The following is a 144179-nucleotide window of genomic DNA, read 5'->3' on the forward strand; positions in this document are numbered from 1 at the left end:
GACGAAGGTGATTATGGGATTTTACACCCATTACCAAAGGTGATATGGCGCATCGTCCTTGTCTACAGGTTTCTCATGAATAGGTAACAGTATATGGTCGACCAAAGTCTCCAAACGTACAGGAAATGGAAGCTTATTGACAGAAATCGCTATTTCATGCTTCTCTCATGATGTTTGAATGTGAATGTGTTGCAGTATGACAGCTTCCAGATCCAAGCCATGAGAGCGATTGCAGTACCTTCTTCTTATGTTAAAGGGATTCTTAAAGGATATCCAAAAATACATATTTAATACAAACAAAGTATGAATAATTTCAGAGGACATTTTTGCAAAACAACTACTGAATTTCCATAAATTTCCACATTAGGTGCCGCCAGCCTTTTAGATTAGAAAGCACAAACAGCAACTAGGAATACAAATGCAATTAAGTGGATGTGAGTGGATTCACAAACCACAAATAATTACAAATGAGGCTGAAACGGAGCTAATGTAAGGCTGGTAGCACTACATCACTACATAACTTAATTTCTACATTGTTAAATAGAGAAAACAGGAATGAGAGGTCTTTTGTTTACACTATTGTGCTGCTGTTAAAGATTGAATATTTTGTTACTTAGATTGTGTTTATCTATCTATCTATCTATCCATCTCGTATAATTTGATTTAATGAATTGGGTTTTGAACAAAACCATCAGGCGTCCTTGAGTAGATGAATTGCCACATCATTGATCATGCTCTCAACCAGGTGTGAAAGTAATGCACCGTGACTGCAGTAATATTTAATGTGCCATATTTTCATCCTTTAAGGCTGGGAACAACTTTGAGGTCCATAGTGGCTTCGTAGCAGATGGACATTTGTCACAATTTGGCTGAGGCATAAAGTCAGCCTGACAAAATGACAAAAGACAACCAGACAAAAAAAAAGAAAAAACTTAGTCACTAAGTTTGCATGAAGAATATTTATTTAGTCTGATTGGAACCATTCTAATTTGAGATTTAAATGTAACTGTTTACCTGGATGTGGCGTAGCATTGTGGTTAGCATTGTGGTTAGCATTGTGGCCTTAAACTTACAGGGTCATTTTGAGAGAAAATCGGGTTAAATGGTCAGAAACAATCCAGGAACCACCAAGGACCAAGCCTGCTGGAACACCAGTGTCACTGTCTACAGCCGGGTAAGTTTTACACCCCCATGGACTTAAAGACTGCCATCAGAGGATGAAGCCCCTATACTCCAAATGTTTGCAGTTGACCACATAAACAAAGAAAATGGTTTCAGGGGGAAAGATTAGACCTTAGGTATGTTTGGAGAAGTAAAGGTGAATTTTCACCCCCAAGAACATTGTACCAACTTTGGAGCTGTTTTCCTGGTGGTGGAAATGGTGCATTGCACAAAGTGAATCGAATAGGTAAGCAAGGTAACCTCAATCATCATAATTCACCATTAAAGACACCATTATCTGAACAACTTATATTTTATATCACTTTATACATCTGAGTAATTGAGGATTAAGGAGATTGCTTAAGCGCCCATCAGTGTCAACTTAGTGGTGTTAGGGTTTGAACCTATAAGCTTTCGATCAGTAGTCCAGCACCTTAACCACTGTGCTTCCCCTGCCTCATGGGGAACCTGCCTCCTTGTGGACATCCTGGTCTGGTTAAATTTGTTTGTTTTCTTGCACACAATCACATTTTTTAAATCTTGGTTTACAAATGTTTTTGATAGGATTTTGGTTCAAAAAGCATAAAATTACCTTTCTGTATAAAAACTGTTTTTGAAATAGGGTCAACCTGAGCTTCTTAGACCACATGTTAATGCTGCCTAGGAAACTGAAGACTGTGTTATTATTATTTGCTTACTTACTAACAGGTTTTTAAATGTCCTTACAGCTGTTTAGTTTCAATCCTGTGAGTTCTCATCACATTGTACGCATGTGGAAATGCTTTTACTTTCACTATTAGACATGGCTATGATTTGTACTATGCACCTTCAACAAGAGTTTAAGTGATTTCCAGTCACTGTCATTTATGATATTCATTTATTTTTTCTGGACAAAAAATTTATAGTGTGTTGGATAGTTCGTAACCCAATTTTGATAAATTAATTATCAATTAGTTCATAAACGTATTAATTTATTTATTAATGCTTAATGCACGGCAACAAATTTTATCTTTCTGAAATTGTGTTTTTTTTCCCCCTTCTTTTTTTTTGGCCAAACAGATTAGTTTCCTTTTATATTTGTGTCAACAACAGCTTTTTCAGCTTCGACTTATTTTTATGCGTCCACGGGATTGGTCATATCTACCAGCTGACTCGAGCCAAAGTTGATCGGTTATCTGGGGCAATTGCTTCCATTAGGACCACCCATACATGCCTGTTGTTGACCTTTTGTGTGTGGCAGTGAAAGTTTCTCAGAACACACACACACACACACACACACACACAGTGCTGTCTATCTCAATAAAAACTCTCGAACAGTATAGATGCATATGCTCCTGGGACTATATGCCACATTTCCAGATAAAGTCACAGCCAAAGTGTGTATGGTGTTTACTGGTCCTTTTCCAATGTAACACACACACACACACACACACACACACACACACACACACACACACACACACAATACAGGAATATAGTCATCTTAAAAAAAAAATCGAACACTGTTATTTGTGTACACATTTCATGAGCACACAATCTCCAACGCAAGGCGCTCAGACTTTTATTGCTGCCTTTCTTATCTCATGGTGTTGTGGATGCTGATAAGGAGTAAACAAGTATTTCTCTATTGTGAAGTAGGCTGTTTATCAGAATTTCAGGTGTGTGCCTGGAGGGTAGACTAGTGCTGCAGATAAAGCAACCTGAACGTGCATACTCGCTTTCATATGTGCATCTTAAAACAGACCACTCGAAAATTAGAATGTAAATGGTGTAAAATTAAATTGGGAGTAAGCCAAATAGCATGAGAGGAGAAGCTTCTTAGCTATGGATACAAAAGTAATCTTGGATTTTTTGTGAATAGGTTAGCAGTGTTAAAGTGTAAAATGTTAAATATTAAGGGAAAAAAACAGGCTATTCATTTAAAACCAGAGATTTTGAAAAATAACAATATAGATGGCAATACACAGTGTATTCACATTTGAGCAATTGGCAGATGCCCTTATGCAGAGTGACTTACATTTTATCTGTTTTTTTTTTTTTTTTTTATCAGAGCACTTGAGAATTTAGGGCCTTGCTCAAGGGCCCAACAGTGGCAAATTGGTAGTGCTGGGGTTTGAACCTGGCACCTTCAAATCAGTAGCCTTAATTACTAAGCTACCCCTGATCCCCTATTCACATCAGATCAGTTTATAAGGTGCTTTATTCCCCTTCAAAAGAATGAATGAATTCATTATATTAAAAATCAAGTTGTATATTAGATCTCTTATTTATTTACATTTTTTTCACATATATATATATATATATATATATATATATATATATATATATATATATATATATATATATATATATAATTACTACTGGGCAATATCAATATAGTTCAACTACTGGGCAATATCAAACATCCTTATTATCACCAGGTCCTAAAATATGTTTAAGTTCAGCAGTTATCCTCATACCTACTGTACTTAGGAATAAGATTCATTAAAGGTATACCTGTTACAGTTATATTTATGTAATATGTTTGGTGGTTGTGTTAAGCCGTGTGGGACGGGGAGGGGGTTGTTCTTTGTTTTTTGAGTGTTTTTGTTTAGTTGTTGTTTTTTTTATATATGTAAATATATTTATTTAGAAAAATGAAGAAAGGTAAATTGTATGTCTCTAACTGCAAGTACTGTATTGTTTTCCTTTTTTCAATATAAATATTTGCAAAAAAAAAAAAAAGGACTTCTTTAGGACTCATCCAGAACAACACAGGAACAGCACCGGTTAAAGTGGTAAATAACCTACAGGTCTCTGATCAGGGTTGTGTGATCTTGTTTGTGTTGCTTAACCTTAGTGCAACTTTTAAAGCCATTGATGATTCATTATATTTTCCATAGTGGTGGAAATATAAATTGCAAAAATAAAGGAAATGTTTTTTCCTCACTCAGGTCTAAGAATTTTTTATTTAGAAGTTACAGTCTGGATTACAGAATTCAGTCTGTCATTTAATCTCATGTTGATAAGATTATTATGATAACTTTCATGTGAGAAAGATTATTTACAGAAAAAATATGTCATTACATGATGTAGAAAAAAATGTTTATGTTTTTGTTGCCTTGGTAATTATTGTGCAATACATTACTGTCCGGATGTTCCAGGACGTACATAATAAAATTTCAATTTAATCTAGATTAGGTTTTTACCTTACCCAGGATGATTTCAAAGGCCCCTGAGTAAGTCCCTTGCTAAGGTAATTAAAAAGGATGGTCAACAGTAATGGAACAGCCTTCTAATAAGCATCCAGAGCTGAGAGTTTAAATTCGATTATATAAAGGTGGAGATCTGGATGGTTACCTTATGGATCTATCTTTTAGTTATGTTATTATAATAAGTCTTTCCAGAATTCTTGCTTGCACTGTGCGCACGTACAGCTTCTTACAGAACAGTGCTAAATAGAGCCCATCTAGCAATCTTTAAAAAAAATTTTTGGTGATAGTCATAAATCAGGTTTGCTGAATCAAGTGCACTAAAGCCTTTAATAAACGCTTAGTTCTTTTTTGTATCTTTTATTATTGGACTTTGTTTCCTTAGGAAACACAAAATATCAAGTGATTAATTATCCTGAATGTATTCAATACTTTTTTTACTGTTACTATTATAAAAAATGCTGTATGATTTTCAAAAATCAGTAATTGACACAAAACGTAAATGAAATATTGTGTTAGTTTTTTTTATCAATGTCTCACATCCAGAAAGTAAAAAAAAAAGAAAAGAAAAAAAGTATATTTTCACAATGAATAGCATCGTTTTCACTCATCATCATCTATACCACGTTGTCCTGTGTACAGGGTCGCGGGAGGGGGGGGTCGAACCAATTGAACCCAGATCCTGGAGATGCAGGGCCGCAGTGCTAACCACTACGCCATTGTGGTAAATGTATTAATTTTTGTTCATAATCATTATAATCATTATTAATATTTTTATTATATGGGTGTGCAAAAAGGGATATGGTAAAAATGAAAAAGGTAAGTAAAAAGATTTTTTGGGGAAAAAAACAACCTGCAAAAAATCAGAAAATCTAAAACTATAGGAGGGGAACATTTTAAACTGATCTCTCTCTTATATTTTCCACCATGATGCTTTGAGCTCGTTGTTATCTGAATTAAAGCGAATTGAATTTTGAGATGGAAAAGCAATGCCACCTGGTGGGAGACATTAGCCATTAAAAAAAATACAAATAAATAGTGCCTCCTACAGGCATCTCCATGTCACAACAGCATCAAGAATAATGTAGTTTAGTCGGATCGTGAATTGAAAAACATTTGATGGCTAGAATATTTTCAGTATAAACCAAGAATTAAACATTTAATGTGTTATTTAAATCAGTATGAAATGTTTACTTATCTAGTGTTCAGGCATGAGTGTTATTATTTTCTGTAGCACAGTGGCTTAGTGGTTAGCACGGTCACCCTGGTTAGTGGGCTTCCTCCAGGTGCTCCAGTTTTCTCCCACAGTCCAAAGACATGCTAATTATCAAATTGCTTGTTTGTTTACATACATATACAGGATAATTAGCCTGATGTAATGTGACCTAGCTTGTTAGAAATGTTGCATGAAGTTAATTAAAGTCAAATAGCTATTTTGAGGAGGACTATTAGCATAGGAAATTTATAGGACCTTAGAATCTTAAGCTAACTAGCATATAGCATTGACACACTGCTGTTTGAGTTATACTGGTTACAGCATTGCAGACAGGTTTTAAAACAAGCTAACATGCTTCAAATGCTCTTCACATTTATCAACTACAGTGAAATGAACAGGAGAGAAGAAAATTAGATATTGCTCATCTTGCAAAACGGTTTAAAATGCATAATAATCCACCTAATGTTAGCTGACTTGCTTAGTTGTTAGAAAATCCAATTAAGATTTATTTAACGTTTACTACAATCAAGTACCTAAATTAGCTCGATTGTGATATTTGCCTAGCAGCGGTGATGTAATGGTTAGCACTGTCACTTTGAACCTCCATGATCTGCGTTTGATTCCCAGTTTGCATGCTCTCCCAGTGCTTGGTGGGTTTCCTCCATGAATCTGGATACCCACTTCAATCGCCATCTACTGTATGCAGCTTTATCCTGTATTCAAGAGTGCAGGGGGACCTGGAGTCTATCCAAGAGGACGAGGTGGGATACACACTGGACAGGGTGACAATTCATCACAGGGAACACACACAATCACATGCTCATTCACACATCACAGGCAATTTGGAAACACCAATTAACCTAATTTGCATGTCTTTGGACTGTGGGAGAAAACCGGAGTACCCGGAGAAAATCCACCAAGCACAGGGAGAACATGCAAACTCCATGCACAAAAATCCGAGGTGGAAATCAAATCTGGACCCTGGAGGTTGCAGCATTCAACTTTTATCTTGTCATCATTTCTTTTTCCTACTTTGTAGATGTTGGACCTCAAGTACCCCTTGGCACCATTTGTGTTGCTCTTATTGTGGTCGGAGCAACAGATTGCCTGTCATCCGATAGAAAAAATAAATAAATAAATCACCTGGATTCGGTGAGTCTGTGCCCATCCAGATAGCCTCAGATTTCTGTTCTTGGCTGACAGGAATGGAACCTGATGAGATTTATCTGCTGTTGTAGCTCATTCATCAGGAAGTGTGATGCGTCTTCTGGGATGCTATTCTGCTCACCAGGGTTGTAGAGATTGCCTATTTGAATTAGTATTGACTTCTTGTCAGCTCAGACTAGTCTGGTTATGCTCCTCTGAACTCTCTTATTAACCATGTGTCTGCAGACCTTTCTTACCCATGATGTCTTAATGTTTTTTTTTTGTGCACAAATCTATGCAAATGGTTGTGTATGAAATTCCCAGGATATCAACAGTTTATGAAATCAGCTTGTGGCATTTCTGAGGTGCTATTGAAGACCCGGTTGCTTTGATAGCAGCATTCAGCTCATCTCTATTGTTAGGTCAGGTGTTTCTCATCTTCCACTTGATAATACCCCATAGATTCTCTATTGGGTTTAGGTCAAGCAAGTTGTCTGGCTAATCAAGCCTAGTAATATCATTAATTTCCTAATATTTCCAACAACTTTAAATAACTTTTAAATAAAAATTTTCAAATGCCATTTATGGCAGACCACCCACTGGTCAAGTGAGCAAAGGTATTGGAACATATAGTCTTGAAGTAATGTAAAATAAAATATCATGTATTAGCGAGTAAACCACTGACCTCAAAGGAAACAGTTGCATTTCTCTTTTGCAATGCTTTTCTTGGCTTGTACTGTACTTTCAGTACTTGTTTCTCTTGTCAGTTTCCTCTTCAGGAGGTGAAATGATGTTCAAAAGTCCAGTGACCTGGTCAACTGAAAACCTTTAACTTTCCACCAGATCTTGGTTCCAGATTTTTTGCCTTTTTGGCTCACCTCTGTATTTCTTCAAATTCCACTCTGGTCTTCTGATTCTTATGGTTGATGAGTGGTTTATATCTTGTTGTATGAACACAGCTGTTCTTGTCTCAAAGTCTTTAATCCAGTTGGATTATGATACCTGCACACAAGGCCTTTTTTTTCTTGTACTTCTTCTTAACAGCTATTTGTCATTAAATGTGATTCTTTTCCTTGGCTAACCTGTTCTTTTTCATGACATTCCAGATAACATATGACACCTGTTAATCACATGTTCTAATATTTATGATTTCCTGGGGAAAAAAATAGATGCATTCAAATTAAATGTGCCATGTTATGTTGTCTGAATGTAAAGGGCAAGAAACGAAAGCTGAAATTCTGTTCTGTCATCTCATATCCTTCTTTTGATCCCACATCCAAATGTCTTCCGTGGATCCCAAAAACAATACACACTACAGCATAGGATTTCAAACCTTTCACTATTGCAGAAACAGATTCCATGGTTGAAGGATGGAAATGACGTGCTTGGTGATGTAAAGATCGGAAATATTATCCAACCAGGAGAGAAACTTTAACAAAAGAAGCAATTTTGAGAGTTAAAACTGAGGAGCTAAAGAGACAAACCTAGTCAGAATCAGCACAGCAGCTTGAAAAAGGAGTCCCTGATAATAATGTTGTTTGTCTTTCGGCTGGTCTCGGTTGCCAGAGCGGCACTGCATCCAGTGGCGGGGTTTTGGCATTGGCTGGGCATTGAACCCAGGCCTTCTGCGAGAAACCTACCACTGAGCCACCGATGCCTTATTGTTCCTGTTAATAATAATAACCTGCCGGGGTCAGTGTAACAAGGGATATATTGTAAGGCCTGGGCAGTTTATGAAGCATGTTTACTTGTACATGGGCTCATGAAGGGGTTGTGTAAGCCCTAAAAACTATGCTGATTTATTGGGATTTATTGATGCGTCAGTTCATAATGACTTTGCGCTGATGGAAAGTATGGAGGATCAGCTGGAGTGAAAATTGCTTTTACAGCAGGTGCAGTCTTTCCTTTTTTTGCCAGTATTCATGGATTTCTCTCCTGGGTCTCTTGAGAGGACATTTAGTCAGAGACAAAGATGACAAGGTTTTTTATTATTTTAATAATATCTCTCTGTTCATCGTGTTCAAACGGTCCCAAAAAAACTCACCTGATGGTAAGTGAGGCTTCGATGTTTCGAAAAATTTTTACATTACATAAATTTAGTTGTTTAAGTTTTTCCTTGGATAGTTATTCTTCCTCCAAACAGTACCTTTTACAGGCCACTAAAATGTCATAATAGAATCAAGCAAAGCATCATTTAAGGTGGAAGGTGAAGGAGGGGAAAACAATGAGGCTACTTTCAGGGTTAAATAAATTATTTATTATTTATGATGTAATTTAGAATTTTAAGAATTTCTGTTCTGTTATAGCTCTGCCAGTTTACCATTTACCAAAAGGTCAATTTTAAAACCCTTTTTTTTTTTTTTTTTTAGGATTTATTTTATTTTTAACAATGACATATTGTCTAGTCTTATAGACAGGAAAAAAAAAACTGACTTCCCCAGTCAGGGTGAAGTAATCTGGGAAATCCTAAATCTGAATAGTTTATTTAGGCCAACATTGTGTAAGACTGATATGCACGTGTTTTTTTCTGTATTTAAAGCAACAGTTATAAAATCACCCTGATACATGACCAGCACAATGAGAAGGAAACTAAGAATTTATTTATCAAGTGCAATACTTAAAAAATAAAAACACTCAATGTACTGTATATGAAACATCGTTGCAAGTTCATCAGCGTAAAATCTCAACGGACTAAGGTTGATGTTTAAATTGCCGGTGAGTAAATAAGCCCCCAAAGTAACCCGGACTACCACGATAATACAGTATATGACTGATGTTTTGGCAGTTGACAAATTCACAAAAAAAAAAAAAAAAAACAGAGCTCCTTCATGACCTGCTGCCATGAAGCCCCAACCCTGCTTTCCCTCGAGTGTGGCCAGAGATAGACAGATTAAGAGAGCAAGAATAAGAGCGAGAGAAAGACAAGAGAGAGGCAACATGCAAGCTCCCTTCACAGAGTTCTGCACAAATACATTGACGTAAACTGTATTAGTAACTGTTCATGCGCTTTAGATCCCTCCATGTGTCAATGTGTTCGAAAAGGTGAGCCCCTGAATGGTAAAAGTGTTATAGATCTCCAAGAAAAGTCTGGATTAGCATGTCGGATGCCCAGCCTCCGCAGTCGAGTTGGCTGTAGGGGTCATGGTAACTCCCTTCCACTCTTTGCATTCACAGGTCACAGCTATTGAAAAGCACGCTGCTGCTTTAATGGACTACAGGACCCAAAGAGACATTTCAGCTCGAGGCTGAAATGTTTTTATTTCAATGCCGGCCCGACAGTGGTTTCACAAAAAAAAAAAAAAAAAAAAAAGTCGCTTCGTAAATCAGAAGCTTCACCAGCTGAGCAGATTGCTGCGGCCCAAGGTCATGAAGTAGACCTGACTCGCGCCTCCGGGACGTACAGAAGCAAAAAACACCTGCAAAAGAAACAAGAGTTCAACATTATTAAGAAACAAAGTCACAATTCACTTACTCTGCATGGGTTTCATCGATAAGCACTCAAGACATTCATTATTCTAGATTAAAAAACTAATTGTGAGAAGTATAAAGCAACATTAATTTCTCATTCTACACTTAATGGGAATGACTAGGCAGCTACATGAACAAATTTATTACGAGCCCATTAAAATGGGTTATAAATGTTGTTCGAGTCAAACCGGGACTTGTGATGAAATTTCTTTTACAGTACAGTGATGAGACTCTTAGCCACAGTAAAACATGAATGGCGATGACGAGGTTTCTCAAGGCCCAGCATACAGTAGCCTTCCTCATAGACATTCAGCGAGTGGAGCGTCTGATGTTTACAAATTCGACAACTTGTGCAAGAGACACCTCTAAACTGTACAATCAGTCACGAACACCACTTGCACATTACAGGAAATCACCTGGGAGTTATTGCTACAACCACTGTACAGTCATGACCTCGCTCAAAGCCATTTTCACATGTTTGGGCTCTTAAAGGATCTCCAGGGAGGCCAGCGTTTCAGATGTAAAGTACGCAGTCGGATAGTAGCTCCGCCGTACTTAGAAAACTTTCTAACTTCTTGATGGTATCTACGTGTTTGTGAAATACTGGGATAAGTGCATTAGTGTAGCAGGGGGTTACTTAGAGAAATAAAAGTAGTAGTTTTTACTGTGTTCTGTTCTCCTGCACAATCAAAAGTCCCGGTTTGACATGAACAGCCCATATTTTGCACCTCCAGGCTTTAAATAAAGATAACCAGTACAGCTGCACTGTTTGTGTTCTGTGAAAATTGTACAATTATAAGAAAATGCTTCAGATATTTTATCTATTTTAATCACCTATATTTACCTTTTTTTATTATAATTTTTTTGTAATGCACTAGACAAGAACAGAAGTGTCAGCAAGCTATAGAAAAGAAATCATTAAAACAAAGAGAAACCACAGTTTCTGGCCTAAATATTTAAATACATTTCAGCCAAATCCTCTAAAGAAATGTTTAGTTTTTACCCCAACGTGAAGACGTGCAGCTTGAAATTAGTCTCACCTTGTCATTTCTCTCGCACAGGAATTTCAGCCTTTGCGCCCTTTTGTGCATGAACACACCGTCCAGGTGGCCCGTCTCAACCGAGCGGATCTCTATGGCCTTCTCGCCCCAGCCCATGATCTGATTAGACCTGATGTATGCTGCAAAACAAAAGATGTGGTGTGTCAAATCGAATGATTATGCATTTTGGACGAACAAATCTTCAACTTTAACGACTAATTCACTTCTATACGGCCAAAACTTCTATACAGTATTGGTGCTGATTTTATATATTTATGTTACACATATAATACAGAAAATGTATGTGGCCAAAGAAGCTACTTCTGAACTTCATGTAACGGGGAAGTGACCAGTCTTGCTTCTTTAAAAATTTCTAACTTTAGTTGCCAACTTTAGCCGTTTTAGGGAGATGATTTTTATATGTGATTTTAAAATGGCAATTTACAGTGTTATACTGTCTCACGTCAAACAATAATTAAAAATGTGAATTATTTATATTTCTTTACGAGTATTGATACTAAAATTGGCATCTAGAAGTGTATCTGTAAAAATTGCTGCCCAAATTAAAAGCATTTCATGAAAAATTAAGAATTTTTCCTCCAAATTACTAACAGTGGTTTTATGTAAATGCTCTAAATTAGACACACACCTTATGTTTTATGGCCATAAAACATAGAAAGCTATAGTTTATTCAGCTAAAATAGCTTTTTGTAAACTGCCCAGTAATTATTGTTAACATCAAAATTCCAAGGCGAGATGGTTTTTAGTAAAAGTAAAAAGCAAAAAAAAATCTGTAGTGTCCGTAACCATGTCAGATTAATTTTGCAATAGCTTAATTTAGCATTTTAGAATAATACATTTTTCCAGTTTCTGTCTGGCCAAGCTTCATCTGAATGCCAATTAAGATTGTTGAAAGATTTTATTAAAAAATGTTACGGACACTACATAAAAAGGGGATAAAATTGTATTTTAATGCGCTTTGTGCAAATACGTTTCTTTTTATCTTATAAAAATATAAATATGTATGCATATTTACAAAAAAAATTAAGCATTAATTAGGAAATAAGAAGCATTATGAAAAATAGTGTTATATGATCCTATTTGAAAATGTACTTTTTCACCCACAGTAGGTAAGACATTTTGGCACCAATACCATGTTTTGGCTGATACCGATACTACTACATCAATTCATCACTGGTTTATCAGAGAACATGCTGGATCCTCCATCTGCTCATATCTATGGTGTGTTAATGCAATGACCGTACCCACAGAGGTGGGCATCTCTCCCCATTGCAGCACCACATCTTTGGTGATGCGCCCGTATGTGTTGACGTAGACGCCTTCGTCCTCGTAGCACACCAACAGTTCGATGCCATCTGTGTTGGGAAGGATGATAATAGCATGCGACTGGATGCTGGTCTGAATCTATTAGAAAAAGTGAAGAAAAGAAAAGAAAAGAAAAAAAAAAAGCCAGGGTTAATCAGATAAGTCAACCACAGGGTACTATCTATAAAACTGCAGACAGTGTTAATGTTAACCACAGGGTAGGACATATTCTTAGGCTTCCTGTCACCGCTTCCTGTTATTTAGAATGCTGCAGACGTGCACATGGGGCTTACATGGGTTGGTAAATAGATGTCGTAAACAGCGCCCGAATCCACGTCGACGGCGTGAAATCCAGAGCTGGAGCCGTAGATCACCTTTAACCTTTGACCCTCCTCTACCGTCAGGTCCACCAGCAAGGGCTTGTGCACCAGGTCCCCAAATGACTGCAGGAACAAACAGAAGTGAATACATTAAATACATTAAAGCATGAATTATACATTGTCTGTGCGTTAAGAATTTAATTTTTTTTTTTTAGTTCATTAACTTTACTTTAAAGGCCATGAATTTATGATATGGCTTCGGCGCCCACGCGTAGACCTCCACGGAGCTTTTCAAGGCGAGCACCAAGAACTTGATTCTTTCATATTTTACTGTAAAAAAAGAAACAGACGTTTATTATGTATATCATGAGCTTGGAAAGTCACGTTTCTATAACGAACCATTTCGTTATAGAAACGTGATGCATAACTAATACGTAGTTATATTACATACCAACTTTGTAGTGCACACAGCCCTCCAGCTCTCCCACTGTAGTCCATCCCTGCTTCTTCTCCACCTCGGGGTCATTGTGCAGGATCTTGTTCCTCAACCAGGACAGATAATACACCCGCAGTTTGTTCTTTTTTCCTGTCCCCAAACAAACAAATTAACAAGGTCCTCAAATCAAATGTAAATCTCTTTAAATAATAGAAGCGATATCTATTTAATTTTTTGGCTCTGTGGATCTTACCCGATATCGTGACCAGGACATTGAGCCCTTCCAGAACATCCATTTGCTGGAAACGTCGCCGGTTGATGAGGGGGTAAACTTTACCCTGCCCACTGCGGTCCAAAAGCAAAAGACCACTTTCCGTTCCCACCAATAAATTCACCCCTACGTAGGGAGAACAACGAGGTTCATCAGAACAAGGAGGACAAGCTAATGTAATAAACATCTCCTATTCAGCTCGTTACAGCAAAAAAAAAAAAAAAAAAAAAAAAACTTGCTTGTAAAATCATTGCTTAATCCCAAGCTTAGCCAAACGATATGAAGAGAAGCTAAGCTAGCAAATCTGTTAAACATTGTGGTGCATAATACATCACTATAGTTTGACTTGGAAACCAAATGCACAGGGATGTTGTGGCTTTGACATGCTATTTATTAGAGATGGGGCAGACTGATTAGTGAGGAGGCTGAATTTCTTTTTTTTTTTACATTTATACATGTTTGCATTTAAGGTGGCAAAATGCTGCCATTCCTCTATAATCCTACAGGTGGCACTCTCTAAACTATTCACACATTGGCAGGCAACATAGCAATCTGGATGATAGATAGGAGCTATATATGATAGATAGAAGTCATGTAGGCAGTAATGACAGGTGTGCGCCCAAATCTTTGTACGCCCTTAGCTCACTCCAAAGGGCTCACTACTTAGATGGCCTCTTCCTTCTGCAGGTGTGTGAAGGGGCATGGTCGCTAAATCTGGCACAACTCGTGCGAACTTGCTTAATTAGGGGCTCGGAAGGTCTGGTGAAACCTGCCCGAAAGTTCAGAAACAGCGTAAGGCACGTTAACGCGGTGAGTGGGACGTAAGTGAGGGACTTTAAAGACGGGTGGACTGTACACCGCTGTTTGATTGCTGGGAAAATTACAGCTGTGGAAGGGAGTGCATGAGCTGTACTCTTTTGCCATAAGACCTGGCCTTGTGTTTGTGTTCTTGTGGTGCACCCTGAGCAATATATAATCATGATATTTATAAAGATAAGCATACTAACAGAATCGCAGTACAAATAAGGTCGGCACATGGTAATCGTGATAATAACAATATACAATTATTTGTCACATGTACTTTACGGCACAATGGGGGCACTAGTGGCTGAGTAATAGGTGAAACACCTGCCATGCGGAAGGCCCGGGTTTGATTCCCAGCCAGTGCCCAAACCGTCCAGCCACTGGATGCAGTGCCGGTCCCAAGCCCGGATAAAATGGGAGGGTTGAATCAGGAAGGGCATCCGGTAGAAAAACCTGAGCCAAGTAGTTGTGCCGACCAGATATTCCGCTGTGGCGACCCCTTGCCGGAGCAGCCGACAGACCAACAACTTTACAGTACAATGAACTGATATTTTCTTTTTACATATACCAGTTAAGAAGCTGGGGTGAGCGCAAAGTCAGCAAGGATGCAGCACCCCTGGAGCAAACAGGGTTAAGGGCCTTGCTCAAGTTCTCAAACGTGGCAACTTGCCGGTGCTGGGGCTCGAACCCTGACCTTCTGATCGGTAACACACAGCCTTAACCATCACTGCTATATCGTATCAGCTGGTCTCTGGTGATTTACATGCTTACTATTAAATAATTGCTGCATTTAACCCAGTACATAAAATACGCAAGTGTATAGGCGGACAACTCTGCTTGCGGTGCAGCTTATATTTGTAACCTGATACGGGCATCACTATTTATGTTATTTCCGAATCGAACTTCGTTGCCAGAATAAACAAAAGCATATAAACAAATTTTCCTGTTCTTTTATTATTCTTCATTCTTTTTCTTATTTAAGCAGTGATTGAATTCTAATTCTGAAGACATTGCTGCTTACGTGTACTTGCGGTAGCTATTTACCTCAACGACTTCAGCACTGAATTCTCACAAGATTGAGCTATGAGAGCTATACAGCAGTAGTAACCAAGCATGAAGAGCCACTTAGAACTAGCCAACAAGTGGTCATCTATCTAGTGTAGTAGTTTATCATCATATGTAGGTTCTTATCAGAATTAGTCGAATCGTCGGGTACGTACCCCAGAGTGCAGCACACAGGATCTCGGAATTGAACCTCTTCTTGTACTTGCGGATCTCGGGCGTGTCGCTTTGTGGCCGAGTGTTCACCGGGTTCACGTTGACCACCGAGCCCTTGCGCATGGGGTCCGGCCTTATGGCTTCTTGGAGCCGGATGTCGTTCCCGATGACTGCTGCACAACAAACCCAGTCATTGTCTGCTTTATTAATATTGCTTAAGTTTGAGAACGACACTATATTCAAAGCAGAAATAATTTTCCGAACTGACTGATGCTCTCACCACGGTCCTTTAAACATAATTAGAACTGCAGCCTTTTTTTTTTGTTTGTTTGTTAAGACTTACCCATGTTGTTGAGAGAGCTGCCAGTAGAGGGCGATATCTGTAGAAGTCGAGGGTCAATGAAGGGAGTGAAGGAAGAAGAGGATTTGTGTTTTTGAAGAGAATTACTGCCGGAGAGAGTCTGGGTGGGGAGGGAACAGATCACAAGTCAATGATAAGGAATGTTTACAGTCGTGTAACAGTAACAGGGATATAGGTTGGTCCCAACTATTATAAAAAGTTTGAAAAGTCTAGATTTCACTCTTTTATAGCTTAAGGTTAAGACTTAAACTACTGAGCCACAACAGCTCACTAACAGGGTTAGTGCAAATATTATTAATTATATTAAATAATATTATTAAAGGATTTAATACAGTTTTAAATATGCACTATAAACAGAAACAAAAAAAGAATAAGGTTAAATTGTGATCTGGGAAAAGATGAGTGATTGTTAGAACGAGAATAATGTGGAAAATGAATCAAAGAAGGTTGTTAATGAATAATGAACTGAAATATGAAGGAGCTGAAAATGGATAGTTAAAAAAAAAAAAAAACAGAAAAAAAGGCGGGAAACGGTTATAGTTTCGCTAGTTTGAAAAAAGTTGTAGAACGTGGCTGAAATGTCCTAAAACTAATGATACTAAAATATTGTGAAGTTAAGCTTTAAGAAATTCCCTCTATGGAGCCGACGGGGAGAAATGTTTTGGGATCTCTCTGGGTGATTCTTTCAAATGCCAACATTCTCTCACACCAACATGCAAGCCAAAGTAGAGTTTTTATATTTGTGAGACCAAAAAGCAGGAAAACGGGTATCCCGAACAAGCCCACTACGGCGCTGGTGGTGCTTACGGCTCGTCCATCACCCGGCGTCTAAGTGAAGGGGTGCTGACGTGAATTAGTGGTGAGTAGTTCAGAATGAAGCGGAGTAAAATCTAGCCAGCATTTCAGAGTGGTACAAGGGCTAAACATACCTCGCTGGCAAGTAGCCTCTCCAGGGCGGATTGGGGGGACATAGAGGGACTGGTGTGACTGGAGGAGGGGGTGGAGGTGATGGAGGGGGAGGGGGAGTGATGGCTCTGTTGGATGAGATCAGGCAGCAGGTGAATACGGCCTGCGAAGCCATTTCGCTCCTGGGGGCCCAGAGCAGGGCCCTGACCAGGGCCAGGACCCGAGCCAGGCCCGGGAACCAATCGGACTTTCTCTGCTACAGTCTGGAAGCAAAAACAGGCACAGCTGAGACTATACTCAGTGGGGAGGGAAAAAAAATAAATAAAAATAAAAAGTTTTAAAAGGGGAGCAAGAGGGCCAGCAAATGAATTATTCGGATTTGCATATAAATGTCTCAAAGCTGGTGCCGTTTCTTGGGGTTTAAATGTAAAGAAAAAAATATAATTATTAAACATACACGAAGAAGGGATGGATGAATGATGTGAAACACAAAACATGTAAAACAATAAACGAGAACAGGAAGTGGCCCTCTGGTACCTGTCTGAGTACTAAAGTGCCGTCTTTAGAGGGTGTGATGGCTGTATCGCTTTCTGCTTCATCGTGAACAATCATGGTTTTCACCGACTCCGTCTCACCATTGCTAACTTTCGAGGAACTAAAGACAACACACAATTATTTCAATTATTTCCATATCTTAAGGCACGAGTTTTAAATGCGTAGAATGATAATATATGCGATTAGAAAACTTAAATCAAGTGTGCACCTTGCCCTCGAGTCCTCTGTGCCAGATGTGGACTCGTTGCCGAGCTCCTGTTCCACCTCATCATCCTCTTCTGATTCGGAGTCCTCACTGGATGAAGAGTAATCCATCACCTTGTGAGGAGGACGCGTCTCTTCGATTGCACGCACCTCATTGGCCTGAAGAGTGAGATCCTGAGAGTGCAATTTAAAGATTTAGTCTACACATGCAGAACAAGGGAAACAAAGTATTATTAGAAACCAGTATAAAAAGTTATTTATTTTTTTTTTTAACTTACAGAGGGCCTGGTTGGTCTGACAAAATCCCTTTTCTCCTCCGACTTTTTGTTAGAACCATCCGGGCGTTGATGTGGCGAGCCCTCGGATTTAGATGATGCTGCAAAAAGTAGAGAGAAAAATAAAAAAATCACTGTTATAAACTTTAATGTCCTATAATAACCTGTGCATACCCAGACATGCACAACCATTGAAGTTAATTGAGCATGCGTTCATAGATGATTTCATTATTATAGTTGGGTACTCACAGCGAACCCTAAACTTCTCCCCAGAACTCTGAGAGCCAGTCTGTGAGCTGGAGTTACTGGAGCCAGAAGAGCTTCCACTGCCTGGTCTAGCCAGCTTCTCCACCCGATCCCACAGCAGACGCGGCTCCACGTTACTGTCAGGCAGACGAGCAGTGGAAGACAGAATAAATAATGTGTCAACATAAAAAGTTTTTAACCATCCTTCACTTCTTTATATTTTGCTTCCTGAAGGACTTTGACTTTCGTTTTTGGCCTCTGAATTTAAATAATAATAAAAAAAAGAAGAATTAGTACTTTATTAATCCCCTAGGGGGCGTTGTGGTTACTGGGACAGGGTTAAGGGCCTTGCTTAAGGGCTCAACAGTGGCAATTGAGCGGTGCTGGGGCTTGAACCCCTAACCTTCCAATCAGAAATCCAGTAGCCTACAGCCTTAACCAGTTACCACTTAACCAGCCACCACTGCCCTGGACCTGATTAGTTTTAAAGGAATGTTTTGGTTTGTTAAGCCACACGGTGCCAAGCCAGTGATTAGTATACTGGTGATGCTAAATGCTAAGTGGTTGGAACAGACAAGAGGGGAAACAAGGTTGCTGCTCATGTTACATAAACAACATTTTTAAATTCTATCTTTTTTTAGGCAGTTTACAGCATGCTGAATAAAAACATTTGTTCCCATTTTCTTAATTTAATAAAAAGGAATGGTTCAAGTTCAACTTTTGCACAGTCCTGTGTTTCATACCAAATAATTACATATAGTTTAAGATGGGAATTTTTTCTCATGCATCTAAAGAACATATGGAGGTCAGACCTTCCAGCAGTCCTCTGTCCAGGTTGGCTGCTTTGCTGGTTGTTTTGAAGCGGGGAGTCTCTACGGGACAGTACGGGCGATCGGGACGTCGTCCTCAAAGGGACCTTTGAGAGAAAGGCACATGAGTGAATATGCTTAAAAATAAACAAACACACAGCTGAACAAAGAAGCACAAGTAATGCAAAGGTCACCAACATTGTTATGTAGCTTATTGTGATGTAGGTTGAAATGGAAAATTGCGAGCTTATCTCACCGGCTTATGTGCATGATCCAGAACTATGCATTATATCTGACCATATATAGTAATTGAGACTATTCTCAAGAATAACTATTCTTTTCAAAACTGTAGCACTTTTCAATTTGGAAGACTGAAAATTATAGTTGTATGTTGCATCCAGTTCAATTCCTGACCACATTTGTAATGTAAAATATATATATATATATATATATATATATATATATATATATATATATATATATATATATATATATATATATATATATATATAAATAAAACACTCCAATGAATCTGGGAAGTAAAAAAAACTAGAGTATAAATAGTGTTTTACAAGACGAGCAAAAATCGTAAATAAATTTTGACTCTGTAAACGAGCGAGGTCTTGAAATACGAGCAGTATTATGAGTAATCGTCTCCCAAGCTCATTCTCAGTGCACGTGCGTCACTCGTATGGTCAACCTCCGTGTGCACATATACTGTTTAATATAACACTGTGTCCACGTGTGTGCGCATAAAGCATTTTGAATTTATGTTTGTGTGTGCACGCTTGTGCGAGTAAGATTCTCCATCAGTAAATTGGTGCGCGTGTGTGTAAAATTAACCCTACACGGTAGCCCCCTTCCGCCTCCTCTCTCTGGTTCTGTCGGCACACTCGAGTGAGTGTGCAAGCGAGGTGGCTTAGTGGTTCGTACTGTCTGTCGCACCTAAAGGGTCCAGGTTCAATTCCTCCTTTGGATCTGTGTGCATGAAGTTTGCATTTTCTCCCCATGCTTGTTGGTTTTCTCCAGATACTCCGGTTTCCTCCCACAGTCCAAAGACATGCGGATTAAGGTAATTGGTGTTCCCAAATTGCCTGTAGTGTGTGAATGTTGACCAGAGGTCCTACAACGGGTGTACAAATGGGAAAAACACAGTGTGGACTCCATGGTCCTTAGTTGGACTACAGATGTTCCTAAATGGATGTTAAACCAACCTTTCCTTAAACCAAATCACAGATAGTAAATTATTTCATTCCATGCTTTTCTTAGTTTTCTTTGTGTCTACATTTATATTTATACCTGTACATGATCTCGAAATGTGTTAGTTCCACAAGCTTTATTCCTATTTCACCTTCACCATTCACTGGTAAAACAAGGTTTGGATTTTAATGATCATGTAATTCATTTAATCTGCATTAGAATGTTTCGAACTGCGTGCCTCTGGGGCTTTTACTGAAACGCTGTACACAGCTGTTTATCTAGAGCTGAAAAAAAAAAAAAAAAAAAAAAAAGGAAGGGGAAAAAACTTTGCAACTGATAAATCTGTTGTTTTGTTTTCATTAGCGGTGTTGCCTCTTGCTGAAGAGGAATATTTTTCTTTCTAATGAAAGACACTTTGTTTACTTAGATTATGTGATATGTTAACACAATGCTGTAGATTTAATGGATTTCATTGCAATCAATTCGCGTAGTACTCAACGAGACGTGGGAGATCGACTCGCTCGCTGAATGATTGTGGTGACCCGGCATCATTAATTATTACCCCGTGTCTGGTTTTAATCGTTTTCAGACTTACAGGCATCTGATTTTGTGCAGGGAATGAAAGAATCTGCTCTTACCTTTGGAGGAACCTCGTCATTTTGGGATGTTTCAGGTATCTCGTGGCTTCGGGACTGTGGATGGGGCAGAGGGTGAGGATGCTCGGAGCGTGCAGGGGGTGCGGGGTGAGCTGGGTGGTGTGGCTCCTGAGAGCGCAGGTTGAGATGTGCAAAACTAGGAACTGGATCGCTGAACGAATGGGAACGCGCAACGGGGGGAGCGGAGGTGTTGTTCTTGAGAGCGGCAAGGTGAGACCACTGGACCTTGCGGAAGGGGAAAGAACAGAAGGAGTGGGAAGGTTGTGGAGGGGGTTGGGTGGGGGATCAAAGACAAGGACATGGTGAGACAAAGGCGTAATCACGGCCAAAGAACACAAAACAGACACGGACATTTCCTAAATGAATGAATAGGTGAGGAACCCGTAGAGCCGTTGGGATTTACCTGGGGTTCCATGGGCTTGTGCATGCTTGGGGACTCGGATAAGGAGTTCCCGTTGGAGTAGGGCTCAGATGAACGAGGAGGTACCGGCGGCTGCTTGGGTGGAGCTGTCTGAGGAGAGCCCTGATGGTTCTTGCGGTATCTTTCATCAGCCTGGCACAAAGCAGACAAAATCATGGATTAGACAAATTGACGTTTGAACTGACGTGAATTAACAACTCTTTCAATCCAGGAAACTGCATGCTGGTGTTGATTTGTCTGGATTATAACTCCGCAAGCGACAAAACAGACAACTGTGTTAGGACATTGCGGTTCTGGCTAATGTGCAAGCCAACACGAGTTCCATGCTCATGTAAGAGGCTTAAAAATATATGTTTATATATATACACACAACATATTTCAAAATATTAAAAACAGCCAAAGACAATAGTATTCTTTAAGGAGTGGAATCATAGCCAAACTATCACATGCAAAAACAAACATGTGGAAACAGGACCAATGTGGGTTGAATAAAAAAAAAAAGACTAAGAAATAAATAGCTAAATAAATGAAAGGCATTTGTAATATTTTTAAATGTAGGAAAGTGAAACAAGACTTAAAAGAAGACAGGATAAGGTTCATGATTATGGTGGTAAGCAATATGGTTTTCTTTCTGGATGAACAGCAAGAAATAATCCAAAATTTACAGCAGGGACATAATCTTAATTCTTCTTAATCTAAGATTATTTAGCCAAACAAAAAGTTATTGTCCCCAGGAGCCTGGTAACTGTGTTCATATTTTAGATTGTAAACAAATCAAAAGCTGTACGAGTACCATGATAATATCCAACTTAATCAAAAAGGTACAAGGGGCGTTCAAGAAAACCTGGGACTTGTAATGAAATTTCTTATGAAATATGGCATAAAACATTGATGTTTACTGAAGACTTTGAGCACAGTACGGTGATGAGAATCTTAGCTGCAGTAAAACATTTGAATGGAGCAAATGTTTTAAAGGCAGCCGCATGTCCGTGGATGGCGATCGCATGTCCATGTGCATGAATGGCGATCCTGGCTGGCATGGCTTGGCACCCACTGCAGTCGATCTTGTAAACGTTCAGCGAGGTGAATGCCTGATCCTTGGAAATTGACGCAGCGTGGAGGAGACGCATGTGTCCGTCAGAACTATACACACATTCCTTCGTTCCTTTACACCACTCGTCCATTAAGGGGAACTCGGCTGAGAGTTATTTGCCACATCCCATGTACAGTTCTGACCTGGCTCCATGCCATTTCCACATGTTTGGGCTATGTTGGGAGTTCCTGGGAGGCCAGCGTTGCAGACAGGCAGTGCAATCATGACTCCGTACTGAGAAAACTTTCTACCTTGATGGTGATCCAAGCACTAGTGAAACTCTGAGTTTCGAGAGAAAATTTGAGAGTTTTCAAAAGTCCTGGTTTGACTTGAACACCCCTCATAACTTGTGCTTTACGTAAATGAAGTAAAATGTAATGTGGTGGATAAATGAGAATGATGTAGATCAGTATTTAAAGAAAACCAGATTTCTGCTGCTTCCACCAGCACACTTTTACCTAAACTGTTAAGTTAAACGTTCTTCACATGCAAAACTGAGCTGGGGTTAGCTCGAGAAGCCAGAGTGGCAGCAGGCAACACTGGGTGGACCAAGCGCATGGCTCATCACCTCTCCGACTGGCTGGGCTTCAGACACCAGGCCACTGGCTGGAGATGACTGGACGAGGGGGTCGTCGTCAGTCCTGTCTGTCTCACCCACCGGCTGTGTGACTAACGGGCTCGGGTCCTCGGACACACTCTCGGTCTGTTCCCTGCACTCATCGGTAAGGGCTTCGTTCTCATCTACTTGTTTACTCTGCACTGTGTCTGGATTGACACTTTGGTCACTCTCGGTCTGGCATGGTTGCTCAGCCTTTGGTGGACACTCGTCTGCGTTAGAGGGAACTGGGGGCTCGGGGCCGTCTAAGGGGCGCGCTTGGGGTAGTTTTGCCCACTCGGGCTGGGCGGTGAGGGAGGAGGTGCGCTGTTTCGGCCCGTGCTGCAGGGACAGCAGGTAGGCCTGCTCCTGCTGGAGCTGCCGCTGCAGCCGCTCCGCCTTCCGCTGCTCCTCCAGCTCCCGCCATTTGTACTCCTGAGCACAGAGCGTAGCTCCATGAAAAACCTCCACAATTAGAGTGTTAACTCATGATATGCGTTCTTACATACTGATGGTAAAATATTGTACTTTCGTGCTCTAGAGCCATGGTTCTCAGAGAGGGGTCTCAAAGAGATAAAACAAACAATTTGTTACAGTTAAAGTTTTTACACCTACACAAAGCTTTGCCGATTAAAAAAAAAAAAAAAAAAAAATACTGTTTTTAATAAACATTTTGAAACACATTTAACTAAATTTACCCACATTAAGTATGTCAAGAGTGACCGAGGTTTTTTTCTGTTTGTTTTTTTTCCTTTTAGTTAAAAAAAGCCACTGACTGAACGTGGTTTGAGAACCCCTGCTCTAGAGCATCTCGTCCTAGATGCTGAAAATTCAAATGATAATCATTAAAAAATGTCTTTAGCTCTGACAAGTAAAAGTGCAAAAGCGAAAACTGCAACCTTCTGCAAACATCACAATGTCGGCTTACATGCTCCTAACCAGTATCTCTAACACACAGAATGTGTTTGTTTATTCGCTGATGTGTATGTGATGGATGGAAATGGGAGAAAATGAGGTGTAAAAAAACAAAAAAAAAAAAACATTCAACAAAAACCCTAAGAGAGAGGCATTTAACGTTGTTTGCGGCAGTCGCATATTAACTCGTTTTCACTTTCTCCCCCGAGACATGGTGCAGGCTGTTTACGACATAAACATCCCCCTGCAAAGACAAGAACAATGACTCCGGCTTGACCACAGGAGAGAGGGGGGAATAGAGGGAAATCCCCTGCTCTTCCTGCTGGGCATTTCCTGCGGCCGTCTCATGAGACTCGGTTTATATAAATTTTACGGCCGGACAGACTGGATCTTCTCCCTCTGGGAGTGTGGAGTATACAGACAATGATACACAACGCCATTGAAATATCTAGTGAATCTTTAATGTTGCCATCTTAAATCGCTTCATTTTAGCTCAACAGGAACAGGCCAGAAGTAACACTAAACTTCCGAACTAGAAATACTGGACTAGAGTAAGAGGACATGAGAAGAAAAGGACACAGCGCTCCTACCAGTAACATGGCCTGCTCATGAAGCAGCTGCTGCTGAAGGATCTCTAGATGCCTCTGCTCCTCTTCCAGCTGACGGCGGATGTATTCCTGTCAATCGAATATCTCAAAGTTAAAAAACGTTGGTTCAGTTTTAAAAATTGCTATCAAGAATAAAAAAAAAAGAAATCTCACACACACAAATCAAATTCCCGTTAAAAAATTAAATTTAACATGGGGAAAACTTCCAAATGTTTGTTGAAACAACAAATCTTAAATTCTTATGGCTCAATTTCATGTTCCATTGATTCTAATGGGTTTAATCCAAATCTCAGTAACTGAGAACTAAAATATCTCATTGGAAATACTATAATCATAATTATCCAGTCATTGGTCACATGTAGTAGGCGGCACAGTGGTGTAGTGGTTCGCACTGTCATCTTGCACCTCCAGGGTCTGGGTTCGATTCCCGTCTCTGTGTGCACGGAGTTTGCATGTTCTCCCTGTGCTTGGTGGGTTTTCTCCAGGTACTCTGTTTTTTTCCCACAGTCCAAAGGCATCTAGATTTGGCTAACTGGTGTGAAATTAGGGTCAGCCAGGATACAGCGCCCCTGGAGTAGGTAAGGTTTAGGGCCTTGATCAAGAGTGGCAAACTGAGGCTTAAATATACTATATCATCAATGTACACATCTAATGAGCCAAACACTCAGTTTATGTGATTCTGTTTACAAGACTGTACTAATGGAGCACTTGGACCTCATTTAACTATAAAATAAATTCCTTTTCTGCCACTTGTATTCAAGAATATATAAACGAAACAAGACGAAAATAGGTCAGACACTGTCTGAAATATAAATACACAGTCACTACTGGGGCAGCAATCAAGAAGGTGCTGTGATGAACATGCCTGCAGGATGATGATTAGACATCGTTTCGCACATCACCACCACAAAGTTTCCAAATCAGCAATTAGGTGCCACGTTTATGATCGAAAACTAGTTGTAAAGCATGGTAGAATAAAGTGTGCTTCTTTAACTAATCCTAAAAGTAAGCATCAGGAATTTACAAGACACAACTGGGACTGGATTCTATGATCAGAAAATCAGGAGCTGACAATCACTCCGATGCTGGGGGTCAGAACCCACAAGATCCTGTTAGAAAATACAGCATCATGAACTGCATCATATTTAAGATAAAGTGTCCCTGTCTCGCCCAAGAAACTACACCTGGGTCATGGTTCAACCTTTTAGCTGAAAAAAAGCATGCATGCAAACCCAAACAAAACACTTTAAAGCTCATAACATGGCCGTCCTAATCTGTAATACCTACAGCATTTGGAGGTAAGCTTAAGAGACGAGGATAGAAAACACTGTGGAAAAGACTGAGAGAAATGTTTTTTTACTTGCTTGGTCTTTTCCAATCTCATCACCATTATACAAGCTTCAGTTCGGTTACATTACCAAAGGAGGTTGAACAAAGTAACAGATGCGGGGGTGCCAAAAATTATGATGTGGCTTTTGAAAATACGTACATAATTTCTTTTGGCAAGTTTAATTTCTTGAAATAAATTACCTTCAAATAATGCTAGACTTATTTAGGAATTTGTAGCATATTTTTGTAAAGTCTTATCGATACTGCGTTGATGCATTATTTTACATTCTAAAACATGGCATCCTAATATTCCTAAAATTAGCATCAACCATGAAGAAAATCCTGATATCTAAGAGTCTGTAAGACATCAGCCGTCTTGTTCGATTACCTGTTCGCGATCGTTCCGTCTTTTCTCCTCTTCAGCCCTCCTGCGCTCATCCTCCTCTTTACGCCGGCGCTCCATCTCCTCTACTCTCCTCTTTTCCTCCTGCTCCCGCCGCCTCTGCTCACGCTCCTGCTGCCTTCTCAACTCTCGCTCACGTCTCTGTTGCTGTAATACACCAGGAGAGGGCAACGGTGAGTGCGTTATGGGAGAAGGAAACTTAAACCCATGCAAAAGTAAATGAGTTTTTGTTTACTAATTGACACAATATCCATGATTTAAGATTTGGCCTTGTGAATTTAAATTATACTCAGAGTTTGGTTCAGATCCAGAAAGCTACACAAGGACGTAAACAGACTAAATAACATAAATACAAGGAGGAAATGAACAGAAACGCATGCGGCGTGCATCCTGCGATTTTCCCCAAACAAACAGTTCCTTCAGAAGTTTTCGGTTGATTATGCTGTTGATAAGGAACAAAGGCCGAACGGCCTTCATAGTCTCCTTACTTTCAATCATATACTTTTAGAGGCCAAGCCTGAACTCAACTAAAGTAAACTGATTTGACAAGTTTGCTGTAAAAGCCATCTGAATACAAAAAAAATTAAAATCCACTATTGACATTCCCGTCTCGAATTACTGACGCAACAAATCCATGGCTTTTCTTTCGGCTATGCACTGGAGACTTTTGGGATTGAGCTCACAAGATGAATACGAGATCTGCCTTCAAATCTGTCCGAAATTCTGATTCATCTTATATTCTTCCTTTGATCCCAGTGCAAAAACAACAAAGAAAATACTAAATAATTGGGTCTTGCTGTTGGAAGGAGGCTGTATTTCCCAGACAAACCAGAGAGCAGGATTTGATTTGAGGTGATACTGACTAATCGGTTCTCTAAACCACCATATACAGTACATACAGAAGATACCCCCCCCCCCCCGCACCTCCTCCAGACGTCTCCTTTGCTCTTTCTGCTGCTCTATGCGTTTCTGGCGCTCGGCCAGCAGTTGGCGCTTGTACTCCTCCTGCTCGCGGAGCTGCTGCTCCTGAAGGAGCTGTTGTCTCTTCAGGGCCTCTGAGCGCTCCTTGTTTTCCTGCTGCAGCCGGATGAAGTCCCGGCGCAGAGTCGACTCGCCGGGTACGTTCACTATAGAGCTGCGGGGGAAAAAAAAAAAAAAAGGAAGAGGTTAAGACACTATAAATCATTTCCCTTTTTAACTGGATCTTTTTCCACAGGTCCATTTTTAACTGGTATGAAAATGGATTACAAGATCAATGAAATGTTAGGCTAAAACAGTTATCAGTTCTTAAAACTAATTCCTTTGCCGTCTTCGAACGTACGACCTATTTTGTTGTTATTCCGTCTGCTAGTGCACATAGCGCGTTATATTAAGGCCATGTTGGTCTCATCAAACTAACAAAGAACTTGGCTAAATCTCATATTCCACCTCTCCCTCGCACGGTACAAAAGAAAGAGATTGCTTTATCTCACTAATCCGTTAAAGAAATTAATGGGACTCTCATGCCTAGGATTTTTACCTGAGCATCATAGTCGCTATAATAAAAGATAATGAGAGAGAAAAATAAATACTCAGTCATTTAGTTTAGTGATAATTGCAAAAAAAAAAAATATATATATATATATATATTACAAGTACCTGGGTTCACCTTCCTGCTCGGGAGCCTCATCGTCTTCGTCTTCACTTAGACTCCAATCATACTCTGTCTCATCTGTAGGGCATTTGTACAAGTTATTTATTAGGAATTTGACATCTGTAGGTACATAAGTGTATTTTTTCTATCATCATGGTAAGAAGGTTTGTGAGAGAACAATGAAAGCTGGGATTGGACCTTTGTCCCCTCTCTTCTTGCGCGTATGGTCGATGTGGTCCTTGAGCTGGATGCGGACCTGCCTCTCGTTCGGCTGGTCTCTGATGAACGGGTGTTTCAGGAGCTGGTCAGTGGGCGGTCTCTGAGTGTAATTCTTCACCAAACAATTCTCGATAAAGTTGATGAACTTCTTAGACCTGGTAGGTTGGGGAGGACAAAAAAACCCCAAAACAATTAAAAAACAAATTTAAAAATATCAATGTTTCCCAGAAAATAAAAAGAGAACTTTGTCTCAAGATGTTGCATCATAAGCCACTCGTCTAGACACAATTTTAGGAAGTTTTGGCCCCAAGAGGGAGAAAGTGGTCAGCCTTGAAACTGGCATGACTTCCTGGATTGGAGTTTTATTGCTAAAAACAGACAAGCAAGATGTTCAGAGGGTTGTATCATGGAAATTGTGAGATCATGTGTGAGAACTGAGATCGGCTCGCCAAGGTTATAAGGAAAGCCCTCAGTGCTGATTTAGTAATTTGTATATGCTAAACTATAGACGCCAGGATAATAATGAGTGGAAAAAAAAAAGAAAAGAAAAAAAAACATGGGCAGGATGTATATTCACTCTAGGCTTACATCATATCTTAAAAAATCTTAAACAAAGAAATTGTTTTACTTTATGCAAAAGATTCATCATAATCGGAAAAAGGCTCTCAGTCTTACACACTACAGTCAACCTTTTCGTATTTGGATAACGCACTCAGTGGTGGAATCCAATCACCGCATTCCTAACATTTAAAGTCAGCCTTAGGACCAAGTAGTAAAATAGATACATGGCTGGATACTGTGTAAGGACACTGATTCTTTAAATATACTGCTCTATAATACTCCTTAAAACTTATTTAATCATTAGTGTAGATGAGCTAAGGCATAAATCTTACCACTTTTTGGACTTGAGCCGAGGAGGCGGATTTCTTGGGATGAGGAAAAGAGCTCGCATTGGGTGCATGTCACAAAGTGCTGGGCGAGAAAAGGAAAGATAGGCAAATTTTATAAACTGCCTTGATAGCCACATGTTATATACAAGTGTAACACCTATATATTCTCCAGATGTTGAAATATCAGCAATCGTGGCTTTCATATCCAGGTTGGTATTCAAAGGAAGATGGACAAGTTACAGCAACCAGAAAAAGAAAATTCCAACTCATGGTTGATTTCACACAACCAATCAAATCAATAGTTTAGGTTAAAATGTAATATAAATGTAACATGCTTCAATGCAGTGTAACAAGACTGGGACTATATCTCAGGTTACTTGTTTTTAAAAATCACACTGTCTGCCGCACTACACACATCAGTCGAGACATGATCTGGAGGAAGACTAGGTGGACCGATTGGCTTGTACAGAGACAACGGACCGTTTTTTTTTTTTTGTTACAAGAAAAATGCAGGTATTACTCTCATAAGTAAACCTAAAGACATTATAATCAATCAAACTGCATAGCTCTACTTTTGTACGAACAGTTTTGCACATTACCCGAGCCTCCAATAACGGATGTGGACTTCAGTATCTAAGTTAATATGATCTTCCAGCCTCCTCTAACACACAGTATGATGCAGATCAATCCCTGCTATCTGACATCACCCGAATGAGGATGGGCTCCCTGTTGAGTCTGGTTCCTCTTAAGGTTTCGTTCTATTGCCATCTCAGGGAGCTTTATCTCGCCACCGTCGCCCTCGGCTTGCTCTTTGGGGACGATCTGATCATTATGGTTCATACATTTTTTTCTTAAACTTTTCAAACTCCTTCCAATATTTTTTTCATTCCTTTCAATATATATTTTTTTTATAATAAAACTGAATTGAATAGTTATAGAAAATATCCTTGTTTCCCTATTGCACATCAAGGTGCTTAGCCCAGCTTACATAACTAAAGTCATGTTAAAGGTTACATTTTATGTGTATTAAATTATGTTGAATATATACATGTTGCACATTTCTAGTGCTGTTTACATATAAATAAAAACTGCTATTGTACTTTTTTTTTTTTTGCACTGCTTTAAAAGTGGATAATTTCTGCTGCTCAACATCTCATTTCACACTCCATGATGACACATACTGCTGCGGTTTGCACACGCTATATACCATACACAGTTTATTTGTACAGTTCAAACTTCTTTACATATTTCTACTTTATTTTAACAGTATCTTTGTAATGTATGTAATTAGTCTCTATTGTAGTGTATTTTATATATATATATATATATATATATATATATATATATATATATATATATATATATATATATATATATTTATTATTATTTTTATTTTTTTTTTTATTATTATTATTATTTTTTTTTTTCTACAGGCATTTTGTCTCTATTCTTTTCTTTTTAGGTCACTAAAGGTCATGTAAGCATTTCACTGCATATCATACTGTGCATGGTTGTGTTTGTGACAAATAAAATTTTTAATGTGTTATTTTACACATTATGCTGCATGTTACGTCATCAAACACTTTTTGTATAGTGACTGGTCCCTTGCCCAGTAGACCAGCAAAAATATATAAGGTTTGTCCACCTTGAAGTAATAATAACATGATTTTACATATTCAACACTTCAATATATATAAAAAAAAATACATACGAGGAGCTCCCTCAGCCATTTCAATAGCGGTGATTCCACAGGACCACAGGTCACTCTGCACAAACAGACATTTAGTCATTTCAGTAATATTTACAGTAAGCAAACTGACCAGAACAATGAACAAATGTGTATTAATACAAACCTAATACTGGAACATTACAAAAGCCAGTTCATATATAGACAAATTTTACAGAACATAAACATACTCTGTAATCGTAGGTAGCATCAGGGTTCTCATCACAGGCAATGACCTCGGGAGCCATCCAGTAAGGCGTGCCGATGAAAGTGTTCCTCCTGCCGACCGTCCGGTCCAACTGGGCACTCACGCCAAAATCAACTGGAGAAGATCAAAAGGAATAAGTTGGAGCGTACACACACACACACTGGAACGAGCAGCAAATGAGTTGTGCGGAGAGGAATGTCTGCTTTAATTACGCACATTTGCTTCATTGGCTTCACTCACCTAGTTTGACCTCGGCGTTCTCGGTTAGAAGGACGTTTTGGCCTTTGATGTCACGGTGGATCACGTGGTGCGCGTGTAAATGGGCAAGACCCTGAACACACAAGGTAATGAGGACACACATTGCAGAATTGAGTCCTAACTGGCGAATTTAATGCACAAATCAGGGGGCGATGAACGAGGACTAGAAGGTTGGTTCAAGATTTCACATAGTAAATACATAGAGGCTGGAAACTACTCGCAAGTCAGGGATGAAAAATAAATGTCTATAAATAATAATTAATAATCAAAATAATAAAAAAATAAATACACCTTGAAGGAATATGAAAGATTAGGAAAGACTTTAAGAAATTTCAGCTGTAAAAATTAAGGTTTATAATAATGATTTTATTGTTAAGATTTAAAATGCATTGAAGCACTATACCCACACAGCACTATCCTGTTTTTATATTCAGCACTGTTTATAATGTGTGTTGCACTGGTGAATGAAAAAGAAATTTCGATAAGGAACGGTCAACTCTGCTTACTCGGAGGATCTCTCGTGAAATGTAGGCGATCCAGTCTTCCTTCAGGCCGTTCTTTGTGTTCTTCACCAAGTCTGTGATTGATCCAGCGCCACAGAATTCCATCACCAGCTGCAGTTACACACAACAAGTAAGGAATAAATCACTTGGGGTGTGCTGTGTAGAGAACAACAATCATAATGGACTGGTGTAATACGGGCTGATGCAAAGGTCCAAGTGTTTTACTTTTTTTAGGGCAATTTTTCAGGTATTAGAATTTTGAACTCATTGATAAATTGCATGCCATGTATATATACATATATATATATATATATATATATATATATATATATATATATATATATATATATATATATATATATATTTTATTAATGACATCCAATGTGAGTTTAGACAGTCCTTTTAATCAATTACATTCAAATTAAGTCCTTCCCATAGCAGTTCTTTATAGAATTATTCATTATGGGTTCACGTTCACGAGAGCAGCTGCCTGCCAAAACCTACATTCAAAACCAGTCACGGAGGTACTTTCAGCGAGTGAACTCATCTGATAACATTATGTCATCCTAAACAATAGTGACTAATCATCAACTTCCTCTGAACCATCCGTGTTGTTCTGTTGGTGGCTAACACGAGCTACAAAGCTAACTAGGTTCTCACACAAGGCTGCGTCCCAAATCACTCTCCAACTCCTGATCGAGGGCAAAAAAGGGATTCTAACTTGCACCCTACCTGGGGCTCCAGATTTCCATTTAACACTATTTGGGATTCAACCCAAAAACCACAGCCATTAACTGATATTCTAAAGAGGAAATTTAAGTTCAATCTCGTAAGTTTCTCAGGACTGTCCGCCTCACCCTTAGGCTACATGCAAGGGTGTAGTAGTAGTACCTGTAAGAATTTAAAACTACTTTTCCCTCGTTAATTACACTAACTGTCGGTCGCCAGCTCTGCCAGTCGCGGTTTGTTAGGATATAAACAAACTGGTTAAATAAACAAATCAATCATAATCTGTTTTAACGTAAATGGTGTTCATGGAACTGTTGTATAAAAGTAATATGACACTCAAGGGTGTGTTGTTGTACTGAATATCAGCAGGACCTGAAGTGATATTGGTTAATTCACTTCATGGTATATAACTTATCCAGTAAATCATGATTATGTCCCATGGCTCATGGTGCGCTTCGTGGTGTGTCCGGTGCATACTCACCCAGAGCTGGTCGTCATGTCCTGGGGGGCTCTTCTTAATAAATGCTCCATAGTATGTAGCAATGTTTCTGTGATGCGAATATTTCTTCAGCATGTTGATCTCCAGTTTAATCTCTTCCTCTTCATCCTTAAAAATAAAAAATATTTTTTTAAATCACATTAAATTGAGAGATGAGGCTAAGCATGACGTACTGTGATTAGCGTGGATACATTCTGTGCTTTGTATTAACACGGATCCTTTGGGGTCGTAAGTAATTCGCTTGGTGACATTGCATAAAACATACATATTTTTTTTATTATTTATTTTTTTTTTATTCGCCCATTTGGCTCACTTTCTTCAAACCTCAAAATGCCACTTTTGTTACAAAGACGCAAAAAGAAAAGCGTGCAATCCGTTTAATCGTGGCTAATAAAATTAAGCGTAATTAATTAGCGTTGTTTTGCTGCATTGGAATGCAGTCGTTTTTTTAAGTGCTACGGATAAATGAATGCCAAGAATTTTCTAATGAAAACTGTGATGGAAGTAAATAAGCAGGATTACCTTATTTGCCAAAGAAAAAAACAAGACGCTATGTTTTATTCTGAACAAATCGTTCTTTTATCGGTAGTCCTGGAGTTTAAACATGCTTCGGCCTTAAAACAATGCGTTTACCACCACGGTCGACTCCTTTGGAAAATCCAGCTGACAGGGTATTGGGGATAATGCTCTGTGTCCGAGTCTCGAAAACAATGACCATTCACTGGGATGTAGACTGCAGATCCACCCGATTATCTCCTGCCATTACGGAGTGATAAATGCTGTTGACCACAGCCGAGCTCCCAACTACCCCGCCGCTCATTATGGTTAATTCAAAACACACTGTTCCTCAGTGAGTCATGTGCACCGTGGATGAAGCATGCTTTCACAAAGGCTTTCTGTTTAATGCAATCAAACAGCCTCTTTTGTCTGAGCTAGTCCGGCTGACGGCAAACTCTCTCAAAAACTTTGGCCAAGTCGTTATTCGGCTAGAAGAAGAAGAACTCACTGCTGATTTACACTTAAAAAAAAAAACATCAAGAAAAACACTGAAATTCATTTACGCAGTCAAAAGTTTGGACACAAGTTTTTACATTCTAGAACACTGGATTTTTTTCAAAACTATGAAACACACATGGCATTAGGTCATTGAGGACCAACAAAGTCGGTCATTATTTTAAAACAAACATGTAGGTCAGATGTTCTGGAACAGTTCTTGCAGGAACAGTATGGTCACGTGCATTTGCAAAACCCATCAAGCACCAAGATGAAAAACTCTCCTGCTCTCATGAAGACCATCCCAGGAAAGCAAGACCAAAACCTACCTCTGCAGCAAAGGAAAAGTTCATTTATAGAGTCACCAGCCTCAGAAATCACCAATTAACAACCATCACCTCAGATTAGAACCGTTATGAAAGCTTTACACATTATATTTACACTCAGCGTTTGACAGACACACTTATCCAGAGCGACTCACATTTTTATCTCACTATGCATCCGAGCAGTTGATGATTGACGGTTAAGGGCCTTGTTTAAGGGCCCAACGGTGGTAACTTGGTGGTCGTTGGGTTTAAACCTAGGACCTTCTAAATCATAGTTCAATGGTTGACTGGGACGCGGTGTGCCCAAACTTTTGACTGGTATTGTAGTTAAACAAACCAAAAAGCCATAGTTACTGTAGGTGTGTATGGCTGAGAGCATACACCTTTTTTATTTATTAGTCATAAATTCATGACAAGAAAAAAGTACAAGTTAAAACTAGAGTAAAACAAAGAGTAAAAACTCGGCCAAACTCTCTTGCTCTCTCATGTGTCAATCACAGCTATGCTAAGCCATTCTCTGGCATCTGTGAACTCACGGATGTGGAAGAGGGTACAAGTAGCACTTTCTTCAACCCTCCAATTTGATGAAGTATAGAAGATAAATGTGTTTGGCGTCACCTGAATTGGTGTTGACACGTGGCAGGAAACTGGCCAATACTTAAAAAAAAAAAAAAAAAAAAAAAAAAAATCTTTGTGCAAATTTTCCCAGGTGCATGGCAATCCTGAAAGCATTCAGATCAGTCCAAGAGCACCTTAGAGAAACCGTTTCCCAAAGATTGAAATAAACTGAACATTCAATCACATACAGCACACTTCTCATTTTTTCCTCTACAATAGCAGACCACAAGCCAAAAAAAAAAAAAAACAACACTATGCACACTGAAACGTTTTGTCCAATGGGATGACATCATCCTCTTTCAGTGGTTCCTCTTTCTATACAACACTGAGATGCGTGTTCACTCGCACTTAAACACACACACACACACCCTGAGGGTGTCTGGATTATCCCAGTCTGATAGGTCACATTACAGCCATCACCTGACACTGAAGAACAGACAAACAAAGACAGCAGACAGAGCCGGCATATGCCTGGGTTATAATTCACTGGCGCTTGAAAATAAAGCACATGAGCCTGGAACAAACTGAAAGAGCTGACAACTGCGTGCCGTGACGACTAGCCAGGCATCGTAATGTGGGCCATAAGGCGTATAATGGGGGAACAGAATGATGGCTAGAAAAAAATAAAAAATAAATAAATATACACACACACAAACACACACACATATATGCACACATGACATGTACATGTGGTCTACAGTTGGACTTTTTGACTGTGACTTATCAATAGTGACCAAGATAGTGTCTCTTTGAAAAAAAGAAAGTTAGTACATTATGGATTTATAGTTGCCGATGCTGCAGTCGTCACCAGGAGGTGAACTGGGAAGTTTCTACCCTCCCAATAAGAAAAATCCCACTAGGTTAGTAAAAGCTCAGATTTATGTAAGGTTAAATTCGGTGTCCTCCTTTAAAATATCAGCATGGTGTTGTATAAAAAAAAATTACAATAAACGTGTAAGCCTTTTAACCAGACTTGTTTTTGCGTCTGATGTCTTTAACCAAATAAAAAAAAAAAACATAATTCTCACAAATGCCAAAGTTTCTCACATCCACACGCCTTCAAGCAAATTACAAGCAACTTTCTTTGTAGCCAGCTTTGCACATCAGGACCAAATTTGTCATTTTATTATTACGCCATCTGGTCAAAAGTATCCGGACACCCATCAAATCATAATCTTATGCGGGTCTTCCCATAAAAAGAATACTTAGAAGCAAACAATAGTGCAATATATAAAAATAGCAGTATAGAGTTTTCTTTTGCTTTTTCACGTGTGTCTGAGATGCGCTGGAACCCTTGCAGCACCCCAGAGACCTTTTTACTTAAAATCAGGGCCAGATCGAGAATAAGGTGTCCAACAATTAATTATCATGATATTAGATTACATCATATCGCACATGACTATATTTAAACCACGCAAAAAAAAACGCGCCATAAAATTTTTCATTGCCTACTGAGCCCAACACACACACTAGTAGTAGTTAAGAGTTGGGGGGGATTACGCCTACCCACGCAGAGCCTGTTAAGACTCCACACTTTTAAACTCCAGCAGATCCAGACGCTCACAAATTGACAGCCATCCAACGCAATCATGCAGAGCCGACTGCCCCATTTCAGCCAAATTCCGGACAAATACATGTTTCGTTTTTCTAGCCTGTGTTCGCGAGCCGTGTTTGGCTGTAGCTTTGATAAATCGGCATTTTTCCGGTGCCTTGTCTGTTTTTATTGATGCGTTGCTTTCAGGCAAATGAGGTGGAATGTTATCTCGGCTCCAATTGAACAGCCTCGCTCTCTGTTCCCATGTGGTAGAGATTCAGGTTAAAGGGAAAACATGCGTTATTGACTGAAAATATTTTCTATAAAAACAGTGTTCGATTCATAAAGGAAGACCAGATCCATCTAGTTGCTTCCAGATCTTTCGTTGCATTTGACTAATGGAGCAATCTGTCTGGTTTGAACTTGTACACTTTGTCGGTTCAGACTCAAACCCAACGTAGATCTGAGATCCGTATATTTTGATCACATCATGCTTTTTTTTTCCCTTTACTGAACGCTCGCCAAAACCCGTTTTGTTTTTACTGCCATTTTAAAACGTTGGCTTAAATCCGGTGAGAAGACCAGTTTTTTTTTTTTTTTTTAGTGTGTTAGAACTTGCCTAGGCTTCTCCCCATTTATGCCTCAAAGAAAGAGTTTCATCATATCTGAGGATTGCTCAACTGTTTCCTGTTACAGGTGGCTTTGTAAATCAGGTGACATTAAATGTTCGGTGCACACCCTAACCCTGCTGTTTGCTATTCCTATTACTTTAAACTTTAAAAGTCAGGCTCATAGAGGTTTAGTCCAATTGTGTTTGTTGAGTCTGGACAAAGTCATATTGTGAGAATGTTTATTCTAAACTCCAGAGATCTGACTTGAACAGATTTCTGAAGAGCAGTGTTCAGTTACAATGCTTTAAAATTACACTGTTCATTTGTGACAGTAAAGACAAATCTCAAATCAATCTCAAAATCTTTGATCTTATACTGTCAATGTAATATCCCAGGGTTCGACTCCCACCACGGGTCTGTATCTACTGTATCGTGCTTGGTGGGTTTCCTCTGGGTACTCTCCCACAGTCGAAAAACATGTAAAATAAACTAACTGGTATTTCTAAATTCCCCATAGTCCCTGAGAACGTCCCTTATAATGAACAGACACGTCTTTCTGGGTGTACCCTACCCAGTGTCCCAAGTCTATTGGGATAGGCTCTACACCCCACGCGAGACTTTGTACAGTACAAGATAAGAAGTATAGATAATGAGCGATAGACTGTTTGTGTTAACTGATTTGGAAAGAAGATTTTTTTTTTTTTTAAACAGCTTTTGTGTCATTTCTGTTCCGGGATCGTATATAGTGCCGGAGAACGAAGGTGAGAGGAAGAAAAAGTACCCAAAAAGTCAGACGCGACTTTAATGACATTATACCAGCATTTTTAAATAATTAACTTCTTTTTTTTTTTTAGGGGATCTAGACAACTAGTTGATTTGGCTAATAAAAAAAAAATCTCTCCAACTGTAGTGACGATGTGCGTGATATGGTTTAAAATATGAGACGCGAGAAGCGTTAAGTGAACCGAGAGCAGTTATACAGAGTGCAGGGCAACTTTATATTTAAAAAAATATACCTAAATCTATATCGTCTTACTCTGGACTGGATAAATCACCAAGAATATAAACATACTTTTTACATAGTCCCCTAATAAAGCTAGCTGAATCTAAAATCACTTGAAAAAACAGATCTGTGGCAAAAAGTAAGGGAGCGTCTATAAATTGTGCTGGGAAACTTATGTTGTTAACATAAAGGATTAGATTATTTTTACCCAACAATAAAAAAAAAAAAAAAAAAAACAACAGCAGCAATAGCTATATAGAGCACCAGTATAGAGATTCACATGGTTACCCTTTCACATGCATAATAATGTAGTGAGCATACATATGTACTGGTGCGCGCATTGTGATGTAGTGGTTAGCACTTTGAACTCGCACTTCCAGGGTTGAGGGTTTGATTCACGCACATTCTCCCTGGTGGGTTCAGATTAAGCTAATTGGCATTTCACAATTCTCCGTAGTGTGTGCGCTTGTGCGCTGTGATAGACTGGCACCTTGTCCAGGGTGTACCCCATCAAGTGCCCTGAACTTCCCTTGGAGCGGCTTGTGATGGCCTGACGTCCTATCCAGCATGTCTTCGAGTCTCTCACACTCAGACTAAATAAAATACCAGATCAGTGCTGGCTTCCCACATAGCATTGAAAGGTAGACAATTCAACACATTTACCACATAATTTAGAAAAAATCTGCAATCTTTTGATACCTCATGCAACTCCAATGAACACATGAAGTGATAAATGTTCTCTCTGGCCCACAAAATGCACAAAACCAGCCCTGAGTAAAAGGTCACACATTTATTCTATCGATACTCCATCAGCTCGAACCCCAAAGAAAGGAGTGGAAATGTGTTCACGTTAAAAAGTAACAGTGCTTTACCTCCGTGACGTCCATGACCTTGATGGCCGCCAGCTGTCCTGTTTTGACATGACGTCCCTGCAGGGGGGAAAGAAGAGAAAAACATAGTTAGTCATCCGTCTCTCGCTTGCGTAAAAAGATATTGAAGGAAAATACTGAACTTACTGAACTGAGAAGTGGTTTTGACAATTATTCCACAAAAAAAAAAAAGAACTTCACATTTTATTACTTCCTCATGTACTGTCTGAAGAGAGTAAACTAACACAAATAACGCAATGACCACATCGTTGACGAAAAAGAATCAGCTCGCCAGGATTTATCGTTTTTATATAACTTTATGTCTAGCTTACTCTTAGCTGTCAGAAGTAGAAGTTTAACCCCCGATCCCGAGCCCTTGTGTAAACATTCCCACACTTTGCTCTGCCTTCTTCATGAATCTCTTTCCCCTCTTTGCATTCTCTGACTTCACCCACTGCTTACATAAACAAGGCCAAAAATAGACAGCGTTCTTCCTTTTTCAAAAAAAGTCCCCAATGGAAAGTGTTATTATTGAGCGATTATAAAAATGATGCAACGTGAAACCAATCAACCAACCACATGTACCTGAAAATTCTAAAGCTTAATCTGGCAGTCGTGCCTAGATGTGGGCAAAACTACAGTTGTCTGTTGGGGGAACAAAGTGGGAACACCATCGTCTGAGGGCAGCCTAGTGCTAGGGAAAGGTTAAGATTTTGGAAAAAGGGTGTAATTAATCCAAAAAAAAAAAAAAAAAAAAAAAACATCTACCAGGAAATTAACAAATGTAATTTTTCTTCCAGTTAAAGGAGATTTTACAGCGTCATCGGAGAAACGAAGATGAAAATAGGTTTACATAATAAAAAGTATTGCATGAACTCTCATCACTGATGTCATGCTGCCTGAAGTTAAAGGATTCCAATGAACTCTAAAATGTGGTGAAGAAACAGAAGCTGAAAATGGTTCAATCCAACAGGACCTGCCTCTGGCTTCAGCCGTGCATCAATGCTGTTTCAGATTTCTTTTGTCTGCCAAAAGAGTTGATATAAGCGCCAAGGCCTTTGCTCTCCCAGGCTCCCTCGTTACAGAGCGGGGGCGGTCAGAGGTCTGGGAGATGACAGATGAGAAATCAAACCAGCTCCAGGATTGAGAGATTAGGATTGCTTTGTGGGTCAATACTTTGTCCTTGGCAGTTTTCCCAAAGAGAAAGGCTGCTGATGGCCAAATATGTGAGGGGTAGAAAAAAAAAAAAAAAACCCGCTAAACTGATCAAAACTCAAGTTTTAATTATAGCAGGAAACAGCGGATAAAAAATATGCCAAGACGAGGCGGAGGAGGGAGGAGAACCCGGACAGTCCACAATCTGATTACAGTAAAATCCACCTGCTCTCAGACTCCCAATGCAGACCTGTACTGGGAACAGGTGAGGCGTCAGAACTTGAACTGGGAAGAAAAATATATTTCCCTATTTGTCCTTCTTTCAAAGTTGTTTCTGTTAAGGTTAACAAGACGTCACTTGATGACAAGGACCAGAACGGCTGACTGATTCGGGAGCATCCCTTGAGTGCCTCACTTCCCTCTTGGCTATTAGCCTAACTATGGCTAAATCTGGTATAAATACAACTATGGATACTGACATACATGGGTTATTCAGGCTAACTTCCTATTTTCTTAGAAAACTTGGCAGAAAGCTTAGAACTAGGTGTGTGCATGGAGTCCGGGATCCCGCAGAGGGAAACAAAACAGTTCGCACTTTTATGTGGAGCTTGAAAGAACAGCTTGTGCGAGTGCACAGCTTTAAGGGGGTTGCAGCAAAATTCCAACTGTAGCAAAACTACCACACAGACATGAAACTAGCCCAAAATATTTTTTTTTCGAGCATGGGAAAAAGATGGACACATTGAGCATATTTTGGTAAACACTAACAGTTATGTGCATGCATTTCTGATTTGCGGCATTCCCCAAATGCGGATATCACATGCGGAATCTGGCAACCTTGCTCATGAAAAAGTTCAAGAAGAGGACGATCATCGTTTGGAGAATTTTTTTTTTTATGTTTCTTTATTTGCCCAACCCAAAAATGGCCCTGAAATCAACCCCCTTGGCAAACCTGAATTACACCTGTACCTCCCCTTAGCTTCTGGTTTAACTAACACAAACAGTTCATGTCAGGGAAACTAGAGTCCCTTAAACCACATAATGAAGGGAGTAACTTCACTAACACTATGGCCCACCAGTTGGTCACCCTTGATTTACAAGAATCCCATTAAAACTTAAAAAAAAAAAAAAAAGGAGGCAGCATCACAGCAATACATTGGACTAATTCCACTAGCTCCAGCTTGAAAAGTCTGCATGTCAGGTTTAACTCAAATAATCACAGAGAAACACATCTTGGCTGATTCCTTATAGCGATTAGTGACCTGACAGGATCCTCAACTGGTTCCATCCAGAGAAGAAAAACAGCGTGAATGTTTTATAAACACGCTGCTAAAACCGAGTGTCCAGTTTCTCCGACTCCTGCCTGACTGGGACGGCGGCCAGCAGAAATCTGTGCAGATAAAAGCAAAGATAAAAGCTGGATTGTGAGCTCATTGTCGTCTGGAATCCTGCAGGGCTTTTTTTTTTTTTTTTTCGTGTCGAGTCACTCGAGTTTTACCAAGCTGTAAAACCAGGACCAGATGAGATTATATCACTCAGCGGGCCCAGAGACTGCTAGGGAAACGATCCCAAATACATTTCGCATTTCACAACTGACAAGTGACGGCCTTTAATGGTACAAACAGGAAATCTGCAGGGGAAAGAAATAATTAGCGGCGAAAAAGAAAGAGCTTGCCCTTTCACATCTACTAAGTGCTACACATGCACTCAAGCTGCTTCTGCATTTCTCTCCATTATCTGTACGCTGCGTTTTCTGGCAACACACACTTCCGGCATATCCCTTTGTGAATTGACCCAGTGTGTGTGTGTGTTTTGATCTAGATAAAGGCAGAGGCCTCTTCAGTGCCCTGGGTAAATCTTTAACGAGCACGGTTTATCTGGACTGCTCATTAGGATCCCAGGCACCACCGGGTTAACCACCAGGTCAATCTCTACGTGACCCCATCTCATGCTCCAGATCATGGTTTAGTGCAACCATGATAAATCAAGATTCGGTGGATTAGTTCAAATCGGAAAAGGAAAAAACTTAGTTGAACAGGTACAAGGGTTTTCTCAAATATGGACCTTGTGGCAAGAACATTTTCTAAATCTCTCAAGCATGTGGTAGGAGAAATGCATTTATTATTATTATTATTATTATTATTATTATTTCTTCTTCTGTCAACCAGATAATTATAATAATCTCATAAACATTTAAACATGGAACCAAGTTTAAAGAGAAAACTAGAAACTTTAAAAAGGTCCCATAGTTTCCCATTTCTTTAACATATTAATATTAATCTCAAAGTATGTTATTGTTCTAGCTGAAATATCCCTCAGATAATGCTTTTTTTCCTTCTTTAAACCCCAAACTTGACTAAAAAGTGAATTTCGCGCAACACGTTCCCTTTAATCCCAGAAAATGTAAAAATACATCACAATCATCCAGAGAACCAGGAAGTGGCAAGTGAACATGCCTTAAATCCCACCTCTTAAACTCAAATACAGGAGAAGACAAAGAAAAAAACAAACAAAAAAAAAAAGCATGAGCCCAAAAGCTTCACAGTCCATGGTCACAGGTTTTCATGAGTTTGGGCTAAGAGGAGGAAGCGGAGGACGGTACCAAGGAAGTCAGTGTCCTGAACTGTACCGAGCCTCAAAGCGACAGTCACTTGATATCATCACTTGTGGAGCGCTGGACTTCCCTGAGGAAATGCCAGGGAGGACGAGTCATAGCGAACGCTGGAGGAAAAGCCTTGAGGACCAGCATTCACACAGAACAGTCAGCCCTTTAAAAGCTAAATTAATCACTGGGAAAACAGACAATCAGCATGGCCGTGCATCTGGACTCTAAACCTTTTTCTGGCCTGGTTCTTTGGTGGTGGAATGAACTTCGTCTAGATGCCCGAACAACCAAGTCATTGGCAATCTTTAAGTGACGACTAAAGACCTCTCTTTTTTTTTTAGCTTTTTGGGTCAACTCCTTGTAGGATGCATTGGATCCAGTAACAGTTTACCAAAAATCAACCATGAGCAGTTACACCTGACCAAAACAAAACTGAATCTGAGTTATTACACACGTGCTCGAATTTGAGAAGAGGTTGCAGGGCGTCACAGGGTGTCCAGTGGGAGGGTTTTTCGTTTTTTTGTTTTTGTTTTTGAAGACCAATATTTTCAAGAAATTCCAGCCAGACACAAAAAAAGAAACCAGTAGAATGAGGGAAAGTTGATTAAGAAAAGAACGCATAGAAGAAAACAGACAGGAATCAATGTGTACGCGTGCATACTAACGGGCGTGCATGAAATTGTTTATAATTAAAAAGGAAATGAAATGTGTTATTTTAGTCATAGGACAAACTCCGCCCCCACATCATGATAGACGTTTCCTCCTTTTCGTCAGCACAAAATATAATCCATCTCCGTCCCGCTTTCCTGTCTGTCAGTGAAAGGACTCGAAGCTAAGAGAGAGGCGGCTTACTAAAAAGGCTTTAATGTTTTTGTAGGTTTCCAGACACGTCTAAAGAGACATAGGAACTGCATGGTGGTGTTATTGAGTGTGAAGAGGAAATTAGATCAACTGTGACAGATGAGGAAAAGCTCCACTAGAGCTGCCAGAAGCTGCCCAGAGAGCAGTAATGTAGAAAGCGCACACCACTGCGTTACACGTTACACTTGAGCACCACTGATCAAGAGAAATCTCGGTTGTCCAAACGGCATGTTAAAGATGATGTTGGTTTAATATTTCACACAGCAGTACGTTTTTAATTCCCATCTTAATTCCCAAGATAAAATTAACAATTAAACTAAAGAAAAAGTATCGGCACCCTGCATGGTCAACTGCCCTTTGGCAAGTATGATCGCTTCTTTTTAAATTACTTTTAAACCTGTAAGGTTCTTGAGCCATCCTCGCATACACGGCTCTTTTGAGAAATTTTTCCCAAATTCTCCCTAATTTAGTCGTATTCGATTCCTCCCCGCCACTAGGAGGCTGCCACATTAAGGATATTACTACCGTAACACACTTGGAGGACAGCGCTATCCGCTATCGCGAGTTCGATTCCCGGGTGATGCTGTAACCTATCGCAGCCGGAGGTCTAGAGAGAGCTGATTGGCCGAGCTCTCTCAGAGGGGAGGGATGAGAGGTACTTGGTGCTCCCACTAATCAAGTCTCTACAGCCAATCAGGGGCGCCTGAGAGCTCACGCAAGCGGAAGGAGCGGAGAGCGCTGTCCTCCAAGTGTGTTACACCCAGTGAGCGAGCAGTTCGAAAAGATGCGGTTGGCTGGCGTCACGTGGTTCGGAGGGAACAATTGATAGTCTTCGGCCCCCCCGACTGAGTGGTAGTAGTAGCCTTAATGTGGGAGCCCCCTAGTGGCGAGGAGGAATTGGACACGACCAAATTAGGGAGAAAATCAGGGGAAAAAAAATCCAAAAAGAAAAAAAAGGTTTTGTTGTATGCCATCGATTATAGTTTTAGAAAGAAAATCAGAATCAGCACAGAGGCAACTGAATCAGGCAAGAAAATCGTGATCGGTCCATGTTTAAAGTTTAGATCATGGAGCTTGACAGAGCCATAGCTCATTGTGTGTTTAAGGTTTGTTCTGGATCGTTATCAGGTTGTAGAAGCCACCCTGTTTATCTACAGCTTGTTTACACATGGTGTGATGTTTGCTTCCAGAGTTTGCTGGTATTTAATTAAATCCTTTCTTTCCTCTACAACTAAAATGTTCCCTCATGCCACTGTCTGCAACACAAACCTAAACCCTCATCAATCCACCTTCATGCGTACCAACCAGTAGAAGAGATCTTTTCTTTCAGGAAATTTTGAACCCTCGTTTCTCCAAACATACCTTGATGTCAACTGATTGCAGCCAAGATGTTATGTTTCAACTTCAGCCATACACACAGGATGGGTTTCTGGTTATTTTATGATCCAGAATTTTTATGGCGAGGACACTGGAAGGTTTTTCTTCTCATGAATCTTCCATGAAGGTCATATTTGTTGAGGTGTCGCTTTACAGTAGAACAGTGCACTAACCTTGCTTGAAGGTCTTTATGTCTTTCAGTCAAACAGGGCCTTTGATTTACCTTTCAAGCAATCCGACAAGCGGTTCTCTTGGCCTTTCAGATCTCCTCTATTATGGTTAACTGTCATTTTTTAATCACATTACGATCTGACAAAACGGCTACCTGAGAACACATTGCTATCTTATTATAGCCTTCTCCAGTTTTGCGGGCACCAATTATTTTAAAATACAGAGTGCTGGGCAGCTGCTAGAAGGAGCTCATGGCTGTGGATTGTCGGGAAATAGTTGGCGGAGTCATTAGGAGTATCTATAAAGCTTTGAAATTTGCATCAACTGGCCTTTCCTAATGATGACTAAACAAGCCACGGCCCTAACGAGCTAATTAAGGTCTACTGAAGCAAATGAATATTGGAGCGCTTAAATCTCTTGGGGTGTTAAAACTTTTGCATGGTGCACCTTTCCTTTTTCCACACCTACAGTAAATTGTGCCTTTGACATCTGGTGCATCAGGTATGCACAATTTGTTGAGATTTAAAAAACTTCAGCCCCCCCAGATGTTCTGCAGAGGTTTAATGTTTATGCGGTCTTCCATTTTGTGCTATTTGCTATAAACTGTGCCTGAGTAAACCTGCAAATAACCTGGGGACTGGAAAGCATATACCTTTCACATTAAGCTAAATGAAGATTTACTCATTAACGATTAAGAACGAAATAAGAAGACGCTCTACAGTAGATATTTCACCAACAAAGACAAAAAAAAACGGACAGTCAGGTAAAGAAAAGAGATGGCACACTGTCTCTACTGTACAAGAGGAGATCATGCTAGAAATAGGTATTTAATAAATTCTACATCGTTTGCTATAAAAAAAAAGATGTTTTGATGTATAACTGTATAAATAAAATGTTTTATCTTAAGTCTTAAGAAAAAAAAAGGTTCAATTCCAGTGTCAGTGTGTATGTGTAGAGTTTTTCCTCATGTTCTCTCTGTGCTTGGTTGGTTTCCTCCCACAGCCCAAAAACATGCATAGTAAGCCATTTGTCATTTCCAAACTGCCCGGAGTGTGAATGTGTACGCTTGTGCCCTAGATCGCAATAGATTGGCACCCTGTGCTCGCCTAATGCCCGAGTCTCCTGCGATAGCCTCCAGGCCTCCTGCAACCCTAAACAGGATAAGCGGCATAGAAAATGATTGAGCGCTAAAGAAAGAATAGCTGTGAAATCCTAATGATTCTCTGGAGGAGGAAAAAAAAAAAAATCTTAGTTGCAGCATCCAAGACTAACTCTCGAACCCTGATTTTCAAGTGATTTCATCACCCTTGGAGAAGCAACACCAATCTAAAGCAAAGGTTTCTTCGCATAGGAGGAACGAGAGCGGATATTCAAAGCAGACCACAAATCCATCACGTTAATTAATGAGCGTTGCACAGAAGCCTGACCCTGAAGACAGCAGACACGATGATTAGTCCTCAACTAGATACGGAAAAAATAGATACGCAGCCCGAAGTAACACCGTGCTGGCTGAGAACTGAAGTCGAATCTCCTCGGCTTTGATGTTAAATGTGACTATTAACACGGCGACAGTTATCGATTTCGAGGTGACCCTGAAAGCGAGCCTTTGATGGGGTCAGGGTTCACACAGGTGCAACCAAGAGGGGTTGCCGGGGGAGAAGGCTGGGAGGAGGGGTATTGGGTGTTCAGTTTCCTCCGTCTCATCAACACTCAGCCTGCGCAATTTACGAGACGCGATAATTCTGGAACGAAGCTGTATGGGAGAGATAGTGGGTGCAGGAAGGATGGCTAAAGAGCCGCCTCTCGAACAGGAAGTGATGAGAATCAGGCTGGCAGGGAGGAAATGAGAAGAGACGTGCGAGCGAAAATAGCGTACGCATGAATCAAGATGATCGGTTTACGCTATCTGAAATAAAGGGGGTGGAGTACGAGATAGCGTATTGTGTAGGAAGCGTAAAAAAGCAACTGTAATTAACACTGCAGGTCTAAGCATTAGTGCATGTGCTTCAGTGTGGACTCACTTTAAGGCCATTCGAGCTTTAGCTCATCTGGCGTGCGCTCATCTTTCAATGTCTTAGCGAGTACTCCAGTTAAAGCTTTATCCACGATACACTGACATACAACTTCAAATAAGCCAGATGTGAACCCAGCTGGCCTTGGAAACAAGAGGAACTCATTCTGTAAACGGTCACATGGAGCGAATACAAATGCAAAGATTTGTTGTTTGATATATTGGCAAAAAAACTACCTAAACTTACTTGGACTTAATAATAGATACTAAAAAGTGACCGTAATGAACCAGCTGCTCATAAATAAAGGATAAAGCAAATAAAAAAAAGTGAGAATTTGTGGAAGGTGTAAGCAGTTTGTATTTTAAAGAAAAGTTGATTCGTTACAATAATAATGGCGGCACAGTGGCGTATTGGTTAGCACTGCGGCCTTCCACCTCTAGCGTCGAGGGTTCAATTCCCGCCTCGGGTCTGTGTGCGAGGAGTTGCATGTTTTTCCTGTGCTTGGTGGGTTTCCTCCGGGTGCACCAGTTTCCTCTCACAAGCCAAAAACATGCAGATTAGGCGAACTGGCGTTCCCAAATTTCCTGTAGTGTGCGAGTACTATAATATTAATAATAAAATAATGTGTAAACTCTTTCAATAAACCCGAATTACAATAATTGAACTGAATCGATTTAAATTTTAGATACAGAATCGATTCTATTAGACAGACCAAAAAAATAATAATTTTAACTGCATAATTGCTTACATCTCAAAGCTTGACTAATTCAACCAGCCAATTAAAAAGTGTGAGTTTTCCATCAGATCTGTCTGGTGTTCCCAGTACATTTATTATGATCTGCGTGAACGATGTAATATCACGCTGCGCGAGCGAAATATCGATTACAAAGCTGCTAATAAGCAATTTGCCAAACAGAGGGGAACCAGCATGAGAACGGCTGCAGGGGCCTGTGCTTGAGGAACCTCTGGGAAGCAGCCAGAATCTACATTCACACACACCAAGTTAAACAGGCATGCTTCTATACTGTTCCACACATTCCCACACCCGTACATGTTCCTCCACCCTCCTGAACACTAAACAGATGAGCAGTGGCGGTAGAAAGAGCCAAGCACCACGAGACACCAGTGCGATTCAAAGCGGCGATACTACCACCAGCACCACTTCTGACTACATTAGAATGAAACTATGAGCTGGAGTCACCGCAAGCTCTTGACAAAAATTTCCTCAGGATTTCACCTCCATGTGCATGCAATCAAGGAAGGAAAAAAAAAAAAAAAAAACTTAAAATGTGTCATGTAGGGCTACATGATTACACGGGGAAAAAAAACGTTTAAATGAAATACATCAACCTCCTTATTAATTTCCTCCTTATTCCTACATGCAATCTCATTTCTCATTCCGTGACAGTAATTCACTCGCCTCCAATTCCCTGCGTTTCGATCACGCTGCATTCACGTCTTCGCTTATTTACTTGACAACAATCCCAGGTTGTTATATTAGTCACACTCGTACTGCGTCACATGAAACACTATTAATTCACCAATTGGGCCAAAGGTTATCGATAGATCCAGTCATATAACCTGATGGCTTATCTCATCTCACTTCCTCATTTGCAGCGTTCACATCTCGCTCAATTCCAGCCAATCAGAGTCTAGAGGAGGAGCCAGAACCAGCCAATCAGAAACTGGAGACAGGAACCTTTGGACAAATTGTTGCTCTTTTTGATGCTCTGTGTCAAACCGTCACGTTTTCTTCTGTTCTTGCGTTCAAAATAATGTAAACGTCTCATGCATGCACATCCGCACAAAAAAAAACCCACACACTACATACTACTGTCTGAACAGAGACAGGCATCAGTGCAGCTCTGGAATAAAACGTTACCGTATTTGTTCATTAAACCCGACGTGTTGATTCTAGCTGGTACACAGAGACTCTGAGAACAGATTGAAAGCTACAGAGAAGTTATTAAAGTTAAACTTTTACAACAATAAATTCTAAACTGTAAACTACGCATTTAATTTCAATCCATCTATAAGTGACATCTACCTTATGCTCATAAAAATAAGAATAATGATTTAAATTAACAGTTCAAAAAGCACAGATGTTATTTATTGGTTATTTTTAATTATAATAGTTAACATTATTATGTTCAACAGCTTGTGAATGATTCACTATTTAAGGTTCTGTGTAGACGGCACAAATCATCATTATTATTTTTATTACTTTTACTTGAGGGCAACTATTTGGTTAATTTGAATTCCTATGGACAAAAATCATGATGCACATTTTAGTCAGAAATCGTCCCGCCCTAGTGTCACATTTTAAAAACATTTACTGATGAGTAATTACGGATGCAATGACGACCAGACGGCCTTTAAACCATGTCGAGTCATGCGCCTGGGTGGAGTTGTACGAGGAAAAAAAGCGCTTTCAAGGAATCAAAGATCTGCACAACACTGACGCTGGGAGGAGAATGCTCTAACGTATAGTGACGGGAAACGTAAATGTTTCACAAGTCACAAAATCACCCAAGCACTAAGAAAAGCAGAGCCGGTGTCTGTGTAGTGTTTGCTCGTTCGTTCAAGCCGAATATTCTGAATAAATCATCTGCTGCGGTCATAAAAAGGCTCGGGTGGCTATTATGCATTTTGGTTTAGCGGCTCGGATGTCCGAACGTAAAAGATAGCATGTTTGTGCCACTTCCCGCGTCTGGGTCGGATCAAGATTGAATTGTGTGTGCTAAAAAGTTTTGCATATGTGAAGGTTATAGCACTTAAATCAAAGTCTCGGCAGAGTTCATTATGCTCGGTGCTGGGGTACGAGTCCGCACGCACCGCGCGCTGAAGCACGCACCACATGACTGCATGTTTAATTCCCAACCCTATTTTGTTTTGATTTGCACAGACGTCTGGTCTCGCTTCACCCATGCTCCCTGATTCGTTCGGTGATCTGCGTCTTGCTCCGACTCCTAAAAAACATGAAGCAGTGCTGGAAAAATCAGCGAGATGAACAGAGAGCTCGGAAGCATTTGTTCATCTACAGATTGTGTATCATCAGGGTCGAGTCAGTCACACTGCGCGGGGTTAACGGGGTCCCGGCTTTGCTGCGCGGCAGGAAACACAGCTGCTCGATCACCTGCCCCGAAGATTCAAGTTAGAGGCTGTCTCTCGAATCATGTCCTCTTGGTGCCCAATCTGATGAGTTATAGTGCATTATTATTAAAAATCTGCCAAAATCTGAACATGTGATACTTTGTTATTTTTTTGCACACTGTGTTTGTAGTCTGCTCTGCCCGTCAGAACGTCTAGTCCAAAATAGCTGATGAATTACGGAGGAACAACGGAAATAAATTAAAATAATATTTCAGGATAAAATGATCCTGATTCATTATTATTTGGTCTACCTTTGTACTTCCTACGTTACCCATAATGCCTTTTGACTCCTGGAGAAAGGGGTGCCAGGGGGTATTTTTCCAAGTAAAGTCAAATGCAGTATAAGAATCTAAAGCAAAGTCTGGTGGGTGTGTGTGTGTGTGCTGGCTAGACAGCTTGATGCTTGATTTGGGTTGATGCAAATTCTATATTAAAAAACACAAGGAGGTGGTGAATGACATATGCGCTATAAACGGTCCCATGTTCAATCCTGGCGTCTGTGATGATCCGAGGCGCAACACGTGTGTGTGGAAACAGGATTTGCATGTTTTCGAAGACGGAGAAGCAGGTTACGTTTTCAATGTGAACGCTAATGTGTCTTACATAACGTATAAAAGACTGCGTTTATAAAATAGAACTACAGGTTATGTGAGGTCCTTAACGGTTCTCGACCGGAGCTGCGTCCAAGCAATCCTTCAAAAAAAAAAACAAAAAAAAAAACCCTAACAGAGCGCCTGCCAGAGTAAAGTGGCTGCAGATTGCGAGTAAACCGAGCCTGGACGACACCCCTGATTTAACAAATGTTCTTTTTCCATCTTAACCTCGTCTCACACGCAACACACACACACCTGCAAAGTGCATGGTGAAACAGTGAAGTGAAAGAGAAAGCAGGAACAGGCATTAGGAAGCCAGGCCATGCAATCAGCAGCAGGTCTACAGGACTGTCGTAAGCGCTGGGCAGTAATGGTGCGGCTATTGATCGAGTAATGCTGCAGCTCGAAGCGGTCCGGAGGAATCGCCACGGTGCTAAAACGTCTCCCGACCGCACAGCGGCATTAGGTCTGGTGTGTGTGTGTGTGTGGCCGATTTGGAAGAAACCGGCAGAAAGACTTCGCCTGGCGTTTCTGAACAATCCAGAAAGCGATTAAAGAACACCTAAAGCCAGAACTAGATGGATACAGATGGTTATGAAAACAAGGCATATTCTACTTTTTTTTTTTTTTTTTGTTGTTTAAACCTTTAAGGGGAAAAAAAACAGCATGTTTTTTCTCCTCTCCATGATGAAAACTTATTCAATCGCAATTTTTACCCTTTTCATTAGGACTGCGTTTATCACGGCGGCTGACCAGATTACAATTTCTGGTTCCTCATTTGATAAAATGCTGGTAATTTTATTTCGCTTCTTCGTGTTATTACACCCTCGGCAGCGGCACCGGAACACAATATGTTCTGTACTGCTCGGGTGGTAAAAACAACACCGATTATGAGTCTATTTACACGTACGAATCGACCTGGTTATCATTTCTAGGGTCAAATTTAAGGTGTGATAAAACACAACATTCAAAAATATCTGTATGTGTGTGCGCGAGTGTGTGTGGCATAGAAGAATAACGACATCGTGTTTATTGCCCGTTTTTTGATATAAGAGATCAAGTAGCTTCTCTCTGAGTTGCACTGAAATGTTAAAAAAAAAAAAAAAAAAAAGTCAGAATCCTGCTTTGTTTCCAACAGCCACATTCTTCGGCCACTTGGATAAAGAGGATTCCAGGGATCCGGAGTCTTTGATGTTGGGAATCTGCTGTATAAGCAGCCCATGGAGATGAACTCTGCCCTCAGGCTGCAGGGCAAAAAATCTTGTGAAGTCTCAAGTCTGTAGAAGTATGAACACGCTGAGTAGTGGTGTCCGTGTGGGAGTCTGTGAATCCGGTGGAAGAACTTGTGTGTGCATTTATTTACATGTCATCATTATTAATGCTGGGAATACAATCGAGAGGTCTAAGGGTTAAAAAAAAAAAAAAAAAAAAAGCGTGTTGTATTTAAAGTGTAGAATAAAGTGTAGAGCAAAAGAAATAGAGCAAACATATTAGGTTAAATCACGGTTAATAAAAATAGCGAAAACACAAGAAATACCTGCATTCAGGGCTGCAACGGATCAGAAAACTTCTTTGAATTGGATCACATTTTTTTATGGATCTGATCATTTTTTAGATCAAGCTAGACAAATCTAATTTTGATTTCCAAACAGCACAAAGATTAATTTATTTTGCCCATCATCTTACTCATGTAGAAATGAACACATTCAACATGTCCAATGTTTAAATGAAATCTAATAATAAAATATGCAGCATTAAATTATTCAATTAAGTGCCTGACGATATAAAGAACGATGATTTATGTGGACACTTTTTTTCATTCACTACTGCTAATAGAAAGGATGTCTTTCTTAGAACAACTATGAAGGAAAAAAATCTAAATAACTGGAATACTTATCTTTGTAATAAGGAATGCGCTACTTTCAGTGAGTTAAAGTATCTTGGTACAAAATATTGTTACAGTATGAGCTATAGAAAAGATATTTTCCCAGGTTTTTATCAGAATGGGAGGGGTTTGAGCACTGCATAGGGGGATTGTGTCAGTGTGATCTGGCAACCCTGACAAAAAGTTTGACTGAGCAAAAATACAATTAATTAGTGTGCATATGAGAAAGTCTGAATAAGACCAAATATTATGCAAACATAAGCATTTATTTTTACTGTATCTTGCACTATGATGTTCACTGATCGACTACAGGCTATTACAGCAATAACCTGCTTTTCTCATAAGTTTACGCTTTGAATTTTTCAACCATTATAATTGGGGTAACATAACATCTGGAAAAATAAGTGCGTGTACAAAAATGTGCAACGGCATAAAAATATGGCTCAACAGCGAAGGCACAAACTATCGTTTTACCCAAAGTGCTTTTCATCAATGCAAACCAATTATACTGACTGATGGGTTAATTAGGATTTATTGTTATGGGTGAAGCTATGACGCAAATTCACACTGTGGCAGCTGCTTCATTTGTAAATTGGCAACATCCCTCAGCCATGTAGCTCAAATAACTGAGGAATAGGAACCATGGCCAACATCTTGTCTTACAGCAGGGGTGACGGATTTGATCCATGCCTACGAGTTTTCATTAGACCTGTGCAGGAGTCGCATCTGATTCCACCTGCTGATCAGTTGATCTTGGCCTTCATTTGACTAGCAGTTATGGTTCCTGCTTGGTTGAATAAACAGTAACTTTGCTTTTCACTGGGGTATTACTGTCAGCGGTTCATCTTTTCGACCTTTAGTTTGCATTTTTTTCCCAGGAAGACAAAGTTTGGCTTTGCCTACAAGTCAACCAAAGTCCTGGGGAACGCTTCAGCAGTAAGGCTTCCAAGTGGTGCAGCAGAAAGCTATTTAATTGGAGACTTCAACAGGAATCCTAAAAAATTCAGCAGTCCAAGAGAGCAAACTGGGTTACTCCATCCTGATGCTAGCCAATCATGGGTGGGTTTAGGGCTGAAATGATTCCTCGAGTAATTCGATTACAAAAAAAACTTCTGCCTTAAAGCTTCTTTTAATTAATTTTAAAAACGTGTGTTATGTTTTTGCGCAATTATTTGTTAGACGTGACAGCGCGCTTCCAGATGCAAGTCGCCAGTAAACACCGACGAGAAAGAAGCGCTTACGTCACCCACAAAGCGGAAGGAGACGCAAACAGTTCGCTGTGTATTGATTTAAGGGGGCGTTCTGTTGCAGCTTGCGAAATAGAAGCGAGCCAAGAGAAGAAGAAACCACCCAGAGAAAACGACAAATTGTCAGTAAAGGCTTATGTTATGTCTGAGCTGTAAATTTTGAAACTTTTAGTCATGAAAGTTAAGTTGCACAACTTAGTGTTTTTGTATAATTATTTATTTTAATGTGTGCCTTAACTTTTTTAATATTTAGTCATTTGAAATACCTTTTTTTTTGCTTTTTGCATCTAAGAAAAGGCTTTAAAATAAAAATGTATATCATTGTAATGCACTTAATTCATCTCAGTCAACTTTTAGCTATTTCTTGTATTGTGAATAATGACAATGTTTATCTTTGATAAAATGCTGTATGCATTTTAAAAATAAAAGTAGATTTTCCTAAAATGAAAAGCAATTAATCTTTGTTTCTCATATATTTTACATTGGTGTTTAATTAAGCAAAAGTACATTTTATCCGATTACTCGATTAATTTTTTTTTTTGGTAGAATACTCGATTACTAAAATATTCAATAGCTACAGCCCTAGGTAAGTTTAAGCTCACCTAGAGAGAGAAAAGCGGTAGGTCGAAATGCTTTAGAGGAAACATTCTGACCTGTGGCTAGTTAGAAAAGATTAGGAACAAATCAAGGTGAAAAAATTGTATATTATTTATATATATATATATATATATATATATATATATATATATATATATATAAATTATATATGAATTATATATATATATATATATATATATATATATATATATATATAAATTATATATGAATTATATATATATATATATATATATATATATATATATATATATATATATAAAAGTAGTAGATTATTATGATCTCTTAAATTAGACGTTCTAGCCATGATCAGTTCCCCAGATTGAATGCAATGCAAGCCAATGGTGGAGTCGATTTGGGCAACAAGACGACATCATTTAGTACCTTTAACTCCTGATGAGCCGTTTTGTCACTACATGATTGTGGCATGTTTATCCTTTTAAAAATCAAGGCAGCTAGCATGGCGTTATGATTAACATCGTAATCTGGCGTGTTAAGCGTGCATGACGATGGGAGCACCGCTAACACGCCATCATTTAGCCCGAAATAACATCCACCCTGTAAAGTGATTACAGGACCCTTTGGTTTTGCTAACAGCCATCCGTGACAGTGTAACTGTAGCGAATTTAAAACCTTTTGTTTGTCATTGTCTTCAAAGAGTCTGGGATTAAACTAAACACAAACTGTGCAGTGAGTGGGGGGGGGTTATATTCATAGCAAGCTGTAATAAAAGATATCCACTTATGGGAAGTGCAAGAGTGCAATTATTCACCCAGTGGAGAAAAACGTGATTTTAAGAACAGAGATCAGGGCTTTTGGACTTGCTGGGGGCTCACGAGCGAGAGTCTCTATTTAGTGAGGGTGACACCTAGAAAAGTGTGATTTGAGGGCAAAAATGCAACAGAGCCAAAAGACAAGGACAAGCGAGACATGGCTAGGTGACTACAGACGCATGAATTTATGTTTGGGGAGCTTAGGGGTATTGAAGGGGTTAGATGAGACGCCCCCCTTCCTACTGCCTCAGCACCTCATTGCTTTTGTTCGGTTTTTCCATTCCGTCGTCAGGACCACACAGGCATCCGGCCAGAAAAGAAAAAGGAAAAAAAAAGGAAGAAAATAACAGCGGCGTCTGATAATGCTTCGGTCAGTGTGTGACACTTGGCTACCAGTTGAAAGGGTGACACATTCAACACCCAGCAGAACTGGATGACAACCCAGGAGAACATGGGGGGTGAGTTAACCCCTAGCATTTAACCTGATTTTGTCACCATCCAAGTTTCAACACAATGAAGCCACTCGTTTATTGCTAACAAAAGAACGTTAAAAAAAAGAAAAAAAAAAGGGAGAGGGAATGATTTATACTGCTTAATGTGTCACGCAGGCAAAAAAAAGTCCACGATTGAGTTCTGTCAAGGATTTTCAGACTGGTTTTTAAGCCTCACTGGCTGGAACAAATAGACAAAAACGGCCTTAATTAGTTAAAGAGAAAGCTGAGCAAAAGAAAATGTGCTTGTGCCCCACCACTCCCACTAGCACACTAACCCACAATTCAGTTTCCATTGAGCTAAATATAGCACTCAACCACAGTGAGGGCTGTTACCTCGAAGCGCTGGCCACATGACTTAAATACAAAAAAAAATTCTCGAGCAAAACAACTTGTTGACTTGTCCAAAGTCATCTTTACACTTGCACTCCTGGTTGATGTAATACACATAGGTTAAAAAAAAATCATGTGAATCAGGTTTTTAAAACACGGATATAGGAACTGCGAGTGAAACTGTAACCCTGGGTTTCACTTCCTTAGTTAGAATCGCAACAAACGTACAAACGAACACCCAGTATGGAGACGCCACATGTTAAAACAGACGGCCTTGTATACACGCTGGATGTATTCCTTAAAATACGAGTACGGTGGTGTCGCGCGTTTATAAAGGCAACTTTAAAATAGCCGAGCCTGCAATTAAAGAATGCAGAGTTTAAAGAGAAGTCTCGCGACGTGAGTCATGGCAATCATCAAAAACCACTGAATGATGAAAATAGACGACTTGGCCACAGCCATATGGCCGCCATGCGCAAGCCTCCGGTATAGTACGTCACTTATTCAAGATTAGCATAAAACTTTTCAATTCCTTTCAAGTCCGTTTTATTTATATAGCACTTTTAACAATGGTTAGGGTTAGGGTAAGAGAATAGAAAGGAGTGTGAGGGAAAAATGTATGAACCATAATGATCAGATCGTCCCTGACGAGCGAATCAAAGGCGACGGTGGCAAGGAAAAAACTCCCTGAGATGACTATGGAAGAAACCTAGAGAAGAACCAGGGAAGAAAAATCCAGGGAACCCATTCCTCCTCGAGTGATATCAGATATCCCTGCTGTGTGTTAGAGGAGGCTGGAAGTTCAGTTTAACAGGAGATGATATGAAGTCCACTTACGAAGGTAACAAAACTGTTTGTAGTTTTGTTACAAAAATAGTTTTGTAACCAAACTATTAAGCGACTGCAGTCACAAATCATCAGAGAACAGCTGCGTGCATCAGCCGAGGCCAGGATTGTCCTTGTCTTTACTGTGGAATGGAACGGTCCCAAGTCACAACACGACCACACAGGGTCCCTATGCTACGAGATCTGATTTGATAAACACAAGCTCCCGTATGCACAAAGCTTCTTAAGTCTAAAAGTTGCTCCTAGTAATGAAATACTAAGAAAATTCTTAGAATTATGACATTTTCTTCGAATTTTCTCTTAAACTTAGGACTAAATCTTACTAAAGATAAAAATGATTCAAAAAATATCTTAGCCCTAAAAACAGCTCCTAAAGTAAAAATTGTTTAAAAGAGTAGAGAGGAGGACTTAAGTGTTTCTATAGCAGAGGACAAAATGGCGAAAAGAAGAAATATTCTCCAAATACTGAACGTAAAACTAAAAGTAAACACAGAGGTCAGAGGTTATTTTTTAATCAACCAATCACAATCCTTGAATTGCAGCATCGTCTTTAGCAACAGGGTCAACCATACCTCCTCAAGATTTTTCTTCTTTTTTCTTACTCAGAGTTGCTCTGAAAAGTTTCCTAAAATCACTTTTAGTCTAGGACTCCCAGCTAGGACTTTTTAATCTAAGATAGGATCTCTCTGAGAGAAGTCTAAGAAGCTTTGTAAATACAGGCCCAGGTTTCAGTAGTATCACTGAGGACCCTACCACCTTTGCTTGCTGTCCTATAAAACTCATGCACATGGTTACTTCCAATTGGAAAGTAAGTTAACTCTAGCATGGACACTACGCAAAGTCAAACCACTAGGTAAAATAGTGACTCCATCCCATTCGGGTCAGAATGTTTGGATCGAGGGGTTAACATAAAAAAATGTTTTATTCTGCCCCATGTTAACGCATTTTACGACCAAAGAAAGTCCACTTGTTTGCTTCCAACAATTAGTTTTATGGACTTGTCCTCCTACGGATAAGTGGAATAAAAAAATTGAATATCTGAAACAAATTCCACTTTAAAAAAAATAAATAAATAAATAAATGTTTCGTAGTAACCGTGAATTGAATTACCACTTGATGATCGATTATCAGCCTGTTAAACGGTCTGCTGATACCGTCCCGAGGTTTTGCGTTTAAAAGGGGACGCAGAGTCGCTGTTTCTCCTTCCTGAAGTGTCTCATCACTCTCAGAGTCAGGTGAACCCCTTACTGGGACACACTGTGGGTCCATATGGCCTTGCTTGGTATTAGACAGCATTAGACAGCTTGTACTAAGAGGATGTGTTTATCCACAGCCAGTTGAACGCCGCAGGCGGACTCCAAGCTGTGCTTCTGCAGCAGCTCTGATTAGAAATGCAATTTGGATTGTGTTTTTTTCCCCCCCAGTTCAATGAGTATATTAGTAAGTGCTCTCATGGAGAAAAGAAAAGTCTGAGAATAGAGGGAAGGGGGGAAAAAAAGGGTTCAATTGGTCTAATTTCTTTTAAACAGGTTAGAATATTAATATAAAATCAGCGAACGAATAGAATCCCGGACAAAATATTATCATTCAAATGCACTTCCAAGGATGGGGAATATTTCTCGGTGGGGAAGCGCAGGGCAGACTGCAGGTGCCATCCACGCGAGCTTGCAGCCGATTGCATCATCCCTCACGGCTCAGCAGACGAGTCATTAAGGTTGTTAAGTTGGGCCACTTGAGCGGATCTCGCAGGAGGCATATAGACGTCTGTACAGAGCAGTGCATAACCAGATTTAGAGCCATCGCTGACTGCTTCTTCTTTTAGAACCGACTATATACAGTATGCTTTATTAATACAGGAGTCACAGTATAGCAAATTCATACAATAAAAAAAAAATAAATAAAAGAAAAAAAAAGAAAAATAAAGGGAAAAAAAAAAAAACAGCTTGGGTACGTAATCTCTGGATTAAAAATGGCTGCAGATGGCCTAACCCTCTTACATGGTGGTCAATATCAAGAGCCAGTGTAGACCACACATAATTGCCAATAACTTGAAAGCTTCAGGTCTCCTGTGAAACCGATCTATTGAATTTGTTTTTTTACGTTTAATGGTTTTGTCTTTCCGTGGCCTGTCATACTCGTCAAAAACGTGGTTGCATTATCCATCGTAATATCCTAATAAAATTATCCTAGGACAAAAGCCTGCGTTTCTGGATGATTGCTACTTCGCGCGGGAGATTAGCCGTTTTGTCATCCATCTTGCCTTGATAGTAGTTGTAATGCACTTAATACCGAGCTGATAGCCAGTTATATTACCCACTGGGAAGACAGAATCACTCATGTGGATTAAATGGATTATGACGGTCTCGAGTGCTTTGACTATCTGGCTTTTGCATCACATCTCTGGAATAATCCATGTTGTGAAGTCCTGAACGTGGCTAAAATGTCCAGTGGGTTATTTTTGTTCGCTGAGGCACTGAAGAGGAGCTAGCCATCTTAACGCTGCCATGCTTGAAAATGGCTGCCATAGTAGAATAACATGGGAGACGTTTAGACACTGTGTCTCATAGGGATGCTATGCATACGACAGTATCTAGGCACTTGTTCGATTTGTGTTGGGATGCTGAATTTTATAAACATCCTGACTGAACAGACATTTTCAGATTTTGTTGTAATTCTAAGCAAACCTTTAAAGCAAATAGTTAGCGCCTACCAAAGGATGCTGCGCTGTGTGTGCACCACCTGTAGGATCATAGAGGAACTGCAAGCATTTTGCAATCCGTCATACATACATTGCCAAACAAAAGAACCGTGATGCATTACTGAATCGATTTTTATCCCATCTATAAGTGTCTCATAAGCCCCACAGCAGACTACCAAAGCTAGTACTGGATTGACGTGAAAAAAAATAAAATAGGCGTTTTCTCTTGATCATAAACTGGCATACGACTTGCCTCCTCCTGCACGGCACTAGCCAAATATAGCAGAAAACAGGGCCTTGTTCGCTAGTTACCATGAGACCAAAACAAGTAAACAGTAGCCAAATGGGTTCGCTACACAGACTGACCTGTGAGCCAGCGGCAAGATTTTCTTACAAACATGAAGCGGTGCTAGAAAAGCTGATAAAAAAAGAAGTAGCGGAAGCTTGTCTTTGTCGAGATGCAGTGGTTACTTCTGAGCAAAAACCGCACAAGGGGCCTTTAGAAGGGATTCTGAAATGGTGTGTAATAATAGGGAAGAAAAACACGGGTAGGAAACACTGAAAAAAAAAGGGATGAAATGTCTGAGCGCTATATACAATACATAGTTCTGCTCTGCTCTAGCATGGCAAGTCTGGACCCAAGATCCATCACAGGAACAAGAAAAGTAAAAATCGTCTCGCTGTCCAGGCACACTGGCGACGCAATCAGCTGCCTTTTTATCTTGCTGTACTAACTTCTTTGCATAATTATATTTGATCAGTTTTTGAAAAACACTGGACTGTTACTGCATAAAATAAATAAATAAATAAAAAATAAAATAAACATACACCCTCTTCATGATTCTTGGTACAATAAGAGTCAGGAGGAAATCCAAAACGAGTGCAGAACCTTCTCACATGGACACATGGCACAAAACCTTGTTTCTGTAAAAAATTGCAACCAACAATATTTGCTTTCCCTGAAGATAAAGGAGTCCTGAAGTGGACAGACTGTTTACGTGTGTGTGTGCGCGTGTGTGTACTCTGTGTGACCCTGGATGCTGGCAGTGAAACATGGCAACTGGTTGATGGCAGAATTCTTGCCCTCTGTTGGGCATTCCCTAGACTGAGCATAAATAGGTCGAGCTATTTAAGGCGCCTCGGAGTAATTATGCATCGTGGAAAACCATCCCACCTCTGGCATTGAAGATACAACCAGAGTTACAGTTTCATTCATTCAAATGCAACAGGAGAGGAGATATGGCGGAATGCTCATGAAGGTAAGCTCTGGGGTCAAAGCACGACCAGCCACTAACCCCGAGGAAGAGTTAAGTGGTCTTATGAGATTTAATGAACCACTATAAAAGAAAAAGCCCAGCTGGGATCCGACAAATGATGCAAACTGGAGTCTGAAGAGCTGGAGGGGAAAACTAGTTTGACTATATATGGCCGTAACGTGGGGAAATTTGTTACTTGCTCGCTCTCGTACAAGAATTTAGTGTCTTTTCTGTAGTTTGGGGCGGTTTTAGTAAGAAGGCCACCTGAGGATTTCCATCCCCGAATGCCAGCTGGCACAGCGACAGGAAAAGCGATAAAAACCTCAAGCAGATTCCGTGAAGCTCTGCTCGTGCTCTACAAGGCATTAAGACGGCATCGGTAAAGCCTTTTACTGCTACTGTTCGAAAAATTAAGCTTCTTATTTCCACACGCCATTAGTTCTTTTTGCCTAAGTGTAGATAAGTGTACGAACGTTCTGCCGGCAAGGCAGAGTCGAATTGGGCTGTGAAGTCAGGAAAGACAGCCGTGTGTCGTAACGGAACGAAGGAAAAAAAAAAAAAAAAAAAAAAACACGAACGGAAATACATAAACAGGATTGATTATATACCTTTAAGCTGGCTTTACGACAAAAGGTTACATCTCATATCACCTCTTCCTTTTTATTCGCAGTGAATCTACAGGGGAAAACAAAAAAAACAAGAAAAAACGTCCGAAATTTGTAAGCGAATTTTATAATTGTTCCAGTTATATAACTGGACGCAACAATAACATGAAAAAAAACCCACAAAAACAGGTTTGATGAGAAAAGGAAGTGGAAGAATGCCGTCGGACGTGACACCGCATGGCATGGATTGCACTGCTGTCGCGAAATAAATGCCGCGCTTAAACATTACATCGTCTGTAGAGGAAGATATCGGATACGCGCTACACCCGAGGTTCTTGATTGCGGCCAGACAATTACACGCAGGCTGTGGCTTCTAGTCTCGACGTGTGATTTGTTCCCAGACACTGGTGTGTTTGTCAGGACTGTCAGTTGATCAGATATGGTCAGGGTCTGTGCAATCATGCGCTGCTGTGGCACAAAAAAAAAAAAAAAAAAAAAGGGGTCAGGTGACAAACAGACCGAGCGGTGAATCACAAAGGAAACAGGAGCTTCGGTTAAGGACGGATGACTGTTAACACCAGTAAAGGAAGGAAGAGCTGTTTTGTTTAAAGTTGCAAATTCGCGCTGATGAATCTCAGTCCGCTGCAAATTCCAAACTCCTACGTTAACGTCACGCCTACATCACATCGTTGGTTAATTAATCCTGAGTGAGCGTTCTCCACTGGACAAGATGACTGTTTTTATTTTTTGCAGATGTGCGACAATCAGGACAAAAAGATCAAAGCAAACGCTTTAATAATAAGCAGCTCAAACACCAGGAACCACCGTCTTGAGTTTTTGTTTCCTATGAGCTCACAAGACCAGGCAAAAGTTACCACTGACAGAAATGAAGGCATGTTTCACATCCTGTCTCCGTTCCTCTTCACTTAATTCAGGTTCCTGACAAATTCGACAAAAAACAAAAAAACTGAAAATTTTCGATTTCAGTTTCGATACATCAAAGTCCAGCATGAAGCCAGGGGAACAAAACTGGGAATATTTTTCCCTTCCTGTCAAATACATAATAATAAAATGATGAACAGTAGGTCCTGATCTGCCCTGGTGTGTCTGAATTTCCAACTGAAATCAGAGAAGTGATTTGAAACCTTTGATAATCCATTCATTCTGCGCATGTGAAATAACATTAGGTGACTTGGAGTCACTGGAAAGGACATTTTGCTTCCGTTCCTGATCAGTAAACTCAGCTCTCTCCTACCAGTCTTTACGTCAGACTTTTATCCACTGAGTCTATAGCTGAGGAAGTGGCACGGCCTTTGAAGAAGTGACTGAACTCTTGTAACCGTTCATAATACAGACGGTGTTGTGTTACCCAAACTCAAACCAAGAGTAAAATACGTCTTCCTCTTTTTCACTTATATTTCAGGAAGATGGAACACCTTCAAACATGTCAAAAAAAAAAAAAAAGTTCTCGTAAAAATATTCTTATGTAATGCTTTGAGATCAGAAGTTGGAATTTCTAATCGGAATGATTTCAATCATGTAAATGTAGCTATTGACAGCTGCAAGTTTATGTATGTGGAAAAGGGCAGACAGCGCAGTCCGTTTAAAAACACTTGGATGGCTGGCTGTGTGTGTCTCAGGGGGTGGAAGCACGTGTTAACCTTCAACCTTCACAGTTGGTAGCTGTCGTATATATCAGGCACTAACTGATAGAGCTGGCTGGTGGGTGGGAACTGGCAAGTGACCAAGTTGTGGGGAAAAAAAATGGTGTGCATACATGTCGGCACCTTGGCAAGACTCAAAACTGAATCGGTGCTTTGTGAGCAAGCAAAAGGAACCCATGCACCGAGATTTCGTGCAGGAGTTTGCAACCTCAATGTTTCTGGGGGAAAAAACCCTATTAATTGATCTAATTATGAAGAAGTGTGAATCCTGACACACTAGAATTTATGTTCCTTTCTGTGGGTGTACAAACTTTTGCATGCAGAATTACAGTATAGCTTGCCTACAATAGTAACTTACCACAAAAAAAGGCTAAATCCTACAATAAAAAAAAAAAAAAAAAGCTCTCAATTTACGGGCCATGGGTCGTACTAATACTAGGGTGGTGTCTCTGTGCTTTCGTCTCCAACCGACACGCTCGTTCATTCCCCGTGTGAAAAGAGAAGCCGTTTAAACAGCCCACTGAAAGCCAAACAAAACCACCTTTGTAATAAAGCAGTTAGGGCTCTTAGTGACACGACGACAGCTGCTGCCTTCAGCGTTCCTGCTCATTCGTCAGCCTGCTAAACAAGACGAGCAAAACCGGCCAATTGGAGGACTCGATAGGACAGCGGAGCGATTCTACATGCAGCACGCGCTCTGTTAAGAAAGGGCGGGGGAGGTAAAAGACAAGACATTTAGTCGGGCCAAACCGCACGGCAGTGTATCAAAAGGTTTGAATATTCAACGGCGGGTAAGCAAAAGGGCGACATTGAGCGAAACTTGACTGAGGAAACACCGAGCGCATTATGAGCTCTTCATGGGATAAACGCGCACGCCCTTCAGGGAGCTTCCAGACAGGGACGACACGTGACACTAACAACTTGCACTGATGTTTCACAACAAGAAATGCAGCCATAAATTAACCAAAAATGAGTTGTCATTAAAAATACAAGAGGAAAAAAAAAATCCACTTTGGAAATAATCAGCTTGAGAAGTGTTACAGTAACATCACATCAAGCTGAATCATAACTGACTTTGATTGGGTTGATTATTTTCCTAGAAAGTTGAGCAGCATCATGTTTTTTTCCGTACAAACCTGAATAATGGAGAGCAATTTTTTTTTAAATTAGTACTCCGTGTGTGTGTGTGCACGTAAACATCGTTCATGAAATTATTCCCAAGCTTGTTTTTTTTTCTCTACATTTAGTTGTCTCAACATGAAACCTGGCACACCTTAACCCTTAATTTCTGTTTATGCATAAAATAAGGAAAGACGGCACATTTACAGCGTTTTCGTCTTTTACAAGCGACTTCTAAATTTCCAAATGGACTAAAATATAATGCTCGAACAAGCGTAAAGAGCAGAGTCACCTCTAATGAACTGTACTGAACAAGTGGGAGGGTACAGTCGGCTTGTTTAAACCACTAAAATTAACATGAGGAGTGCGTCACGAACACACTTGCTCTGTGTAGTTTGCTGAATATGCATGAGTGTATTACATCAGTGTAGCAGAACGTGCACATGGACACACAAAAGAATTCAGACCGCAATTGTAAGCGGTTACACAGGACTATTATGCATGCTTTGCATAATTAAAGCTGGGATAAACTGATTAAAAATAAAATAATAATAACTATTAATATGGCTAAAAGAGATGTAATAAAATTAAACTTTTGCAGTGTCACGTTGATTATGATTAAAATTATTATTATCCATTACTCACCAAACAACCAGAACGCTCATTTTACTCAGACCATCTCTAATAATTTGCAATCAGGAACTCGTTTAACATTTTTAGATTTTTTTATTTATTTATACAGTATTAAATTTCTTGAACGAATACCAAGCAGAGTTTAAATAAATGCAGATTTTGCACCATTACATTTATTTCTAAACTTGATTCTTGAATCTGATTGGTCAGAATGGCTTCGCGAACTTTATAGAACACCACGGCATTGACCTGAATCCTTTAGACCCAGCTGTAATGGGAAGTTAATGGTGTATTCTGCTTAGATTTTACCTCAAAGAATCACAAAGTGTACGAGCGCTTTAATGCCTGAAGGTTTAAAATGTATTTATTTATGATATAAACGATGCAAATTGTTCATGAGCATGGGCGAATAGTTGAAAGAATTCAATCATATGATTTATACGCACTTCACATTCATTTATAATTTTATAGTGTTATTTTATGAAGATTATGTTTAACCCATGAAAAAGTCAATCTTTCTTTAAGGAGAAGGTTTATTTAATGTCCACCGGTTGATTTCTTCACACAAGTAACTTTTCTATCATGGGAATGTTTGCGTGTATTTGGTTTCTTGCAAACCTGACAAACTGCTTTTTTTTTGTCTTAGCATTGAGAGCGAGATAGCGAGGTGGTGGTGAAGGAACCTTCCTGATGCAACCCTCTTATTTTATCCGGGTTTGGAAACCGGCATTGCATCCAGTGGCTGAGCTTTGAACATCGGCTGGGAATCGAACCCACATGGCAGGCAAGAAACCTACTTTACCACTGAGCCAACAATGTCGCAGATTAGTGCATTAGTGTACTTGGGATTATTTTAACCCTGTTCAAATGTAGCAGCTCTTCTAATCCAGTTAGACGCAGTCATAGACCTTATGTGAAGGAGGAAACGTTTTCCTTAATTTAACGTCAATGTGTCCTGTGTTGTTTTACTCTACCCTCGAGTATAGTAGTAATGGTCCTAAAATATAATACATTTTTAAATAAAATAAACATATATTTTTAAACAATTGTATTTATAAAATAATTTAAATACAATTACTTTATAAATGAGACAATAAAAGGTAAGAACCCAAGGCGTCGGGACAAACTTCCTTTTCCCCCCCCTCCCCTCGCTCAATGTAAAAACGGAAGTGATGTCACTTTCGCATGCACGCGCAAGCAGAGCGAGACGGAGCTCGTGCACGGCACGTTACAGACAGAGACTGGCCGTTTTTTTCCCCCCACTATCAGGACAACACACAAACAAACACAAAAAAAAGTTGTGGATATTGTAAACGAAACGCAATATGGTGCGACATGAGAGCGTTGTATAAGGGTGGGGAGAAAAGGAGAGAGATAGAAGGAAGAGAGTAAGGATAAGGAGGAGAAAATCTCCAGCTGGAGAGACAAAAGACAAAGCCAGACGCTGGGAGTTACATTGTTCAAAGTGGACAGCGCGAGACATAGTGCGTTAACTGCAACCGCGGTGAAAGTCAGCTTTTCATTCTTCCTATTAACGGCTACAAAGTCACACTAGACGTGATAAGTCGCCTAATAAACTGATTCAAACACGCCTTTGTCCACAACAAGCTCAATGTAACTCCACCCTAACAGGTTTATATATACACCAGCAACGTCTCACATTTAGACACTAAATAATCATCATCATAATAATAGTCTACAACAATCCTTAAACAACATTAAATCATGAATCTAACCTTGTATACTTGTCCATATGTGCCATTTCCAACCACTTCCACTAACTCAAAGATCCCAGCAGGGTCCTAAAGGAGAAAAAAGAAGAAGAAATAAAACAACCATGTAGACGTGTAACATCATTCAAGAAACATTATTATTATTATTCGTAGCAGTATTAAAGTGTAGCTGAAATAAACAAGAAAAGCAGCTGTTGCTTTTGGGGCTTCATTTCCAAAACACACAAGCCAGGGTTTTTCAAACAAAGGAAAAACAAGAGCTGAACTTCAACACACCAGTGTGGTTTTGGTTTACATACGAACATGGACACACAAAAATAATGCAATACAAAAAAAAAAAAAACAGTTTAGAGCTTACAATAAATGTACACTCAACACCCACCCTTAACGACGACAGGTCTATATCGACAAGACTTTTAGCCGGAGAGTCGTTCGCCATCTTCTCAATAATAATAAATACAATATCTCCTCTTCTTCACTCTGAACCACTTGGACATCTGCCCTCAGTCGGGTCTCACCACGAGAAAGCAAAACGGCTGACTCCGGTGCCGTTCAAGTGAAACACACATGCACACACACGCGCACACGGTTTAGTCCATGTTGAGGTGGCAGAGAGATTGTGCATACAAAAACACACAAACACAGGAAGCCGGTCCGCTGATTCACACTGAGGGAAGGGCAGGGCTTAGTCAAGACAACGCGAAAATTACTCACAAAAACAGTCACGGGTTAAACCTAGGGCTGAAATTAATCATCAATTAGAATGAAATAATCATCATTACACTTCAAGGGGTTTCATATAATGAGGAACAGGGTGCTCGCGCTGTCTGAGCCGCGCGCACGTGCGTCCTGGGTACTCGGTAGGGTGGTCGAAACGAAAGGGCGTGGCTAATGGAAACAATCGGATTACAGTTTAGCTACAGTGCGCTAATAAATCACTCGTCCGCCTGTTTAACTCCCTGCCTTCAGCTCCAGGCTTGCCTTATGCCATGGTAGACATGTAACAATGATCTAAGCCCAATAATAAATCAAACTCACATCATGATAACAATGATAATTCCAATCTACCGGTCTATCTTGTATTGACCATTGTAAAATTATTAAAAATTTTACGACCATGATAGGACCTCCAGTGGCGTAGAGGTTAGCACTGACACCATGCACCTCCAGGGTCCTGGTCCCGATTCGGTCTGTGTGCATGGAGTTTGCATGTTCTCCCTGTGCTTGGTGGGTTTCATCTGGGTACTCTGGTTTCCTCCTATAATCCAAAGACATGCACATCTGGCTTTCCGAAATTGCCATTCCTGTGTGAATCAGCATGTGAGTATGTGTATGTATGCGTGCCTTGTGATTAATTGGCACCCCATCCAAGGTATACCCCACCTTATGCGCTAAGAGTCCAGGCCCCAGTGACCATGTATACAGGATAAAGTGGTATAGACGATGAGATTATGGTAGGACCTCCAGTCACCTTTACATGCGTATTCGCACACTACGGGCATGACAGTTTCGCTAATCTACACGTTTTTGGTCTGTAGGAGGAAACCAGAGTACCCAGAGGAAACCCACCAAGCAGGGAGAGAACATGGGTGGGAATCAGACCAGGACCCGGGACCCTGGTGGTGTAAGGCAAACACTAGTGCTAAGCACTAAGCCTCTGTGCAATAGATTATTTTCATAATAAAATGAATGACAGAAAAAAGTGCATGGATATGATGAAGATTTTTGTAAGGAGGAGTTTATTTAATTTTGATGGGAGAAGTCTCCAGTGCAAGCAGTTACGGAGGAAGTTCTTCTGCACCTCCCCACCTCTCTGCATTCTGCACTGGCTTTTTCTAGCTGCCTAAGTTAAATTCAAAACACTGATGCTTGCCTGGAGGCGTAGTGGTTAGCATCCGCAGTTTGTAATAAATAAGTGGTCTAACAAATTCATGTCTTTATGAGCAAAGATGATGTAAGCATGCATGCCATTTCAGAGGACAAATGTGTTTGCATTAGAGTCAAATAAAAGTCACTTGTAATTATGAATGCAAACTGTCATGATGTGGAAGTACTATCCAAACAAACTTGGAATTGAATAATATGGCTTATAATGCACACATTCTAACTCTGTCTTTTTTTTTATAGAAACACAAGATTAATAAATAGAGAGGCCATAGATTAAAATAATTACAAATTACCCTCTGCAATGATTGAACATGCCTGTTTTACAGAACCACAGGAGGTGGACAGGGAGCCATCTGACCTTCAGCTGAATGCCCTCTAGTGGGAAAGGACATTCTTCACAACCATCTGTGCCTCCAGTCTATGAACCACCTTAAATTTAAACAACTAATGTACCACATACCAACAAGTGATCCACACTTTGTTATCTTCCATGTGGTGGTCTGAATAGAGAGTGAAAACATGCTAGAATTGAAGACTTGGGAGCATCAACCTGATAGCCAGATACTCTTACTAAATATTTTCCTTCTTGGTGTCCCTCATCCTGAGCTTAAAATTTCTGGACAGCACAGGCACTCCAATGTACTAGTCTGCAAGACAAAAGTGAAAGGAAAATCAAGTAAATGCAGCAATGAACCCACTCACAAGACTAGTTTCACAAAGTTTAGAACCCATTCTTATTGCCCCATCCACTAGACTGGGTTTGGCGCCCTGTTGTCGTCCAAAGATTTAGATATAAACTTCTATAGTAGCCAGCCACTCCTCCAGAACTGCCACACTGCTTTTGGTTTTGGACAAACCATTCTTTCCATAAGACTTAAAATATTGCAGACCGGTGCCAGCTTCATCCAGCTCCATTCATATGTGAAGTACAATTGCTGGAGGTTTAAATACTGCCTCTCTCTATATGGTTTTAGGAAGCTGATGTAGTAAATTTGGAGTGAATTGCTGTTCTGTTCACGTAAACTTCTGAGACTTTTTATGTGACCTCAAAGGAATCTTGTCACTTCAAGTTCAAATGGTAATAAAATGGGGACTTTATTTTCTGGCATGAATTCATAGTCAATCAACCCCCCCCCCCCACCCTCTCTACAACAAAGATTGACATTCTTGTGCCTAGAGCAAATTCTTCTGTGTTAATTGGCCCAGTGTGTGGAGTTTTTTGCTTTTAAATCAAGAGCGTAATTAATTTTATTTTTGCAACACATGAGCATTTTTGCAAGAAGAGTGTTCCTCCTGCCAATTTTCTCTGCGGAGGGGATTTTGATTAATGCAAGTGGCTTTAGTGACTCTTTTGGGGTCCAATTCAAGATCATGTTAATTCCAGGAGCCATTAAAGAATGAGGAATTGATTACCTGCTGCATCCATTATATGTGTTTCCCAGATAAATTCCAAGGTGACAGGAAGGTGTGGATTTCTTTGGGCATCCCTGTGCACACACCTCATCTTTACCATTTGTGCATTCCCCCACACTGAATCAGGCTTTGAAGGGTGGAGGTCTGATTACTACTTGAATGCCTCTGATATGTAACCCATTGAGTACTCAGTGTCAGCTGGTACATCCTTGCTCAAACATGCTTGCGGCTTGTGGAGAGACCCCGCAATCATAATTTGGCTTTACCTTGGTCCCATCAGGCACAAAATGGTTCACAGGGGAATTCCAAAAGGTTCGGGTGGGGAAAGGGATGGGAGAAGACATGGAGTGTGGAGAGCAAAAGTTAAAGAGAAGGTAAGGGGAACTTATTTGCCCCTGACCAAGCCGTAACTTGATTCTTAGGCCAGCTGGCTCACTGGGGTAAGCCTTGCTACTTGGTTGCACTTGACACACTGTTCCACCCCCTGTGAAAGATGGGTGACAAATTGCTCCAGCACTATGAGGTCAATGATCTCCTCAGGACTCCCAGCAGCCACTTACAACAGGCATTTAGGAGCTGTTGGGTGAATGCGAACAGGTGGCTGTGCTCACTGTCAGTGTTTGAAAACACTGGAGCTGCTGTTTTGCTTTTGGCCAACCTACTGTAGATGGGCTTCCAAACCATAAGCAGCACTAGGTGGGCCATCCACAGCAATTCAGGCCAGCCACATGTTTCGGCTACCCACTTAAACAGCTCCATGAATGCCATGGGTCCATTATGGGACTCCATCTCCACAAGGTTAAGATGGGGTGTGGCAGTCACTGGGAGCACTTGCCTATGTCAATCCTCCAATTGGAGGTGCATAACTTGCCATGAGGACCTCTGTGTGGTGGGTGTTATGGAAGCTGGAAGGCAATGCTTCTTGATGGAAGAGGATTTCTTTAAGATCTCGAGATTTGGCACAAGTGTAACAGGGTCAGTCACTCAGGAACTGGAGGCAGGAAATAAAACTTGCAAGTTTTATTTGTACATTTTTTAAACCCGCTTCCCAGTGGATGCTTTATTGTCCGACACACAAACCTACATGCACAATACTCAGTGCGCTCCTTCCAACTCAGACAAATAAATAGGTTAAATAATACACCACAGTTTTTTTTTATTTTATTTTTATTTTAATGACTATTTTTTGTAGCTAGGTTTAACAACATCAAAATAAAATTTTTCATATTTTGAGCTTACATGTATTACTGGGTGAAACCAACCCTAGTGATGATACTTTGCCTGTGAGTGTTAGCAATCAGTAAGTTTTAATCCATGCCAGTCATTAAAATTTGTGCCTTCTGATAACTTTTTTTCCCCATTTTTTTCCCTTATTAACTCTTATTTACTTTAAAAGAAAGAGAAAAATTATCTGTGTAACAAATAAAGCATGACTGGCAACAGAATGATTGTTTATAGCTGCTCTGATGAAAGCGATATCAGGAACTGACCTGTTGTGTTGGAAGAAATTAAACACAAAAGCAAAGAATTCACATGACAGTCCAGTTTGCCCAACCTTCATCACAAGAATTTGTCAAGTATTATTTTTCTTAAACACTTCCTGTATTTTATTCCTTAATTGCAGCCACTGAATTGAAATTTGACAGTCAGGCAATGTGTGATTCTACCTTACATGTTCTACCCATGTCAGTGTGGGTTCTCCAAAACATGCCAGTAGACGTTGATGTGTGCCTTCCAAAGGTCTGCCATTCCAGGGTTTATTCTCACTTCATGAACAGTGTTCTTGGCATAGCTTTTGTTATAGACTGTATAATAAATCTCAGTTAGTATAATAAATCTGTATAATAAATCTCAATTAGTATCAATAATTTGTTGATTGAGTTTTAATAAAAAACATAGGAGACTCATTCTTTGATTGTCTTTTTGTCGTGAGTGGTACTGGCAGCAAATTAAAACAAGCAAGAAAAGTTAGAATCTGTTAAAATTGTTAAAGATGAAGAGAAAATGAGAAAGAATACGAACAGTTCATTTTACAGCACCTTGGCATAATAGTTTATGACAGCTGCAAACAGCTGCACCATTGTTTTGCCTAGACAGTATCAAGTGACACAAAAAAAAGCGATGCAATTAGCTCTCTATGGATGCATTGCAGTTTGCTGTTCTCATGTTCCAAAGCATACGACATCACCTGTCATCACCAAACCTTGAGCACTACTGCAGAGTAGTCGTATTTCCCACTCCAACAGATCTAATAAACCTTTTCTATTACTAGTGTGTGTCCAGTGTGCTATTCTTGTGCTGGATTTGATGATCTAATAAACATTTCAGCCCAAGAGCCGAAGTGGGTGGAATCTAAACCAATACATCTACAAAGGAGTCTAGCCCTTCCCCTGGTGTGGTGATGGTCCCCGATTAATCTGGAGGCTATTTGCCAGCAAGCCGAATCAGCATGAAGTTTGGTCGACTTCCCAGATGGCCATTTAATTTAGCAGTTGTGTGTGTTATGGGAAGCTTTTTATTCTGGCTGGCTGAACCAATGATGGTTACAAATGCAGCAAGGTGTTCTCACTCAGTCGATGCCAGAGGTGTCCATCTGTTATATTAGACATTCAGCATTCCTTAATGATAATCCCTAAAGCAACATTCTTTCTGAACCATATTGTGATCACTAGGTAATTCGTTCAGTCACCTTCAGAAGCTGATATCTCCTTGCCAGGGTTACAGTGGATTAGGAGCCCAGTTTAAAAACACTGGCCACATGCCAGTCTATTGCCGTGGTCATGACTTATGAGTTCAATTGTGGATATTAGCAGAGAGATCACCAAACTTAAACCAAGAAAGTGATTGTTTATCTGCAGTAGTATTTGATCAGAACCCTCACTCACATATCCCTAATCAAATTTGTACTGTATGATCTAGTGGATAGCCCTCACGAATCATGAGGGTCCTGGGGTTAAATTCTGGATTTGTGCTTGGCTTACTGTCTACGGAGAGGGTTGCATGTTCTCCCCATGTGCAATGTGGGTTCCCTCTGAGTTTCCTCTGGTCTCCTCCAGCCTCTCAAAACATGCATAGATATAATAATTGATTCCATGAAATTAAACAGTGGCTTAGTGGTTTGCACTGTTGCCTTGCACTTCCAGGTTCCGAGTTCTATTCCCGCCTTGGAACTGTGTGTGTGGAGTTCTCCCCATGCTTGGTGGGTTTCCTCCAAGTACTCTGGTTACCTCCCACAGTCCCAAAGACATGCAGATTAGGATAATTTGCATTCCCAAAATATCGATGAATGAGTCTGTAAATGTGTGTATGTCAAGATGGATTAGCACCCCATCCAGGGTGTCTCCTGCCTCGTGCCCGACGTCTCCTGGGATGAGCTCCAGGCCCTGTGACCCTGCATACAGGATAAAGCAATATAGACGATAAGTGGAAATTAAATTATTGTGTGTTATTTAAGATGATAAGATTAGAAAATGTTCATATTATTTCATATTTTGTCTTTAAATGATCTAGTTCTATTTTGCTTCATTCTAGAAGTAAACATTTAAACATAAACGAAACTACAGTAAATTCCAATATAAGAAAAAACTTCAAAACAGGCATAAAGTGGGATATTTTCTTTTAACAACTTTGCCTTTACTGAATCTTCTTTACTTTCTAATACAAGACCATCTTTGAAGTTTGAAGTGTAATTTATGAGCACAACATAACAATAAAGAAAACAATAAATGGCATGGTGTTAGACAAGAAATTAATGAACTTCTTTAAACAACAATCTTGAATGCACATCTCACAGTAATGAGCAACAGTGGAGCTGAACACAACTAATATCACTAGTTTCTAAATGACTCACCAACTGACAGACAGGACAGACCGGTCAGGCTAGGTGAGTGTGTGTGTGTGTGTGTGTGTTTGAAAAATACTAACCTTGTTTTTATTAAAACGGCTCCTAAATGAATTATGCAATCACAGGAGGAAACGCATTAACCTGTAGCATTGTTTTAAATTGATATATGCAAATACTTCAAAACATATCATTTCCGCTTTCTGATAAAAGATGACAATTAATAACTAGAATTGAATTCTAATAAAGAGCTGGGCTTATTTGTTTTTAAAAGAAGAAGCTATTAGCATGTTTTTTTTTTTCAAAAATGTGTCTCCTGCAAGTACGTACATACAGTATTTGTATTTAACCAACACACCAAAATGTTGGTAATTTACAGAAACAACACCACTTGCACATTACAGGAATTTGACTGGGAGTTATTGCCACATTCCCATACAGTCCTGACCTCGCTTCAAGCTATTTCTCCATATTTGATCATTAAAGGAGTTTCTGGGAGGCCGGGGTTTCAGACATGAAGCAGGCAATATGATCATGGTTTTGGTGTACTGGGAAAACTTTCTCCCTTGAAGTCCCGCACTGACTTGAACACCCCTTGTAACTATACATAATTCTACAATTTTCTTGTTGGCAATAAATGCTGTCACATACTCTATAGTCAATATTGATATAAAGTGTTGAGTAAGTGAATGACATCATATGTACAATGAGGTCAGAGTTACAAGAGATTGAAATGTAAAGTATGACTCAAAGCAAAGTATGACGTAAACGTAATGCTGATGCTGCTTATTGAAGGTTGTTAGCAATATCAAGGACCCTGCTGAAAAAGTAGGATGGAAGTTAAAAAACATTGTATTGATGAGAGAAATAATTAGAGTGAGTGCAGAGAATCGATATGAGCTGACGTGTTAATGAATATACTGTACGCCATGAACTAACTGAAATGCATTTCTTTATATTATACCGCTATTAAATTCTTAAATCTGATTCTGTGTTCTGCAACAGCAGCTCTGATAGCACAAAATATTAGTTATCGAATATATAACCATTTCTATGGTAGCAATATACTCACGTATAGAGGAGTTGTTGAGGTGACAGTTTCTATGAAGAGTATTTTTTTGGAAGTGTCAGTGTCTTGTTAATGTCCTGAACCCTGGACATGAGCATTATTTTGTTATTAACCTCTTGTTAGTGAGATTAAGCAATGGAAGAACGGCTTTACTTTGCTAGGGTGCATAAAGATTGGACTTTAGAGCAATGGAAAAAAAGATAAGGGGACAGGTTAGCTCAGTGGTTAATGCATTGGGAGGAAGTCATCAATTCGGAAGGTTGAAAAGGTCCCAGGTTCAAATCCGACAACTACCGAGTTGTACCTGTTGGGCCCTTGAGCAAGGCCCCTAACCCTCAACTGCTCAGTCGCTCTGGATAAGGCCAGATTTTCTGGATAAGGTCAAGGGCGCCGTCTAAATATAGGTGTAAAGTCATCCAACGAGTCCAGATTGAGCCTATTCCAGAATGATGGACATGTCAGAAAAAAAAGGTGAACATGAAGCGATCATGCATAGTGGCCACTATTACAAGCCTCTGAAAGCAGTGTTACCGTATGATCTAGGGTTACCTCAGGTCTAGGCTCAGTATTGTTATGTGGCGAAAAACTGAAGTCAGCTGATGACCTGAATTGACTGAATGAGCAGGGTATCACATTAGTGGATGTTTTCTTCCTCCCAAAGATCAAAGACATGCAGGTTAGACTAATTGACATTTCCAAATTGCCCCCATAGTATGTAAATGAAAATTGGGCATTGAGCAGGCAACCCAATCCCTTAAATAACTTCCACAGAAACGACGGATATATTTCCAGGGTGGGGATTTTATATCGCACAGTGTGTCGGATGGCACATGTTGACAATGTGTTGGGACCAAGTCAAACAAAGTATTGGAGTGTGCAACTTTGTTTTTGGCAGGGCCAGTGTGTAATGTAAGTCATAACAGGAATTGCACAACATTAAATGTAATAGAATAAAGTCTGTTCTTCAATAACAAAACATTTCATGGCATGTACAGGAGTTGCTGAAAACTGATAAACATCAGCACCAAGCTCGTGTCAGGTCACATCTCACTACCCTGATGCTGATTATTTTTCTATAGCATCATGTTCTCTTTCCAATACGGGTCTCACATTTAGGCAGCAACTCAGTTCTGTTAAATTCAGCAGGTAAATTAGGAAGGAACTCAGGAAGAGCTACCTCCACTGATAAGAGCTCTGTGACGCCACAATTGCCGTTTGAGGAACTTCACATTGCTGATAGACCCAGTTTGGGGTTTTTTTTGCAGCAGAAACCATCTGGCGAAATTAAAGCAATGATGTTTGATTTGGACCTGTAGAGAAATGCTGGAAACTTTCCCACATGTATAATTCCAAATATTGTCTTTGAGCAGCTGTTGCTGTAGATTATTTATTCCAGTTGGAACATACTGCATTAATGTTTTCGAGTTTGAGCTGACAATTTCACCAACACAGCTTTATTAAATACAGTATGAGGGTGAGTCAAAAAATTATCCAGACTCTGGCTGTAGCATTTGTTTTAATTAGGAACTATTAGAAAAGACAAATATTAACATTTTAATATGAACCTTGAACAATTTCCCAGGTCATTTTAAGACTGTATAAACACTTATGAGAACCGTACAGTGTATCAGCATCTGAACAAGTATTAATATACCAACTCTCTCGCCTGGAGCCTATCCCAGGGGACTCGGGGCACTAGGCGAGGTAAACCACTACAGCCAATTAGAAAATGCCTATTAGCCCAATCTGCATGTCTTTGATCAGTGGAAGAGGAAACTGAAGCAACTGGAGGAAGCCCATCAAGCACGGGGAAAACATGCAAACGCCAAGAACACTGTCTCAAACCCTTGACCCTGGAAGTGCAAGGAACAAGAACCTGGAGCACCAAGGAACCATCCATCCATCTCTGTAGTCCAACTAGGGATAGTGGAGGCCAATGATGACTATTGTGTTTATTCCCATTTTTCACGACTGTGGTAGGACCTCACTTGTACAGTACATTCACACATTACGGGCAATTTGGGAATGCCAATCTCAATGTCTTTAGAGTTTGGGAGGAAACCCACCAAGCAGACCCAATGGTGGGACTCAAACCACATTGGCCAGAGTTCTAACCACTATGCCACAATGCCACCCAGAACACAAACTAAACAAATTATTAAAGAAATACATGGCAGTGTTTCCTTTTTATTCAGGTTCCAGACAATTCAAAGACTAATTCAAATGTTTAACTCATGACTTTGACACCATGAGCAAAGACAGGCATCACTTAGTTTCATAATCACGAAGGAAACTACATCCAACACCTGACATGACAGAAAAGGAGGGAGCATCTGCTGATGAATCGTTCATCATCATGTCACAAGATTCCAGTGCAGTGATTACTAAAAACGTATTCACATAAAGCAGAAGTTGGGACAGACACAGATTAGGAATGCATCAGTGGAACTGGACAGTCATTCATTCTGTTCTGGTAATTTTTAGCTTTACTCTCCACCACGGCCGGGAGTCCGTCCAGATTCTAAACAGTAGCTGAAATCCTAGAGATAATAGGAGGATGATTTTATAGTGTGGTGGCTTAGAGGTTAGAACTGTCGCCTTGCGACTCCAGATCCTGGGTTCAATTACCATGTTTGGTCTGTGTGCATGGAGTTTGCATGTTCTCCCTGTGCTTGGTAGGTTTCCCCCAGGTTCTCTGGTTTCCTCCTACAGTCCAAAGACATGCAGAATAGGGTAACTGGCGTCCCAAATTGCCCATAGTGTGTGAATACTGACCGGAGGTCCTACCACAGTCATTCAAAATGGGAATAAATACAATAGTCACCATTCGCCTCCATGCTCTCCAGTTGGACTCCAGAGGTTCCTGGATGGATGGATTTCATAGTGTGTCTGTTTTCCTATGCAAAAAAAAAAAAAATGCATTTCAGCATTTGCACTACAGGTTTGATGATAATAAGGAATCACACTGTAAGCAGAAACAGTGAAATTGCAATTCTGAAATAGATTTTTTAATCATTTTGGTTCATGCTATAGATTTTTTCACACACTTTCCATCACCTCTACACAAGCGCAATATTAGATTATATGGTTTTTATTTGATTTATCAGTATCAGTAATAAACATTATCACATATATTTAATTTTAATAGTATCTAAAACTGTTGCTGTGCATTGTGTGCACACAAATCTACTTTTAAGCATGGAGCAATAACAGAAAGAATGTGAGAGTGAGAAGTTCGGTCTGCAAGCAATGAGCATTTTGAGCTGTTTTTAACATAACAAAAACAAAGCTCCGTGATCCATGACAACCCTGGTTGAATAACAATGGCAAGGTTATGATTTGTGGTATCTATTTCATTTTTGGTTTTAACAAACGTGTGTTAAAATTAGTATCAAGGCATTCTTTGCACTAGGTTTGCAAAGGGGAATAACATACTTGTGTACAATTGGAATGAGATAAGTGGCAGGGGGTAGCTTAGTGGTTAAGGTGGATCACTGATCGGAAGGTCTTGGGTTCAAAACCCAGGCGTCACCAAGTTGCCACAACTGGGCCCTTGAGCAAGGCCCTTAAACCTCAACTGCTTAAATCTACTGTATAATGAGATAGAAAATGTTGCTCTGGATAAGGGCACTAAAATTAATGTAAATAAATGGTTCCACTTTGCAAATAGTAAATGTTACAGGGTCTTAAAAAACTTGTTTTTACTATCTTTTACTCTTTTGCTAACACAGCACAGTGTAAGGTGATCATGTGAGTGACCTTTTAAATATCATTTGTTTTTGAGTCATACATGCCAGACATACAGTACAGCGCTCAAAGTGATCGTAGAAATTAGACACATTAGAGCAGATTTACAGGATATACGCATGATGATACAAACAAATCATATAACAGGAACTGTTGACATCTATATATGCACCGTCATATGATTATATTCAATTATGCAAGGAAATTTACTAAAGAAAAACAGATCTAAGAGTAAAGTGCCATGGCTTTATATAATTAGATTAATTACAATTAATTGCTGTAACAACAAACATGGTTACAGGCAAAAAAAAAACCACAGTACTGGTGCTGATTTTTTGTGTGTGTTATGCATATAACACAGAAAATGTGCGTGCTTCTGAAGTTTTATGCAACATGGATCGTGCTTTCCTAAAATTTTAACGGTTTTAGAGAGATGATTTTATATGTGGCCCCAAAAATGGCAGTTTTCAGCATTATACTGTCTGGCTTCAAACTATAATAATTTAAAATGCTAATTATTCATATTTCTTCATGAGTATTGATAATAAAATTGGTATAAGCTTCTAGAAGCATATGATCTGTACAAATTTTTTGCTTAAATGAAAACAAATAATACTCCGTTTAATACTCCGTTTTTGGTAAAAGCTCAAAAAGCAAAAAAATCAGGTTGCAATATCTTAACAATTTAGCATTTTAAATAACGCACATTTTTAGGTTTATGTCTTTTCATGTGAAATCTAAATCGGCAAGTTTCATCTGAATAACAATTAAAATCATTAAAAGATTTAAGTTCAAAAACGTTACGGACACTACACATAAAAAGGGCATGAAATTGTATTAAGCAAATGTGTTTCTTTTTTGTATCTGATAAAAATATAAATGTGTGTGCATGTTTACAAAAAATGAAAGCATGGATCTGGAGATAAGAGGCATTAAGTGTTAAATAGTGTTATATGATCCTATCTGAAAATTCACTTATTCACCTAGGCGAGACACTTTTTGGCACCAATACCATGTTTTGGCCGTTGGATGCTCATGCGACTGTGCTTATTAAAATCAACCTGATTTAGTTAAACATCATCTAAGATCCAGTTTTTAAAAAATGATCCAGGGTCAGGTTCTTTAACTCTTATAATAATATAATGTGATTAGAATGAATGTGTTAAACTGATCCCAGACCAGTTACATTATTAATGTGCATTTTATTTGGTTTAACTGATGTATCATCCTGTCTATATACACTGATCAGCCGTTACATTACAATGCAAAACATTATGCTCAGTAGTGTGTAGATTCCTGGTGTGCCACTGCGGCAACTCTGGTCCCTCAGAGCCTGATGATAAAAGTCCTCTGGGGGTTTGCTGTGGTCTTCGGCACCAGTAGGTAGGCAGACAGACGCTTTGGGTGCTGTGGGTTGCGAGGTGCGGCCTCTGTGGATAGGATTTGTTTATCTGGCGCATGCCATAGATGATCAAGTAGATTGGGACCTGAGGAGTTTGGAGCCTTTGGGCTCTTTTGGTCTGGCTTTTGGTCCCCACGGGTATGGGCGGGACCTGTGGGCCCATGATCCTGTCAACAGTTTGATGGTATATAATTAATAATCAATGTTAGTGTGCTGATGTTAATGTTATGGCTGATTGATGTGTGCCTGTATATGGTATGTTTTTGTAGGCTTCAGTCTTGGAGGATTAGCTTGTTAATACTGCCATCTTGTGGATAATTTCTGATGTACAACAACATCATCATCATCTATCCTAATTTATAAAAAAAAAAAAAAAAAAAAAAAATATATATATATATATATATATATATATATATATATATATATATAATTCCACACTTCTTATGCTGTTACACGTCTATCTTACTAAGAGGGTACAAGGCAATGGACACGCTAGATGGTGTTACTACATAGACGGAGTACGCCCCTAGCGGCACCATTGTGTCACTACATCGAGTGTCAAATAGGTCCAACTAAAACATCTGTTAAAATATATTACAGTTGGGGAAATTAAGTTTCGCAGTAAATCAATTAAAAAAAATACTCATGTGGTTAATGCAGCGTCTATTTTGCCCTTCCCAAGACTTTCTGATTGGCGTTGTAACAGTGCTCTTCATAAATCTTCTCTCTAGTAATACAACACTTGGCCGCTAGGGGCCACTATTGACGCTCTTTGTATTGATCCCAAACTGGATTGTTTATTAATCAGCTTTTTGTACTTTTGTTTCTAACATATTAAAATCTTATATCTTTACCAGAAGTTGATTTCATTTCAACAGGCTTTTAAGGCTATTGAAATTCAGTTTGATATAGCTCACATGGGATTAAAATTATGGGATTTGGGCTTAAATTAATACCTATGATGCAATAAAATAAAATGATTGTAAGATGCTTTGCAAAAGTCTTAAGTCACAACTAATTTCTTTATATTAAATTAAATAATATTTTTTTTATGTGTATGTAACAACCTCAGCAGCTACCTCATTTCCCCTCTCGTCTGTTCCAACCCCTCAGCATTCAGCATCACCAGTATACTAACCACCGGCCTGACCATATGTCATCATTTGCACCTATTTCACAATGGTTCATGCCTTTGTTAGTTTTATGGTATGCTTGAGAAACCGGCTCAGGTGCAGGGGCTAGCCGGAAAGTGAAAGCCAAAAACTTAAAAAAAAAAAAAGAGACAAAAAAGTCTTTCACTAAGCCTGGATTACATATAAAAAAAATGCAAGGATGTCTGGCTCTTTGGAAGCAAAATATAAAAATACAGAAACTCATCTGCAAGTTATTGCTACAGTCCTGACCTCGCTCCAAGCCATTTCCACATGTTTTGGAGTTCCTGGGAGGCCAGAGTTTCATAAATAAATCAAGCAGTTCGATCATGGCTCTGGTGCATTGAAAAGGAAAACTTTTTTTGTTGATGGTATCCAAGCACTAAAGTAATCAAAAGTCCTTGTTTAACCTGAAAACCCCTCATAGCTTCAGAGATTATGAAGACACTTTTTTTTTCACCCAGGTTCCTTGACTTCTTAGTAAACGATAAAATTAACCATCATTTTGTTTATTAATCTGTCTTGCATTTTCACTTTAATGCTTTTAGCACATGTACAGTATAGTCTATGTTTTCTACTTTATATTGAATAAAGAATTTGAAGATTAACTTTAGCTTTTACCAGAGTATTTATTTAGATGGGTAATTGCACTTTTACTTGAGGGGAGAATTTAAGTAGTTTTATCACCTCTGATAATAAAGACACAGCTATATTGAGGTTTTTGTTACGTCCCAGTAAAGACACTGTTACGTTATTTAAATATTTTTTATAGCATATCCTACCAGAAAAATAGTGTGTCCTATAACCTTACATTTAGGCATTTGGCATACGCTCCTATCCAGAGCGACTTACATTTTTTTATCTCATTATACATCTGAGCAGTTGAGGGTTAAGGGCCTTGCTCAAGGGCCCAACAGTGGCAACTTGGTGGTTGTGGGGTTTGAACCTGGGATCTTCCGAACCGTAGTCCAATGCCTTAACCACTGAGCTACCCCTGGCCTCATGGACAGCAATGTACCATAACATTTGTCTAAATCTATTTCGGTATTTCATCAATCTATTTTACTAACAAAAAATAGAAACAGATTTAAACACAAGCTTATTTTGATGTAAAATATAAAATAAGTTTAATTTCATCTGAACGTACAAATTGACATAAAAATGCAGCATTTGTGCAGTAACCAGGAGGAGATGCTACATGAGAAAATAGGAGCTACACAAAAAGAGGCTTGCACATCACATAAAGGAAGAATCAGTCACAGTGGAAAATGGAAGAAAAAAAAAGAAAAAGAAAGAAAAGCTTAGTCCAAGGCCTCTGATTTGTCTGTACACAGATGATCATAAACCTTTATCAACAGGTACAGTTTCACAAACGGCTCGTTGCGTAGAATTATAACGTAAAGGTGCATAGAACATACCATGGTAAGAGTATTGGACTTTTTATTTTTGGATCAGGGGGGCATTTTTGAAGCTGTGCAAAATAAAAAAAAATAAATGATAGAAAAAGAGTAAATCTGTCCTGTTTAACTCTGTATAAATGAATGATGTGGGAGACAATATTACGCTGTTCAATTGGATATCGCGTTGTGCAATGCTCTGTGGTCATTTTTATTTCCTCTCCATTACAGAAAAACGACTTAAAAGTAACGCTGGCAGATCAAATTTGTAGTCCTAATTTGACAAATGTTGTAATGAATCAAAAATTAAATAAAAATAAAAATATATTCTGGGCAATTTAAGTGACAGATAACGAATACGTACAGTCAATTATACACTGTGATGTTAAGTTGGAGTCATCAGGATTATGTACCGGTGTAAAGCCTATTTCTGGAAACTGTCAAGCATAATTCTCATTGTACCCAGCAGAATTTTTTCCCCTTGCGGGACGTAAATCTGGCATCATTACAGACGTTAGGACGACATTGGTATTAGTCTTTAATTTTTTTTTTTTTATGATGTAGGAACAGTGTCGACTGCTCCTAACACGACGACTTTCAATGGCCCGTTAAAAACTTAAGAGACCATAAATGTGTTCGTTTTCAGCTTGTATACAAGTTCTCAACGGCATTTCATTAAAGTCATTCTAACATTCAAAAACAATGTTGTTACAACTAAATTACAATGTTCATCTGATGATAGGCTTCCTGCTGGGTAATGACCTCAGTAACAGCGCATTACTTTTTTTCATATTAGTTTCCACACTTGATTGACCAGTATTTTGTTACATATACAGTGCTAATGCAATGATCACTCTAAGGAAAATCAAATTTTTTGCAGTCCAAAACCTTTTTTTTTTTGGTTGCAGTTTTGAATTAACGTGTTTGACCTTAAACGCACACAAAACTAAATGTAAACAGAAATGAAGCACTCTAAATAAATAAAACATCGAACTCAATTAGAAATCAAATTTAAAATAATTTGTTTGAGTAAACTGCTCAGGGATGCACAGTGACTAGTAGGAATTTTAGAGATTTCATCAGCCTGGGAAAACGTAGTTCATCAGAAAAAGAGAGAAAAACACATTTCAGGTCAAGGACGCCCCGCAAACCTTTACATTCATCTACTTACAAAACAACATTCCCGAGTGAGGAGTTTTAAATTAACAACGGTACAAGCTGATTATCACATTGATTCTCCGAATCATCACCATCAGTCTCTGTCTCGTTACCTGAGGTAAAAGTCACTAACGGCATTCTGACACAGGTCTCACGGTTATTCCTTCAGTCAGCTGATCTCTGTGGGAGGAGTACTGTATCTACTGAGTTATTCAGTCCTAGCTGTTCTGTACGCTAACTTTGCACTGCCGTACATGTACATGCTCGTTTTTGGTTTTGATCATGATGAGCCTGTGCAGGAGAAATCTGATTGCAAAACGAATTGATCAGGCTGATGTTCATTTCGCTAGGACATGTAACTCTGAGGGGGGAAAATGGCTTCGCTACACAGATTCTACATATGTGTATGCAGCCTAATTGTTTTTGTTTTTTTTGCAAAGTAATGGAAGAGCCAATAAAAACAAAAAAATACAGATAATTTAACTGCCTCTTACTAATCAGGCAGATTTCACACTGTCGGCTACTATTTTAATATATACAGTGTGAGCATCGCGTCCCTGATATTGTACAGCACATCTTAAAGTCTATGCTTGATCGAAACATGGAACTACATCAAGCAGTTAATAATGAAAAAAAAAACATTGATCAGCCATAACATTATGACCACTGACCGGTTAATTGAATACAAATCTTTTCGTTACCATGGCACCCGGTAATGGGTGGGATGTATTAGGCATTAATTAAACATTCTGTTCCTGAAGTTAATGTGTTGGAAGCAGAAAGAAAATTATAAGCATTTGAGCAACTTGGGAAGAGCCAGATTGTGACTATTGGATCAGCACACCTTCAGGGGTCTAGTGGGGTCCATGCTTCGCTGGCTGTATTTGCGTCAAAAGAGGGACCAACTCGATATTAGGCAGGGGGTCATAATATTATGACTGACCGGGGTATGTTTGTAGCATCACAGCTTTTGTGTAACACATGTTTGAAATCAGGGCAAGACTTTAAACTCATCCTGTTCAGAACCAGTGCACATTTTTACCTTTTAACATCGGTATCACACTGCAATAAAAGTAAAAATAAAAATAAAAGTAAAATAAAATAAAAAAAAGTCTGGGATGACTTCCTGTGAAATGGTTCGGTTTCTAACACCAGCTGTTTGATGGTAAATATAACGAAGACTTGTGCAATGTGTGGCTTGCAAAACTAGTTGTTGTTTTTTTAAAGGAGGTAATAAAAGGTTGTGTATAGGCTTAACTACTACATAGATGGATGAACCACAATCAGGCCGCTGAACCGGTAAACATACAGGAAGCCCATAAGATGCATTTGGTCAGCCTTACATACATACGAGGCACAAAGCAGGAGTGGCAAGTTCACAGCATTCAGTTATCAGTACAGGGCTTCCTCCTTCAGTTTTTTATTTTAAATGTTTTTTTTTTTATATATATATCTTCAGCTAGAGTCAATGTCATCCGGCCCATTTTTCTTTTCGTTCCTCTGGACGAGTGGTTTCGGATAACGAGAGGTGCGGGAAGCTGCTTCAGTGGCCCGCTACATGTGTCTTTGTGGCTCTTGAAGTGACAGTGATGATGACGGACGGTGATAATCGAGGAAGGCTGAGGTCATCGAGGACGCTTCCTGGTGACGAAGATGAGCACTCTGCGGATCGCGATGAGCCGGTCTTTTAGTGATGTCATGGCCAGGATGGTGAGCTGAGCTTTGTTCTCTAGAGGCAGCACAGCCAGCAGCCACCAGCACCACGCCGGGCCACTGGGGCTCCCCTAAAAACAAAGACACAAACATGTTTTTATTCGTGACTACGATCATTCTAAAGCTTTAATTACAGGATGTAATTTTACTTAAACTTTTGCATTGGTACAGTGTTAATCATACAGAACAACTACAGTAGAAAGAAGGTAAAAAAAAAGAGACACGTGACAACAGGAAATAATGTGGAGGTTTGACGACATCAAACAGAGCTAGACATGGATAAAATCTTTGATAAATGTGCTGCGATTGGAATGAAGTGATCCTTAAATGACGGTTCACCTGTGGTTCAGGGTCTTTGGCAGGCAGGTGACCGAAGTGGCTCAGAATCTGGCTTTTCATGTTGTCTTTGAGAGACGTGAACCAGGCAGTGGCCTGATCATACACAGAGTCATGCAGCTTAAGAAGCTCGGCTAATTCCTCTCCTTCCACCTGAATTTGCCCATATAAACACACACACACACATATATATACATGTCAGGATGGAAGACACACACTCAGATGCAAACCTTGAAGGTTCTCAGCCTTAGACGGCTCTTATACCTTCTTATCCTCCAGATATTCGATCTTGGCCGTGTTGTAGCCGTCTCTCTGGCCATGGCTGAGCACTTTGAAGCGAGACATGCCAATCGTATCGACCACCGAGCGTCCGTCGGGGAAGAACTTCACGTCTCTGACCTCCAGCATGCAGCCATGATCGGCGAACCTTACGAATCGAACACAGTCAGACTTTTTACCCATCATGTGCTTTGACCCGAGGCCTCCCTGGTCAGACGATAGAAGTGACAAATTCTTGTAGATTGTTGTATATGAGCCTCTTACCCTTTCAGTTCGTCAGAAATACACATGCCAAACTGCTTGGTCCCTGTCTCCATGGCTCTGCGAATCATCAGCCTGTAGCGTGGTTCAAATACGTGCAGCGGACAAGGGATTGTGGGAAATGCCATGGTGCAGACGAAGATAGGAACTTCCTGGTTTAAGCTGGAGTGGGAGAATTTAACAAAAGAAATGATTGTAGCAGGAGACACAAATAAAATCACAAATTTTATTTGTGATTTTATTTGTGTCTCCTGCTACAAGTTAGTTTTTGCCTGTTTTATGTGCAATTGCAGCTTTTATTGCACATAAAACAGGCAAAAACTAAGATGTACATTGTTGATTTCTCTAGTTAAACATTTAAACATGAAAAACAAAGGCACATACAGTAAGACCAACATAAGCAACGTCCTTGCTGCCTGTGCTTGAATATCTACATCACCTTATAAGAATTCACTAGAAAATTAAAAGGACTCACTTTGACAGTTCTTTCATCTCTTCTTCGTGCACTTTTCTCCTCTCTTCCAGCTCCTCATGCAGGTAGCGCTGAAGTACATCCTCCATCAAGAAGGTCTTTTTGTACCCTCTTGCAGCCAGATACTACAATTACAATCCAAGAAAGTTTTGAATTATTACAAATGATGAGAAAGTATTTCACACATTTCACAGTCATATGTATGTAACATACTTAAGACATCTCAACACATAATTTCATCACAAATTTGTATCTGTGTACAAGATGATGTGTAAAAGTAAACGCGAAGACAATACCCGAGTACTGAAATCGAAAAAACAACTTAATCCAGCAACTTGTTAGGGTATATAAAGAAACTATTCTAGGGCTGAGCATTGCTCCTTGTTGTACACCATAAAGACTACTTAACTTCTAAACGGTCAACGAACGGTTCTTACACACGACACATGAAGACCAAACAATGTTTCACCTTTAATTTAGAAATGCACTGTTATCTATCATTAAAATATCATGCATAATATGGCTGTTAATAATTAATCATCAATAGATAAATTACCATAAAGAATTTAATCAATTAAAAATGTATTACTCGATAATGTACTGTACGCTTTGGATAATAATTCTCCGTAGCTCACATATCTATTAACAAGTACACCACAAGAGGCTGCTGTTACATTGAAGGAAAACTGTACAGATGTTCCTAAACAACCAGAGTTGATCTTGTCCGGCTGTACAAATTTGAGCGAGCCGTGTTGCCAGATTGACTTTCCAGTATGTGGATTGCTTTTTATCATCTTTGCCTGAAAAAATTTGTTTTAGGATAGTAAATAAATATAAGGTTAATTCAGTAAATTAAGTACAAGTTCTAGTGCCGATGTTATTATTTGGCCAGTTTTTGTTTTTATTGGGTTGACTTCACTGCCTAATCATTTTTATATTGTCACCTGGCAACCCAGAGAAAGTTAGCGCACACAAGAGAGAGCACTGGCGGGTCAAAATATAATTTGTATAAATATAATTTCACTCAGGAATGCCCAACAAGAGGTGTCCATCAAACCTTTTGATTGTGCAGAATAACAGTTATGAGAGTAAAAACTGCCATTATTTCTCTATATACAATCTCCTGCTACACTGATGCACTTATCCCATTGTTTTCTAAGTGCTTGGATACCATTAAGGTGGAAAGTTTTCTCAGTTTTTTTTGCCTGCTTCACGCCTGAAACCCTGGCCTCCCAGGAACTCCTTTCTTCTAATCCTTTCTTATAATGCAACAAATGGCCTGATCTGATGACCAACGTCATCTGTTTTTAAAACAGAACAATTCATGACCTCATAGTGTCCACCGCACCACTTGCACATTAAGGGAACTTTTCTGGGAGTTATTGCAATATCCTACATAACAGTCCTGACCTGACAAGCCATGTTAGGACCTAACAGTCCTGACACTGCAAGCCATCTGCACCTTTGGGCCATTAAAGAAGTTCCTGGAAGACTAGCAATTCAGACGTGAAACAGGAAACTCTGGCATAAGTGCGTAGGTGTTGCATTAGATTATATAGAGAAATAAAATGGGTTTTAACTATGTTATAACTGCATTCTCTTATTCTGCACGAACAAAAGTTTAAATTTGACTATATAATATAACGGCAAATAATCAGTACATAATAATCTTCTGAAGAAAAATAAATATAAAACTGTACTGCAGTAAAACACACGTCACTCCATCTGAGCATATCCAGTATTGAAACCAAAACAGATAGAAATATGAGAAATTAATATTGGGATTGCTTTCAAGTCATTTCAAAAATCTATCCAAGCGAGACCAAAAAAGCTGGTACAGAATAAATGTCAGTGTCTTTATATAATCCACACTGTAGAAGAGAACAGAATCAATATTTTCCTAATTTAATCATGTCTCCCTGCTGCTGTGAAGAAAATGATTATCTAAGCACATTACTATTTACAGTCTCTCGTTATCCAAGTTTCAACTGCAAACACAAACAAGGCGATTTTACATGTCCTTGCAAATATGATGGTCTTGTACTCTCCAGCTTTTTGGAGGATTGCTTCTAGCTATACAGGTAATCAATATTGTGATCAATTACAGTATATGAATGAGCCACCTTATCAGAAAGATTTCAGCCTCAGGTTAAGGAATAGGGAAATTACCAGCAGTATATGACGTGTGAAAATGTTTGCATGCATAATGAGGATAGCACAGATTGTATTTCATCCTTGTTGCTGATTTCCATGCCATTAGATTGCAGAGGGAACACTAAACCACAAGAAAAATCTAACATAACATGTTATACACATGATGTTTAGAGAACCCAAGTCTTTCCACTGAGTTTACAACCAATTCGCAACCAGCAACAAGTGTACTGTATACCCTAACAGTGAAATTGTCTGGGACAACTACTCACAGACACTGATTATCTAACAATAATGCAATGTCCAGATGTTTTATTCCTCTTATACCACAGCAATTTGCACGATTTTCTTGAACTTTTTTCATTTAATGAAAGAAAGATACATCAAACAAAACAAGTTATAAATCGTTTACCAGCATTGTTTTTCCCTCTCTTGAGATAAGGTAAAAACCACAGTTTTATCTCTTGACACTTGAGACTCCAACAACAAAAAACCTTGCCATATCAACAACCCATGCTTAGCAAGTACACCTGTTATCCGTGCTTTAAAAACAAAAACCGGAATGTCCAAGTCTTTGTGAAGAGGTTGTTACTATAGAAACAATCACGTTAGAAAGCGTGGACTAGTGTAACCTGGCGATTTGAACTAGAACTGAAACCACTGTCAGGGCTAAATAACATTAAATCAACACCGTCTACCCAATCAAGCTTGAAAAAATAGCAGCTAAATCGAAATGATCTGTATCTCCTTAAGTTGGTTATCCTAAATTATACAGTACTGTGCAAAAGTCTTAGGCACACAAATTTTGTTACATACTGTATTATTATGTAGAAAAAAAAACTAATATTTTCAAACATAACTAATTTTTGCATGTCTGTAAAGAAAGCAACATACTACATGACAGATCAGTTTTCAGATGGAAACAAAAAAAAAACGTTCCTGGGTTTTACATGAAAATAGAAAGAAGCGAGTGTGAGCAAGTTAGCAGAAGAACTCTGACATATTCTCCAGCACACTCAGTAAAACATAACAGGTGTTTTACTTATAAAACTGTACAAATCTGTATATACATATTATTTTCATGCATAGTTTTCATATCAAATATTAACTGTGTTCATTTTATTACTTTTTAGTGCTCTTTACAAAAGTTTCCTTTATGCAGAAATGTTTTCAAATACATCTTTGCTAATGTTTTTTTTTTTTTTTTGCACACTACAGTAAGTAAAACAGCCGTTAGGTTTTACTGAGCATGCTGAAGAGTTTGTGTGGCAACTTTTCAACAAAATTTTCATGCAAAACTTAGGAGCCTATTTTTTTTCCTTCTAAAAATTTTTTATAAATTTTTGATAATTCTTTGACAATATTGATGTATAAACGCATGTGACTTATCTGGGAATTAAAATTTTAGTACTATTTTTTACTCAAATAAAATCCCATGATCAAGTTTGACCCTAATGGCTTCCCATAATTGCAGTGTGGTGTCCTAGCTATGTGTCGCAAGTCACTAATAATGTTTGATAAAATGATGACTTCACAAGTTGCGCTGAACAGCAAGTTGTATTATAAAACGCTTCTGGATGGACGTTTGGATAAAACCAAATCTTAAAGTTGTGTGCTCGAGCTACCTTCAGGAGGAACTATTTTTTACAAAAGTGCATTAAATGATAGACGCGTGAGTGGTGGCTCAGGCTCTAGATTATTGATTTTCAGATCTGGTGATCTAGGTTCAAGCTCTGCCGTCTGTTGGTTTGGTATGTTAGTGTTTGAGGTATTATAAAATTGCATAATCTGTTCCTCTAACCAGTTTGTCATGCATTTCTTTTTTCCAAATTGTACGTTTATAATACAAGTAAACCTGAGTATTTTAAAATTGTGATTAATCATGTTAATCACAGACTATTTTCAATTTTTAATTGATTGACAGCACTTATATCAAACCTAATTGTTTTGCAAAACAGTAACCCTTGTTAACACTTCAATTTTTACTGTACGCCTTGACTCCTTAAAGTTGTTATGCAAGTCTATAATAAATTGTGTAACTAATAAATATCATATCGGGGTGTGAAGGCACCATGAGTGGCGGAAATTAAATAAATAAAAGACATGTGCCGAAGGTGAGTGGAAATAAAAGTAGATTGTTCTCAGCTCTTGGCTGTTATGATCACCGTCTTTTATCTAACTTCCTTGTTTGTTATTACAAAACTTCACATATGTACAGTGTCAACCCACGTGCATAGTACCTCGGATAGGTTCTCTTTGCATAGAGGGCAGTTGGGATTGTGATCCAGGCAGCGTTCCAGACACTTCAGACAGAAGGTGTGTCCGCAGGGAGTGGTAACAGGCTCGTAGAACAACCTAGTAAACCAGAGACACAACGCAAACACAATTCCCTTTAATTACCTTTTGGCCGTGTTGTGTAACTGTACCTGGTGTTCTAATTGGCTTAAAAAAGACTTCTGTGGCAAAGTTTTTCAATGACGTATCATATGCTGGCTGAGAACATTCCGTTCTCAAAAATGTTCTCAACAACATGGTCACGTGGACTAGTCGGACTACAGTTACCAGAACTCTTACGTTGTACCTTTTCAGCTCTTATTACTGCTAAATCTTGTCCAGTCTCTAAAATTATTTTACTGTGCCTGAGGACAATACAGCTCAGATGGCTTAGGTTATTCTTTTCATGGTGTCTTTTTTTACTGTATACCATATAGTTAGACCTCCACAAGAAATTAGCTTTACATTCCTTTATTTTTAACTGATTCTTATCTCCTGGTAGTTGGCTTGAATTGTAACATAATATACCCCTACTCCTTCCTCTTTCGTTTTTCCCGTAAAACAGAAACCTGAGCCGCAGAAATGAACATGTGATATTGTGTGTATAACAGATACGGTTAAAAATATATTGCGGGCTTGTACAGTAAAAGTTTAACGCTGTGGACTGAGCACTGTGTGAAGTGTAGCTCATTGGTGTATAATGAAGCTGCTGGCTGACTGTGAGATGCTGCCTGATCAGCAAACATCAGGACTCTTTAATGGAGTCTCAGGTACACAATGTTCTTACTTCACTATATTTAATGTACAACGGTGGTTTACGGATTTGGAAAACACATGCCCTCAATAACAAACACACACACACACACACACACACACACACATAAGGACAAAATAAGAAAAAAAAGAGCAGAGAGAAAGACAAAAAACAATAAGACAAATGGACTTAAATTTAAACACGAAGATGAACAGACAAATACAAACACACAATGAACAGGCAAAGACGAACAAAAAGAGACAAAGACTCAGTCTCAAAAAGTTAACCTCAAAAAGAAACTTAAAGACAAACCACGAATACGGAATACTTTTCAGGGCAGAAAAAATTCAAAGACGCGTAAAGACGCAAAGACTGAGACAAAAACATTCGCAAAGACTCAAACTCAAGCACTAAACACGGACTCAAAGACTCAAACTTAAAGACAATCACCAAGACAAACACATAAAAACAACATAAACAAACATAAACAGGAGGTGCTGCATTAGTGTAGGTCTAGTTTACCTCATGCACAGAGAACACTCCATGTCCGCACTGTCCAAGAGATGAGACGGGACTGTCCTCGTACCGCACTGGACAGGGGGAGTCTGTGAGGAGCTGGATGGATCTGAGAGAGAAAAACCAAAGTGTATGATTAGTAGGTAAAAAAAAAAAAAAAAAGGTATAGAGAGAGTGAGATGGACTGATGGAATAACAGCTTAAACACCATAAACCGCACCAGGCTGTGACATGAATGGCTGATTGGATAATGCATGAAAGTCCAGGAGTACAAAGTGTTCCTACAGTTAAACAGACAAAGACTGCAGCCAAACAAAACTCTGTGCATGAAATTAGGAATGGAGTTTAAATGTTAAATGATGTGTATTTAACATAGATATCTAGAAATCTAGGAACATTTGCATTTTACCAAAAAAAAAAAAAATGTGACTGCCAAGTTATATAGTACAAGAAGAACTGGTACATTCCAGCGTACTCCAGCGTGCGTTGTGTACATAGAGATCTCATAAGTAACATTCCACACTCCCACGTTTTCAGCGAACACCACAGCTGTAATTTGAGTCCCTACCTGCTTTGAAAAGCTTGCTGGGAGGCACAAAGCCGCTGGCATCAGCCAAGCATTTTCTCTTAACTCCGGGAGCTCTTAACACAGGCAGGGAGGAGAGCACAGCTGCCTGGCTTTTGGATTCTTCGATGCTGCTCTCTTGCTGGTTTAAGGACGAGGAACTCGAACCGTCACAAGCTTTATGACTACTGAGTGCAGGGTCCTGTGAGGTAGAAACAGATGGAAACCAGTTGAGCGCCACATGATGCGGAGCAGACTTTTATCGCTATGTGGCGATGAAACATTCAAAGTGGTTTACATAAAGCTTAAAAGGGGCTGACATAAATACAGAGAGCAACATGTGGAGGTGCCTACAGCTCAGTGCAAAAGTTTTAGCATCCTACTGTTAATGTCATTACACGTACTAAAAATTTTATTACTTGTGATACGAAAGGACATAATGCCACAATGTTTATATTAATACATATTGTTTCCATAGTAACAGCTTCTACAAGGACTTTTATGGGAGACACAACATTAAAAATTATGGGTCACATCTTACTAATATGATAACATTTTCTGTGGAGATATTTATTTGTCTTTTTTTGCCCACTTCACATACTTCCATCATATATATTGTTGTATTTATTTTATTTCAATGCAATTATCCTTTGCATATTCTTACATTTTCTTATTGCTGCTGGTCTCAGAGCTACCAAACAGATCTCGTTGTATCACTACCATGACAATAAAGTCTCTTTATCTTATCTTTATGCCTGTGCCATCAGGGGACGACTTAACTTAGTGCCAGTGAATTTCAAATCCCTTTTTACAGCCCTATAATTTGACCCTTGAAATGGTGACTTTTTTTTTGTGTATAAATGGTTAAATCTAACCTCAGCATGCCAGCTGTATTTTATTCCTTATTTATCTTTAATTTGACATTTACAATCTTTTGCATCGTTGTTAGTTATTTACGTGAATTATGTATCTGTGAAAGAGTGCGTACGAACTTTGGAGCAGCCGGCTCTGGCTCCATCTCTCATTAGAGGACAGTGAAGAGAGCTGAGAAGTGATGAGGGTTTTATGCGAGGGGATGAGTTTGGGGATTGAAGCGGGTGGAGGCGTGTGACCAGACTATCGTTCTGAAAAATGGATGAAAACATCTCACTCAAGATCTGCAATGAAAGACAGAAACAGAAAGCGGGGAACATTTTCAACGATCAGTGAAATCTATGTAAAGACAGGCAATTTGACTTAGTAATAAGTGATGACAAGCAGATTTCTATTCCTACGTGTTCACTGGAAGTAACTACTGAACTTTAGTGTACATTTTACAACAGCAAAAAAAAAAAAAAAAAAAAAGTTTACCTTCTGTGCCTCCGATTTTACAGCTGTCCAGTCTGGTTTGAGTGCTACACAGATAAAATACTCCTGCAGCGCCTCTTCTCTTCGGCCAGCGCAGCAGAGCGCCTTGGCCCTCAGGTAGTGGGCCTGGTGACAGGAAATCACATTAATGCCTGAATTCTCATTACTGATGCACCAGATTAAAAACAGGCCCAGTACAAAAAGCATTAACTCTGCAACTTTAAAAATGCAGAATGTGTTTATAGACCTGTACTAAATCATAAAATCATAAAAACACCACCATATAAGGAATCTATAATAAAATTTTCAAATAACCACAGTTTGAAGCAAGACAGAGGGTCAGTTCAACAATGTTTTAATTTTAAGTAATTTACCTCGCAGGCTGCAGAGGGCTTTAAACATTTACAAACCGCCGCTTTAAATAGAATAAATTGTGTCACTATATCATTAGTTAAGAAGGCATTTGTTTAAAGATTGTAAAGCTTTACAATAACCATTGATAAAAGCACTATACAAATAAAACTTTACTAAATAAAAAATAATATTAATGTGTTAACATTATGGCTGATAATTTATATATATATTTATATATATAGAATATGCTTGCTTGAACAATTTCAGGCTTGAAGCTGTTTTATTTGGATTTAACAGGATGAGCCTTTCATATGATGACTTGTGTTCTGCAGCTGGTTCGCATTTTTAAATTGGTAAAATGATTTGTGTATCCTAGTTGCATCCCTTGAAGTGAACGTTTGACAGCAACAATGAAAAGATTTCATACTAAATGTTTCAGTTTAAAATAAATTCCATCCATCAATTGTTAGTGAGTGGCTTTATTCCCGCCAGGATCGTGGTATAGCCAGATGTTGCTCTGGGAACACTGGGAACAAGGCGGGAGAATTCGCTTTGGATCGGCCGCCAAGGGAAGAAAATTTTAATTGAAACACATTTTATTAAAGGGGAATTACTTTAGTAAGTAATAACTTTGCTGGCGCAGAAGGTAGTGAAATGTGTAGTGGGAGGGTGGCTGTGCAGAATACCATAGCACACTGTGACACAGTGTCGTACCTACTAAGATGATGCTGCCTACACATCATGTATACTTACTAATGACTAATGAGCCATATACTGTACCTGGATTTGTTGCCAGGTAATGTTTTTGTGTTTGTTAGTGTTAACGTAAGGGGCAAAAAGAACAGCAACCTGTTTCACCAGTAGAACACCTAATCTCTTCTGAGCCTAATTAATAATTATGTTGTGAAAGTATTATTATTATTATTATTATTATTATTATTATTAAGGTTCAAGCAGATTTGAAGCAACCTTTTCGACTTGCATTTCTTTGACTGCAGCTCATTGTGAGTAAAAGAGCTGTTACTTATTTGCAGGTTGAAAAGTTCACCTGCTTGGTCGGTTGGTTTGTGATTGGCCGTGCTGGTGCAGTTACACCGCTGTAGTTCCCGTCTTCTGTGTGCTCAATAGGCTTTTGTGATACTCTACAGATGTAGTGTCTACATGAGATTACCCCGATGCAATACCCATCAGCGTTCATACTGATTGTATTATTCGGACGAAGACAAATACTTTTGTTTTAGCTCTATGCTAAAGACATTTGAGTTTGAGATCAGGAATCTGAAATTCTCATCTATCATCGTGTATTCATCTATTAGGGTAATAGTGTGCGGCTAAAGGAAAATAATCAGTTCTGGAATGGGAACACTAAATCTGCTTCCTGTTGGGCCACATCCTATTTCCGGAAATCTACAAGTTGACGACCATCTCACCTTTGATGATGCTGGTACGAGACGACACACGCTGTCCCCATCCTGGATAGCCTGGTTAAAGTTCTTCATGTCCATGTGCAATTCAGCTCGCCGTGCTAGCAAACTAGCCACAGAGGATGCTGTAGGAGGAAAAAGATAAATCAATCGTACAAATCCGCTTATTAAGAACAATACATCATTTACAAGTGAAGCTTGGCAGGGTTTTCACTTTTCTTTCAAAATCTGCATAACTTGTTGATGCCTTCTAGGATTTTTTGCCATTTTAAAAGGTGTAGTTTATAATATTTAACTCCTCAATACAACGAAATTCAATGATGCATTAAAAAAAACTAATAAATTAATTTGTTATGTTGCATATCGGCAGGCAGCTGTGTTGTAGGAGCAAATTATTTGCCAAGTTTGTTTAGAATTGTAAAGAAACTTTTTTAAAAAATATTTATAAAATTGTGAAGTTATAACCGTCCCTACTTTTTTCCTTAGTTTCGAGCATTGCTTTGTGTTTTTCTAGCCCAGAAATAAAGGTGGACCACAGGTATTAAAAGAAAGCTCATAAAGAATCTATAGATTTAACTAACTGATTGGGAAGAATGCTTGTTGGGAAAGGTTTGTAAGGAATGTTTATTATTATTATTATTATTATTACTGTTAGATAGAGTTTAACTCACAGCCAGCAGAAAACCTTATTATATATTATGAATAAGTAAGCAATTGCACAGTGCCAAAACCCTGCAGAACCGAAATCTATCTGAGATGATATGCGGGAACAAACGTGCATTGTTTGCACCAAAATGAAAGGGGAAAAAAACAGCTTGTGAATCGTTCTTGTTTAAAATCTCATCACATCTTATTCTGACATTTCTTTTCCTGAACACTTGCTTTTTTCTTTTTTTATCAAAAGAATGATTTTTGATTTGATTCTAATAGCACTTATGATTACTGTCTGATTTGTCGCAAGCAGCTATATGTCTTACATGTTTTAAAGTATTAAGTATCTGTTTTTAGTTTTAAGTATCTCAAATAAAGATGACGTGATAATTTTGCATGATTGTAATTGGGAATAAATTCTGAATCAAAAACCAACCAACTGACTCGATCAACAAAAGACTGATTAATTTGCAAATCTCATTTAATCACAAACCTTGAATCAACAAAAGATTGGTTAATCCGCATAACTCATTTAATCGCAAACTTCGAATCAACAAAAGATCGATTAATTTGCAAAACTCATTTAATCACAAACCTTGAATCAACAAAAGAACAGAGCTTTAACTGTGGACCGATCACTGCCATGACACGCTACCAAAAAACCAGGGTTGGCATGGCCAGGAACGTCCTATTTCAGCTTCGGAGTTTATTACCATATCTGGGTAAAGATAGATCATGTTGACCCAGACCTTATGTAACGTAAGCTCATCTGGAGCTGAAACCTGTTTTCTGATATACACCACAGTGTGCTATCTAAAAACAGAATGTTCTATCTAGGGCTTTGTCAAAAGGCTTTTTGTGTAACCTGAAAGCTTTCTCACTCAATAAAGGTTACCAAACTAAAGGTCATCCAAAGGTACTCAGCACCACTTTGACGAACAGAGGGGGGAAAAAACAATCACTAAAATATTATTTAAGCCACTTTTTTGGGGTCAAAATGTATTTTCAAATTGTATAACGTCCTAAAACAGGAAGCAGATTGAATCGCAAGTTCCCGAAATATGACGTTTCGTAAGTAATCTATTTATGTTGTTTTTGTACAGGGAATTCGGGTCACCACAAATTAGACCAGCTAGAGGCTAAAGGCTTTCTGAAACAAGAGATCCCAATCCCCTGCACTGCTGACAATGGATTGCATTTTACTTACCCGCCTGGCTGACTGAAGCGTGACTAATGCACAAAACTATGACTAAACACGTGAGTGGTTGCGTTCAAAACTAAGCTGTCATGTTCGAGCAACAAAGAAACTGAAAAAAAGAAGAAGAAAAAAAGAGAGAATCTTATACCCGGGCTGCTTTCCAGCACAGAGTGTCAACTGAGCATATGTGTTTACTCACTGGCTGCCTTCGCCGCATGTTGTGAGATGATATGAGAAGAAACCGCCAATATGAACGCCCACACGCTCCATCAGTGAAGAGAGAGTGGAAGGAACAGTAAGGCTAAGTCCCAAACCACACAATACCACGTTTGGATGAAGTCAGTAATTATGGCAGAAAGTAGCCGATCAGGGTAGATATCTCTAAACTGATTGACAGCAAAGAAGGAGATCCCTCTCTCTAAAACATACTTTAAATAAAAGGATTTGCTAGCTTCTTTTTTTCCTGTAAATACATTTTAAAGACTTTCTGACTCATTCTTAGACTGTTATTTAGTTTTAGTTGCAAGTTTGAAAGGCTTGATGTTTGTGGGAAGTGTGGAAGGTGCAAAAGTAAGCCAATAAAACTGTGATAAAGCTTTTCCACGAAAGTAAACCTCAAGCTCCAAGATGTTGCCATGTCTTGTCAATGAACATTTCCCTGATTAAAGCTTAGGGCTATGATACATTTCACTGTAGCACAGATCCAACACAATGACTGAAGTGAAATACGACGCGACAAACTAAATAAAAATTTGACATGATTAAAGCACTGAATTCTTAAACAGTCATACCTCACTGATTGCTTTTCATTGCAGAAGTCGAGCGCAATGAGATCAGTTTTTAGCCTTTCAGTGCAGCACATTGTCTGCATTGCATTAATGTAAAGATTTATTTCAGTCTATTTTAAACAGTGTTTTTCACTGGATTGACTGTGTTATAATGTGACATGGAACTATCTACATGTGGGACATGATTGAAAATTTTTCCAATCAAAACAGCTGTGTTAAAAAAATGAACAACAAGAGCCGAAGAAGCACTTCCATCAAAGGGGGAAACTGTATAATAATTCAACCTAAGGCATGACACTACATGTTTAAGGCATGACACTCCATTTCCCTTTTATAGCGCTTGTGGGGTCGTTCTTAGGAAGGCCAGAACTAGTCATCAAAAAAAACCTGCTGGGTACAGGTAAGCCCAAAAATTTGGAAAAGTTACCCCTGGCTGTGGAAAGCCAACACTTCCTATGTGCTAAAGGCCAGCACTATTTCCCAAGGCCAATCCTTGTATAAGAAAGGGCCACCTTAATTGAGAAAGGCCCAACCTCGCTGAGAAAGAGGCACACTGGGTGAAGAAGGCCTACCATGTGTGACGCAGTCCTACCCTGGGTGACGAAGGCCAGCACTCATTGATGAAGGCAACACTGAGTAATGAGGGCTGCCAAAGATGCCCAAGGCCTACACTGGCATTAGAGATAAAATCCATCTGTGCTTGTCTTTGTAAATTTTATATCAAAATGACCACGGAAGGTCATCAATAGCTTCGGAAGGCCAGTACTGTAGGGGAAACCCAATGGTATTTGGGAAGGCCATCCCTGTCTGCAGAAGGCAAACCCTGCCTGAGGAGGGCCAGCGATGGTGGCGGAAGGCCAGAGATGGCTGCAGCAGCTCAGGAATATTTGGAAAGGCCAACCCTGGCTGCAGATGGGCAAAGTTCAGTGCAGAGGGCCAACCTTGGGTGACGAAGGCCAACCCTGGCATTAAAGACTAGAATTTGTCTGTGCTTGACTTTATAAATCAAAGCTAATACTACTTAGAATTCTTACTTTATCACCTTACTAATAATAAACTTTTATCCAAGCTTCAGTCACGAAGCAAACCAGAGATTTGGCATTTACGACCCAACGGTGCTTCTTTAGACACAGCAACTTAAAAAGCATCCTTTTTAGTCAACACATTTAGTTCACCGCTAAATAGATCATTCAAATATTTTACTTGAATCCGTTTTGTTAAAAAACAAACTTGCACACTTGTAGTTGATATTAATAAGGTTATTTTAAACAGAGGTATGCTTTGAGGTATTTAAGCTCAGAAATGTTTAGCTCTAAAAGGATTGCCTACAGAGGACGGCTAAAGCTCTCATTAAAGGTTCCTAATAAAATATTTCATCTTTTGACAGAATTTCGACTTTTTTATTTTTTTTCTAAAGCAGCTCTCTGGCAATAACAACATTTTCTTGGAAAGCCGGTACTGTTAAATGAGAGAGGAGACCTTGACTGTATGTGCTGACATTTTTCACCAACCAGAAAAACATTTTTGAGAACTCTGTGTCCCTGTTCTGTTGACTTGTGATGCGGTTGAGTAGACCCTGATGTTTATTTATTCAGTCTATTTCACAATCTTTACCAAGTCATCTTGGTAGAAAGAAGAGTACTTTTTTCTTTTTTTTTATGAACTTAAAGCTCTTACTGTATGTATTTTAATTCATTACTATAAACTCGAGTACAGATACAGACTTGCCCCTTAAGGGCCCTGATGATAATAAAAAGCACCTGACACATGAATGTGTCTTGAGACATCCAGAATCACAATGCTGGAACACTAGCCTGCTCTTCTCTGCATTTACTGTTTCTCATCTTGATCTTTAGTATACAGCTGCACTATTTTCTTGCCCTCTGCCCCCACCCAGTTGCTTCCGCCCATCTCACTTACATAAATGGGTCAGAATATACTGCGTGGTGGGCTGAATTAGACACAAACAGAATGCAGACTTGCTTCTTGGATTGACTTGCAGATTCATAAGTCAATCCAGCTTCACTTTGCCCCCTTTTGTAAGACATGATTTAAAAGCAGGACCTACATGACCTCATTTACTCAAATTTATTAAAAAGCAAGTCATAAAACGTCGACATGTTCCAGAGGACAGGGGATTCTCCTGAGACGACACAATTAGGCCTGAAATTTGATGAAGGTGGATATGGGTCAGAAGCAAAAAGCTAACTATAATAATAATAATAATAAAATACTATATAAATGTAATAAATCATTTTGTGATGATGATTGGATGGAATGTTTAAGAAAAATGGCAAAATGAATTTTAAATGGGATAAACAGAACTTTAAAATGGACAGATCTTAGATATAACAATCAAGACGTCATTTTACGATTATGTTATAATGCATAAACTGTAGTATTAATAGTACAGCTTCCTACATTTTCAACAATAAAAGTTTTACTTCCATTCATTTGTACATATTTATGTGGTGTTTTATTATAACATTACATAAATAACTGCAAGTTCACATGAACCCTTTTTTAATCTTTGACCCATGTGCCTTTCTCAGGCTATTTCTAAGAGTAACAGACACAGTAGGTCATTATTAATACTTTAATTACCTGCTGCTATAATTACTCCCTTATATCTGGACCACTGTTGTAAGTGTCAGGTGCTAGTTTTATTAAATAGTCATTTATACTGTGCACTTTTCTATTCTAAAATATGATTGAAGAAGAAAAGAAAAAGAAGATTTAATTCAGTTATAATAAGTCTGACTTTATTTAAACTGATCTGGGCTATGATGAAGGTTGGACGTTGTCTGATCTAGTCTTGTATTCTGAGGGTACTCCATGTTATTTTTAGAAACTGGTCCAAGGGGGGTGTCAAAGAGAAACCCGGGTGTCTCAGATGCAAAAAAATGTCGCCCTCTAGTCGTTTTATAACTGCTACCAGTAGAAGTAGGTCACACAAAGCACCGGTACTGCATTACCACGCGACCAGGTCACACACACACACACACACACACACACACGATCAATTATTGAAGTGGCTTACCTAGCTCCACAGCTTGGTTATACTTCTCCAGGGCGCCCTGTAGCTCTTGTTTCTTCCACAAGCTCTCCCCCTCGAGCCAGCACCTCCTGGATTTACTCTCCGCCTCGAACCACTTGTCGAGCAGGCCGCTGAGAACAACGTTCGCCCGGAGGCCGCTCGTGCACCACGATCTGTTCACGCTCGTGCGGCACAACTTGCACTCCTTGACTCCGGCGTCCTCCAGGCACCGTTTGCAAAACGAGTGTCCGCACACGAGCGTGGTGGCCTCGGAGAGCAGACAGTTGCAGAGGCGACACGAAAACAAATCGTGGTCATCCTCGAGCTCGTCCGGGTCCGAACAGGTGGCCTGCAGCTCCTTGACCCGGATCGTGCGCGCGATGCTCTCCACTAAGAGCCGCAGCTCGTCCGCGCGAAGTCGGTGCAGGTCCGCGGCGACGCAGTACGAGTCCAAAGCCTCGGCTATCCGTCCGGCGCGGGCTAACGCGTCTGCTTTGCGTAGGCAAAGCCCGCGATCGGGCTGATGGAGCTCGGAGAGCTGGGAGGAATATATCTCTACGGCCAGCTCGTAGTCTCCGGCCCGGCATGCCTCTTCAGCTACTTCCAGCATCTCCGAACACACACCGGGTGCGCTCGGCTCGTGCGCGAAATGCTCAGACGAGCTCTGGATCCCGGTGTCCATCCTCACTCGGGCTGAACCGTATCTCTATAGTTTACACATCAATAAACACTACAGATCTTTGGTGATCCCCACGCTACCTCCCCATCATGCTGGAATGACTGGAGGCGGATCTGGACAGGCCATGACGTCAGAACGCATTTAAACGCCGTAATGAAATGTGAAGTCATTAACGAACCAGATAGCACGCGCGCTCTCTCTCTCTCCCTCTCTAATCGCCTACCAATTACGTAGAATGTTTTACAATCTGGGCTCGCGCGCTCCACACACACATACACACACACACCGGGATATCTGTGCTACTACACGGGACACTTGTGGAACGATTTAGCAAAAAAAGTTGAATGGGAAATAAGCGGTATTTAGCTCGATAGAGGTTGAAAAAGATCTTCAGTTACGCACTAACCGTTAACGGTCGCGGTAACGTCTCAAGCGCGAGCAGGACACACACGCGACCCCGCTTTGTTCTAGGTGCTTCATCAGTGTTTATATAAGACACGGTCTCTCCGGTAAACTGCCTTCCCCATAATCCCATCAGCTCCCTTTCTCCACCGACTCTCTCTTCTCTCCGCGCTCTCCAACACTTCTGCTTTCCGTTTTTAAAGTCCGTCCAACCCCACTCCATTTTAACGAAACAAAATAAAAGATAACGGCTACATTATTTAAAGAAAGAAAAAAAAAACCAAACAAAGAAAGAATGAGGGGGGTTTCAGCAGGACCGGTCTGTCCACCCCGCTACATAACAATAAACACCTCATGCTCGTCCCGCCCACTATGCAGCACGTGACCTCAATGGCACCCTCCCATTGGCGCATTATGTAGCTCACTTATATAATGACAAACGCGGGTTGTGTAACCCTAAAGGAGGAGATAACATAAGTAGTGTCGATTGCTCTACTCCACCTTAGAAAACTCTCAAAATCTCTCTTTATATAATCATGTGTTTGGGCAAATCTGCAACGACATTGTATCCAAATACATATTCTTTAATATGGAGTTTAATTTGCAGATCTAACAGCTTCCACTCTTCTTGGAAGGCTGTCCACAAGATTTTGGAATGTTTCTGTGGGAATTCGTACTCATTCATTCTGTAGAGCATTTACGAGGTCAGGCGCTGATGCTAGACGAGAGGGCCCGGCTCACAATCTCCATTCCAGTTCATACCAAAGGTGCTCGATGGGGTTGAGGTCACAGGGTTCAGGCCAGTTAAAGTTTTTCCACACCCAATTCATTAAAACAAGTCTTTATAGTCCTTGCTTTGTGCACTGGGACACGGTCATGTTGGGATAAAAAAAGGGTCTTCCCCAAACTGTTGCAACAAAGTTGAAAGCATTGCATTGTCCAAGATGTCTTGGTATGCTGAAGCATTAAGATTACCCTTCACTGGGGATAAACAGCCTGAATGAAACATCTAAATTCAATAATTAACATTTTGTCCATATAGTATGTATATAAGACGATATGTACAGTATATATAACCCTCTTCTTTATGTAAGAACTGTATATTCTGCCCACCAGACACTCCAGGGTCCAGTTCGATTCCCACCTCAGGTTTGTGTGCATGCAGTTTGCATGTTCTCCCTGTCCTTGGGGGTTTCCTCTTGATACTCCAGTTTTCTCCCATTTTCCAAAGGCATGTTGGGCATTCCCAAATTGCCCATAGTGTGTGAATGAGCATGTGTGTGTGCCCTGCAATAGACTAACACCCTGTCCAGGGTGTCCCCCAGACTCTGACCCTAAGTCTTCCAGGATAGGCTTCAAACCTCCACGACCCTTTATACCAAATAAAGCGATATAGATGATGAGTCAGTGTTTATTTGATTGATATATTGCCTTTGAGAGCAGTTACATGTTAAACTAGATCCTTCACATAACCGTTTTGCTATCAGGTCTATCACATAACCCAACCTTATTTTAGAGCCTGGCAGGCAATCCTGTCTTTACATAACCTGACCAGATTATTCCAAACAGAAACAAATGTTCTATAAGAATCCGGATAAACAGCATTTTAGTCAAACGTCATCATCTGATTTACCCCACGGCGAGAGATTTATCCTTAGTCGAGGAAAGCGTGGGACTTGTATGGCAGGTGCTTGCAAAAAAAAAAAAAAAAAAAGATTTAACAGTGTTGTTGATATGGTGATATTGGTGACGTGGTCCTGAGAAAAAGCAACAACCATCTGTTCTGAACAATTTCCTGTAAAGTTTGCTCAAGGCCGCAACAATAGCAGTTTGCTGACTTCCTGATCATTTATTCAGAGCATTAACTATTGAGCCACCACAACCCCCAGCTGCACGTCTCAGAGAGCTTTACATTTTCCTATTAACACAGCAAGCTGCCTTTTTTTTTTTTTATCTCATTAACTTTCGAAAGAGAGGAAAAAATCTAGGAAGGTGAGGGAACAGCTGATATGTGATAACAGGAACTAACGTAGCCATATGAATTGGCTGCATCTATATAAGGAAACACGTACAGATGTGAAAAATCTTTCTCGTTTTTATTGGCTGGCTAACATCTTTGAAACAAAGCTTCATTTCTCCTTAAAAAAATTAATTAAATTGTCTTATGTGTAACTCCATGCCTTGAATATGTATAAAATAATTAAATGTAATATTTAATATGAGTAAAGCAAAGAAATTGTGAAGGGAGATGAATTATTGCTTAGTCTGGATTAGATTAGATTAGATTAGATTAGATTAGAGATTAATTCGTTTTTAAGGCAGAAAAGTTAGTGTTGGAAATTTTATATTTTGAATTTCTATTCCATATTATGTTCCAGCCAACCAAAAACTATTGCAAAATGTCCAATATAATAATAAAAAAAAAGATCATTGATTGACTCTTTCAAACCAGCGTACGATGACTGAAAAAAAAATCGTAAAATTCATAAACTCCATTTGCTCAGCTTTCCACTGACGCAAGCAATTTTTAATGGCTCTCGAACGCGCAGGCAACATACTGTAGCTGGCATCTGGTTACATTTGTTCTTTCGAATGCTAAAAATGCTTCACATACAGATACTAATTTCTTGTGAAATTTGAATTTTTAAGGCAAAAATTCATAAAGGGGGGCATTCATATGTCGCGGTTCCACTGTACATGTGAAAAGCCAATGAAATGGCACATATGTGGCTTATGTACAATAAATAACATTGTGGTAAATCAGGGTATGGGTCCATATGTAAAGGGGTGAGAGTGACTATATAGAACTATATATATACTATATATACTATATAGTGTATAGAAGGTTCAGTAGCTAATAAGAATATGGTATATATAGTAATATACAGTATAACTTACAAACATTGTGCAGTGAATAAGACATGTCACATCTACAAATATAACTGTGGAATATCCAGTAGTGCAAAGATATACATAAATTATGGATGGTGCAAAGATGCATAGTGGATGATGCAGTGCAATATAGATTGATAGTGACTGTACAATAGTTTTTTTGTAACATTCTGTGGTCAGCTGTTCAGGGCGGTAACGTCGACAGGAAGAAAAAAAGTCTGTTTTTGTGGGTGCTGAGATACCTGCCCAATGTGGTAGGGGTGAAGAGTCCATGATTGGCGTGAAGGGTATCTTTGACCTTTCTATATTTGATTACCATTCCATGATGGGCATTGCGTTCTGAAGCAAAAGAGACGCAGAGACATCCTCCAAAGACATGCAGTTCTCTAGTATCATGAAGCAAAGGTGGAAGATTTAAAGTTTCTTCAGAATGTACAGGTGCTGTTGTGCCTTTCTAATGAGGAGAGAAGAGTTCGGAGACCAGCTTAGGTCCTTAGAGATGTGGACTCCAGGGAACGTAAAGCTGGGTACACGCTCAACAACAGCCCTGTTGATGAGATGGGAGTCTGAGTGTGATTCCACAATGACCTCCTTCGTCTTCTTGGTGTTGAGTTCCAGGTTCGCGGTCATGAGTATAAGGGGAGGGACAATGCGCATACCTGGGGAACTCCTGTGCTGAGGGTGAGACCTAAAATATTCTAAAATGGCCTGGACATATTTGTTGGTAATCCCTATAGAAAAGATATGGTGTAATGTACATAATTGGATTATAACTCCTGTTATCAATCTTGTAATCAATCACTCATCTTAAAGTAATGAAGAAAAGTTATAATTTCGCTGCTGTGTATCATTGTATAAGCAGGTTAAAGGAAAAGGTTATAAGATCATCCTGAAGCTGCTTGATGTTTCTATGACTACAGCTAAAAGAGTTAAGGTACATCAGTTTTTGATCACACTGTGCATCACTTTTCAAGCAACATTAGATTGAATAAAAGAAGACCTGAAAGGAGATTTTAAAAAAAAAGCCAATGCTTCTGGGAGACATTTGGACATGTGAGAGAAAACTGGAGCTTTCTAGCAAGTTACAAGCATAACTGTATGTTCTTACAGTAGATGAGAACTTTTTAAATAAAAGAACACATTGACTATTGTGAAACATGAAGAAGGCTCATGCAGGGCACAGCGAAGGCATCCAGGAACAAAACATACTTTCCAGTTTCAGGAAGTTTTATCACAGTCACAGGTCATGGTTCCTTAAGCAAGTTAATGTCCACTGGATTATCTAAAGTAGCTATTTCCTATGAACTCTGATCTGAATCCTATCAAATATCTTTGAAAAACACTAAGTTTGGAAAAAACACCATTTAAACCTGAGAATGCTGGAGCAGTTTGCAGAAGTGCAAAATTCTCATGGAGAGCTACTGAAATTGCTTGTCTGCATTCTAACAGTCTCCAAAAGTCATGCAAAAAATATTAGATTAAGGCTTTCATTATTATTGTCCATGTGCCACGTCATGCCATGTCCATTTGCTTTGTTATCCTAAATACTCTCTTAAAACCACAAATTGAAAGCAAATTTGTCCAAGCCAAGGATGCCGGTCAGCGTCAGGTTATTACAGAAAAGAACAGGTCCTTGTTTTCTTTATGTCAGTCTTTGTCTGTATTAGTTCTTATATTTTTATTTTTTAATTTCCTGACTCATAATTTGTCTTTGGGAGCAGTTACATATTAAAGTAGGCCATCACAAACACCTACACACAGACTACAGGCATGCCACTCAAATGACCAGGAATTAATTAAATTGAAAAGAAGGGGGGGGGGGTCTGAGGTGCTGTACAAAGAAGACAACTGGACATAAAGGGGCTGGCAACCCAATGTGTCCCCATGGAATAAAATCTGTATAAAGAGCAAGATAGGAAGCTTGATCCCTGACATGGTTATCTCCAAGGCAGCATGGTGGTTTAAATTGTTAGCACCAGAGGTTTGAATCTCATCTCTCCAATATTTTTGCATGTCTTCCACATGCTTTTAAAGAATCCAAAGAATGGGAATGTGAGTGTCTATGCTTGTGTCCTATGATGAAACCGGAGGATCTGGAGAAAACCCACCAAACACAGGGAGAACATGCAAGCTTCATGAATGGAAACCTCAACCCTGGACATGCGAGGCCACAGTGCTGACCACTACACAACCATGTTGCCAAATTTCAGATACAGAATACATCAAATTTATATACCATTTTTTTCTTTTAATATACAGTGGTGTTATGCTCTATACAGTAGTTCTTCCTTTTCACAAAACAAGTAATGTCACTAGTTCCAGTATATCTGGCTAAAGAGTTGTGCTACCGTAATTAACTGAAGAACTAGTGAAAAACTGGCTATGTGACGATGACATTCAGCTTCAAGAGCCATGGCCACTTAATAGAAAACTGTTGGACAATGGTGAAGAAGCAGTCAAGGAACCACTTTCTGTGCATGATCTTCAGAAAGCAACCAATCAGGCATGGATTGAATGAGTGACACCAGGGTACGACAAACTTCTGATTTATTTTTCTGAACTGTAATATGATTTGGAAGCCATGCCGTGCCGTGCTGTTGAGAAGCGGGATCAGTGCTGCCCGTCTGTCTGCGATGTTTTGGATGGAGACGCCATGCACTTTGAAATTCCCGTTCTCTTCAGGTCTTTTTGACTCTATGTCCAGCCGTATCTATCAGGTTTTGAAGAATAACAGACTTCATATTAAAAATATATATGGTTGTATAGCAATAAAGTTGCATACAAGATTAAATTATTATTATAACCTTGATTGTCATTATTTAAAAAATATTGAAAATGTCAATAAAACATTGAAACAGTGGTTAGTCAAAAGATTTACTTGTACTGTATGGCTATTGCAATAGTTGTTAGATCTGTCTAGATGCATACTTCCTTGTTTACTTGCAATCTTGCATAATTCTAACAGATGTGATCATCACAGCACTTAACTAAAACGCCATTAATCCATTAATTATTTGGACAAAGTGAGAATCACAGACCAGACATCATTCTCCAATTAGTCTTTGGTCAACTGCTGTACTATAAACGGCAATAAAATGTGCTGAGACGTGCTGGCATCTGAAAATAATCAACAAACTTTTACAACACCTCAAGCTTGTGTAACATTTAGCTTGTGTAACCTTTTCAACTCAACTTGATATTCCAGTTATTAAAAAACATGTGATATTCAGAATGAAAATGACTTTCAGTCCTTCTATAAATCTGTAAAATAAAAGGCAACCTAAATATAATTGATTTCTTGATTTCTCAATGTCCATACAGTACCATCTTTACACACCATAGTTTTGTAACATTAATAACAGCCTTGGGCAGCTCATTCACAGTGATGAATACTTTTGGCGGAAGATCTGGGAACACAGAGTCCTCACAGTTAGGAGCAACAAGGCTGGTTGAGATTTACATGAATTAGGTAACCGTTCCATTTGTTAATATATAATAGGAATGAATGCCATATTCAAAAAAAGAAACACTTACAAATGTTCCAAGATGCTAAAAATGAAACTGGTTTGTCCTCCAGCAGTTTCAGATAACACCAGCAACAAACAAAGAATCAAAGGAAGTTTTGTCTCCAAGTTCCTGGTTTAAAGAAACTGGTTTATAACAACTGGATGAATAAGAACTAATATTTAAACAGAGAGAACAGAAACTTTCCACCAATGTTAATATATTGAAATTCTACTTTATCATTGTTTTTAAATTTAAACCTAACATACAAACTGTCTTTGCTGCTATGAATGCAACTTACATTGTATCGCCAAAAGTTTGTTAACACCCGATCTTAACACCCATTTTTGCTTTTTGAAAATCCCTATGGGATCTAGTTCCCCTTTGCTGATTATAATAGGCTCCACTCTTGTGACTTAATAAGGGAGAGCATTTCCACCTGCACAATGAAAATAGAATTTAAGGGATTGGGACTAAACAGCTGTGTAGCCTTAAAAAAACACTTATTAACACTTAAGATCACATGGTCTGATGAGTCCAGAGTGATTAGTGCATCAGGATACTAAGAAAGAAGAGAGTCAGATAAAAATCGGAGAAGGTTTTACACAACGATCACAATTCTTTCTTAGTTAAATTTACTTTCTATTTTCTTTTTCATATTTATTTCCTATTAATAGTCTTTTTTTTTTAAGGTCATGGGCAGTCGTCTAAGCATTTCACCGCATATCGTACTGTGTATGACTGTGTATGTGACAAATAAAATTTAAATTTGAAGTTTGAATTAGAATTGAAATCTTAGAGAGAAATAAATGCGACATTGCATAAGCTTATTGAAACTTTTCCATGGCTGTAATCAAAGCAAAATGTGGTCCAACAAAATATTAGATTGATGTTTTTGGGCCTATATATTAATTACAAATAAATAAAATGATATGATTGCAGCAGATCAAGGTTGTGCTTCTTTTGCCTAAGAGGACAAAAGTCTGCACTGCTGTACCAGGTATCAGGAAAAAGTGTAGGAGCTCTAATCCTAAAGTATATATTTAAAGGATTATGGTTTGATAATGGTTATGAAAACACTGACTTTAATAGCTTTAGTGCCACAGCAATTGCAAGTAGGTTAGAGTCAAATGCAGGCCAAACAAGCAAGTGTTTTTGTCAGTGGATTTTATTGCTTAAGTCATTGCGAATAAAAAACAATGTTCAACACCTAAACCAGCCACTAGTCAAACTTTAAAAACCATTTCTGTTCAATGTTTTTAGTGGAACATGTTTTGCCAGCTTATAACTAGTCAATAAACTGGAACAAACACTGCAGCGAGTCAGATGTTTGCTATTAGTTGTCAGCGTGTAGGTTATTGACTTCAGAGGAAACGGTATACAGTTCAGATCACCACAGCGAATTTATAAGAATATAAATATATAAGAAAAGCCATAATTCCATAATTGTGTATATTTATTGCATTTATCTGTTATTTATCATCTACTGCTATTTCAAAGAAGGCTTGAGTCACCAGGGAACTCGCGGTACAAGGTGGGGTACGCTTTTGGAGTGCCAGCCTACCGTAAGACATAGAAAAGTCACACACCCAATCAAACGCTATGGGCAATTTGGAAATGCAATCTCACGTCTGTGGACTGGAAAAAAACAGAGGAAACCTAACAAGCATGAGGAGAACATGCAAACTGCCCCATTAGCACAATCTGTGCTTTCTTCTACTCAAGAATCTGTAATTTCATTGTCTCTATCTTCCCACCTCAGTCCTCCATATCACCCAATTCACCTCTTTTTCTCAATCGGTCAGGTAGACCTCTGTAAAGTCAGGTCAAGACTGCACTTTCTGCTTTTTGAAAAGAGTCTTGGATTTGGGAAAACATCACAGATCTCATTAAAGGGCAAGCAAAATTCCTTGACACAGTGATTACATCACACACAAGGAATTATTCGAGTTATCACAATACTAGCAAAACAACAATGCAGAAAGTAGTTTTGTTAATAATAAATAATAATAAAATGGATTGTTGTTTTTGAATTTCTTCAATGCACTCATTGTAACAAGCATACTACTGTGCAAAACTCTTGGGTTCATGCAAATAAATGCTTTAGAGCTAATAATCTAATAAGGATGTTGACTGTTGCACCTGCTTCTTTTTTGCATACATTTCCGTTTTTGATTTTTTGCTCGCTTATACTGTAGTAATATGTTGACTTCTTTTCTGGCATACAGATATTTTTCGGTAAATTTTTATTTTATGGTTGAATATTAATGTTTATACATCAAAAATATATTTTTTACAAACTTAATAATAAAGTCATAAAAATTCTATAACAATGTTAAAAGATGTTTGCACAGTACTGTATGTAACAAAAAAAAAAAAAGTATATCAATGTTTGTTCTAAAAGTGTTTTTTCCCCGCGGAATCTGATTCCTATTGCATTATTTACCATTTGTTCTAAAAAGTATTTTCAAGTCTGGTTTCATAATGCTCTATTTGATTAGCTAACATGGTAAGAAAATTATGTTAAATAATGTTGCAACAGAACCTTATATAAACCTAATGGGAACCTTAGTGGATGTTCTGAAAATGGTCTTTGTCAGACAGACAGACAAATACTTTATTGATCCCGAAGGGAATTACAAACATCCAGTAGCAAGGATAGTGATACAATAGACATGTAGTTGCACTAGCAAGATCATCAAACCATGTTTCAACTGAATAATAAATAGAAAAACTAAGTATAAGATACAATATACAAAGGAAAAATATAAATATATTAAAAGTGCCAGGTGAATATTTGCCAAATGTAGGTGCATGAGGATGTATAATCAGTGGAAAGACTAGTGCAAATTGAGATGTGCAAAATCTGCAACATTTTTCAAGTCAAGTAGGCTTTTATTGTCATTTTAACCATATACAGTTCAGTACACAATGAAACAAAACAACATTCCTCCAGGACCAAGGTGCTACTGTTGTTGTTGTTAGTCTTTCAGCTGCACACGGCAAGGGGTCGCCACAGTGGAATACCCAGTCCGCACTACAACTTGGCACAGGTTTTACGCCGGATGCCCTTCCTGACGCAACCCTCCCATTTTACATACAACATAATATTACAACATAAATGAACAAAAAACTGACTAGCTAACTAACACAGTCATAAAAAATCAATAACAAAGTTATTTATCTAACTCTATATTTGTTACAGTAAATTTTTAGTTAATTCTATTAGTTTCACATAAGTGTTTCATCATTTATTTATTTATAATTATTTTCTGCTTTTTCTGCCATAATATAGAGGACAGAGGTCTATGCTACAAAAAAAATAGGTCGAAAGCCTATTCTGGGACACAATGCAACGATCTATAAAAAAGTAACTACTTTGGTTGTCTTTATTTGTAGATTAGTTATTCCCCAGGCATAATGTTGATAATCGAACCAGTACACTAATCTTGATGTGAACTGGTTCAAAAGAAAATGCCTTAAAAACTATAAGTGCAAAAGCTTAGGTATAGCCTTGGGTGTAATTTCTCTGGGTGCATTCACAATCCAAGCCATCATCATATAAAATCAACCTAATATCGAAAAGCCCTATTAAATGGTTTGCTAGACACAATGGCTGGCTCGAGCAGTTTAGATTAATTTAGGCTCTACCCTGTGCTCATTTCACACTGGCACGTGTGCAGGCTCTACGGCACGACATGATGACTCACCAATTGATGAAACCTATTACCAGTCTGTTTTCTCGCTTCTCTGCGTCACGCTGCTATCACATGTACGAGCAAGTTTAGGCACTGGCTGGAATAATCCACTTCCTTACCAGCACTTCAGAGAAGGACAAGCACGCAGACACAGTCTAAATGCTAGATTGCATAATTTAATATCCTGATGAACGGTCTTATATCGTTTTAAAAAATGTTTGGATTGTTGGAGCGGTCCTTAGTGTTCAAGGTCCAGAGATAAACATGACGTCACCAGAGATCTTAACCAAATCATAACCAAATCAAGAGTTCCAAGATTATATCGGGGTAAAACAAGGGTTTGTTTCCGACAAGATTTATTTCATAAGCATTTATATGAGAAGATAATAAACAAGAAACTGGAGTGCAATAAAATCAGACAAAAGAAAAAGCGGAAACACTAGAACACGACCAGGGATGTTAGCATAAAGCCGTTTCCACAGGTCACAAGGATAGTAGGCTAGTGTCCATCCATGAGCTATCTGGCACATCAGGCGACAGATACTCCCCACTCTGGAGATACAGTAATATCATCATTGTTCGTCATTTCTATGGCAGTTACTTATGAAGTCAGGTTGCAAACTCATTACCCGATTGTATCTGAATACAAGACCCTTGAAGGAAGGATCTTGCTCAAGGGTCCAACAATGGCAGCCCAGCACCATCAGGGCTCAAACCGGGGATCATCACTGCAAACAACAAACATTTTTAAAATAACTTTAAAAAAAAAAAATATATATATATATATATAATAATTTTAAAAAATTAAAATCCCCTGCTTCGCTATATTTTTTTCTCTTCAGCTGACCATTGAAAAACGTTTCTCCTCATTTCACTCCAAAGCTGGTAACATTCTGCTCTTCTTCCCATGGCTCAACCTCCTTCAATAATCCCAGGTCCATCTTAAAGGTGATTCATGTACTACTTTCTTAGCTCAAAACAAGCCCTTGGAGGCCTAAGAGGTTTGGTCAGAATTTGGTTGTAGACCTCATAAGAAAACCTGGTCAGATGGCACAACAATGTTTCACAGGTTCTTAATCAACAGTGGAAAGCTGGCAATATAATGGTGTAAATGAAAGAAATAATATACTTGATGAGAATAATCCCCATATGGGTACAATAGAAAATCAGGCTTCTTTAAACAGATGGCTCGCAAAGACTCTCATTTTCTTAAGTAAAAACATCCCATCTGGATACCATAGAATTGCACCCAAGAGCTGCTGCATAGTCTAAGTCCCAAGTGCTTGTGCTTATCCCAGGTCTTTTTTATAATATGATTATACAGGACACATTTGGACAACTATGGACAAGTCACACCATCCAGTGTGACCTAAAAGAGTACAGGTTAACTTTGAAGGGTTAGGGAGTCTAATGTGCTCGTTAGTGATTAAAATCTACATCTGCATTCAAAACAGTTTATTTTTATAAGAAGTTGCTTGGGGAACAACATGATTTTTAATAATTATGCAAAAGGCACAGTTTACGTTTCGTCCTGTGCTTTGAGGGTTTCCTCCTGGCACTTTGGCTTCCTCTCAAGACATGAGTTTAAGGCATTTCCAAATTGCCCATAGTGTTGGAATGTGTGTGTGCTCCAGACCTCTTAAGAGACTAAGGTCTCTTAAGGTTAAGGGGTAAAGAAACTGGATGGATCAATGGTTTATTTATCATCCTTATGATGTGAAAAGAACAGAAACCGCAGGTATGTAGCTAAATTAGGTTATCATGAAGACAGAGAGAGCATAAAGCACTCATCTGCAAAAAAAAAAAAAAATCAGAAGAAGAAAAATGGGCAAGGGCCAAAAAATATCTTGTGATTGCCCATTGATAGGGGCTCTTTATGTGGGTGCTTTTAAAAGGCGTCTTGTTGAGGAGTCAACTGTCACATGATATCGCTAAATAATAATTCTTAAATTAAGCAAGCAGAACATGCTGCATTATAATTTATTTCTATTTATTTTGTTATAGCTTAATGCATTTACTTATTTATTAATCTATTTATGAGATATCGTTTACTCTAGAGATTTTATCCCTTGTGTATACAGATTCTTTTCATTTCAAATGCTCCACAGAAATTTCAACAGACCTGAAATGGAATCGAACCCTTGACCCTGGAGGTGTGAGGCCACAATATTAAGCAATGGCCCGGTGTGGATTTCTGTAAAGCAACTTTGTTGCAGTGTCTATTGTTAGAAGTGCTACAGTCCTATGCAAAAGTTTAGGCACCCCTTGATAAATAACAGATTTTTAATTGAAAAGATGTTAACACAGTCTCTCTTGGAAATGGAAAAAAAATGCACAATATTTTCAGCAAACATTGATGAATAATTACTAAAAAAAAGAAACTATTGGAATTGAAAAGGGTCATGCATTAAGTGTTCCACTTGTGCATCAGATACTGTTTGTTCATTTTCAAATTAACAGGATTTGTTTAAAAAAAAAAGAAAGAAAATGTGACTTTATTTATTTTGGAATAAATTCACTTGAATTAAACTTTAACTGCCTCCCACTGTAAGATCAAGCTAATTAAGCAAAGAGTAACAGTACTGTGCAAAAGTTTTATGTAAAAGAAATCCTGTAGAGTACGGATGTCTCCTAAAAGAGAAAAATAAAACTATAAAATCCAGTAAACAGTAATAAATGGAAGAAAGGCAGTATTTGGTGTGACATCCTCTAAAGTCTGAGGTACAGTTTTATACTGACAGTAAATGAGCTACTACAGTAAGTTTTACTCAGCACCCTGCAGAAGCACCTACGGCTCTACTGAGGACGGTTGCACCTGCTTCCTTTTTGCATGTTTAATGCAGCAGCTTCCGTTTAGTTTTTTTTTTTTCTTTTCCGTTTATATAATGTGCTGCTTGCTTCCTTTACTGGTGAGTTTTAATTTCAAGGTGGAATAGTTTTATTCATTCATCCCTTCACGCTTCTATACATTTTATCCTGTACAGGGTCACCAGAGGCCAAGTACAGGAGGGAACAAGGGAGTATTTTGGACACAAGGCACAGGGCACACACTCAACAGGCAGTTTGGGAATGCCAATTAGCCTAATCTACAAGTCTTTGGACTGTAGGAGGAAATTAGAGTACCCGGAGGAAAACCACCAAGGAATGGGGAGAACATGCACTCTGGAGGTATAATTTATTTATATGTAGTTGTATTAACTCACTAAACCTAAATCTTAAAAAAAACAAAAAAAAAAACAGGAAAGTTTGTACAAAAAAAACTCAGGGTGCCTATGACCTTTGCAAAGTACTGCATTTTTCTTGATATCAAGTGTAGCCCATCCTATCTAAGGTGCCGATAATTCTGGAGCTGTCACTATATGAAAGTTATTCAAGTCAGTCAGCTTGCTTCAAAGAACATGATTTAAGACTAGTAATAAAATTGCTCCCCGTCCCTTCGTGTAGTGTTAGATGGCTCCTGACTGACAAAGAAAAATCAGGCTTATTTGCTTTTTTTTCTCCTTAACCAGCCTCATTCAAAAAAATATATATATATCTTTTCATTTCTCACCTCTGTGTCACATGCCCAAGAACATACAGCTCCGTGAGCACATTATCTGGGAAAATAAAGGTCTCTCACACGAGGTGCTCGGTTTCCTCTAGTTCCATGTGAATGAACTACGTGGCACATCCTTGGAGTTGGGGGGAGTAGGGGGGCCTTTCGTACTAACAGTGTTTCTAAATGATGCAGAGCGGTCACGCGATACAGAAGAAAGACAGAGCATGCAACATGGCATACAGAGGACGGCAAAGCAAGTGCATTGTCATGGCAACCACGTTTCCCTCCTCAGTCACGTTTTCCTTTAGAAATGACAGCCTTGGAGGAAAGATGACCTTTCTTAAGCCGTGTCTCTGAGGGAACACGGTATAATGTCTGAACGCGGTCGGTACAGGAGGAAGTCTAAAGTTTGGGATGACATTTCTCATACGGTTGATGACTTAAAATGTAGAATGAAGTGCAACCCTTTCTCACGGTGGCTCGTTAGCATGCCTCCTGTAAGGTGACCTTTAAATTTCACACTTGAGGTTGTAACCCTAGTCTGGATTGAATCAGTAGATTTGGTGTTTGAAATATAAGCATTAAATGTGAAAAGGTGTCAATATCTAGCTTTTCTAATTAAATGCTAATAATTATTGAAAAATTGACAGTTGTAAAGGTTCTGCTTAGTTTCAAGCTTGTAAAAAGAGAAATGAAGACAAAAAAAAGTGAGTCATATCCTGGCCATGATCGTCCTAATGTACTTTAGACTGTGATGAGAACATTCTGTCCTATGAATGATGTATGCATTATGTGCTTCTAATGTCGATGTACTTCCCTCTAGTGGGTGATGCGGTTAGTTACTAAACAATCCGCTCGGCTCGTCCTTCATGGCCACACTGTAACTAAGACATCGTATTCAGTGAAGGATGTTTTCGTGTTTGGGTTTTAACATGTACACTAAATCGTTTTTCACCTTAAATTTCTTGCAGTTGATTTCAGCGCACAGTAGGAAGCAAGACTGAAAATAGTGTTTGCAGTGCGTAGTAATCTATAGGACTCCTTGAACTATAAAATACTCAACATCTAAATGGGTCAAGTGGCTATTCTGGGACTCGGCACAACAATCTATAAAAACGCAGCAGCTGCTTAGACTTTTTTTTTTTTTTTTTTTAATACAACACAGTGATTACTAAAGTATGCAAGGTCACGTCCAGTTCATTTTGCATGCTCTGCAAGTTTTGCAAAATGCATTGAGATTCCCTCATTGAATATTATTCAGTTAATGTTAACAACCAAGCAAGAAAGTGTTAACATAAGTGACATTAAAGCCAAATAATAAACATCTGTAAATGTGTTTACACTATTTACAGATGTAAATAGCGTAAACGCTAATTTTTATGCAAATTAATCATATGATTAAGTTTGACCCTATCGGCCTCCCATAATTGCGGCGCAGTTTCCAGGCTTTATGTGATAATAACATGTTTAACTTGGATAATAAGATGACTGAGTTGACCAAGTGTGCTGAACTGCAAGTTTCATTATTAAAAGCTTCTCGATGGAAGTTCGTATAAAATCAATATTGTGAGCTTAAGCTACCATGAAGGGGAACTATTTTTACAAAAGTAAATTAAATGTAAGATATGTGAGTGGTGGCTCAGGCGGCTCAGGCTCTAGGCTATTGAGTTTTCAGATCTGAAGATCCAGGTTCAAGCTCCGCTTTGAGTGGGTTGCCACACCCCATAAATACCCACCAACTACCTGTAGTGCTGGTCCCATTTAAGAGATTTTAATTAAACATTTGTTAAACGTTAATGTTTGAGATATTATAAAGCTGCATAATCTGTTTCCTCAAACCAGTTTTTCATGCATTTTTTGAATTTCAATATTGCACATTTATAATACAAGTGAATCAGAATATTTTAAAATTGTGATTATTCATGATTGATCATAATTAACTGATTGACAGCACTTTCTTTTTCTCTAACTTTTTTTTTTTTTACGAGACTTTACTTTTACTTTACATTATTTAGCTTTGGCTCAACCAGGGTCAGAGGTTCAATTCCCACCTCAGGTCTGTGTGCATGTTCTCCCCGTGCTTGGTGGGTTTCCTCCAGGTACTTAGGTTTCCCCTCACAGTCCAAAGACATGCAGAGTAGGCTAATTAATGTTCCCAAATTGCCTGTAGTGTGTGAATTAACCGAACATTTTACTAAGCTTTATAAGAATTGTACCAACAACTGTGAATTGCACTGTATTTCATAAGCACAGCTGAAGCCAAAGCTTAAAAATGCATAGTAAGAGAAAGCACATTGTTATCTCCTGTTACACCACCATGTCTCCAATTATACAGCACTCAGAGACAGACAATAAGACCTTTACAGTACAGTAGCGTTATGGTCTTCTCTAAAAACAAGAGAGACAGTGTCGTCCATGAGGTTTTTCTTCACAGAGTACAAAGAGGACGTTCTTTCCCCAAATATATCTGAAATTAGGACTGAAAACAAGGCCAGACCGGCAACAGAAAAAGCAGACTGGTACTTTGCTGTCGAGCGGCCCCGATTTGAGACACCAAATTTGAATAGACACGACATGTTTGTTGATAAACAAATAGTTAATAATATTAATAATAATAATATAAAATAAACACAAGCTATTATGTGTATTTGTATTGTTTTTGTAAGTCTACTATTTAAAACAATGTTTTTTTGCCTAAATTAACCCAAAAGTCTGCTTTCATTATCCGAATTATTTAAACTATTGCAACACATTTAACAATGTTTAAACACTAAACTACACTACAATATATTAACATTACATGACCTCTCCCTATCTGACTCTGCATCTAGCTTTTCAAGGAGAACATTGATTAGTTGTATTCAACTTGTAAAGAGCATAAGAGCACAATCCATGTCAAGGCTTTAATTATCTTTAAACTCGCACAAAAACACACCAGTCTTCCTAGAAGACCGTCTAATAGGCTTTCCTATACAAACTTCAAATATATTTGTGATGAATACTCCAACATTGACACAGAAATACATTTACATTTAGGCATTTTGGCAGACGCTCTTATCCAGAGCGACTTACATTTTTATCTCATTACACATCTGAGCAGTTGAGGGTTAAGGGCCTTGCTCAAGGGCCCAACAGTGGCAACTTGGTGGTTGTGGGGTTTGAACCTTGGATCTTCCGAACCGTAGTCCAATGCCTTAACCACTGAGCTACCCCTAGCCCGTCAAATACCCACACTACCAGTCTAAAGTTTGGACACACTGTCTAACTCCAGGGTCTTCTCTGATTTTTTTTCTTTCTATATTGTAAAATAATGACAAAGGGCGTCCAAAATATGCAATAATCTCATTTGAACAGTCGCTCGAATCTGAGAACTTTAATTGAACTTCTCTCCTGCAGCAGAGGTAAGATTTGGTCTTGCTTTCCTGTGATAGTCTTAATGAGAGACAGTTTCATGTTGCTTCATGGGTTTTGCACTTGGCAATATTGTTCTTGTAAGAATTATTTAAGAACAGCTGATCATCCTGTCTCAAAATAATAATAATTTATATAATAATTAATAATAACTTAATAATAATTAGTGAATACCATGTGTAATATAGAAAAAAAATCCAAATTTGTGCCCAGACCTTTGACTGGAAATATGGTGTTTTATGCAACAGATAATAATTGTCATTCATTCTATTACCTGATCATATAAATAAAAAAAAAACCTCTTCTTAGTTGTGTTGGACTAATGGCACTTAGTTATTAACCTAGTTAACCCAGTGTAAGTATGTCTGCCAAATGCCTAAATGTAAATGTAAATATAAATTATGTACCTCTAATTTTCTAAGCAGCTATCAAAATGATATGTTTCATTATTATGCAATAATAAAAAATAAACTAAAAAATATGAAATAAAACTTGAATGGATATAAACTACCCTTAGTGATTATTACCTGTCACCTTGCACTTCCAGGGTTGCGAGTTTGAATTCCATGTTCGATCCCGGTGCTTGGTGGGTTTCTTCCCAGTGTTCATAAATGGTGATCGTTGTTACCAATTTGTCTGTGGTGTGTGAATGTGTGTGTGTGTGTGTGTGTGTGTGTGTGTGTGTGTAATTCTGCCTCCAATGAGCTGGCACCCGGTCTAGGATGTACCCTGGATGATGTCTGGCTTCAAACTAAATTGGAAGAAACTTCTTAAACAAACCTTCCAAGAAATCAGAGTAACCACAGATGCTTTTTGGATGCTTTGTACACAGAAATAGATATGGGTCACTTAGCAACTGGACATCTAAGCAAAAAAAGATCGGAATTCAACAAAGAAGAATTTTAACAAATAGATAGTGTATAAATCCTCTTTAAATATCACTACAACTGGGCTGTTTCAATTTCTTTTATGGACCCAGAATAAAGAGTCACAGTCGGTTTGTGGTATTTTAATGTTTAATAAAAAGTTATGATGGGAATCATTAGCATTATTGTTCTATTAGTAAGCAACTGTTTCTGTAGGGAGAGTCTGAGAGACAGAAAATCGGATGACATTTCAATATACAACTGGATTAATAGAGAAAAACTACTAATCGTTAAGATAATGTTTAATTTATCTGTTATTTACTTTACAGTAGTTTCATTATTACGGTTCTGTAAACGATACAAACCATACAGGTTTAACGCGCCTTATTTGCGCTGGAGTGGAAGTTACAGGAAGACTAGAGTGACATAAGACCTGCTGTTTCTGATAAAAAAAAAAAAAAAACAACGACAAAAAAAAAACTTTCTAATAGATCCAGATGTCAGTCAAGCAGAAAGTCAGGTCTCTGGTACCCAAAAAGGTTAAAATCCCCCTGGTAGCAAGCATAAAGGCGTCGTATGTCTCTCTTGCTGATGCCAGAGAAATAATGCTCGACCTTGGTTCGGTTGTAGCGCGTTATGCCTTTAGGGATGCTGGGATACGATACCAAGTCCTCGATTCCGGCAGATTTGAGGATAAACGGTGCATCTTGCTCAAGTGTCTCGTGATGGCCGATCACATCGTAGGAAATGTCACAGGGAGCGCAGAGTTCAGTGTATGTTAACCAGTGGATGACGTGCTCTCCGAACTGGCGGTCGAGATGTTTTCGCCCCGGCTTGTCACCCAGGTAGCGCACAAAGTCCTCGAAGTGCAGACCAGCGCTCCCGGAGGAGTTGCGCTGATTTTTGCGGTACTTGCGGATAATGGCGGGGGCAATGTTTTGCTTGTACCACGGTTCGAAGCGTGGGTTCTCCAGGAACTTATCCTTGAAGGCTGATATGAGGCGCTCGAATGGGTCTCGGACAATGAAGAACTTAAAATATGTGTTTAATCTGAAATGATTTGAAGGGAAAAATTTAGTAAGTGGGGGGAGGGAGGGGGGGCAGAGGAAATTTGAGTGCTGTGTTTAAACAAGCAGATGCCAAGACATGCAGCAAAGAGGTCTCACTTGATCTTAAATGGTGTTTAATCAATCAGAAATTAGGAGAAATGTTTAAAATTCTATGTAAGGGTTAAACTGTTCTATTGAAGAATATCCAGAACACCATGAAGGTCGACACTTACAGTTAAACCTTGGATTGCGAACATAATCTGTTCTGTCCGGAAGCGTGCTTGTACATCCAAGCACTCGTGCATTAAAGAGAATTTTCCCATAGAAAATAATGGAAACTCAGATGATTCGTTCTTTTCTATTTAAATACAAATAATGAATACAAATTATACAGTAAAAATCAAACAAATTAACCTGCACTTTACTCAGTCTTTGAAAAGAATCATGGCTGAAGTAAGACAAGAGAAGAGGGGGAGGGGGCAGGACTACCATATAGGATGACTTTCACAGACACACGCTAATGGAATCACTGCTCTGCCGACAACTTTTCTTACCAAGGAACCTTTCTAATGACACTTGCACTTGCCTCCTTTTGAGGATTTCCGCGAAAATGTGAGGTTGTCGTTAAACAGATTCGTCTTCCGCACTGCTACAGCCTTTTAAACCAACTTATAACAGTGTTATAATAAAAAGTACACGCGTGCACGGATGTTGACTATACAGACTAAGTATGGGAGATGATTACCCACAATCCCGCAGCACAAGAGAGAGAGAGACAGCATCGGCTCAGTTGTGATCACGTGACTTTGGCGGACAAAGCACATGCGTATTACTTGTATTTCAAGACCTCACTTGTTTATCAAGTTAAAATTTATTGTAAAATTTGCTCGAAAATCAAGTTACTCGCAATCCAACGTTCCACTGTATATAGAGCTCATTTAATTTCAGACAACTGTTATCATGATAGAAAAAATGTGTTTCATTTGAGGTTCAGATTGCGTACAAATGTAAACATAACTTTGGAAATTATAGCTTTTATGGAAGTCAAAGGAGCACACATTAACAAGTAACATTTGGGAGTGATGTCAACATGGCAACAAAATAAAAGTGACCATTTCCTACACTAATTTTGCTGAAATTTTACAAAACATAGTTTATCTTAGAATTTTACAATATAATGTAAACTTTTCCACACCTTTCCGTGATCTCTGAGTCACTCATAGAGGACAGGCGAGGTAAACCGTTTGTGTCATGGTGATGGACCACATTCTCGGGTATGTCTTCAACCTTGGAGAACTTTCCTAAATGTACAAAAGCAAGACACAAAGCAATGAGATATATCCTCACTAACATTAGTGCTTACACACTGTACAATTTCACACTAGAGAAAGTTTTGAATCATCCCATAAAGTAGTAAAATGTGTGTCCTGAACACACTCTATCTCACCATTGAGGACAATTAGAACCTTCTTCCACTGCGTGTTGCCCACCTTGGGCGTCTGGCAGAAAAGAATCTTGTGTTTGTCGCACACAAAGATGCGGTCGAGGACGAACTTGCGTAAAGGAGTGTGTGTGAGGTTCCAGAGAGAGGAGTTCCTGCAAACACTGGATGAAAGCTGCAAACGCTGCGCCATCACCGACTCCCAGTCTGAGAGCTCCTCCTGAGTTGGGCCGCCTGAAGACTACAAACACAAAGACACTTAATTAGGATCAAGCTTCATTACATACATCCTGTATACACTCTCTCTGCTAATTGTCCAACCCTACATAAACACATCACTTTGTTGCTGTTTATATTAAGGTGGCTCAATCAGTTAAAGCTGTGGGTTACTGATCGGAAGGTCAGGTGTTACAAAGTAACATTAGAGCACTTGGATTAGGTTTTTTATGTAACGAGTAATCTAACGCATTAGGTCCGCCGTTTAAGTAATTGGTTAGTTATATTTTTAAAAATGTGTTAAAAATATTCAGACAATTTATGTAATCCGTGAGCCAGACAGCATTAGTGTGTGTTAGCATTCCATTAGTGTGTGTGTGTGTGAGAAAGTCGTTCTACAAGCCCCGCCCCCGATAACCAGCCACCCCCACTGTTATTCCTCCTGTTATACCCCTTTCTCACCTATACGGTTTAACTATGCGAGGACTAACTTGCGGAAAGACAAAACCTAATCTAGGGGTATTAGTAGTGAAAAGATTATGGCCAAAACTTTGCTGAGTGATGATGGTAGAATAATTATAAAGGTCTTGACTAAAACAACATGCATGAGGAATTACAAAGGAGTTTCTATTTTCTGCAATGGAAAAGTATTCAAACTAGTTACTTTTATCAGATACTAACGGTGTTTTGTAATGTAATTAGTTACTTTATAAAAAAATGTCCCCCCCAACACTGCATGTGACAAATAATTGTGTATTATAAAAATCTACACCAGGGGGCAGAACTTTTACTTACAAAGCCATAAAGTTATACAATAGTCTTCCAATTAATGTTTGGGACTCAGACAACTTCCCAGTGTTTAAGTCTAGGCTGAAAACTTATTTATTTATGAGTCTGTGGGACTCATGGACGTGGAGTATCATAATGAACTAGTATGTTTAGATGCCCACTCTCATTGATCACTCAGGTTTGTTGCTGGTAAAGCAACTGGTTGTGCTTCACGCCTCACGTCTGTGTTTTCTTCTGGTTATCCATTTTAGCTATGCCATCATACTGTAGTTAGTTTTGCTGAAGTCCCTGCTTGAACTCTACACTATATATACATTCACCTTTTACATTATGTGACTGTAACTGTTATCTCTTTTCGCTCTCTTCTTTCTTTCTCTCTCTCTTTCGAGCTAGATGTCGCTCTTGAGCTGCCAGTGATCCAGACCCGCTCTGCCCTTTGGACCTGCCCGAGACATCCTGGTGTCCCACTTCTGGTTGGAGATCTCGTCAGATGGATGCCCTGTGTGATCTGCCCTATGGGTTCTATTTAGGGCTGTAGCTATTGAATATGTTAGTAATCGAGTATTCTACCCTTTAATTAAATTGATTAATCGAGTATTCGGATAAAATGTCATTTTGCTTATTTAAACACCAATCTAAAATATATAAGAGAAACAAAGATTATTTGGTTCTCTTTAAAGAAAAATCTACTTTTATTTTTTAAATGCATACAGCATTTTATCAAAAATAAACATTGTCATTATGCGCTAAAATGCCTTCCTGCCACGGACTGCTCCCCTCATACATAATCTCTATCAAATATTATATTAGAACATAAATTCATAGGTTTATGATTTACGAATTGCAAATTGCACCAATCGAATTTGATTCTAAAATAAACAATATAAAAAAGACATGTTTTATAGGGAAAAAAAATATAAATTATATATATTTTTTATATACAACATGTATATTTTCATATTGCTCATTTCATAATAAAAGTCGTTTCATGTAATTTTTTATCATAAACAATAAAGTGTAAACATTTTTGTATTACATGACAAACCCCTGCAAAAAAAAATGTGCCACAAAATAAACATTTTCGTATTACATGTCTTAATTTTCGTGTATTAACTTGTCACGTGTCAATTATAATAGTAATAATAGATTTGATAATATTATTATTATTAATAATAATAATATAATATATTTGATATGAATAATTGATTGTGGTGTCCAAATATATTTGATAGAGATGAGGCTGATGCTGTGTGTGGGCTTTAGAAACGGTATATACGCAGAGGTGAATTCTCTAATAAGTCTTTTAATAAGGAAAACTAAACATGAATAGACACGTACATATGGGGACTAAAGAACTAAAATAAACAAGGGCTAAGCTACATAAGCTAAGCTAACCAATAGCTAAACAAGCTACGCTAAACATGAGGCTAAACTGACACGACGGCTGGACTGGACAAGGGGTAAACATAACAGAGATCTAAACAAGACTAAGAGATATCACAGGCTAGGCTAGGAGATAACACAGGACAGACTAAGAACTAAACATAACAGTACATAAACAGAACAGGATCAAGAACTGAACAAATCAGGAGCTAGGGAAAAAGCCATGACACCAAGAAGTAGGCACAATCAGGGAAATGGCATGACACCAAGAACTATGATCATCAACACCCACTTAACTCAACAGCAAGTTGACACAACAGATGCCAGACCCAGAGCAACGGAACAAAAGACTATTTATAACTGAACTTAATTAGCTACCTCGGTTCAGGTGTGCTCCCATCACCTGACCGAGGTGCACTCTGGGAAATGAAGTTCAATACAAAACTCAAGACACAAGTGAAAACAAAACGGAGTCCGGGAGTATGGCGCCCTCTGGTGTTTAACCATGACAGGGGGTGCATTTTAGCATATAACACACACATTAAAATAAATAATTATACAAAAACACTAAGCTGTGCAACTTAACTTTCAGAACTGAAAGTTTTAAAATTTACAGCTCAGACATAACATAAGCCTTTACAGACAATTTCTGTCGTTTTCTCTTGCTGGTTTCTTCTTATATTGGCTCGCTGATATTTTTATATATTTTTTTTTGCAGCCTGCAACAGAACGCTCCCTCAAATCAATACACAGACGAACTGTTTGCGTCTCCTTTCATTTTTTTGGGTGATGTAAGCGCTTCTTCTTCGTCGGTGTTTACTGACAGCTTGCATCCGGAAGCGTACTGTGTCACGCCTAAAAAATAATTGCGCAAAAACATAACGCAAGCTTTTAAAATTAATTAAAAGAAGCTTTAAGGCAGAAGATTTTGACTCAATAATTTTTTGTAATCGAATTATTCGAGGAATCGTTTCAGCCCTAGTTCAATTGTCGAGTCTGGTTCCTCTAAAGGTTTCTTCCTATTGTAAGCTCAGATAGTTTTTTTCTTGCCACCGTCGCCCTCGGCTCGTTCATCTGAAACAATCAGAAAATTCAGATTTTTACATATTTCCTCACATTTCGATTATTTTCTTTTGATTCTGCAAAGCTGTTTTGCGACAATAAACATGGTTAAAAGCGCTACACAAAAATACTTAATTATTAAAAAATAGTTATTTAAGTTCATATTAATGCTCACTCTAATATCTTATTGTTTCTATAGCAACAAGTACTCTGGAGGCAGGTGCATCAGAAACTGATTTGAAAAGTGTGTCATGGTTGATTTGTAAGAAAATAAGTCAAAAAATAAATATAAATAAAAAACTTCAGTTTTGGAAAAATAATTAACCCCTTTTCGCTTTATTCCTTTCATGCATAATGAGCTAACTAAATGTGCAATTTTCAAACAGCAGATGTCCATTTGATTTGATTTATTTGCTCACACATCCTTGATAAACTAAATCACACAGATTAAGTAGAAAGTGTTGACTTTTATTTTTCCCCAGAAGTACTTTTAAGTAGAAGTGCTTTGATGACTCACTTCGACAAAGAGAGATAATACTATTTAAATAACCTAATTATCTTTTCATTAATGCGGAGAAACTGATGAGCTAGTGCAAGTAAACAGATGTCATGTGTGGGGTGCTGGAAGCGGTGATACATGATGACACCGATTGCATTGTCTGCAGAGTGTCAAGGGAAACACAAAAATCACTTGACTTACTTATTTTTACTTTTACTATACTGTGTGCAAACATCAATCCTCTTAATCTTACATTAATAAATGTAATCACCTTTCTATTTAGCACATTGAATCAAAAATTTTCCATGTTATATGCATGTTAATGTGTATTTTAATGCACTGTAATGTTTGACAAGGCTGCAGCATGAGCACTATAAAAAATTAAATTATTATTAGCACCCTTAAAGATATTTTGAGCTCAAACATGGAGGTTTATTGTACCTGAGAGACTAAGAGAACATTAAAATCTGTTGTAACAATAAAACCTACCTCATATTGTCTTCGCACCACCTAGAAAACAAATAAACCACTGAGCCTTTAAGACATGAACTCTACAAGTCTTCAAGGTGTGCCATGGTATCTGGCACCAAGACATTAGCAGCAAGTTGCGAGGTGTGGTCTCCTGGATCTGACAGAGGCACATTCCACAGAGACTTGATTGGATTAAGATCTGACACCAAGTGAACACCCTGGCCTAGTCATGTTTGTCAAGTGTAATCATTGCAGCTATGCAATGATTACAATGAATTTAATTATAGCAAACAACCTTCAAGAACTGTTGTTATAGAGGGTTTACAAATACACACACCCTAGTTTACACACATCTTCTATTTCTTTCATGGTCTTTCCTGATTTTTATTTCTTTCTACATTGTAAAACAATGCTGAAGGCGTTCAAAATATGCAATAATCTCTTTTGAACAGTTGATTTTGAGATATTTTTGCTACTTATGCTCTGTAAAAATCTGAGGTGCTGGTTGTTGATTGGTGATTTCTGAGGCTGGTAACTTTAAATGAACTTCTCCTCAGCAGAAGTAAGTTACGGTCTTGCTTTCCTGTGATGGTCTTCAAAAGAGCCAGTTTCATCACGGTGCTTGATGGGTTTTGCAAATGCACTTGACAATTCTGTTCTTGCAGGAACTATTCCACAATACCCGACCTTCATGCCTGGTGTTGTTCCTTCATTACATAATGCCGTATGTGTTATTTACTATTTAAGTTATTATCCTAGAATGTAAAAAATAAATCTTAACTTGTGTCCAAATTTTCACAAGTGTTGTATATATACAGTATATGATATACACATATACACACACTAAGAAAAAAACTAATGTAATAAAAACGTTAGCCATAAGCCTAGTATTTCTCTACATAAATTATAAACTCCACCTAAAGCGACACACTTCTCTAAACAATGGAGAGAGCCTAAAGTTAACAGTACAAACCGATGAATAAAGAGATGCAAACAGTTAGCTGTGTATTAATTTAATAGAGCGTTCTGTTGCGGGCTGCAAAATGGACAGGAGTGATAAAAATATCAGCGAGCCAAGAGAAAAGGAAAACCAGCAAGAGAAAACGACAGAAATTGTTAGTAAAGGCTTATGTTATGCCTGAGCTGTAGATTTAGAAACTTTTAGTCATGAAAGTTAAGTTGCACAACTTAGTGTTTTTGTATAATTATTTATTTTAATGTGTGCCTTAGTTTTTTTAATACTTAAAGTCATTTGAAATATCTTTATTTTTTGCATCTGATAAAAGGCATTAAAATGAGCATGTATAGCACTGTAATGCACTTAATTCATCTCAGTCAACTTTAAGCTATTTCTTATATTGTAAATAATGACAATGTTTATTTTAGATAAAATGCTGTATGCATTTTAAAAAAAAAAAGTTGATTTTTCAAAAAAAAAAAAAGCTATTAATCTTTGTTTCTCTTATATATTTTACATTGGTGTTTAACTAGGCGAAAGTACTATTACTATTACTCGATTAATCAATTACATTTTTGGTAGAATACTCGATTACTAAAATATTCGATAACTACAGCCCTAATATTTTGTTATAATCACAAGTCTGCTTCAGAATGATGACTAGGGTTTCCTTGCACAAATGTAAAACGTACAAAGTCCCATGAATCAGAGATGCTTTCGTTAGAGTTCACTTGTGGTTTATTTTTTTGGTCCACTCAATTTGTGCAAACAAAGTAATTCTGTTTGTACATATCTGCAGTTTCTAAAAAAAACACACACACACACACCACACAAGTGGAAAAAAACACATTAATAGCTGCCCGTGGGATCATGTGGTCCCTAGACAAAATAAGCAGTGTTTGGTAGCAGCATGACTGACAGCTGCATTGTGCCACCAGCAATTACGCTATTGCGTTAGGGAGTAGTGATTACAGAATAAAATATAGTTACTCTATTATTATATTACTATTATAGGTAGTGTAGAGCAAGTATTTTGTTTCATGCCACCCTCTTAACTCTGCATGTGAGTCACAAGGAGGCCTATGGCATTAAGCCGACACTTACCGCTGCAGATGGCTGTGAGGCTGCGTTCTGTAAAAGCGGATTTAGAGGGTTTACAGTCTTTATGGCTGGAGAGGTCCAGTTTAAAAGCACAGGTCTCCCTCCATAGTCTGAAATAAAGAACGTGTGCAAGTCTCTAAACATGCTTCAATCCAAACCTACAGATTTTTCTATAAGCATTCACCCAATGATCAGTAGGCTGCTAGAGCAGATATATTCCATGGAAGAAATGTACAAGAAGTATGAAATGCACAAAGCATACAATGACTGATTGATCAACAACAACAGTGATGCGTTTTATATTGAATAAAATTCACTGTTCCAAAAGCCATACCACCTACATAAGTCTGGGTTACATTATAATCATTTCTATGTCATAGCACAACTTATAGGCTAATTAAATTTTCTGTATCCTCAAATTTCTGACCCTCAAAGACCTGTTATTTTGCTTTTAAATAGTCTATATGTTTCTTACGAAGCCACTCCTTAGTTTGACTGTCTGTTTGCTTTGAGGCATTGTCATGTAGGAAGACCCAGCTACGACCCATCTTAATGCTCTGACTGAGGGAAGGAGGTTTTTGCTCAATATGTCACAATACATAGCCCCGTTCATCCTCTCCTTAATACAGTGCAATCGTCCTGTCCCCTGTGCAGAAAAACACCCCAGAGCATGATGCTTCCAGCCCCATGCTTCACTTAAGGTATGGTATTATTGGGATGATACTCATCCCTCGTTTTCCTCCAAACACGGCGAATAGAGTTAAGACCAAAAAGTTCTACTTTGGTCTCATCTGACCACAGGACTTTCTTCCATGACTCCTCTGGATCATTCAGATGGTCCCTGGCAAACTTGAGATGGGCCTGGACAAGGGTTGACTTAAGCAGGGTAACCTCCCGTGCGATGCAAGATTTTAAACCATGACGTCTTAGTGTATTACTGATGGTAGCCTTGGAAACGATGGTCCCAGCTCTCTTCACGGCATTGACCAGCTCCTCCCGTGTAGTTCTAGGCTGATTCTTCACCATTCGTAGCACCATTGATACCCCATGTACTGTATCTACTTAGACTTTGGCTGATTGTGGGGTGCACAGGTGTCTTTATAACAGCTAACTATCTTAAACAGGTGCTACTAATTTAGAATCATGAGCAGAGTGTAGCTGGACTATTTAAAAGCAAAATAACAGGTCACACACACACACACACACACACAGGTTGGACAATGAAACTGAAACACCTGGTTTTAGATCACAATAATTTATTAGTATGGTGTATGGCCTCCTTTTGCGGCCAATACAGCATCAATTGAATTACAGATACAAGTCCTGCACAGTCGCCAGAGAGATTTTGAGCCCTTCTTCTTGCAGAATAATGGTCAGGTCACTTCCTGGCTCGCTCTTCCAAAACACCCGAAAGTGGCTCAATAATATTTAGATCTGGTGACTGTGCAGGCCATGGGAGATGTTTAATTTCACTTTCGTGTTCATCAAACCACTCTGTCACCAGTATTGATGTGTGTATTGGTGCATCATCCTGATACATGGCACTGCCTTCAGGATACAATGTTTAACACTAGAAGCGCAGAGTACCGATCATTTGACCGCAATGGGGAAAAAAATGAATAAATACTTCACACTCTATCAAATTCCAGGACCCTCCTTTTATGACTTTTCCTAGATCTGTGAGCTTAATCACCCAGCATGCTAACATTTTCAAAACCGCATCAGTAAAAGCTATTTTGCTCTTAGGCCTTGTTCACATGGGCGTCAAAATCGAGCGTTTTTCTTGCGTTCGTAGCGTCCGCTTAGCGTGAATCAAGCGCAAAGTGTTTTCTACACGTAGAAGTCAATGAGAGTGTTCACTTTGGGCTTTGGTGACGTGCGTTTGTCCGGCTGCGCATTTATACAGCATCAAAAAACCGTTGCATGCACCGTTTCTAGTGCGTTTTCTTCACGTTCATTTTACGCTTCGGAGGACCGGGGATATCCCATGATCCTACATGCTATACATGAGGAAATGCGGAAAAAGGCAAAATTAAATAAAATAAATAGTTGAAAAACATACGCGGAAATTTTCGCATTTCTTCATAAACCGCAAAAAAAACTTCCTTTAATCTGACGTTGTGCAGTCAGAGAGTGAACCCAGTAGCGGCGGGCTTTTATATCCAGTTCCCGACACACTGCCCCCACAGGTTAACACACAAACTACAATTTGGGCTGCAGGCTGACGTTAGACAGAGACAAACGAATGCCGGTGTAGAAGTCAATCAAGCGCTAGGGTTGCGCGATAATGCCCATTGTCATATCGTCCTATCGTCAGCCTGTAAGATCGCCGATACACGATAGTAGTCAAAGCCCAGGGATTCTGCGTGCTGTCGCGTTGTATTCAGAGAGTAGTACATATTTTTGTGGTTATTTTTTTTTTCATTTCATGTCTGTTGTTTTATCGATAAATCTGCTCATATCTGCGCACGCGTTTATCAGCCTTTTGATCAAAAAGTTGCACGCGCAACTCACTTTCGTTTAGTGTATATTTAAAGCGCATAAACACAATAAAACAATTGTTTTAGGCTAACATATCATACCTCATTGTAGTTTTTTTGCACACACGCGCGGGTGCGTTACAATAATAAGGAAAAATCACAATAATAAATTCGGAGCAGTACTACTAATAATAATTATACTGAATGAAGAAAGCGCCGTCGAAGAAGTATCATCATTGAAGGAGAGAAGAAAATGAAGAATTAATACTTATCAGTATTTACAGTTTGAGCTCGACATTGAGCTCTGTCGCTTGCTGTCAATGGGTGACTAGGAGAGAGAACACATTTTCGGCTTCAGTAGACACACAATACTTCAGACTGAAACACGACTGCCCCCTACAGGTAATGAAGGGCATTTTCACAGCTTGCCGTGCGCAGCCGTGGCAAGTCACGGGATTCCTTTTCTTGAAACGTGGGTTTTTAATGGCGACATCTGTATCGTCCATATAGCTGACTATCGTCGATAGCAAGACTATCGTCGATAGACAATAGTATCGTCTATCGGCACAACCCTATCAAGCGCCACTCCAAAACGCAACATAAACGTCTAGGACGTTCAGAGCAAGTTCTTTTATCCAAAAACTTAACGCCCGTGTGAACAAGGCCTTATGCTGACAGCTGTCATGCCGTTTCCCGCCTTTTCCAACCTGCGATTCTCATTTCTCTCAGCGGATGGCGCAAGGGATCGCGCATATATATATATATATATATATATAGATATATATATATATATATATATGTAAACAACATTAAACAATCTGTACATGTCAGTGGTGTGCTAAAGGTATTAAATGATTCTTATGTTGGTTTTTACAGGCTACTTTACGCTGATCAACAGTCGGTGCCCCGCTGTAACCAGCAGATCAAAGGAACAGTTATCGGCTATAACACAAAGCCTTCTGAGTTTGGAGGCCAGGGTTGGTTGGTTAGAAGCATGTTTGAAGAAGATAACGTGATAAAAAAATTAAAAAAAACTCTCCGTGCATACACACTTACAGTATGAGATGCGTACGCGGACAAACACAAACTCTTCGTGCATACACACTTACAGTATGAGATGCGTACGCGGACAAACACAAAATCTTCGTGCACACACAAACAATCTCTCAGTGCAGATACACCGTACAGGGAACGACTGAACAACAGGTCTTCACTTTGTAATACACCTGGCCTGGCCATAAATAAAAATGAATATTTAGGCCTAAAAAGATGCTTTAAAATTTATCTAAATGTATGCGTGTATAAACCCGCAGCCTTAACAAAAGGCAGCGTTTTGATTTGATCAAAAGAATGATAGACGCGTGCGATTTATCTATAAAATTTCTGTTAAAATTTTAAGATGACTGCGTGTGTGCAAAAAGATGAAATACAACAAAGAATACAAAAGTGTATAATCTTTAATAAAGTTAGCCTAATACAATATTGTTTCCATTGTTGAAGCAAACATGATTTTGTTTTAGTCTATTTGCTAAATACACCACGACAGCGCACTCCGAGGTAACACCCACAGAGCCCCCCAGTAACTGTAACACCTCTTCTCACCTTTCATTCATGATAGGTGTAAAGTTATCAAACCGGTTTCGCTGATGGGGGAATTCACAGAACCTTTTGCACGCGTTTATCAGCCTTTTGATAAAAACGCTGCCTTTTGTAAAGTGAAAGTACGAGCCGCGGGTTCACGCACGTAGATGAACAGCTTTATTTTAGTCATAAATTCACAATCACATTCCAGCTATTCCAGTGACCATTTGCCACATACTGTCTGCTGTATTCTATGTTTAATAAAACTGTATTGAAACAAAATTGTGTATTTTCCTTATTTAATATCGCTTCCGGATTATTGTTGTTATACAAACGTTTTATGTATATGGAAAACAGTGAAACCTAAACACAAATAAAAAGGCTGAATAAAGGAATGTATAAAACATTATCACCTTTATGAATAAAGAGTTACTGCATTATGTTTCAAGACATCCTTAATTTACATTTTTTTCCTAATTATATTGTTACAGGGTACGGTGTGGAGAGCCGCACTACGAGATGTTTTACTGATTATAAGATGCCTGACGCAGGGCTTTAGAGAGGGGTCAGTGAAATAGGAGTTGTGAGTGCTTATGACAGACACGGGAAGACATTTCCGTTTGGAGATAGCATGGGATTATTAATTAACCCTTAGGAGTCTGACTTGCCGCCGGCGGAAAAAATGCATTTTTTTCTGGTAACCGTGAAAAGAGTTTAAAATGCTCCGTCATGATTAATCATACACATTAGTGTAGTACATCATTTGAATCTGTAAAAGGTCTACTTTTTTTTCATGTATACTCACAATATCCACAAAACAATGTGCTTTTGTAAAATAAAGAAAATTAACAGGGTGCGCTTTCAGCCGTCTCAGTCTCCGAGAAAATCTTTTTGAAACACGTCACTAAAATGAACTGAAACTCCGCGAATACTGCACACACACACATGAGAAATATATCTATAGAAAGCTTAAAGGGTCTAATTTTAAATGATGCAATTCACATTGAAAACAAATATTCTCAGTTTATGTAATCCGTATGAAACCAAGGAGAGGCACAGAATTTCTGTCGCACTTCATTATCTGCTAATGACCCGCGGCAGGACACGCCCACACGCCATTCACACGGAAAACAGTCCCGGAGTGATCTACATACGAGGCCACGCCCCCGGGTAACGGCACGAAAACACACACAGACCGGCCTGAAAACACACAGATTCAGTGAGTTTTCTGCACGTTTGGAAGATGGCACGCGCTGTACAGCTGAGGAAACTCTTCAGATGATTTTGGGCAGTGAGGAAGAGTTTACATTTACCTCAGGAGAAGACTGTGTGACTCCGAGGACGAACGGGAGCATTTTGAGGAGAGAACAGATCCAGCAGAGGACATTGAAGCAAACTGCTATGACACTGGGTAAGTTATTAAGTCTTATATAACTCTTATTCTGATAATATTAAACTAATATTAGTAAATATTTTCCTCACTTCAGCTAGCTCTTGCCTGTTGTGTGACACATTGGCTCCTAGTGCCATTTACATAGTTTAGTGTAGCATGTAGATAACACTGCTAACAGGCTGTCTTATGTAGCAAACATGTTATTTCCCGGTGGCTAAGCTAATGTCTTATGGAGTTTACAGATGTTTATAAATGTTCTAATGTATTTCACCTCATTTTAAATAGCTTTAGATTATGGTTGCTAATATATATTTGGATCCGTTTTGGTTAGCTTATAACACTGCTATCGGTAATGTTATTTAGCACAAACAAGCTAGTTCCAGTTGGCTAAAATACTGCCTTATGTAGCTAAGAGACATAATGAATTTATGAATGTTTATGAATATTTCTGTGGTGTAAATGTTCATAATGCCTTTTGTTAAGCTTGTATTTACAAATACCTGTTTAGAATGTGTTAAATATGTGTGTAAAGCATGTCAGGTGGATGGTGTTTGCTAATGCCTCAGGTGTAAATGTTTGAGATGCACTAGACTTGTCTAGTCTATTGTCCATCAACAGACACAGAGGGGCACAAAATGTATACCCTTCATACCTATTAAGCGTCCATACCTATTAATTGCACATCCATTTACTATAAACAGTATAGGCTAACTTTTTTATTTATTTATTTGTTTGTTTTTAGGAATGTGTCTGCATCACCCTTGCCTTCACCAGCACCTCACATCAGGACACCACATCAGGTTTGCACCATTTTACCATGAATGTTGTTTGCACTTTTTATTTATTTTGAACTGTTTCTGGAATTTTTGCAAGTGAATCTTAAGTTATTCTAAATAAACCACAAACAAAGTAATATGTTTCTGTCTTCTAATTATTTTCTTGTAACACTTTCCTCTGTGTAACACTTTCCACATACCTGACTGAAAGGGGTAATTATACAGCTCATTATGCGGGTCTTTGTCTTCTCTGGTGTGAATTGCAGCATTATTCATGATCATTCACGCCTCCTCGCATACTGCCTTTCTAAACAAATAGTGTCTTAGAAAATTGAAATGAATGTATTGTTTTCTGTAAATGAGTAAGGAAGGTGATTGTCACATCATTTTGAAGTAAAACCTCTACATTATAAGATCCAGATCTCAAAAGTCTTGTGCACAAATGTTATGAATGTGTTTTGTGGTCTTATTTCAGTGAGTTGTTTTTTTGTTGTTTTCAAAAATCACGCATAACATTTTTTTTCTCCAATATACAAACTTGTACATGCATGCTGCTCATATATTATTGTTGCCCAGTTTGTGCTGAATAAAATGATATCAGACTTTAGACATTTATAAGTTTATAAGTAACTGAAAAATACACAAATGTCAGGACATGTCAGAATCTCTTCAGAGCTCCAAAACACCCTCAGACTCCTAAGGGTTAAGAAACTTGAAAGGAAACCAAATAAAAACTAAAAACACAAATCAGATAATCAGATAATCAGAGCTTCGCCGTCTACGTGAGAACGGACGGGATTCTGGAAACTAAAACAAAAAACTAAAGATCCCTTATGCCCTTACGCGCTAAACTGATGCGTGTCGCTCTCCCTCACTTTCTCTCTCTCTCTCTCTCTCTCGCCGGCTTCTTAGACACACAGAGGCTTGGGCTTTGTCTTTGGCCCTGAAACCTTTACCGGTGCAATCGAATGATCACACGTCGCGGTATCACGACTCTTTATATAAACACGCTGCCAGGTGCGGCTCATTCAGGCTGATTGACTGACGGCGGCGTTGCCTGGCAACCGCGTGTTTAAATGTCTGCGCCACAGTTTATGCGCGGCTCTGCCCCTCGCGCGAGCAGCGTCGTTACATATATGTCCACAATTACTTTAACAACATACACTTATCATAAATAATAAAGCTTTATATCCTCAGGAGAGGTCATTACATTGTTTTAGTGAAAATTTCACGGAAGCGAGTTCAGAACTAAATCGCTGCTCCTGCTCCATCCAAAGCCCTGTCACATTAAACACACATCCGAGAAGCTTCAAATAGAATAAACGAACTAATGAATTTTCTCAAAACTTTATAAAATTAAGTAGAGCTTTCGTTTTTGTTATAGTACGAAGCCCCTAGATGGACAAAGGGGGAGAAAAACGGCAAAAAAAGTAAAAGTTTTGGGTTATAGCGCAAAAGATTTGGGTTATATCGCAAACGTTTTGGGTTATAATGCAAAACATGACTAGATTTTTTTTCTTCTGCCGTTTTTTATACTCTTCCTTTGTCTCCTTAGAGCCGTGGTTCTCAAAGTGTGGGGCGTGCCCCATAAGTGGGGAATACAGACATGACTGGTGGGGCGCAATGAACGGGAAAGAATTAGTGGAAAATACTGGGAAAGTACCTATTCTAATTCATGCTTTTCTTTATTGACAATAAAGATCGGACACTCGAAACTAAACAATCACACGCAAAGAAATGGATCATTAATACAAGTAAATTAAAATAACATCAGAGAAAAAGTGGAACCATAGTGCAACAATAACGGTTTAACGTTGGCATGTTAATTGCAGAGGAACAACAATATATAAGGAAACATTCGGTATTATATATGTAATTTCATTTATTCCAATGTGTATGCTGATGTTTCTGTATTTTTGTTAAAAATTAATATTTTATCAGGCAGTATTAGTCTGGCATTTCTAGTTTCAGTGTGGCAACAAAGTTGCTTTTTGATCCTTCAGGCGCTGAACAGAAGGGGAGATCAATATCATTCTACGCTTTTTGTTGGTGTGCGGCTTTTTGCGATGATCCCTAAATTATTTGTTGCGTTGTAGAGAATAATTGTGTTTATGCTTTTAAACATGTTTAATTTAAGGCGGATGGAGCTTAAAGACAATGTAGAGAGGAAATACATGTGGGTATCTTATTTGCGGGTTTATTTACGCAGCTATTGAATTCGGAGATGTGAATATCAAATTAACTTTACCGCGGACACAAACCGGGTCAGTAGCGTACTGTAAATAGTGAGCATAATACCGTCAATGGATACATTTGTTACATGGACCACAAAAAAGTAGGCGATTTAGCACTATCAGCGCTTGGATTCATGGTGGGGATGGTGGGGCAGAGGAAAGACCTCTGTGTGTTTTGTGTCTTAAACCGACAAAGTAGGAAAACACTTAGAGACAACACACCCCAGTCACGTTAATAAGCCACACAACTTCTTTGAAAGAAAGCTGTAGATAAGTGACAGAGTAAGCCTGTTATAACAATTGCACGTGTATTTTATCTGTTTTGAACTTGGTGGTATTTGATCTTATTGGTTTAGAAATTGATATTTCAATAAATAGTACACTTGGCCGATTTCGTTATCATTTTGTTGGAATGTGGGGCCTAAAAATTCGCCCACCCCCTTAAGTGGGGAATGACAGAAATTGTTTGAGAACCACTGTCTTAGAGACTCTGTAGTAGGTTTTTTCATTTGAATATAAAAATAAAAAATCGCTTATTATCAACGCGGGTATGAATAGCACATTGTCCAAGTGCAAGTTGATCTTGTAGCTAAACTATTTGCTTTGGGTGAAAGCGCCATCTAGCAATCATTGTGTGTCAGCGACAGCTTCCCATTCAAAACAATTGGCAGTCAAATGACGGGTGAGGGTGGGGTGGCGGTTTTAATGTTAAACCATTGGGTGCACATGGTCCTCCAGAAGGGTTCGGTAGTCCTGGGCAGTGGCGCGCCCATCTAGCACAAGTATTGAGCCTAGGAAATGCCATGATATTGCAGCCCAAACCATCACTGATCCACCACCATGCTTCAACTCTGGGCATGCAATAGTCTATGTGGTATGCTTCTTTGGGGCCTCTCCACACCGTAACTCTCCCAGATGTCAGAGAACAATACATTTCACATTGTCCACAGCCCAACAAACAGTGCTTTTCGCAGCTGGCACCATTGAAACCGACGTTTGGCATTAGCACGAGTGACCAAAGGTTTGGCTATAGAAGCCCGGCCATGTACATTACATAGACCCTGTGGAGGTTCAGACGACAGTTGGTTTTATGTTTTTTGGATACAATCTGGGTTAGCACCCGAACATCCCTTTTAGACAGCTCCCTCTTGCGTTCACAGGTACTCCTCTTGGATGTGGTTCGTCCTTTTAGGTGGAATGCTGACATTACCCTGGATACCGTGGCTCTTGATACATCACAAACACTTGCTGTCTTGGTCACAGATGCGCCAGCGAGACGCGCACCAACAGTTTGTCCTCTTTTGAACTCTAATATGACAGCCATACTGTTGTGTGCATTGCAATATTTTAAGCAAAACTGTGCTATAACTCTGCTAATTAAACCTTCACACTCTGCTCTTACTGGTGGAATGTCAATGAAAATTGGCCACCAGGCTGGTCAAAGTTAGCCATTAAACCTCCAACACTAAATTGGCCAGTGTTTCAGTTTCATTGTGGAACCCTGGATTACGAGCATAATTCATTCCGAAGCGGGCTCATATTCAAAAAACACTCATAAAACCAAAGCGAATTTTCCTATAGCAAATAATGGCAACTCAAATTATTTATTCCACAGCCCAAAAAAGTAAATACATAAAAATAATTAACACAAAATATTAAGTAAAAATTAAACAAATGAACCTGCACTATACCTTTAAAAAAAGGAAAAATGAATCCAGACAGATAAGTGTTTCCGTTTATGCGCACAGACGCTGTGTGTGTGTGTGTGTGTGTGTGTGAAGCTAAAGTAAGAGGAGAGGAGGGATCAGACCCTCCCCTCTTCTCATCTTATACAGTAACCCTTCTTCCTCTCTTATTTGAGTTTTTCACACACACACACACACACACATTAACGGAATGACTGTTTTATTGCATAAAACTGGCATAAATAAACATTTATAAAGAAAAAATATATATTTTAGAGTCAATGCATAAACTGCCACACAAAAAGAATCTTGATATATAACTGAATCACTTCTCTTTCCCATTGGGCACAATTTTTTATAGTGCCCAATGTAAATCATTACAAGATCCCCCCTGTGCCCCGTACCGTCTGGCATCCTGAAGCTGAAGTTGATGAATTTGCTGACGAACATGAGAATAAGCAGAACCCATCCGCAAGCGCCGACCAGCAGCCAGTGGCGGCGCATCATTGGGCCATGGAGACGTTGGCAAAGCCTATGGTACAACACAAACATTCAAAATTATTTACGAGTACAAACAAAAAAAATTTATAATGCTGTGGTAACATATCTTATAAATACCTAGGTACATTAATAACACCACAGTTTATACCCTACAATAGGCAACGCTGCGCTGACTCAAGTCCACAGTATTAAATTGTGCGAGTTTCCTTTTTAGCAAAATCTCCTAAATGCCAAGAAGCGAGTCCAATAATCCTTGAGCACTCAGCTCAATGCTCCTATTGTATTCTGTACTTTATCTATTCTGGATAAAATGTTCTGCCAAATGAACAACTGGTTGTGTGAAAAGTTATAAAGGCATGGTGTAACTTTTTCTCAGAAGACCTTGGAGTTAAGACCTGTGAGGAAAAAAAAAAAAAAAAAAAATTGTGAAAAGTGTCTTTCTGTCATGTCACACTACTACTACTGCACACAAGCCGGAAAGCAGGAGGACAAGCTGTCAAAATATGGACATAGACTGTTGTAGAATTCTTTACTTCTTATGTGTAAAAGTACAAAATTCTAATTAAAAACTTGTTAACTTCACGCAGCAGTGCAACCTTTGATGTGCAATTGTATTTTTGACGAAGTAATAACGCCAAAATAATATTACAAATAGTAATAATTGTGTAAAGAACAAAGTGACAACTGTACAAATAGTAATAATTTTGCAAAGAATAGCATAAAAGCCACAACTGTCTACTGTGTAATACTGTGAGAGCAAACTAGTGCAAAGCCTGAGGCTAAAAGATGAGCGAGTTATGCGGGTAGCGCCATTATGTATATAGCAGAAGATCCTTAAGCCTAGATCTCCTGGTCCACATTCCCACGCCCCTGCAGAAAGGTGTTGAAATGCCGAAGGACACTGGGGACAAATAATTTCCTGAGTCTGTAAGTTGAGCAGCTTCCACTGTTTCACTGAACACACTCTTCTGTTTGAAAAAAAAAAAAAAAAACTCTAGTGAGGTGAGCGGTCTGGGTTGGCCATGATGGACAGCACTTTGTTTAATGTCCTTTTTCTCCAGTATTTGTTCCAAGCGAATGGTGTCCCTCCTACTTTTGAGACTACCTCTCCAGGACACCGCCTAGAAAAGAATCCTGGCGATGACGATTAGTAAAACATAAGCAGGAGATTTTTAAAGACATTAAAAAAAAGAACCTAGTCTTCTCAGGAAGAACAGCCAGCTCTGACCTTTCTTCTACATAAAGTTAGAGTTCACTGACCAGTTCAACGGTCCAGTTTGTCATCTGCAGACATTTGTATGAATTCACCATCTCAACAAGAACTCTCTCAATGGGGACGGGTAGCAGGGGAAACCCGGACCAATAGAAGTCAATTACCTTCTCCTTGGTGATGTTGCTGGTTAACAGACAGGCCAGTTCCCTGACGAGTCCCTTTTCCTGGCATAAGGCATAAGGGTGTTGTGTTCGCTTGTTTGTGGGTTTCCAGTTAGCCATGCTCCTGTGAAGCACATTACGCTGCACTCCTTTGTATATCCTCTGACTGCTGACCAAGGATGCTAACTCATCAGCCTTATTAGTTAGCAGATTTACACTCCCTGTAATAACCAATGGAATAGGCTTGCATCTCCAGCGATTAGCTTTCAGTAGCTAATGTTGTAGCATTTAGCTTAGCCCTTAGTTTTGCGATGGCTATGCAGCCCCGATACATGCACCACAATTCCAACGAAACAGGTTAATGTAGTAGCAGCGTGGCTCGTTGGTCTAAGAGCAAGAAGATAACAGCTGGACTTTCCATATCCATAGGAAAAAAAAGGTAAAACAAACAATTGAAACCCAAAGAAACATACAAAAAAGAGACACACAGACAGAACTGAAGGGACAGACATAAATAGCATTCTCACAATAAAAACATCCAGTTTTTGGTCCCTCCTCCAGACCTCTCCAGACTCGAGCGAGTGTTGTGATAATGAGCATACGCAGGACAGAGAGCAGAAATATAGTTTGAGCTAAAAATAAAATCTGAAAAAAGAAAAACACTCAGGCTGGTCTGTTTACTGCTGCCCTTTAAGTGACAGCGGAAATGCTGTAAATGAAGAACAGAGATCTGAATCCTTCGCTAACCTCTGGCCTGATTGGTGAATTAATTTTATTAAAATTTGTGTATGCCCAATAGATGCAATCTGGGATTGTTGTCCAGTAAATAATTGAAGATGTAAATGTTTTGTTTTCTGAATGCTGGGAAATACATGCAAGTGAATCTCCGTCAATCAGAAATAAGAATATGTGAGTCAGGAGTTTATGTATGTACGTATGTATGTATGTATGTATGTATGTATGAGTCAAGATCGTGATTTTCTCCCCCATCAATCGATTGATTTTAATCAATTAATTTATTTGTGTTAACTACTTAATTTCATTTCAGTGTCAATGCAATTAAAATAAGGAAGAAAAAAAACTCATCAGGTTCTGGTCCTGAATAAATGAATAAATGAATAAATAAATATATAAATATTCATTCATTCATTGACTTATTTATTAATCAGACAGGGTGGGCCATACATTTCAATACATTGAAAAAATTATCATTATTATTTTTTTAAAGATGCGTTACAAAAGAGCAAAAAAGAAACAGAAATCATACTGATGATTACCAACGTCATTGCACACATATCTCCAGATATGCTAATTCGTGTTCATCAACAGTGGGTACAACATATTACAAAACAATAGTAACCATGTAGAACATATTATATGAATAAAAATCCCTTTGTATGGAAACTTTTGGCCCATCCTGTATATCACTTTACAGTATACTGTGTACACGATTGCAGAAGACTTGGTACAAGGCAGGGTACACCCTGGACAGGTTGCCAATCTCTCTCTCTCACACACACACACACACACACACACACACACACACACACTACAGGCAATTTGGGAACAGCGATTAGCCTAATCTGCATGTCTTTGGACTGTGGAAAGAAAGGAGAGTACCAGGAGGAAACCCACCAAGCACAGGAGAAGATGCTAACTCTATGCACACAGATTCCTGAGGCGAGAATCGAACCTAGACCCTGGAGGTGCAAGGCAACAGTGCTAACCACTACGCCTATATATAAATATAATCATTTCACTTTATTCATTAAAACCATTTAATCCTTTAATCAACAGGAAGTCTCCTGTGATTAACAATATCACTCTTCTGCAAAAAAAAAAAGTCCTTTTTTTTTTTTTTTTTTTTACAAACTACAACTTTTTCTTGGACAAATAAACAACCTGAATAGACTCAAGGCCCCATTATTAGCAAAATACTCACAGTATCATTTATATTACCGCCTTTCTTTACTGTAATTACTGCAAATTAGGCAAATATCACTAATAAGGCAAGATGCCTCTTCCCTGAACACATCTAAAAGTGGATCACCAGCTAGCTCATCGTTTACGCATGCGCATCGCCTAGACATCTTTTTGTTGTTGTTGTTTGTAAAATATCACTTACCTTTCATGTATAAGCAAGAGTTCTCTTCTTTTCGCCATACAAAAATAGCGATGTGATATTAATTATTCCGTTTTTATATTCCTGAAAATAATAACAACATACTACAATATATTGCTTATCCATATTATATCGCGCCAGGCTAAATTGATACTGGAGCGTTACCCTTAGCTCACATCGCTAAGTTACACAGCTAACTAGCCGTAAAACACCGCGGTGGAGTTGGTTGGACGTTGGACGTTGGATATTCGAGCTCCGGCCCCCAGATTCCG

The 144179-nt window shown here is 38.9% G+C and overlaps 3 protein-coding genes across 11 annotated transcripts in view; all 3 read right to left on the reverse strand.

Annotated features, from left to right (window-relative positions):
• Positions 1-9292: 9292 nt before the first annotated feature.
• On the reverse strand, positions 9293-67440 carry LOC128507046 (mitogen-activated protein kinase kinase kinase kinase 4-like). Of its 7 annotated transcripts, none has more exons than XM_053477674.1 (32): positions 67000-67440; positions 66621-66686; positions 38796-38852; positions 32821-32946; positions 31614-31721; positions 31090-31180; positions 30833-30963; positions 30627-30681; positions 28919-28997; positions 28005-28180; positions 27812-27884; positions 27098-27308; positions 26159-26320; positions 24424-24510; positions 22892-23353; positions 21213-21362; positions 20792-21028; positions 18957-19060; positions 18148-18281; positions 17902-17999; positions 17628-17797; positions 17402-17519; positions 16888-17127; positions 15941-16058; positions 15600-15770; positions 13558-13701; positions 13320-13454; positions 13098-13198; positions 12842-12991; positions 12488-12647; positions 11223-11362; positions 9293-10130 (listed from the first exon to the last, which is right to left on the reverse strand). In XM_053477674.1, the coding sequence occupies exons 1-32, from the start codon at positions 67054-67056 to the stop codon at positions 10047-10049; spliced, it is 4395 nt and encodes a 1464-aa protein (XP_053333649.1). In that variant the 5' UTR covers positions 67057-67440; the 3' UTR covers positions 9293-10046. The 7 variants fall into 7 exon arrangements, with proteins under 7 accessions (XP_053333649.1, XP_053333648.1, XP_053333647.1 ...); XM_053477673.1 differs by having other exon boundaries at positions 15600-15767; positions 20792-21034; XM_053477672.1 differs by having other exon boundaries at positions 20792-21034.
• A 15581-nt stretch (positions 67441-83021) lies between these two features.
• lonrf2 (LON peptidase N-terminal domain and ring finger 2) lies at positions 83022-103201 on the reverse strand. Its single transcript, XM_053477368.1, has 12 exons — positions 101806-103201; positions 96135-96253; positions 94354-94476; positions 93996-94160; positions 93007-93205; positions 92445-92547; positions 91135-91249; positions 86747-86868; positions 86275-86433; positions 85996-86158; positions 85735-85884; positions 83022-85466 (listed from the first exon to the last, which is right to left on the reverse strand). Exons 1-12 carry the CDS (start codon positions 102482-102484, stop codon positions 85308-85310), a joined length of 2256 nt encoding a protein of 751 aa, XP_053333343.1. The 5' UTR covers positions 102485-103201; the 3' UTR covers positions 83022-85307.
• A 17734-nt stretch (positions 103202-120935) lies between these two features.
• The window catches only part of chst10 (carbohydrate sulfotransferase 10), a 24960-nt gene continuing 1716 nt past the window's right edge, over positions 120936-144179 (reverse strand). The window contains exons 1-6 of one of the 3 annotated variants that reach the window (XM_053476521.1): positions 143911-144179; positions 140315-140442; positions 129765-129871; positions 123289-123523; positions 123037-123142; positions 120936-121842 (exon numbers count right to left, since the gene is read on the reverse strand). The exon at positions 143911-144179 is cut by the window's right edge and continues 57 nt beyond it. In XM_053476521.1, the coding sequence (XP_053332496.1) occupies positions 121293-121842; positions 123037-123142; positions 123289-123523; positions 129765-129871; positions 140315-140442; positions 143911-143948 (1164 nt within the window). In that variant the 5' untranslated portion in view covers positions 143949-144179 and the 3' untranslated portion in view covers positions 120936-121292. Of the gene's footprint in view, positions 121843-123036; positions 123143-123288; positions 123524-129764; positions 129872-140314; positions 140443-142312; positions 142386-143910 lie in introns of those variants that run through there. The other 2 variants (XM_053476522.1, XM_053476523.1) reach the window with 2 other exon arrangements.

The sequence above is a fragment of the Clarias gariepinus genome, chromosome 18, assembly GCF_024256425.1.
Source record: "Clarias gariepinus isolate MV-2021 ecotype Netherlands chromosome 18, CGAR_prim_01v2, whole genome shotgun sequence".
Lineage (NCBI taxonomy): Eukaryota > Metazoa > Chordata > Actinopteri > Siluriformes > Clariidae > Clarias > Clarias gariepinus.

Bases quoted from the DNA above. Each gene is read 5' to 3' on its own strand.
- LOC128507046 (XM_053477672.1), bottom strand. From the start codon at position 67,056: ATGGCGAACGACTCTCCGGCTAAAAGTCTTGTCGATATAGACCTGTCG. The intron at 32,947-38,795 runs GTAAAGCACTGT...TTTATTTTTAAG, and splicing joins AGGTCATGGACGTCACGGAG to GATGAAGAGGAAGAGATTAA. The intron at 31,181-31,613 runs GTAAGCAGAGTT...TTGTGTGTTCAG, and splicing joins TTTCACGAGAGATCCTCCGA to GGTCTTGCCCATTTACACGC.
- lonrf2 (XM_053477368.1), bottom strand. From the start codon at position 102,484: ATGGACACCGGGATCCAGAGCTCGTCTGAGCATTTCGCGCACGAGCCG. The intron at 86,434-86,746 runs GTGAGTCCTTTT...CTCCCACTCCAG, and splicing joins GAGATGAAAGAACTGTCAAA to CTTAAACCAGGAAGTTCCTA. The intron at 85,885-85,995 runs GTATAAGAGCCG...GGGCAAATTCAG, and splicing joins AATATCTGGAGGATAAGAAG to GTGGAAGGAGAGGAATTAGC.